Genomic DNA, 142719 nt, shown 5'->3' on the forward strand with positions numbered 1-142719 from the left:
TCTTCTCCAGGCTAAAGGCATCGTTTCCAGGCCTTTGACCATTTTGGTTGCCCTCCTCTGGACACGTTCCAGTTTGTCAGTGTCCTTCTTGAACTGTGGTGCCCAGAACTGAACACAGTACTCCAGGTGAGGTCTGACCAGAGCAGAATACAGTGGCACTATTACTTCCCTTGATCTAGATGCTATACTCCTATTGATGCAGCCCAGAATTGCATTGGCTTTTTTAGCTGCTGCGTCACACTGTTGGCTCATGTCAAGTTTGTGGTCAACCAAGACTCCTAGATCCTTTTCACATGTACTGCTCTCAAGCCAGGTGTCACCCATCTTGTATTTGTGCCTCTCATTTTTTTGCCCAAGTGCAATACTTTACATTTCTCCCTGTTAAAATTCATCTTGTTTGTTTTGGCCCAGTTCTCTAATCTGTCAAGGTCATTTTCCTGTCCTCTGGGGTGTTAGCCACCCCTCCCAGTTTGGTGTCATCTGCAAATTTCTCTTCCAACTCTATGATTCTATGATTCTATGATTCTAAGTTGCTGCAGCTAGAGGCGCGAATCAGAGACAGCGTCCAGGAGCGCCGAAGTCCGCACAAAGGCTTTCTGCCTAGTGCCCCCATCCCCTCAAATTCGGGGGTGGTATAGGGCACAGCAGGCAAGGGCAGTCCCCCCCCCCCCACGCTTGGGGGGGCCGGGAGGCTGTTTACTCCCATCACAGCCTCTTAATTACCTCGTGTGGGTCGGAGAGATGTTATTGTCAGCCATCTTCCGATGCGCCCCTAGTGGCCCCCGACAATTTTCATTTTAAATGCATTTCTTACTATCGTTGACATATACACAACAGACAAGCATAGTCAACAACTTACATTGTGGTTTATTCCTAGAGGTTTATCCATAGAGGTTTATTCCTAGAGGTTTATCCATAGGGAAAATACAAATCTTGTAAGGTACAATGAGACATGTATATTCATTTCTTAAGTTCTCTCGTCCAGTCTTTGGGGACAGTTTGCAGTCACTAGGATGAAAGCCTTTGATTATGTCACTGAGTGAAACAAGCAGACTCTGGGACTCCATTGCTTCTCTTTTCGCAGGGCTGGGGAGCAGAGGGAGCAACTGAACCCTAAAAACATGCTTTCTGGGGGTTGCTCTGCTCTGTTTGAGTTGGCATTGGTGCCCTGGAGTTTGACTAAATAGGTCTAAGATAAATGCACTTTCTGTTCAAAAGCACGTTTTCTTTTACCAAGCTGCAGAGGAACTTTGGGTTGGATCCAGATTTAGTCATACTTTAAAGTGGACTCATGTTTGATTTCTTCCAAGCATTAATGTACGAGGAACGCTTGTGTTCCAAACTATGCTGCTACAACTTTTGGTGACGTTGCTGCATTGAGCTTGGTGGATGGATCCTACTCTGAGTAAGCTTGTGTTAGGTTTGCATGGAAGTAAAGCTCAGTGAAATAAATGTAATTTTCTTCTGTGTATCTGTGGTTAGGATTGGGCTATAACCCCAAATTGACGGGTTCCTCAACCCTGGCCTAAGGAGTTTTCAGTATGTGCAAAAAACATTTGTCCCTCGTCACTTTGATCTCTCACTTTGAGCGCACCAAGTTCCCTCGGGCTGGGCTTGTCCATCAAGCCTCGTGTTGTCTCTGCTCTGCCTGCTGGCTGCTCTCTAGGTTCTCAGGCAGAGGCCACTTCCAGCCCTGCTGCATGGCACCCATTTCACGAAAGGTGTCCGTGAGGATCTGAACCTTGGTCTTTCTGCAGGCAAAGCAGTCAGTCTCCACAGAGCCATGGCTCCTCCTTTTCTGGTTAGTATTCCTTCTGCCATGTACCAGGGGTGTTTTTTTCTATCTTGCCAACTAGTGCTATGAATTTCAGGGCAGCAGCTGGGAACCTGGGTAGTCAGAATGAGGCTAAGATCTCTCACCAGCAACAGAATGAACATGCCTATGAGATCCTGGAGAAGAAAATCCACCTTCTGCAGGAGGTGAGAAAATTCCTTTACAGGGATTTATGTGTGTGTGTTTTGCTGACCATTTTAGTAGGGCACAATCATGAGATCCTGCAAACACAAAAAGTATAATAGAAATAGATTCACCCCAGAAGGGTCAGTATTCAGGTAAAGAAATGACATTCTGGAATGACTGTTACAGTTATGCTATATTATACTTATGTTTTTTACGTTTTGTTTGCGTTTGTTTTGTTTTTCTTTTCTTTTCTTTCCCCCTTTTTCCTTTCTTTGTGTATTCAGTAGAAATGTTTGTATTCTTTGTTTCATTTGTATTTGCATAATAATGCAATAAAAAAAATCCAAAAGCTTAAATCTTATAATGAGCTCTGTTTAGATTAGCCACTCAAGTCTGTTTAAAGATAATTAGCATGTAGAGCAAGCTAAGCTCTTGGACAGCATTTTACAAAGCCTCACTGAGGGTAACTATCCTGGAAAAAGACAGTTGGGAAATGAGGAAGTTCAGTTCTAGTGTTGGGTATCAGTTTATTCAGGTGTGAGATTTGGGAGTTCCGTGGCTCTCACTTGTGGATTCTGTTCACCCTTGCTCCAAGAAGTGCTCCCATCAAAGGCAGTTTATATGCCCCCTTCATGTTTAAATAGCACATGAGGGGCTGCATGCGTGAGTGCCATCTCTGGCTGCCTGTCCCAAGTGCATCAAAAAGGTGCATTGAATGCATCAAGAGATGTGTGTAGAATCCTCCACATGCTGGAAGAGCCTGATCTCATCAGGATCCCCTCAAACGGAATAGCTATGTAACCTTAGGAGTGGTCCTGCATTGTCATGGAACTTGCTATCTAACCCTAATTCAGTTAAATGATGAGGAATATTTGTTTTCTGGAGTAAATATGCTTGCAGCCTAGGAGCTTAATGAAAACCATTACTTCAATGTACTTACGGCTAGAGAATGGTGTACATGTGAACTCTGACCGCTCCTGGTCACCATTTGTGATGGATGCAGACTCTGTATCAGAGTTAGAATCTGTAGGTGCAAAACAGAGGAAGCGATGTATATCCAAGTTGATTTAGGTGGGGTGAAGGGGTCTCATTCTATGATGTGGTTTTGACAGACTAACTGTACTGACATTCCATATTGAATGTTGACTGTAGATTTCACCAATGCGTTCATTCTCAATGTCAAGTGAGAGAATGACTTCAATGAGGTGTTACAAGCAGTCCAAGCCCCTCTCAGAGCCATCCATCCTGCCTGTGAGCCTTCCCAAGACATTTGTGGCCTGCCAAGTAGGATGAAAATACCAGGTGCCTCCTCTAGAGCAGTTTTCAGGTGACACTTGGGAAAACTTTTACAGGGCTCATGTAAATATCCATCACAGTCTTCTGCTGGCCTCCTCCTGATTTCTTCTGAAGAGAAAGACTGAGGTCTCTTTGGTTTGGACACAATAGGAGACATCCAAACTGGAGGCACCTACTCTTTCAGGATTCCTTTGGCTGATTTCATCTCTGATTCTTCCTTTAGGAAGCCCAGTCGGCAAAGACCAAAGCAGAGAGGATGACAACTATGGCAGAGGTTGAAAAGGATCGCTGTCTGAAACTCACCAAGGAGCTGATGAAGTTCACCAAGCTGCAGGATGAGACCAGGAAAAGCCAGGCTGTTTTGGAAACCTACAGTGCTATGTTGGCTGAGAAAAATAAGTATGTTTCTATGGGTTTAGTTCCACTAATTCGGTTTGTGTCTGCCTCTGCCACCCGTAATGTTAAATCTTCTGAGAAATTTAGGGGAAAGGTTTTTTTATTTTCCCCAAAGTTGTGTCAGTTTGCATTTCTTAGTGCAGAAGGTAAAGATCTTTCCTATTTTAATTAATTCAAGAGGGTTCTGGAAGCTTCTCTGTATGAAAGAAACAAGCAGAAGGTTCATTATATTTAGTTATCACTTCAGAGAAGCTGAGTACAGCTGGCTTAAAAGTGGTCCTGTTATCTCTTTCTCTCAAGGTCATGCTGACTATAATAATAGGCCAGAAGGAGCCTGGATTTGCTCTTCTTTCTTTCTTTCTTTCTTTCTTTCTTTCTTTCTTTCTTTCTTTCTTTCTGGTGTGGTGTTCTGTACACAGTATGCTTAGTGTTAAGGTTTAGTCTTATTATTTGTAACTTTAAGTTAAGTTGAGTCTGCTGCCAATCCTAAATGTATAGATTTGACCATTATGCTCATTTGCCTTCAGTAGCAGTAAAGCTCTGCTGGATAAAATAAAATTGCCTCTGGTCTATTTTTGGGGAATCCTGCAATGTGTTTACAGTAATTTTTTATTCTAACTGTATGCTGGAATCTGCTCAGGATCAATATTGAGTAGAATTCATGACAAGTTGAAGAGGTCTGTGCAAACTTTGTATCTCTCTTTTGGGGGCAGGGGTGAACTTGAGGCCTTGCTGCTGGAAGTCTCCTGGCTTGTTTGGTTTTGTGCTTTGTTGGTGGAGGAGGTGCTCCTCTGAGTGACAGGCTGACAAAGCCATCCGTAGCTCATTGTATTTGCCTCCGTGATGTCCTGACCTGGTCTAACTGCCCACAGTCGTGCCAAATGGCCATCCTGCCCTGTATCTCTGTATCTCGTAGTGTTCCTTGCTTCCAGCCATGGTGACCAGAATGTTTTTCCTCTGCAGGAAGATTGAGGAGCTGGCTTGGAATCTGAGGGACAAGGAGCAGCTCCTTGAGCAGCTCTCCACAGAGAAGCAGAACCTGTTGCAACGTTTGCAGGAGCATGAGGAAATGAAAGTGCAGGTAACAATGCAGCTGAAGTTTCTCCAGAGCAAGCACTGTTTTTCTAATGGTTCTTTTGCATCCTGCCTGCCCAAACGGCCTGCTGTTGGGTATATATTCCTTGTGGTCCCTTCTCTAGCCACACAAGATGTTTCCCTCTGCCTGGGAAGTGTTTACGCTGGTCTTCAGAGGCCATGAATCATTGTTTTCAGGAAGCTGCCTCCCTTTGCCACTTCTCTTCCCACCTGTGCAGATATTGGCAACGTGGCCTCCTTGCATGAACAAGAACCCCTTCAGTCCCAATCTAATCCTCAAGCATCATTGGACCCGTAACAGAATCCCCCCAAAGATCCCAGATACCTTCCAAATATTATTATTTTTGCTAATACAGAGTAAAGCAGACATGCTTTGAAAATGAAACAAGCCTCACAAATACCATGGGCCTTTTCACCTACACATTACACTTTGAGTACCTCCCCCCCCCCCGCCCCCGCAGTCCAGATAGAAAGACCATTCTGTCCTCACATAGCAGATGAGCCGAGAGCCCTTGTTACAGAGGCATTAATGTGCAGTGTCAATTGAAAGAGGCGAGCTTCTGCTTCAGCGAATGCAGGCAGAGGAGCAGCATGGTTCCACCTAAGCCCACCAGTAGACAAAGAAAGAGATAAAAAGCCCCAGAGCTGCCAGGAGTGAGAAGGTGCCTTTGCTGTTATGTGGCATTCCTCTCTCTCTCCCTCTCTCCCTCTCTTTGTACATGTGTGTATTCCTGGATGACTGTTAGCAGGACTGAGACAATATCGCCCCCTGAAGCATGGAGCTGCAAATGTACTTAATAAAATGGTCCAGTGACATGGGAAGACCAGGGAGTTATGTTACTAATTACTTATAATATCAGGCAATAGCTAGTAGCTGCTCCTACTGCACTGAAATCACAGGAGGAAATAATGGGGGAGTGGGGAAACAACTGCATTTCTCTACATACAAAATACTGCATTTGAGCAATTTGTAGTCCCTACAAAATAAAACAGGGACGCGGGTGGCGCTGTGGTCTAAACCACTTAGCCTCTTGGGCTTGCCGATCAGAAGGTTGGCAGTTCGATTCCCAGCGATGGGGTGAGCTCCCATTGCTCTGTCCCAGCTCCTCCCAACCTAGCAGTTCGAAAGCACGCCAAAAAGTGCAAGCAGATAAATCGGTACCACTCCGGTGGGAAGGTAAATGGCATTTCCATGTTCTGCTCTGGTTTCGGTATTCCGTTGCACCAGAAGCGGCTTGGTCAAGCTGGCCACATGACCTGGATACCTGTCTGTGGACAAACTTCGGCTCCCTCAGCCTGTAAAGTGAGATGAGCTCCGCAACCCCAGGGTCATCTGTGACTGGACTTAACTGTCAGGGGTCCTTTAACTTTTTAACAAAACAACAACAACAACAGTCAACTGCAGTTATCTGACAATGTCCTCTGGATTCTCCATCAAGGTGAGTATTCAAAGGAAGGCGATTCCAGAGAAAATAGCTAATGTGGAAGGAAACTAACTGTGTTTGTTCTCCTTGTGGTGGAAGAAAGCCAATTATTTGTCTTAGGTTCCAGTCTAAGTCTCTTTTAAAAGTATAAAAAATGTTTTGGTCTTCAAATAACTTTCAAAAAAATTCTGTGAGTCACAGAATTAAATGCAGCATTCCAGTAATAATTTCATGACAGAATAATTGTCTTACTTCTCCTTTGTTATTTATATATGTGTTAGAGCCAGTTTACTCCTCCTTTCTTTGTTCCTAAAGCTTAATGGCTTTTTATCCTGTGTATTAAAGGTGGCTCATTTATTGGAAAGGCCATGACCCTCTTTCCATAGGCACTAATTTATTGTGGGATTTGTGTTCCTATGGTTTAGCGGAATCAAACATACATTGCCAATGGCTTAGTTCACATGTAATGCTGAGCCAAACTATTGTTTAATGGGGAAAACACAAGCAGGTACGTTCCTGGCAGCTGTACTCCTCCCTTGGGAACCAGGCAGAGGGCCTTTTCGGTGGTGGCACCCGCCCTGTGGAATGCCCTGCCAGCAGATGTCAAACAGATAAGTGGCTATGTGATTTTTAAAAGACATCTGAAGGGAAGTTTTTAGTGTGTGATGTGGTATTGTGCTTTTACAATTTTTTGATGGGAGCTGCCCAGAGTGGCTGGGGCAACCTGGTCATATGGGCGGCATAGAAATAATGAATTAATATTATTGGTCCTCCTGCTGCTGCACTGTGGTTTGGCTAAGTGTGCCATCCAAACCTGGGCATGTGGTTTGCCCCCCAAAACCAGGAGATCAGGTTCAGACAGCACCCTAAACTGAGTAATGGTTTAAGCATGGCAGCAGGAGAGCTGGGGGAGGAGTTCAGTGATGCCAGTCTGTGAGGACTGTGAGTTCACACTATGCTATGGTTTGGCTTAGCTTTATCTGCAAACTGAGTCAGTGTCATCATCACTGCTCTGTCAATTGTATTGCTCACAGATACATAATTCTTCCCTTTCACATACATAATTCAAGCTCAAAGCATCTGAATTTGCATATCTGATGTGACTGTACATTTAAGGTTTGCCTAAAACTTTATTTTTTTGGTTTTTAGTAAGTCACTGTGTTCTATGTATTTAAATCCTGATTGCATGAAAGTTCATTTTAGATGGCGTAATTATAGAGCTGTAGAGCTGGAAGGGACCCTCAGCGGTCATCTAGTCCAACCCCCGCAATGTGGAAATCTCAACTGAAGCATCCGGGATAGATGGCCATCCAAGCTCTGCTTAAAAACCTCCAAGAAAGGCCAGTCCACAATTTCTAGAGGGAGACCGTTCCACGGCGGAACAGCTCTTCCCGTCAGAAAGTTCTTTCTAATACAGACCTGAGCCCATTGGTCCAAGTCCTGCCCTCCAGAGTGGGAGGAAAAAGCTCGCTCCATCCTTCCTTGGAGGGTTTTGTCTGCATCGCCGGGTGCTGGGGGGGGGGGGGGGCTTCCCCTCGGGCCGGGAGAGCCGGGAGGCTGCTGCTCTGAGAACGGGATGCTGGAGAGCTCCGGGGGCTGCCGGGCGGGGCGGGGGACTACGACTCCCAGAAGCCTCCGCGGGCCGGCTGCGGCCGCCATCTTGCCGGGGGACCGGGCGCGGGCGCGGCCGGAGCATCTCTTGGCGGGCGGCGGGCGGCTGCCGGGGGCCGCGCTGGGGATGCGCTCGGAGTGGTGCCGCGTGTGCGGCCGGGCGCTGTGCGGCAGCCACCGGCGCTGGCTCTTCCACGGGGCGTCGGGGGCGCCGCCGTCCCCCGCGCCGCCGCCCTCCCGGCCCAGCCTGCAGGTGCTCCTGGCTCACGCGACGGGGCGCGAGGTGTCCCGCGACGGGCGCGCCGAGTTCGCCTGCGGCAAGTGCGCCTTCCTGCTCGAGCGCGTCTACCGCTTCGACACGGTCATCGCGCGCGTGGAGGCGCTGTCGCTGGAGCGCCTGCAGCGGCTGCTGCTGGAGAAGGAGCGCCTCAAGCTGTGCCTGGCCGCCCTCTACCGGAGGACCAACGGCGCCCCCGAGGCCCCGCCGGAGGCCCCGCCGGAGGCCCCGCCGGAGGGCCAGCCGGGCGGCGGCGGCGGGGGCGCCTGGGACGCCCGCTACCTGGCGCTGCTCCGGGAGGACTTCGCTTTCTCGGGCCTCGAGTGCTGGACGGAGGGCGAGGCGCGCGCCGACGAGCAGCCGCCCGGAGCCCCGCGACGGTGCCGGGGCTGCGCGGCGCTGCGCGTGGCCGACGCCGACTACGAGGCCGTGTGCCGGGTGCCGCGGAGGGCGGCGGCGGCGAAGAGCGGCGGGCAGCCCCAGCGCCCCGGCGACGGAGAGAGCCTGGACGACGAGGCGGCGGAGGCGGAGGCGGAGGCGGCCGGGCCGGGGCGGAGGCGGAGGCGCGGCGAGGAAGCCGGCTCGTCCTCGCTGGAGTCGCTGGCGTCGGGGCCCGCGGGCGGCGGCCTGGCGGCGGCGCTGAGGCTGCTGAAGGCCTTCGGCTGCAAGCCCGTGCGCAGCCCCCGCGGGAGCCGGCTGCCGGTGCCGGCGCGGAGAAGCCCCGAGGGGGCGGCCGGGGCTCCGAGCGAGGCGCCCGAGCTGCGCGAGCTGTGGGAAGAGCTGTGCGCCGACTACGTCCCGCTGCGGCCGAAGGTAGCGCCCTCCCGGGCCGCCGCGGGGAAGGAAGGGCTGCTGTCGGGGCCCCGAGGGAGCCGAGCGGGGAGGAGAAGCCTGTTTTCCGGCGAGGCCCTCGGCCAGCTCCTTTTTAGGTTTCCGAAGGAGCGGCTGGCCGCGCATGTAAAGGGGCTACAAATCCTTGTTTTCGTTTTACCGTTAAGAATGCATTTTATTCAAAACGTATACAGTATTGGACTTTGTGCAACAAAGCAGTGCTTTCCCCCCAAGTGGATGTGCTGAGCATCAGGGCAGCAGAACAAAATCCCGCTTTCTGGGCTGTCATGTAATTAAGTACAAAATGTGAAACCCTTAAAAGGCATGGATTGAGGAGGGGGTGGTCTTGTAAACCTCGTGTACACCTGGCAGCATTGTGACAATTTTCTCTCCTCTTAGTGACCTTGTACAGATGGTATCTAATATGGGGTTGTGCTGCCTATAGACAGACTTCTGCAGTTTAGATATTCTAAATAATTGGTGTGTCACCTTGAATTAATGACAGCTCCCCTAGAACTGTGTCAGCTGCAGTTGCCAACATTCTAGGTACCATATGCAATGGAGTCCTGGATTCTCTTGGCTTTGCTAGAATTTGAAATCTCATTAAGTTCAACTTCTGGTTGTATTTAAGAAATTGTGCCTCTGTCATCTTTAATTTAGAAACATCCATGTCAGCCGAATTGGATTCACGTCAGTGATAAGTGCTGATTTCAGCTAGCAGCAGAAAATTTAAAAAATGCATACCAATGATTGGTGACAATGACATTTTCATCTAGTTATCATCCAGCTTTGATTAGGGGAAGCTCACTGAACTGCTTTTAAACACAGTAGTGGAAGCTTCGCATTAAGAGCTGAGCCTCCGAAGCCTTTTGCGGCTGAGGATTATATTGAGCTTGTAACACCTTGAGAAAATCTTGTTCTGTTAAACCTTGGGGTTATCACTATTGCAAAGAAGTAGGTCCTTTTCTAGAGCTTTGGCTTAAATTGAAGTCAGCAAGACTGCAATTGTCGTAGCACTGAAAAGATCCCCAAATCTGTTGGCCTTCAGCTGGTTTGTGGCCTTTTTGACCCATAACTTGAGTGGCTACCTGGCAATCCCATGCATGTTTACTCAGAATTAAGTCCCATTAGGTACAATGGAATTTCCTCCCAGGTAAGTGTGTATCGGATTTTGCCCGTGGGGTGGGTCTCACAAGCTAAAGAGAAAAGGTCAGATCAGTTGTAGTAGAAGAAGAAGAAGAAGAAGAGTTTGGATTTGATATCCCGCCTTTCACTCCCTTTAAGGAGTCTCAAAGCGGCTAACATTCTCCTTTCCCTTCCTCCCCCACAACAAACACTCTGTGAGGTGAGTGGGGCTGAGAGACTTCACAGAAGTGTGACTGGCCCAAGGTCACCCAGCAGCTGCATGTGGAGGAGCGGAGACGCGAACCCGGTTCCCCAGATTAGGAGACTACTGCTCTTAACCACTACACCACACTGGCTCCCTAGTAAAATGATAGTAAAATCATATTTGAGAAAAATATTAAAAGTGCATGCTGAACATAAGAGCTGGGTGTGCAAGAGTTTGAAGGCCACTGTGCCAGAGAATAACCCGTTTTTAATTTTAAGAAGATAATGGATTTAATTTTCTGTTTTGATCATTTACAAACCCACACTCTTATCTTTGAGAGCAACAAAATACTGTCACCAGCCAGGGTTGCTTTCATTGTCAAATTGCAACAGAGGAGGCCTTTTTAATCCAGATACGGCTTGCTTTAAAGCTGTACGTGGAAAATCAGAAACGGGCCAAGTTACATGTCTGCTAGAAAACTTGATATCTGGTACTTGAGCCAGATATTGTATTCTGTGCTTAACATCTGAAGTAAGACACTGATGCAGTTTTAGGATGCCAAGGTGATGATGCCTCCCAGCATTAAGGGCTAGAATGTCAGATTAACTCTGAGGAAACCTAGAATCAAATCTGTACTGAGCCTTGAGCTTCACTTAGGGTCAGCCTGCCTAAGCCGAACCTGCCTCACAGGCTTGTTTTGGTAATAAAAGGGAGTTGGAGTGAGAACTAGGTACATTATGATTGTTTTTTTGGAGACAGGATGGAATAAACTAGTTGGTAAAAACAGAGGAGCTAAGTGGCTTGGTTTTAAAATTCCACCATACATTGAATAATACATATGTTTTTACTCCAAGGAGTGGCTGTAGATCTTTGAAACTCCTCTCAAAATAATCAGCAAGCTCCTCTTGGGTTCCCTTAAATGAGCCCCAATGACTTGTCTCATGTAGCTTTTCTTTTAATGGTTTTATGTTGACCTGCTGTTTTTAGTGGCTGCTTAATTTTACTCAACCTACTGATTAAATCTATTGCTTTTTAATTGTGATGGTAAGCCGCTTTGTCCTGAATGGTGGGGTACAAGTATTTGAAACTAACAAATAAAAGTAATCATCTTAAAAACACCAAGAAATGTCAAATAGGAAAAAGCACTACAAAATAATGAAAACAGTAATTTTAATGGCAATAAAGTAACAAGCAATGATAGAAGTATTATACCACCATCCCCTTGAAACACTAGCAAGCAAAAGCTCTTGGAATTCATTCTCTGTTCTTTGTTACTGTGACACAGAATAATTTCCAAGCAGCTTAATACAGTACACAACTTTTCTGCAAGTGTGTACAGCTTTTGGAGCATGTGGGACATTAGTAGCATTGTTGTTTTAGACATACTTTATTAGGAATACACAGTTTTTTTACCTGCGGAGGAGTGATCAGCAGCTTGCAGCAGAAAAAGATCCTGGTCTTCCCTATAAAACAACAACTCATTAATTTGGACGCAGCTTAGTAAGGCTGTGACAAGAAACGTCTGAGTAGAGCTGTCAGCAGTAGTGTATTGCCCTCACTCAGAAAAGGCTGTGCTCTGGGAAAGATGGAGCCATTCAGGTTTTCCCCAGGAAATGTTTGTTTGACGTCACTGTGACAGATTCAGATATCAGAATCTAAATCTGTTCACTATAGAGAGGATATTCCATACATCAGACCTTTAATGGCATTTGGGAGGGCACTCAGATGAAGCAAAAGGGTTATGAAATATTTTTACTCCACAACTCAGGGGCAGCACAGAGTGGGGCTATTTAAGGTACAGGTCCCTGCGCAGTGATTTCCCTGGACACCTCTGGATCCTGAAGCTCAGCGGTGAGTCTGAGCCTGGTTGCAGTACAGACTTTCAAGGCACAGGACACAGTTGTTGTTAATGCCAGACCTTGCTTTTGCCACCATGGGGAAAGTGATAAAGACTACAGATTACCTCAGTAGGAAGTCATGGAGTTGAGGCAACTTTGTGCTGATGAACATGAATCAGACTCCTTGCTTAGTGACTTAAAGGAGTATGAGGGGAAATTGTGCAACAGAGAACAAATATTTTCGAGCTGCCTTGAATGTCATTGTGTGTCAGAAAGGCAGCCGGAAATATTTTAATAATAAACTCACACAGACTTCTTGTACTAGACATATTAGCTCCAATACAGCTTGAAGAAACAAAGTAACTTGAGTTCTGGTTAGTTTTGCTAGAACAATGAGGAGGAATGAGGAATGAATAGCAAGAAATGGAATTGAGAAGAGCAGGGGAAAGGGATAATTAATGATACTTTAATTAGTAACTGATGGAAAATTAGATATTTGGGTAGAAAATGGAAATGTCAGGGAACTTGAAAGCTGTGTTTATGGAATTGGAAGGGTTAAATTGTCCCAAGGCCAACCTCTCACTGTGAATCTCCTTCATTTACCAGTCCATTTCCCTGCTGAGCTATATAACAATGGAAGCAAACTGCAAAAGGAACCTTATCTGAGCAAATGTCACTTTTTTCTCACCCTTTTCAGTATTTGTTTGAAGACCAGCAGCAACTGACTCCAAGCAACTTATCACAAGGCAAACAAGCATCTGAACTAAATAATGTAGAACTGCTGGAAAAAATCAGCTGCCTTGATACTACCAACAAGGTATTTTTTAAATAATAAAAGTCAAAAGTGCATTAAATAGATTTGGGGTTGGTGTGTGAGTAAACACAACACATGGTGAGACATCTATAGCCTTTTCCTGGCCTATGTCTAGTTGTATGGTGGTCATAACATCTACAGGTGCCTGTGCCCGTAGTCAAAAATGCATAGGTTCGATCCTATTTTCAAAAGCTAGAAGGGTTTAGATTCCATACTTCAGGCGATGTGTGTTAGATGAAAAACACTTTGTCCAAGACATGGGAATGCGGAGCTGGCGACAACCAGACACAGTCCTATTGCCTCAGCACTTTCGATGCTGTGCACTTCCTCCTAAGACTGGGGTGGGGACTCTTCCTCCCTGCTTGGTCTGTTCCTTTTGAACTGGTTAAACCCCTCAATTCCTACATTCCAGTCACGAGTCTCATCCCATCAGGTTTCAGTAATACCTAGCAGGCCATATTTGCCATCCTGAATTAAAAGCTCCATTTCATCTTGTTTGTTTCCCATACTCTCTGCATTTGTGTCGAGACAACTGAATCCATGGGTTGGGGCATGTGGGCTTAAACTTTTGTGCTCAAGCCTAAAAAACTGTTCTGGGCCAGTTGGAGCCATCAGTGTGTTACACACACACACATTGTCATTTCAGCCTGTGGATGTGATCTGTCGCAGTCAGAAGCAGTCAGTTTGCTAGTATCACAAAATGCAACCTAACACTAGGGTGAGGCTAGGGGTTGTGTATTACACATTTACTTTAAAAATGAAACCTGAAATCCTCAGGTTTCATCTAAAATTTCCCAAAATTATGGGGCAGTAAACTTTCCAATAACACAATATATGTTGGAGGCTTAGGAAATTGCAATTCATGTAAATATGTAGAAAGGTTGAGTAATTCAGCAGTAGGTTAAAGCTGTACAGGCATACCTCATTTTATTGCACTTTGCAGATACTTCTCCTTACGAGGATGTGGGCGCAGCTGTAGGCAGCACAGCTGCTTCCAGGGAAAGGAAGCTGCCTCCCTCTCCACTCCACCCCTGCAGCCGGCGGGGCCTGGCTTAATAAACCACAGTAGAGTGTAAACATAACTTATGTGCACTGGGAAACAAAGAAAATTGTGGGGCTCACTTTATTGCAATGTTCCCATTATTTTGGTGGTCTGGAACCAAACCTGTATTGCCCCTGAGGTGTGCCTGTACTGAGAATGGAAAAGCGTATCTTATGTGGTCGAGTTCAAAGTGTGTGTTTGTTTACGACATTTAGCAGCTGCAAGAGAAACTGAATGAGATGGATTTTGAACTGAAGTCTGTTCAGCATACATCCCAGAGACAGGATCACAAAATCCAGACCTTGAATGAGACCTTGAAGAGCAAAGAGAAAGAGGTTTGTAGTGTTGCCATCTCCTTGTCCAGTAAATGCTGAAATAGAGCCAGTGATTCAAAATTACAACTAACTGTTATTTGTAGCATATGAAATCTTCCCAGTATGTGAAATTGGGTAAGATAATTCTATAGAGAATGGGGTGAGCTGTCCTTTCTGGTACAGCATTTTAGGAAATTCTAACAGTCTTGTTGCACCTTGGGGCGGAATTTCCCGAACATGCCCACCAGCTAAAGGACTCTGTCTTGTGCAGCGGGGCCTCTGCTTTGTGCTCTACCTGAAATAGGCTCTGGTGGGGATTCAGGGGACCCACCCCCCAGAACAGCACTCAGGGGAGGAGTTGGAAGATTGCTCCTTGTAGCACGTGGCAGCGCTTGTGCAGAGAGAACATGTGAAATAATGCAATGTTGAAATCCATTATCTCAACTACCCCACTACAGATTATGTCTCGGGAGGGGGAGGTGATAGGTGCCTTTGCTAATTTCTCACTGCTCAATTGTGTCCTGTAGTCTGAAGAACTGTACCGTGTAATTGAAGGGCAGAATGAGACAATAGCCAAACTACAAGACACACTACATAAAACCCAATTGCAGGTATGTATCTTATTTTGATATTTCTTGTCTTATATCGAATATGTCTTGTCTTATCCCAGACATTTGAACTAGAGGTTCAAAGTATATTGCCCTGATGTTTAGAGTACTGTATTTCAAGAAAATTAGCTGTAGATTGTAATATATGGTAAACAAAGATAATCCCCATTAGATTCCAAGGAGACAAAATACACAGCCAAGCTATTCAGATTATGTAGTGTACATGCAGATGCCACTAGCTACTTCCTCACTGTCTGAAAATGTTCCACCCTTAAAGAATTTTGCCTGCAGCATTGGCTACCAGCAATAGCCTATGATATACCATGGAATGCACTTTTAAAAGCTCCAGTATTTTTCTGGGCAGTGATTTCAGTCTTAACCCCCCCCCCCCTTTTCTGTTTTCACCTTTCTGCAGATCCCAGGGGGCTCCTCCATGTTGCAGCAGACACAGCCGGTAGCACTCCTTGAGGTACAGAACACACTTTTCTTCACTCAGCTGGAAGTGCAGCAACTGAAGACGGCTCAGCAGAAAAAGGATCTCCAGTTGGCCGAGGCCAGGAAGACCTCCTGCCTTGCAGAAACATGGCTGCAAGAGGAGCAGCAGCAGAAAGAGGCTGCATGGAAACACAACCAGGCATGGCATGAATTCATTCGTTGAGCCCTTTTCACCCATCAAAATATAATAATAATAATAATAATAATAATAATAATAATAATAATAATAATTTATTTATATATATTTTTAATAAATATTTTATTAAGTTTCAGAAAAAACAACAAACATAAGAAAAAAACAAGAACAGATACACAAAAATACAAAATACATAAGAAAAAAGAAAAAATAGTTTCAAAAAAGAAAAAACACATTTTAAGAAAAAGAAGAAAAAACACAAAAATCCCTCTTTTACTTCTCATCTTTGATTCACTTATTTTCTTGACTTCCTCACATCTCCCTTTTTTGTATCCCTGTTGAAAATTAATTCAGCAAATTCATATCCAATTTATTTGTCTAATTATCCATCCAATCTTATTTTTAACCTCGTTGCTAGTACCCCTTCAGTTCATTTCAATGCCATTAACTTTCAAAAATTTTACAATATTTCTGTAAATAAATTTTAAATTTCTTCCAACCTTCTTCCACCAACTCTTCTCCCTGGTCTCGGATTCTGCCAGTCATTTCCGCCATCTCCACATATTCTATTACTTGCATCTGCCATTCTTCCAGAGTGGGTAGGTCTTGTGTCTTCCAATGTTTTGCGATGAGTATTCTTGCTGCTGCTGTTGCGTACATAAAAAAAGTTCTATCCTTCTTTAACACCAATTGGCCGACTATGCCCAGGAGAAAGGCCTCTGGTTTCTTATTTATTTATTTATTTATTTATACCCCGCCCTCCCCGGCCAGGACCACACTCAGGGCAGCTAACACCAAATATATAATACAATAAAAACACAAACGATTGATTAAAATAGAGTTCAAAATCACATTAAAATCAAAATGAAATTGAATGGCAACAACTATAGTGGTAAGGAATATTAAATATTCATCAGGCCCGGCCATCCGTGCTGGTCCCATAGAAAGAGGGAGGTCAAAGGCCTGGCAGAACAGCTCCGTCTTGCAGGCCCTGCAGAAAGATGTCAAATCCTGCAGGGCCCTGGTCTCTTGCGGCAGACCGTTCCACCAGGCTGGGACCAGTCTAACCTCCTTGAGGCCCGGGACCTCCAAAGTATTAGTGTTTGCAGACACTAAGGTCCTCCGCGGGGCATACCAGGGGAGGCGGTCCTGTAAGTACGAGACTTCTAGGCCATGTAGGGCTTTAAAGGTCAAAAGCAGCACCTTAAACCTGACCCTGTACTCCACCGGGAGCCAGTGCAGCGGTATAGAACTGGCTGAATGTGGTCCCACGGTGAGGACCTCATAAGGAGCCTCACTGTGGTGTTCTGCACCTGCTGGAGTTTCTGGGTCAGTTTCAAGGGCAGCTCTGCATAGAGCGAGTTACAATAATCAAGCCTGGAGGTGACCGTCACATGGATTGCTGTGGCCAGATCAGGGTGAGAAAGGTAAGGGACCAGGCCTAAATGGAGCTGGAACAGCTGAATGTCTTGCATTGTCCTTTGCTGTACTTCAAGGGCCAGAAAACGTTTTCATGTCACAAATAAAAAGCCTCACGTTACTAACTGTAAAAGTAAGGTTCACACAACCGGTTTGTGGCAGTGTGGTGGAAATGGCCAGTGTTTGCCTTTTGGGGAGTGTGAGCAGTCCTGTCGCTTTCCCTGTTGCGGCTCAGTTCAACCTTTCTGCCCTCTTGAGAGTTCCAGAGATGCTTCCAGGCCTGATTGACTAATGACTACATTGTTGTGTTGGTTTCCAGGAGCTGCGTTGTGCTCTTCAACAAGTAAGAACAGAGCTGCAGAACAAAAACTGGCAATGTTGTACTTTGGAAAGAGAAAGATGGTCAGAGATGCAGAAACAAGAGCTGAAACTGAAGCATTTGAAGCACAGGCTGGCTTGCAGAGAACAGCTTCTACAGGTGAGATACAGATGGGTTGTTAAATTCTGTTTGGGCAAAAACACACCTTATTTCAGATGGTGTGTGTGTTTAACAGGTGAGAAGGTCCAAAGATAAAACCAAAACAGTTCCCAGAGTTGTTGGTGTTGGGTTGGGAAATACAGTTGCTAAAGGGAATCTTCCACACTAGTCTGGAATTAACCAGCTTTGTTCATCTGCATGATGCTGTCATCCTGTATATTTTTTGCAGTAGTTCTGTCTTTTCTCACAAAGGCTATAACATTTTCAAAAGAACAGAGGAGTGGTGTAGAGCTGTTATACAGTGGTTCTGCTCCTTCCTCCTGGGCCGTGTTCAGAAAGTGGTGGTGGGGGATGAGTGTTCAGACCCCTGGGCTCTCACTTGTCGGGTGCCTCAGGGTTCTGTCCTCTCCCCGATGCTTTTCAACATCTACATGCAGCCGCTGGGAGAGATCATCAGGGCATTTGGGCTGGGTGTTCATCAGTATGCGGGTGATACCCAGCTCTACTTCTCCTTCATGTAACGATGTACGGGAAAATGAACCTGTTGCAACTCAGCACACATTTATTTGTGGGGAACTGCATTTTTGTTCACTTTTACTTGGCTAAAATATGTGAAAAGTATAGTAAAGAAAAGGAATGACACCCACCTCAATGAGGCTCAAACACCCCAGCAGCCATTTCACACCAGTTGGTGCCAACAGAGCATATTGGGATGTACTCAAAGGAAAAGCTCAGTAATGGAAGGTTTATTTAATTCTGCTTTTGGCTTACAGTGCATTGCTAGGAATCTAACAACACATTAGAAACAGGCTAAAACATTATCCCATTGTTCAGTTAAGATGAGGCTTGTTAATTCTTTATTCCATTCATTTCTCAAAGTCTGTGTGTCAGATTGACACTAAACTTCTGTAAAAAGTAATAGCTGGGGGGGGGTTAGCTTCTAAGGATTCAGACAAGTGTTTGAGTATTTCCTGTGTCTTGGATGTGGATGCATCAAATATCAAAGGAAATCCTAATCCTCTGCCCACACCCACCCTGCGCAGAAGACTTCCGCGCAGGGAAAGTAGGCATAGACTTGGCGTCAAAGAGCTTCTGTGCTGGAAGAAGTTTAAGAAACGCCCACTGACGGATTCTGCTAGTGACTGAACAGCCACGAAGTGAAGGGCTGTCCAGTCAGGAAAGGTTTAAGCAGGCTTCCTAGCCAGGAGTGGTGGCAAACTTATGCACGAGCAACCCCATACATCCATTACAGTCCCTGTGGAGATGGCAGTACTGAATCGGTGGCACATGCCCTGCTGGCTTGCACTCTTGAGAAATGAGGTTATCACCCCTCTTTTATTGTCCATTCCGGGTCGCCCAGCCACTGCCACAGTGTCCTTTCTCTTGGCAGATCAAGATGAGCAGGTGACAGGAATGGTTGCAAGGTTTTTAGCTGTGGCAATCAGAATAAGGTCCACTATTTGACTGCTGATTCAGGACCCTAAACTGTGTTTTATATAATTGACTTTTTATTTCTGTTCTTTGTATGTTGCATTGTTCTTTTGTTGCTATGGCCGATGGTTGACGAAAATAAATTTTTATTCATTCACAAAAAAAAAAAGGAAATCCTAATCTAGCCAGCACTTCCTGCATGTACTGTTTATAAATTTTATCAAAAGCTTTTTCAGTATCCTAAAAAAAAGATTACTTTCTTATTCTATTTAAATCTATTAGATCAGCCACTAGTCTGATATTGTCTGAAGCATGTTTAGTTTTAGTGAATCCTGCCTGGTCACTCATTATTATTGGCAATATCCCTTGTTGCACTCTATTTGCCAAAACGGTTGTTAAAATCTTTATATTTACATTAGTTAATGATATTGTCTGGTTTTGGTATAACCGATATATGCTTGATTGAATGTCATTGAAAGAATTCCCCTCTTCATATAATAAACATAGTTTTGTTGCTAGAAGATCCACACAGTTTTAAATCATTCAGATGGGAATCCATCTAATCCAGATCTTAAAATCAGAGATGCTAAAATTGTTTTTGTATACGGTTTAAATTTGGTGTTGTTTTTTAAAGGACATGTGTATCTTCCTTTTCTACTTTCATTGAGTTGCCCATTCTGCATGAAATTTTAAAAACCTGGTTATTAATCTCACTTGGAGAATTTTATAATTCACTTCCGGGTTAGCGCCATCGTTTAATGGCGGATTCCCTCCGAGCTCCGGAGGTAATCGGCTCCGCAGGATTGGGTCTCGCCCGCGGCGGCGACGCGGGGACCCTCAGAAATCACAGGCGCGGATGCCTGTGAACTTGGTGACTCGGCGGGCACCATCTGCACCCCCCCCAAACCGCGAAGGTGCCTTTTTAAAGGCTTCTGAACGGAGACGGGGAGAGGCGCGGTGCTGTGAGTCCACTGCTCCTTCTGCGGAGCGAAGCCGCAAGCCATTGACGGAGAGCGCTGACTTTTTCCTTGGATCAATTGGACTTTAAACTAAAAACCCGTGAGTAACATGGAATTTGGAATTTAAAGAAAAAAATTATTTTGAATCAGGAACGAGCGGGGAAGGGTTAAAAAGGAAGTCCGCCCCCCCCCCTCTATGTAGATAATTTTAAAGCAAAGAACTTATTACCTAAGGTCGAGAGGATCTTCTTTTTTTAATTAAATGATTTCAACCCTCATGGTTTGACATTATAAGAAATTTTACCGGAGGATATAAGACTAAAGTGTGGGAGCTCAAGTTTCACCCCCCTGGAGTGTCCCGCGAGAGAGCCTGCTGATGAAGCACTGAGGACTTTGACAGCTGTCAAATTGACTGTGAGAGGGAAAAAGAAAACCTTGTTTCTGTTGTTTCTGCTGGTTATTTTTGTTATAATTTGTTGCGAACAAGGAAGAACTGATACAAATAAATTGGCTTTTGGGCTGGAGCTGAAAAATATTAACAAACTAAAATCCCCCTAGAGGGGGTTTTGGACATTACAATAATGGCTGGAGAAGGGAAAATCCAGACTGAACTGGAAAGAACATTTGTTCTCTTGGGAAAATTACAAGGGGAAATTCGTGTTTTGGCTACAAGTGTCACAACTCTGGCCTCAACAGTAAACAATGCTGGTGGAGCTGATAAGGATTTGAAGCAGGAAGCTCATATATTTGAACATTTAGGCAAACTTGAATGTTATGAGAATATGGAAGAGGAGATATGTGCGGTTTCTGGAGCCAAGGAAGGTGGACCTGTAACTTCCCAGATGTTAAAGGAAAGCTGTCATGAGAGCTGCAATTGGTGGCCTGACATGAAGGCAACAAAGGAGAATGACAATCTGATGTGGAAAGCCTGGCCTGAATTGGTGAGCCTGAAATTAAGAGATCCCCTTTTGTGGAGATCTGAAGACCGAAGGATTACAAACTTGATTCTGGGGACATTTGGACTCGATAGGAGTATGTTGGGGTACCCTAGAGGTTTCAAGTATGGAGGGCTGGCTGGGAAGAATATGGACCCTGTTGGGCCAAAGCCTCTTCGAAATCTGGGGTTTAACATTAAGGACTATCAAAAAGGCGGGCAGAGAGGGGCTGAAAGAGACTTAAAAGCCTCGGACGTGAGATCTCCAGGCTAGACAAGATATTGAATTGATGAACTTTTTTGGGGGGGGGGACTGAAACCGGGAAAGGGGTGGGTGGGGTCTGGGAATCCAAAGGGTATATAATTATAACTTGCTTTATTTTTATTATGTTCTGCTATTTGTTTGGAATTGGGGAAAGCCATGGAAGGGATATTTTGGTCGACTTTAGGAAAAATGTAACGAGCAATGCTGTTTAAGTATTTGATGTCTAATTTTGAATATAAGGATTTGTTGAATGAAAAATTTAAATTGGAATACAAGAAGGGGAGGTGAGAGGAGGTCTGAGAAACAAGTTAATGGAAATAAGTTTTCGAAATTGTATCTGTTTTAATTTGGTGTATTTTGTGTTTTTTGTATTTTTGGTGTTTTTTCTTTCTTTTTGTTTTTTAAAAAACTAATTTTTGGAAAATTCAATAAATATATTTATTAAAAAAAAGAGAGAGAATTTTATAATTCACTGGTTGCCCCTCTAATACTGGGAATTAATGCTCTGTCTTTCTTTTGTTTTAAACAATTAGCCAAGATCATGGCTGTTTTTTCACCATTTTCCTAGTATTTCTTCTTTGTACATGCAAGCATGAATTCTGTCTGTTGAGAAAGAATATTATTTAATTCATACTTTTTTGTATTTTGTAGATGGATTTCTAATCATTTGTGCCCAAGATTCTTTCATTTATCAAGTTATTCATTCCCTTGTTTTTAAGCTGATTTTTATTGGAGGCAGGTGCTATAATATGTCCACTGATACGTGCTTTGTACGCTTCCCATTCAGACTTTCACACAGAGGTTGTTGCTTAATTCAGTTCAAAATATTGTACAGTCTCTTCCCACTTTGGTTGAACAAAATGTTAATCATTAAGTAAAGACATATCAATATACCAGATACTAGAAGCCTTCCCCAGGTTATGGCCCCCACATAACTGCATTATGATCAGATACATAGTAGGGCTGGGTGATGTATCAAAACATTGCCCCAAAGCAGTTTGAGGTCTTGACTGCAGTTAAGGATTTCAGAATTTCCAACCCGGCAGTATATTGCGAATACAAGCCTCCTCCCTCCCTCCCCACTCTAGCCACTGCCTACCCTTTGCATGTGTTCATTGCCTTCTCCAATCACGGAAACAACCGCTGAGACGGTTAGGGTGCCAGTGGCAGAAAACTCATTCTGAATCTGACTGGACACAGGTTAGAGCTCAACGCTGAGCCTACCAAGCGACGGCGAAGAGGACTTTCACTTTTCACTTTCTTCATTGCCTCTATTGCATCTGCAGAAAATAGCAGCAGGAGACTCTTTCAGGTGGTTCGTAATTTAACGGAACCACCTTTGCCATCAGGGCCTGGTATAGACCCCAAGATCTCCTGCAATGATTGTGCAAAGCTTTTTTTGCAGATAAATTCACTCAGATTCGGACTGCTTGTGGCTACCCCCATCCTGTGAGCAGGCATGCAATGGTTTTTCAGAAAGCTTTCAAGGTAAGCCCTATCTAGGCTGCTCTAGAGTACACTGCAGTGGCCAGTCAAGGTTAAAGGAGTCGAAGGTGCTGGGCCAGTCCTTGCTGTCTCATGATAAAAGGCCATGCTTGGCTGTGGCTTGTGCCCTGACCTTGGGTAAATGTGGGTCAGAAAAGTTGCCTCCTTGTCCCTATTCACAACTGCTTCATTTGCCTTCCCAAGAACACTTGGATCTCTCACCAGCATTGCTTCTCTCTTGGAGCTTTCTGAAGTTGCTCAGGTGTTATTGATGGTGTCAATATGTTCCATTTCTGCAGGAATCTAAGGAACTTATTCAGTATCACCAGAGCTTGGACAAGAGCCCCACATCAGCTGATAATATGGTGAAGAAATTGCAACAACGAATCAAAGACAGGGATGCCATCCTGGAGGTAATTACAGAGGTGTCCAGCACAATCTCTTGTGTATTTTTTCTGTGTTCACACTGGTGCCATCCTTTGCTGTCCCAGGTCTCCTCAGCTGGTAGGTTTTGCGGAGCACAGAGCACCCTGCTCTGCACCTCTGAGGTGGCCTGCTGCTCTTAGGTGGCAGTCTGGGTGGCTTCTGTAGGGGGTGGGGCTGCATCTTGCCCTTTCCCTCAGGCAGCCAAATGTCTTGGACCGGCCCTTGCAGTGCCAAGAGCAGATGTCCTCTTTTCTCTCTTGTCTGGTGCATTGAAGAGGGGAAGGGGAGCTGAATCTCCCTCTTAACGATGAGTGGGGTGAGAGTTGTGAATTCCACAATATTGTGGAACCCTTTTTCTATGTTTGTAAACCATTTAAATAGTTTATATGTATTTTATTAAATTATAATCTTGGTTGCTTGAGTTTGTGACGCTTGCTACTTCTTTGCCCACTCGTGGCCTTTTTTGTTGCAGCGAGCGGTCGATGAGAAATTCTGTGTGCTTGAAGACAAGGAGCAGGAGCTGCAGCAGCTTCGCTTGGCTGTGAAAGAGCGAGAGCATGACTTGGAAAAGCTGCGCAGGGTCCTCTCCCATAATGAGGCTACCATTCAGGTGGGTTGCAGCAGGAAGGGCAATGCTTATGCCATTCCTTCCATCTGCCATGGTTCCCTCCCACTCTTGAGACTGACACTGTATTAATGCAGCACTCTTCAAGACGACTCTTGCAGCAATTCCTTTGCCATTGCTTTTAGGTTGACTTGAGCTATGTTAGGGTTAATCCAGAGTTTCAGAGTAGCACTCAGCACAACTTAATTATACCTAATGGTGCCAACAAGCCAGCCCAACGTTTCTATCCTCACATAGAATCATAGAACCATAGAGTAGGGTCCTCTAGTTCAGCCCCCTGCAATGCAGCAATCTCGGCTAAAGCATCCATGACAGATGGCCATCCAAGCTCTGCTTTAAACCCTCCAAGGAAGGAGAGTAAGTCCACAGCCTCCTGTGGGAGACCGTTCCACTGTTGAGCAGCTCTTACTTGTAGTAGCTCTCCAAAGTCTCTGCAAAGGGCTTTTCTCTCCTGAATTGGGTTCTTCTGCAGCAGAGATCACAGGAGTTGAACTTGGACCTTAAAACCTTAAAATGTCCAAAGTATGCATACCACTGTAGAGCTGTGCCCCCCCCCCCCAGTGCCGTGTGCATAAAGGACCTGATGGAAATAGATGTTGCTTGTTTTGTACCATGAGAAATCTAGACGGAAGTCTGGCTTGGGCTTCTGTTGATCTCTTTGCTATCCACTCTCTCCCCTCTCCCATAGGGAATGGAGAGCTTGCTGAAAGCAAAGGGCCTGGAACATGAGCAGCTGTTGACAAGCTACCAGAATTTGCGCTGGCTGAAAGAGGAAGTTGAAGCAAAATCTCTCAAGTGGCAGGCAGAGCAAGAGGGAACAGTCCGTCAGCTGCAGGCGGCGTTGCATGACAGGAATAAGAAAGTGGAAGTAAGTGAGAAAGGCAGCTCTGTTGGGAGGCCCTGGGACTGTTGCCCCCTCCTCTCAGCCAGTGATTGATCCAGGTTCACAGTCATTCTGCAGGTACGACATCGTTACTAAACCAGAATCCAGAAAGCAGTTGTTGGTTGTGCTGGTCATTGTACATTGCCAGAAATGGTGCCCAGGTAATCGTAGTTGAATAACCTCTGAAATTTCCTCTTCTCCTTGATCTCAGCACCCTGTCTGAAATAGGAAGGCCTGCTTTCCTCCTCCCTCTGGATTATCCTTGTCATTGTCATTTCCCTAGGCACTGTCAGCAAAACTGCTATGCAAGCTGGGGCCTGGGCAGAGGGAGCTTGTGGAAGAGCTGTATCTCTGCCTTCAGCAGAAAGAGCAGATCATAGAGGAACTCCTCAGTGACAAGAGTCGGCAGACTGTGGAGCAAATGGCTGAGCTTCAGGAGTTGCTTCAAGCTGTCCACACCAGAGAGCAGCAGAGTTGTGTAAGTGGGCAGCTGTGCACTGGGGTTGGCACTCTTCTCTTGGGCTTTCAATGCCACTCTCTCCCAGATGCATCTGCAGGCGTCTCTGTCTCAGCAAGAGAGACTCAGTGGTTGGGGAGGTGGAGCTCCTGCATGGCTACGATGGCTACGTTCTTCCTCTGCTTCCAGAGGTAATATGTCTCTGGAAACCAGATGCTAGGACTCAGAAGTGGGGAGGATGCTGTTGCCCTCAGGCCCTGTTTCCAGGCTTCCCATGGGCATCAGGTGGGCCTCCGTGAGAGGAGGATGCTGAATGGCCCTTTGGCCTCATCCCTCGGGATTTTTCTTATGCCCTCAGGTTCTTCTGTCTAGTATGCTTCCTTCTTTGTGTATTCTGTTTAGGAGTCTTTCCATATCAAATATTTGTACCTCACGCTTGGGCTCTCATGACAGGCTAGGGATTCTGTGAGCGCACTCCCCACCCTGCTGAGTTGCTGGATGTGGTCTCCGAGGGGATGTTGGAGGCTTGGCATCCACACCCAATCTGCCTTGTCTGGTGTGGCTCAAGCTCGCAGTTGCCCCAGAGCCCATGGAATCCTACCTCAGATTATATCTGGTTCAGTCCATGTGGCAGGGTGTGCTTTTGATCTGGGCAGGAGTACGCTGATCTAGAGTTCTACACTGCTGGGTGAAACTGCCACCTCTCCCGAGTCCCTCTGCCACCAGTGCCTGGCTGCAGCTTGTTTCTGCCTCAGTGGCAGAGGGACTCGGGAGCAGCAGTGGTTTCACTCGCAATATACCACCAGGAAGAGCCGCCTTCACGGTTGGCCCTCATACCAGTCCTAGTTGATGTATCAGTACTGCCCAGAGTGGCTGGGACAACCCAATCAGATGAGCAGGGTACTACTACTACTACTATTATTATCATTATCATTATCATTATCATTATCATCATTATCATTATCATTATCATTATCATCATTATCGTTATCAGATATCTTCTGAGAAAATGGCACGGGCTTTAATAGAAAGAAGTTGTGAGCTGCAAGATTTACGTCAGCAACTGCAGGGCCAGCTTTCACAAGAGAAGATGGAAGCTTCCACTGCCCATCTCCTACAGAAGGATGACTCAGAAGTAAGAATGTGCTTCTGTGAGAGAACATTCCCTCCCAGAGGTTGGCCTGAGAGGGGGAGGGGAAGGCCTGCTTGGAAAGAAAAGGGGTGAGGAAATGGAGGTCCACGCTGCAATAATCTGTGCCCTGAGCAGACTCTTCCATCTTCAGTGGTGCTCAGCCTCAGCCTCCAGTGCCGCTTGTGCTCAGGGCTTAGGAATCAAGTGGGGAAATGGTTGCATCCTGGCCTGGCCTGCAAGCCCAGGACCATATGGAGAGAAATGGTTTCTAATGATGCATTTAGCACCACATCTAGCTTGGCCCTATGTGTGCAGTTTTAAAGCAAAGTGTTTTCAGAGCAGAGCCTTGAAGTCTTTCCTAAAGGAAAGAAATGAGAGCCATGTTGAAGTGAGTGAGCAGAATTGGTGCTTCTCAGAGGGAGAAAACAGACTGTGAGCAAACACTGTAGTTTCTCATTGTTCAACTTTGGAGTTGAATACTTTATTCAAACTCTCAAGGCCTATGAATTATCAGTGAAATAATGTGTATATTTATGTTCTTAGGCACTGAGGCAAGAAAGCTCAAGCAAGAGCCCCGCTACCATGACATCTAAGAACGGAGATGGCCATTTCAACGTGGAGAAAGGTTGGTCCATAAGCAGCTTCCATTCAGTTTAACCCTTGGCCACCCAGAATGTTTGCTGGCAGGAACAATTCAGCTGCTTCATGCTGCATGTGACCTCTAAGCCCACGGCTGCTTGTCAGGGAGATGGAGCTCTTTGCTTTGCCTGCAGGGGCCCTTTGCTCCTCCAGGGAACGGCCCCTGCCTGAGCACACTGGACAGGTGCTGCCTTTTGCCCTCCAGATGTTGATTGGACTCGCAACTCCCATCAGCCCCAGCCATCATGACCAGTGTTGGCAGTTGTAGTCCACAGGTTCCCCATCTCTTGTGTGGATATCACTGCACTAGGTTTAATTTGGTGCACAGCACCCTCCTGTGTCCTGAAGGAAAATCACCTGGCTTTGAAAATCACCTGGCTTCTGGCACCGGTGAAAGCTTTATTATTAGTCCAGAGTTTCTTTGGGGAGAGGGGAGGGGGAGCAGCTGACCTGTTAATCTCTGTTGCTAATAATGAATATGATTCTGTTCTCTCATTATTTATTTATTTTGCTTTGTTCTTATTAATTTTTATTAATTAACTTTGTCTCCTGTTCTCTGCTGATCTAGGAGTTTCTTTGGGAATGCCCTAAATAAATAAAGCTGAATCAACATGTGATTATATAGTTGCATGCATCTGTGTGTATTCATTTAAAAAAAAACTTTTGGGAGGAAAGTGGAATCCTTAACTCTTTTTACTCTGGTTGCTTTTCAACTCAAAGTTCCCCTTCACCTCCAGGTTTTTCTCTCCAAAGGGATTGCACTGCTTTTGATTTTTAAAGTTGTGAGACGGGGTAAGAGGTATGAGATCCCAGCCTAACATTGTTCTGCTTTCTCTCCAGGAGCTTGGGAGGCAACTGCTGGACTTGAGGAAGAGCTTACTGGTGCCAAAGAACAGCTTGAGCTATTGACACAAAAGGAGAAGGAAAGCAGAGTGAGTCTGAGTCAAGGTATTGAGGAACAGAGACCCCTGGCAGCACAACCAGCATGCCCATGTGCTGCCTGCTGAGCGGGAAAGGAAGGGCTGTAGTTCTGGGCAGTTCTCCTAGGGAAGGATGCCATGTGCCAGCCGACAGATCTAGCAGATGGGCAAGCCTAAGACAGCATGAGAAACATTTGCCACATCCTCATGTGGCACTTCTCTCCCTTGCCTTCTCTTTACTGTTACTGGCTCTCGTTTCTCTTCTCCACAGTTGGAACTTGCTGCTCTTCAGTCTGTCCTGGTCTCCCAAGAAGAGGAGCTACAGGTTCAAGCTTCTGATGTTGAATCTCTGACTAGAAGCATCCAGATAAAAGAAGAACTCATAAAGGTGGGACAAAAGGGCCCTGACTCTGGTTCTCTCTGGCTGCAGATATCTGTGTGTATAGTTTAGTATATGATTTAACACTGGCAGCAGAAAACCTTTGGTTAAATGCAAAATCATAAGAAGCAGCAGAATCTTTTAATATGAAGCAGGTTTAGTTTGTTTAATCACAGGCCTTCTTTGGGATGTTGCAAATGAAAGACCTGTGTTGGGTTTTTAATTCAGGGCCTCCCATTCCAGATGTACTCCACACTTTAATGATGTGGAAGATCTCTTGACTGGAAGTTGGTGGTAGACGCATGGCCCAGGGCCATGACTGCACTTTTCCATTCTCCAAGTCACTCTCTCCTTGACTTCCAGGACTTGCAAATGCAGCTGGTTGACCCTGAAGAAATGCCAGTAGTTGAGCGACTTTCCCAGGAAGTGTTGATGCTTCAGGAAAAGGTAGCCAAGATGGAACAGCAAGGACAGGAAGTTGCTGAAAACAGAAGACTGCAGGTATGGCAGAAAGGTATCACGGCGATGTGGTGGACACAGGCTAGTTTGATTTATGTCTGTTTCCTGCTCCTCAAAGTTGCTCAGAGTTACCTATGTAGGCTTTTCTCACAACAGCACTGTGAGACTACAGTGAGAGGGTGACTGGCTGAAAAGGACTGTGAACTTCCTGAGCAGGCATTTAATCCCCAAACGGCAGTCTAAGGGCAGCCCTCTGTTGATTGCACTTCACAAACCAAGTTTTACTCAGAGTAGACCCACTGAAATTAAGGGGTCTATTTCTCTGTCTGTGGGAAATTGGAGGCTTTCCTCCTTTGCAAAAGACTCTGATATCAGCACCATTAAAAGCAGTCTTGGTATGTGGAGTGGTCCACCTGCATCTGCCTTCGGTCAAGATCTTCCTCAGGAAATAAGAGAAGCAAGCGGCATAAATGCAGCTCAGGTCACAATCTAGCACAAGGTTGTTTTTGCTTGACTGTTAAATAGCATTAAAATGCTCACGTAAGCACAAAGTGAAGGCAAATGTTTGCGCTTTCAGCTGCTGCAGGTGTTGGAGGGGCTGGCAGCAGAGAAGAATCAGCTGAATGAAACTCTGAAAGCCGAAAAGCAGCTCTACAGCACTTTGGTGAAGTTTCAAGCTCATCCTGACAGGTGAGGAGATGCTCTGTTCCCCTGCCTCCAGTGCATTTGATGGGTAGAGGCTGGAGTTTTCTTTGTAGCTGCGACTAGAAACTCTTTCGCTTATGTTCCCTTGCTTTCCCACCTCTTGCTGTTTGCTTGACATATCTACAAAGATTATAGGCTAGTTTAGTAAATCATAAACCCTCAAGGTGTTATTTGGAAGAACTGTTTGTATACCCAGGTTGTCAGAAGTGAGCACCCACCTTGCAGCACCCACAGTTTCCCCCTGTTTTCTCTCTGTTGGCGAGAGCGTTGCTGAAAGGCAGCTGCGAGGAGTGAGGTGGTTGGTGCTTTTGAAGGAATGAGAGTAAGTGGTGAGCAGAGAGAGGGTGGTAGACCTTGGCAGAACAACTCCTAAACTGCTCCTAATCTGCTTCCCTTTCTGCATAGTCTTGCCAGCTCTCAGCGTGAACAGACACTGCAGGTGGAGCTGGACCGGGTCCAGGCCATCCGTGGGCAACTGGAAGAGGCTCTTGGAAGAAGTCTGGCTCACCTGAGCAGGCTGGAATCGCTGGATGGCATTGGAGGTGGGGAACAGGAGCGTGTGACAGTCCTGCCCAAGCATGCCTTCTGAGCTCTGGCCGTCACACTACCGCTAGCGCAGAGCAAGCCTGTCTTGACACTGGGAGGCTGATAAGGGCTTGCTGGAACCCATGTATGCGTCATTCATGTTCCTGGTACAATCTTGCCAGGGAGATTGTATAATAGATTTTGGCAGCCAATAATTCATTTCTAGTGGCTCCCCGTCACCTCTTCCCCCATTTGGCTGAATAAAGATTCTCCCATCCCTGCTCCCTCAGAATCTGTGTTAATTGTTCTGTGCCATACCAAACATGCATTTGTCATAGAGGGTTTTGTTTTGTTTTGTTTTGTTTTGTTTTGTTTTGTTTTGTTTTGTTTTGTTTTGTTTTCGGAGCACCAGTTCCCTGTGTTTTCACCCACTAACTCCACAAAGCTATTTATTAATTAAATTATTTAATAGCAGACTCCTCATAACAACTCACAGGGATAAGCATAACATCAATGGAGGCAGGCCAGCCTGGGGAGTTGCATGTTGCTGCATTGTGGTGATTTATGTGAATTGTTCCCTGGCTAACCTTGGGGAGTCTTTGGACCTTGATTTTGCATCCCAATTCTGGCACAATTCCTGTACTGCCATGCTAAGTAATGCACAGTGGATAGATAGATAGATAGATAGATAGATAGATAGATAGATAGATAGATATAGATAAATAAATAGGTATCCCGCCATTCCCAGCCGAGGCTGGGCTCAGAGTGGCTAACATCATAAAAACAACACAATAAGCATAAAAACAGACAACAATTAATTAAAATACATCTTAAAATTAATTCAGACAAGTTAAAATCCGGGCAATTGAGAGTGGTTAATAATTGCCAGGACCAGCTGTTTCCACTGATCATACAAGGACCTGTGAGTGAATTGGGGGCCTCCTTTGGGCTTGTTTTATACAAAGGAAAGTAAGTCAAACCACATCCTGCCCAAAGGCCTGGCAGAACAGCTCCGTCTTGCAGGCCCTGCGGAAAGATGTCAAATCCTGCAGGGCCCTGGTCTCTTGTGGGAGAGCATTTCACCAGGCCGGGGCCACAGCCGAAAAGGCCCTGGCTCTAGTCAAGGCCAGTCTAATTTCCCTGGGGCCCGGGATCTTCAAGGTGTTGTTATTTGCAGACCGTAAGGTCCTCCATGGGGCATACAAGAAGAGGCGGTCCCGTAGGTACGAGGGTCCTATGCCGTATAGGGCTTTAAAGGTTAAAACCGGCACCTTAAATCTGATCCTGTACTCCACTGGGAGCCAGTGCAGCTGGTATAGCACTGGGTGAATGTGATCCCGCAGCAAAGACCCCGTAAGGAGTCTTGCCACGGCATTCTGCACCCGCTGGAGTTTCTGTGTCGGTTTCAAGGGCAGCCCCACATAAAGTGAGTTACAGTAATTAAGCCTGGAGGTGACCGTCGCATGGATCACAGTGGCGAGGTCAGGGCGAGAGAGGTAAGGGACCAACTGCTTAGCTTGGCAGAGATGAAAAAATGCTGCCTTTGTTGTAGCTGCAACCTGCGCCTCCATAGAAAGGGAGGCATTGAAGATTACACCCAAACTCTTGACGGAAGGCGCTGGCACTAGTTGCGCCCCCGCAAGGGATGGGAGTTGGCCAGCCAAAGGACCTCTGTCTTCGAAAGAAGACCTGTTAACAGGCATCTCACCCAGGGTAGCTTCATAAAACATCAGCCTATGCACATTCAAAGTCCTGTCAGAACAGCTGTGAGGAGTTACCTTCACTTGCAGGATTCAGCCCAAATTTGGCTTTTGGCGGGTCCTAAGTTTAGCTAGATCCTGAGTGCATTCACAGAGACGGAATGCAAGCCTTCAACCCCGGAGTGACATGGCTGGAAAAGATTGCTGTGGATTCAGGTGGCTAAGAGGACACGAACCCTTGCCCAGTCAGTCAGCAAGCATTATGTTCCATTTCCCCCGAAGAACCCACGGATCAATGGAAATTGTAGGCCTGTATTGGCTTTGAAGTGGCATTCTGTAAAGACAACATGTTACTTACCCTGAATTAACTCCCTTCATGCTTTGTAATGAGGTTGCTAATACCTCCAACTTGGAATAGTCAACTTCCAAGATGCTTTGCTTTTGCTGTTCCTTGGTGCAGTACTTTAATGTGTGGGCAATGAGCTAGAAGATTAAGCCTCTCTGTGCCTACTTTTTATGACAGCAAAAACTAGCAAATTCCCAGTATAGGGCCTGTGTTTATCAGTTACTGGAGACAACAGAGGAGAGCTGCTTTCCTTTATGCCCTACTTGTCAGCTGCTAGGAGCATCTGGCTGGCAAATGCTGGAAATGGACAGACTTTATTACTGTGCTTCAGCACCAGAAAAAGCAAAAACTTACTGGTAAATAAACACTAGATCAAATATTTCTCTTGGTATCAGTTCTCATTACTGAAGGCAGACCCAGAGGCCACAGAGGTGGACACTTCATCATTCCACTAGATTTGGAACTTTTCTTAGTCGCTCAACCATAATGCTGGCATTATTTATTATTGCTGCTGTTTTGTGTCTCACTTGAGAAGCAGATGGTGAAACTCTGACTGCAATCTTACATACCAAGAATAAGTGCTATTGGGTTCACTGGTGCTTGTGTCTGAGTGGATGTGTATCAGATTGTGCGGTGAATCCTACTTTTTTCAGTGCTTAACTAGGAAAAGAGCCATTGGCTCCTCATTGCCATTGTGAGTGTAACTGGGTAGCACACCACCTGTGGAATGCAAGCAGCCAGCCATTGTCCCGTGTTCAGCTAGGAGTTGGGAGAGTGCTCCTAAATTCTTGTGTATCATGGAGTGTTTACTTGCTTTTTGTATGTTCTATATTGAAGTAGGTTCCTAGCCCTCATACTTGCTGGAGTAGGACTGAAAAAGAGAGTAAAGCCTGCTAAAGATGCCAGGGAAACAAGCTCAGATCTTGTGCTTTGAAGTAGGAAGTTTCTAAACCATTTTGGAAAGGGCTGTTCCGTTTTAGGTTAGTTGAGGAAGAAAAACAGGCTTGGATCCTGAGAGCAGTTAACTTACGGAAAATCACAGAAGAGAAATTTCCTCTTCCTTCCCTTTGCCCCTTTCCTATACCATTCTGAACAATATAGGGTGGGTGTGGGGGCTTCAGGGGGAGAAGCCCCAATAGGACTTGCATTCTAATGTAAGTTAAAGTCTATGGAAGGACTGTGTCCAACCCTCCAGAGCGGCTTTGGCGTGGGGAGCAGTCGGCTACCAGGGCAGGGAGCTCGGCCTGGAAACTTCCTTTTTCTGAGCTTAAGTTCCCTTAGGACCCAAACCACAGGGTTCCTTCAGCTTATGGCAAGAGCCTTGTTGTGAAGCAAGGGGCCCCAGGTCAGTCCAAGCCTTTTAATTAAAACGTGCCTAATATTGAAAGACAGTTTTTCTCATTCATGGAATTATAGAAGAAACTGGGAGCCCTTCTACTCTGCACAAGTAGATGTTACACTGGGAATCAGCCAGTGGTTAAAATAAAAATAAAAAGTAGGACATGGGAGGAAGGGTGAGACTTCCATGAGGGCCAGAGTCGGGGAGAAAAGAGTTAAACTTCTCCCTTTACACAGCGGTTCTGACAGTAATCACTTTACCATACCTACTATTTTATTTTTAAACCATGCTGGCACCTAGCTTTGTCCTAAGTTGTGGATTCATTTGCCATCCTAGGGCAATTCTATTGCTAACTTGTGAATATATGTATTTGCCAGGAGGTTTCTCTGTTTACAGTACAATCACAATTTACTCGTGTTTAATATGTGCAGTTTCAGCTTTATGTGTTTGAAGTGCGGCTGGTTGGAAGGTGGAGAGTTTAAAAGCAGAGAGTTTAAAAGCGCTTTTTGTGCAGGTTTTCCAGGTGTGGAGAGGGCCTTTAAGCTCTCTGCCTTATTGGGGGGGTGCACACCAGACCTGCTTGGTGTGCCAGCTCTGGAAGGCAAGATGGCTGGCGCGGGGGGCAATTCTAAGGGGGTGCTTTGACTTGGGTGTATTTTGTGTATATGTGCCATCTCCAGAACTTAACTCCCATGCAAGATGTGATTGAACTGCATCTTACTCCTGGTTTTCTCCTGCCTGACCTTGATGTGTCACCCCTTCCTCATAGCTATTTACAGGCTGGCAGTGCCTAAACTTGTTATGCCTCCCATTTGTTTACTGGGCTGCTTTTTATGAACAGGGGCTTACAAGGTTCCATCTAAGACCTCTTCTGCCCAGGAAGCTTATTGTTTTTGACTAACAACACATGGAAGCAAACTTAAGTTTGCAGATATTTGTGTCATCCACACCCATTCGTTATGAGGCAGAATTAGCTGGGGGTTTCTGTTGCATGTACTGTGGCTGGCAAACCCAGATTTGTCCTCTCTGATACAGGCGAGAGGTAAGCTTTGGCTTGAATGATTTCCCACAAAGTGGCTCTCTTAATGTAGACACCTTCCCCCCCCCCCCGGCAATTGTCCCCCTGCCTCCTACGCCAGTCATCTAGTTACCTGTTACTTTCTTTGAACTTCTACAACTTTGCCTTTGGAGTGTCATCCTGGGGTCATTCCACGCCAAATCACCTGGTGCCATGTGCTCTTACGACTCAGATTTTCTTCCCAAAAAAAATTATGAGATAACCTCAATTTAAATTTTTTAAGATTTTTTGGTCCAAAATTGGGCGCAGGAGAATTTTTTTTTTATTATTTTTTTGATTTTCACGCAATTTAGGGTAATGCAATTTCTGTGTCCGTTTAGAAAAAAAAATCCTTTTTCACTTATTTTTCAACCAATTGGGCTTATTTTGGTATCAAAATAAAGCTAATTGTGGTCTCTTTCAAAATAAGGTATTAAAATGGTATTAACTGCCACAGAAAAGGGTCACTGACCATTCAAAGTGAATTTTTGTCATTTTATTCCCGGAAGGTTCAATAAGCCCTAGAGCACAAACGACAACTAACACATGTATCATACTTTTTTTGTAGAATGGGCTAACCATGTACTTGTTATGTTTTAAAAATGAGGGTGTTTTTTGTTATTATAAAATAAATTAAATTGATTTTGAAGTAAATTTTGGTACAGGTTTAAGGTCTCTCTGAGCTTGAAATAACTCACACATTTGTGAGAATAGTTAAAATAGTACCCTCCTATGTTATAATGTCATCTGATATATTTTTAAAATTAAGTTTTATTGATTAATAAAAACAAAATTCGTCTTAGAGCCCTTGTTCATTTTATTGTGCAATGATATGGTCAAAGCTATTTTGTTTCCCATACATGTAATATGGTCAATGATGCTGTTGTTGTTTTTTATAAATTTTATTGGATTTTACAATTTAATATTCAACCAAATACAGTCATACCTCGGGTTGAATGTGCTTCGGGATGAGCGCGTTCAAGTTGCGCTCCGTGGCAACCCGCAAGTAACGGAGCGCGTTACTTCCGGGTTTCGCCGCTTGCGCATGTGCAGACGCTCAAAATGACGTCACGTGCATGCGCAGAAGCGGCGAAAAGTGACGCCCGCGTACGCAGACGTACCGTTGCTTCTAGATGCGAATGGGGCTCCAGAATGGATCCCGTTCGCATCTAGAGGTACCACTGTAACACAATGTAACATTTGTCATATAAACAAAAAAGGGGGGACCCTCCCCATGACTTCCCTCAACTTCCCCTTCTGGCTTTTTAAAGATTACTTCTGCTTAATTTGTGTCTTATTTAAATTCTTATCGTTTGGCTTATCTTACCTACCATGAGAGCACGGTCGAGTATTAAAATCAGATGATCTGGCGTGGAATGACCCCCCTACGTAAAAGCTCCCAGTGCTAGTTTGCCATTGGTGGCTGCAGCCTTCACTCAGTCTCATTGCCAGCTAATGCAACATTGCGAAGCTGGAAGGACAGGGCTCTCCTGCTTTTTAGTGTAAGAGGAGGGAGAACTTTGGCAGGAAGAGACTTCCTGATACTGGAAGGAAATGGAAGTTTGCGTGCCCAAATTCTCCTGTCTGTGCAGTCTCTATTTTTTTTTTTTTATGATATTTATTAAAGTTTCAAATAAACACATAATAACACAGACAACAATAAAAACATACATAAACCAACAGACCAAAAACAAGTATAAATTCAAACCTTATTTTCTAAACCTAATTTCCCCGACCACCTCACACCTCCCCCTTCTGTATTCTAATCTCATTTATCTTATCAGCAAATCCATTCCCATATTTCCCATAGTTTTTGATAATTCTATTCTTTTTCCTTAATCAACGCCCCTGCAAACCACTAATTTTTAAACCCATATCTTTTTAACCTTCATTAATTTTATAATGTTTATTAGGATAGTCTTTGAACTTCTTCCAATCTTCTTCCACTGTCTCTTTGTCCTGGTCTCGGATTCTGCCAGTCATCTCTGCCATGTCTGTGCAGTCTCTAAATCAGAGTTGCCAGTTATTCAGCTATAGTGAGGGGGGAAAGTATTTGAACCCCTGCTAAATTTGCCCCTTTGCCCTCTGACGAAGAAATGACCAGTCCATAATTTTAATGGTAGGTTTATTGTAGCTGTGAGAGACAGAATAACAACAGGAAAAACCCCAGAAACCCAGAAGACAAGAGTCAGAGATTGATGTGCATTATAATGAGTGAAATAAGTATTTGATCCCTTTGCATAAGATGACAGTAGTTGGTGGCAAAACCCTTGTTGGCAATTACACAGGTCAGACATTTCTTGTAGGTGGCCACCAGGTTTGCATACATCTCAGGAGGTATTTTGTTCCACTCCTCTTTGCAGATCCTCTCCAAGTCAGTAAGATTTCAAGGCTGATGTGTAGCTACTCAAACCTTCAGCTCTCTCCACAGATTTTCGATGGGATTAAGGTCTGGAGACTAGGCCACTCCAGGATCTTAATGTGCTTCTTCTTGAGCCACTCCTTTGTTGATCAAATACTTCGCCCCCCACTCTGCTATCCAGTGTCTCTCCTATCAACTTGTCTTTTCCCCAGACTTTACTGGAGGTGGTGTGGTGTGGAATAGAGCAGAATGCAGGCTAGCAGCTCTGCTGAAGGCTGAGAAATGTTGGTGATTTGGCTTTGCTTGGAGTGCAAATCCCTCAATAAAACATGAGAATGTGGCAGTCCTCTGTTGAATGAAGTATAGAGCTTTGTCCAGTGCATGTGTGCACATGCATGATTGTCACACTGGTTGTGGATGTGTTATTTGGGCAAGAATTTATATTTTCCCAGATCAGGGTTAGAAAGATGTCCCAGGCAGAGCTGCTAGGGAGGTCTGCTTGGAAATCAAGCCGCTGCTCCTTTGTGCATGGGCACCGATAATGAAACAGGGCAGTGTATTTCTAGCTCCTAAGCAGAGAACTCTTCTTCTGGTCTCTAGCCGCTCTGGAATAAGAACATTATAATGCTGCAGGAGCCAGGGAGGGGATGTCAAAAAAGGACCAGGGAAGGGGATTTTCCAGCACTTCCGAAGCTTTTTGGCATTGTGCTATGTAGTGATAAATGGCTCAGGTTCAGGGTTGGCTTCCAATGGGAACGTGAGAAATCTCTTGCTATGTAGAGGAATGGGGAGAGGGGTCTAGAGAGGAAGGAAGGGCAAGGCTCTCCTCTTTCCATTTCTACCCTCACAAAACGTCCGCTCTAGTGCAGGAAGGGAAGGTTTTCCCTCTTCTTCCTGGGCATCTTCCTGACCTTACGCCTCATCTCCAGATTACTGTAAACTGTTAAGGGGGCATTCCCCCCCCCCCCCATTCAGCAGTTTCTAAAAATTCTTTGATGTTTTGGGTTACTTTCTGATTTACAAACCAAGATACTTCTGCATACCTGGGGGACCCCATGGAAGCACCCCCTCTGTATATAATCATATATACAAAGACATCTTGTATTTATATATACAAACATAAATACGTAACACATTGTTTCTTTCTTCTGCCTCTTCATTACAAAGCAGTTCTGCTCAGGAGGGGCAGTGTCTAGAAATCTGGGGAAACGGGGGTAATAACTATTTTATTGCATTAAAAAAGTACTCCTGCTGATAAATTTCTAATGATACAGTAGACTTCTCAAGATACCAGCAATCTCATTTCAGATTTATGCATAAAGTAGCAATAAAGAAGAATTCTTTTGATGGGTTTCTCATGGCCTATTATTATTATTATTAGTTTGTTAGAATAGTCTACAGTACAATTCCATGCATGTTTACTTGAAACAAAACAGTGGCTTCAGTGGGATTTACTTGTAAATGCTCAGAGAATTACAGCAGTGATGCCTGATCCTACAAAAGTTTGCTCAGAGAAAAATCCTGCCGAGCTCACTAGTTGCTCCCAGTCAGGGGTGCCAACTTGAATAAAATATTGGAGGGGGTCAGGTAAGCCCTGCCCCATATCATCACAAGACCATTTGAATGGCAATGCCCCTCAGCTTTGGGAGGCCCTGACCACCTCAGATATTTTATTGGGGGGGGGGGTAAAGGGACCTTGGCCCCCAGTAGTTGGCTCCTCTGCTCCCAGTCAAGGGTGCATAGCTCTTCAAGAGATACTGGCACACTTCTGGCTCTTGTGGAAAGAATGGGGCCAAGACTCTTCAGGGAGGTGGGAGCAGCTCCTATTGGGTAAGTGGAAGGCCAAGCCCAAATCCCCCACAAGGTTTTCCAAACCATGTGAAGCAAAGTAAAGCTCGAGAGTCAGCCAAATATTAAACAACAAGTTATGGTGCTATCAATGCACACAAGGGGAGGCGGAAGGCCTAAAGGCATCTGTAACCCTAACGGGTGTTTGTTTAAAAACAGCTCAGTGGGACCAGAATGCCGACCTTTTATTGGTTGGGAGTGGGATGGAAAATGGGAGGAGGGGGAATGCAATGGAGTCTCCAAGAAAAGATTGGCTGGATGGAATGTGGAACTCTGGACAGGAGCCCTCCTGTGGCAGGTCCCACTTGATAAGGGAAAGGAAATGGAAATCTGCTTGAATCTGAGAAATCTGTTAAGCCTTGACGGGCATGCGGGAAGTATGTGTCTCCAGGCTGAGCAAAACCAAGAAATCAGTTGGGAAAGTTTCTGAGACCTTTACCACACCTTCTGGAACAGCCCTTTCAATCCCATACTTTAGAGAAATGCATCAGCCATGTAAATAAAATTAAATGTTGTGCAGGGACAAATATGATTAGGAAAAAACATTCTGCTATGGGAATAATGAAACCCAAGAGTAAACTGCTTTATATACAGAAAACATATACTGTATGATGGAACCAGACACCACTAAGAAAACGGCACAACTGTAAAACAGAATATGAGTTAAATCATTCCCCTTCAGAGTGTGTCGCCTCTCTTAGAAGTCAGAGTCTGCACAGCATTCTTAACATCACCTGGTGTTATGGGTTAAGGGGGGCTGCTTGTGCGTAAATGGTTGAGCTCTAAACTCATGCAATCAGTTTCTAAACTCTCCCAGTCAGCGGAGCCATGGGTGCATGGCTACCTCAATCGCTGGCAGAATCCGTCAGTGGGCGTTTCCGGAATTTGCACCAACATAAGAGTTCTTTGACGGAAACTCTCCTTCGGGATTCTCGGCGTGACAGTTTCCTGCGCGGAGTAGGCGTCCCCAGCGGAGGTCCTGAGCCTTCCGCGCTGTTCTCACTGGAAGCATCTTGGAGCCATCCCTCCGATTGTGTTTCTGCAGGAACTCTCCCTCTCCCCCTGCTGGTTCCTTCCTCCGCATCCGAGGGTCTCTTAGCCTCTGTGAGCCCTTCCACCACCTGACTCTCCGATGGCAGTTCCCTGACACCTGGGTTGGAAGTTCCTTTAAAAATTAAAACTATTTATATCCAAGACAACATTAAAATTCATTATGAAAGAAAACCCTTAAATATAAGTAACATGAAAAGTCATTAGGTTCTTTCCTGTACTATAGTTTGCAGTACATGAGATTTTACTCTTATCTTGGGATCAATAAAATCCCACTGAGACGAGAAGGGTTTTCCCAGGCAGAAATGAAGCCCTGTTCATTTGTTCACTCTGAGTGACAGGCTGCTTCCATCAGAGCTCTTCCACAGACCTTTTGCCAAAGCTCTCGAGTTTAGAACAGGGAAGTTGTGGTCCTCTAGATGTTATTTGACTACAGCTCCCATCATCCATGACAATTGGGCAGTGGGGGCCGAAATACATTATCATCTTAAGATCCCTGCTCTAGAACATTAAGATGATAATTCAAAAGTGGGCTGCAGAATAAAGGAAATCGACCCAAACTGTTTCCTCACTGAACCTATTGAGGCATCCCCAACTCCCCAATTATTATTTTTGCTACCATAGCAGCCAGAGTGGTCATATTTAAGGGTAAGAGACCAACTAAGTCAGTAAACACACTGCCTTGTCTTCCTCTTTTATAGACTGCTTTTGGGTCCCCCAGGGAGATGCAGCTGCAGCAATCTTGACACCCTCTATTTTTGTCCTAGCGGGTGAAGGATAGGAGCTTCCAGGGTCACAGGACTCGGGCAACACTTGAGTAGTGGAGCCAAGTAGCAGTTTGAGCTTCCGACACTAATCTGCTGTTCATTTGTTCTAAATGTACCTTTCAATAGACAATTTCTTGATAGTTGAATACAGTATTCTGAGGCCATCAAGGATTGCATAAGGATAATTTCCTTACAGAGCTCCTGTGGTTTCAAAAGTGCAGCAGATGAATACAGTCTGCGTGGGAGCACATCCCATGTTCTTTAGTATACAAGACTGGTGTTCCTACAGTAACCTCACCAGAAGGATTTCTTTATGTATTTAGCCTGATTTCTCTTTGGGCATGTGTGTTGCAATTGATTTGAGATCAGCGAGGTACTCTTGGGGACGTCTTCTTTTTGCGAAGGAGACCCTGCTTTTCTCAGAACAGATTTCCTATCACAAAATTTCTATAATATATCTACACCCAAATTTGTTGTAACTAGCAACCTGTAGGGTGAGTGCCAAGCTCTGTAAGCCACTGTTAGCATGTTCAGGCTACCCGTCTTCCTACCAAGTCCATCCTCCTTTTATAATGCAAGGCCATCATGAGCTAGTGTGGCAGAAGAGATATTATACATTTGATAAGGCTGATTCTAAGCCTGACTTGGATTTTTTTCAGGGTGCTCTGCAGAAAGTTCTAACAGGATATCAGCATAGCAGAGAAAGAGGGGCCAGTGCCATGAGAGGCAGAGAAAGAGGGGCCAGTGCTCTGAGAGGCAGAGAAAGAGGTGCCAGTGCCCTGAGAGGCAGAGAAAGAGGTGCCAGTGCCCTGAGAGGCAGAGAAAGAGGTGCCAGTGCCCTGAGAGGCAGAGAAAGAGGTGCCAGTGCCATGAGAGGCAGAGAAAGAGGTGCCAGTGCCATGAGAGGCAGAGAAAGAGGTGCCAGTGCCCTGAGAGGCAGAGAAAGAGGTGCCAGTGCCCTGAGAGGCAGAGAAAGAGGTGCCAGTGCCCTGAGAGGCAGAGAAAGAGGTGCCAGTGCCCTGAGAGGCAGAGAAAGAGGTGCCAGTGCCCTGAGAGGCAGAGAAAGAGGTGCCAGTGCCATGAGAGGCAGAGAAAGAGGTGCCAGTGCCCTGAGAGGCAGAGAAAGAGGTGCCAGTGCCATGAGAGGCAGAGAAAGAGGTGCCAGTGCCCTGAGAGGCACTTCACTGCAGGGGCAAAAAGAGCCTGCATTCAATCTGAGATGGATGCTCACTTTTCTTAAAAAATCAGAGTGGAAGGGATCCTTCAAGGCCACCCATCCAGCTGCTTAATGCAGACAACTGGGTTTTGCTGGAACTTATTCATAGGCAGGCATGAGAGGAATGAATGGGGCCCAACAAGAATGACTTGTGTGCCACAATGTATACTTTTGTCTTTTAGTTTTGGCCCTCAGACCCCTCAAGTTTGTTTTTGAGTTGCTACCAATAAGCCAGAGTCTGCTCTGAAGGGTTGGAGCTCTACCCTCTGGTAAAATCAGAAAATAAATCTGCTTTCTGACCAGGAGGTGGTGTCACCACAGATGTGAAAACTGCTCTGGACACCAAGGCTGAATGCACACTCTATAGCTGAAACACACTGGAAGCACATTTTCTCTCTCTCTCTCTCTCTCTCTCTCTCTGTGTGTGTGTGTGTGTGTGTGAACACACACAGAGTTCAGAAGCACACCAGAAATAGTTCGTCTGCAGCCCTGAGTGAAGCTGTTTAGAGCCTAATTTCCCCCCGTTTAACAGATTATCATGAATGTATAGGGGGAAAGCAGTGAGATTGGTATTGTCGGAAGCTAATACCATGTGCACTACACAAACTAAATGGGGATGCAAAAAGCTGCAGACCCACAGCAAACTCCACTGAGGGCAAACCCTAAGTTGTACAGACTTGCTTTACACAAGACTAAATACCCAGCTCTTAAGAATAAGATAAGCTAAATTCAATCTGAATTGCTGCTGTTTGCAAAAAAGAAAAAGGTTGTTGTGTTGGCTGAAGAACCCCAGTTTTGAGGAGGTGGGAGGGTCTCCTCAATTAATGTAATCTGTTTCCCCCAATTTTCCTACTTTCTCTGCTTCTCATTCTCTTCTTCTTGGTCATAGGGGTGTTCACACTACACTTATGTTGGCACCTGTCTGTCTTGAGTGAAGACAAACTGCTGCTTTAGCAACACCAAAGTGACCTCCCTGGGGCACAAGGCTGGGCAAGTGTGTCTGGGAGTCCTGGGCTGCCCAGATAAGACCATCTTGGCCTTGCTGATGTGGCCCAAAGGAAAGCAGAGCAACACATTTGGCACCAGCTTGGCTGCGGGAGTTGCCAGGAGGAGGCATACAAGGCACCATCCAGCTGCCTTAGGGACTCCACTCTGGATTTGTGCAGGAGGGTTACTCCTTTGCCTTTTCTTCTCCCAAAGGTATCCTGCAAGGCAGCAGAGGTTTAGGATCAGAGATTTCCTTCTCCTAGATGGGCTCTCTTCTCAGGCAGGTGAGCCCCATCTGGCCCTCACTTCCCTCTACAGAAACTGCCTTCTTGACCATTGGACCCACTTTTGGTCATATCTGCTCAATCTACCAGAGCCTGTCTTCACATGTAGGGGAAGTCCCTCACTCATGGAGGATTTGAGACCCATTGGCTCCCCTCAGCTGCTTTAGCCGGCCAGTCTAAGCCATTCCTAGGATTGTGGCCGCTGCCACCTGCTGACAGCTGCTAGGAGCCACAGGTGAGAGCTGAGTGCAGAGTGGGGACCAAACTACCCTAGAAGGAGCATGACGTGCCCCCCACCAGAGGTACTACTCTTCCCCTAACACCTCACATGGCATTCAACAAATGTACAATCAGTATACCTGCGTACACAAATAGTTGAGCTGTACACTCAGTTATTCACTTGTAAAAGTCAACAAGTTTGTGGACACAATACTTGAACTGTGCAAATGTGCACACTTCCACACAAGCACTTTTACTTAGGTAGAGACAGATTGCACCTGGTTAATGAATGAATAAGCCTCTTGTGTCTTGTTGTTCCCTTACATCTTTGGATCTTTTTCAGTTTCTCTTTCCCCTTTCTTAATCTGTTAGCATTGCATGGCTTTACCTTCTTCTAGATAAGTAGGTACCGCTCCGGCGGTTGGGTAAATGGCGTTTCCGTGCGCCGCTCTGGTTCGCCAGAAGCTTAGTCATGCTGGCCACATGACCCGGAAGCTGTACGCTGGCTCCCTAGGCCCATAAAGCGAGATGAGCGCCGCAACCCCAGAGTCGGTCATGACTGGACCTAATGGTCAGGGGTCCCTTTAGCTTTACCTTTATATATTTTGGTGGTTACTTGAGGCCGATTCATTCCAAAGCACCCACACCCAGACCGGAGGAATCCAAGCTTAGGCACTGTGGGGCATTTGCTTGGGCCTGGAGGGCACGTGCAGCAGGACATGCACTGTGTCAGTAGCCAAACTTTCTGGCTGTATCTGTATCTGCTGCATAGGGAAAGGCTGCTCCTGCAGTAAATGGAAGAGCTGCAAGTACTGAAGTATTTTCCTTGTTGGAATCTGCAGTCAATCTGGCATCAAGTTGCTGCAGAGTCTGTGCTGGCAGTTATGCATGGAAATTTATACAGGCCAGGGAGAAGTCTCAAGGGTCTGCTTTGTGGTGTCATTCCCAGGTCCAGTGGCAGAGGAGGATGCTGAGGATGCCAGCACAGAGTTCACAGACAGTATTGAAGAAGAGGCACAGAGAACCACTCGCCAACAGGTGAATCAGAGAGCAAAGCATCATGCTCAAAGGGGCAGATGCTTCTTCCTGGGAGCAGTGTGGTCCTGTGTAACAGTGGAGACATTGTTCCTTTGGCTTGGCTTGAGGAGGCTCTGCCCAGGAGGCTGAGTGAGGCAGCCAAATTCCACCCATCCCTGCAATCACCACCAGAGAAGCAAGGAGAAGTGGCGGAGACTTCTGGTGAGGTCTTGCAGAAGTCTAGAGATCTCAAGGAGCTCTCACCACTGCTGCTCCTCACTTCTCTCATGGTGTGGGGGGTGCCCCACCTGCCCCCTGTCCCTGTCAGAGAAGCACCTGCAGCTTCCAGGTTCTGGAAAGACCCTCTCATCAGATCCTGCCAGAACCCACAACCACATAACCCCGGTAAGCAAGGCTTTGGTGTGTGCGAACTGCTGCATGCAAATTGTTGTCATTATGTTGGAAGTCCCAGTATCGGTCTTCTCCTTGCTGAAGCTGTGCACTTCTGCTTGTTTAGCAACTCATTCTCTGGCACATCTTCCATAGACTGGGTGTTCTGGTCTTTTAGGAGTTATCTTGACTATGCTACCACTCAGTGGATTTGTAACTGGCTGACTGACCGAACCCAAAGGGTGCTCATCAATGGTTCCTCTTCATCCTGGAGAAGAGTGACTAGTGGGGTGCCACAGGGTTCTGTCTTGGGCCCGGTCTTATTCAACATCTTTATCAACGACTTGGATGATGGACTCAAGGGCATCCTGATCAAATTTGCAGATGACACCAAACTGGGAGGGGTGGCTAACACCCCAGAGGACAGGATCACACTTCAAAACGACCTTGACAGGTTAGAGAACCGGGCCAAAACAAACAAGATGAATTTTAACAGGGAGAAATGTAAAGTATTGCACTTGGGCAAAAAAAATGAGAGGCACAAATACAAGATGGGGGACACCTGGCTTGAGAGCAGTACATGTGAAAAGAATCTAGGAGTCTTGGTTGACCACAAACTTGACATGAGCCAACAGTGTGACGCGGCAGCTAAAAAAGCCAATGCAATTCTGGGCTGCATCAATAGGAGTATAGCATCTAGATCAAGGGAAGTAATAGTGCCACTGTATTCTGCTCTGGTCAGACCTCACCTGGAGTACTGTGTCCAGTTCTGGGCACCACAGTTCAAGAAGGACACTGACAAATTGGAATGTGTCCAGAGGAGGGCAACCAAAATGGTCAAAGGCCTGGAAACAATGCCTTATGAGGAACGGCTAAGGGAGCTGGGCATGTTTAGCCTGGAGAAGAGGAGGTTAAGGGGTGATATGATAGCCATGTTCAAATATATAAAAGGATGTCACATAGAGGAGGGAGAAAGGTTGTTCTGCTGCTCCAGAGAAGCGGACACGGAGCAATGGTTCCAAACTACTAGAAAGAAGATTCCACCTAAACATTAGGAAGAACTTCCTGACAGTAAGAGCTGTTCGACAGTGGAATTTGCTGCCAAGGAGTGTGGTGGAGTCTCCTTCTTTGGAGGTCTTTAAGCAGAGGCTTGACAACCATATGTCAGGAGTGCTCTGATGGTGTTTCCTGCTTGGCAGGGAGTTGGACTCGATGGCCCTTGTGGTCTCTTCCAACTCTATGATTCTATGATCTCCTCTTGTTTCAATTACATGTTTTAGCACGCCAAGGAAGGAGCTGATGGCACCTTCGTGGGCCAAAGCAGTTTCCCCGCTCCCTCTCTGGAGAGAGAAAAGAGCCTGCAGGCCGAGCTGCTTTCTGCAAAATCCGAGACTCAGCAGCTTCGAGAGCAGAAGAAGAAGCTGGAAGGGGAGTTGCAGCATCTCAAGGGGCAGATTGAAGAAGCTGGGTTCTCCTCAATATCTCAGCTCAGGTAGGCTAGGGTGGCTCCCGGAAATGTCCTCCTGGAGTGCAGCAACCTCAGTTCTAACGTATTTGTTTGTTTGTTTTTAATTAAATTTAATTTCTATACTGCCCTTCCAAGAATCACAGTGTAGTGACAGTGGTACCTCAGGTTAAGTACTTAATTCGTTCCAGAGGTCCGTACTTAACCTGAAACTGTTCTTAACCTGAAGCACCACTTTAGCTAATGGGGCCTCCTGCTGCTGCCATGCCGCCGGAGCCCGATTTCTGTTCTCATCCTGAAGCAAAGTTCTTAACCTGAAGCACTATTTCTGGGTTAGCGGAGTCTGTAACCTGAAGCATATGTAACCTGAAGCGTATGTAACCTGAAGCGTATGTAAGCTGAGGTACCACTGTATAAAAACACAAAAATACATAACATAGTAACAAACAATAACCCCTTTCCACAGTTTAAAAGGCCATACATTGTTTAATTAGTCAAACACCTGGAAGAAGAAGAATGTTTTCTCCTGGCTCCTAAAGATATGTAATGAAGGTGCCAGGAGAAACTCCCTAGGGAGAGCATCCCACAAATGGGGAGCCACCACAGAAAAGGCCTATTTTTGTGTTGCTGCCCTTCAATCACCCATGCAGAGAGCACACAAAGAATGGCCTCAGAGGGCAATTGCGGGGTCTGAGTCAGTTCATATGGAGAGAAGTGTAGTTCTTTTTTAATAATAATAATTTTATTATTTATACCCCACCCATCTGGCTGGGTTTCCCCAGCCGCTCTGGGCGGCTTTCAGGATATGTAAAAACATAATAAAACATCAAACATTAAAAACTGCCCGATAAAGGGCTGCCTTCAGAGGCCTTCTAAAAGTTGGTGTATGCTCTTACAATGAAGACTGATAGTCCTCCTCTTTCCTTGCGTTTGTGATATGAGCCAGTGAAACTGAAATCAAAATAAAAGGTGTCCAGGCAAATGAGAAGTCCTGAACCCTTGTGATGATTTTCTTTGGGGCAAGAACCACAGAAGTTAAATGTCTGATAAGGTTCAAATATAGATGTTTGGAGCATGTTCCAGGTTGCGGGTTAGGAATAGGCCTTTTGGCAGGTCCCAGTTGCACAATGGCTAGTGATGGGCCAGAGGAAGAGCTTGTAGTTGCAGGTTGGATCTCTAGCAGAACGCGCAGAGGCCTTCCAGCCAGCTCCCAAGACATGCTTCTAGTGCAAAACTGTGCAAGGACGTATGCCTCGTACCCTGAGGTCCTCTGAGGTCAAAACTCCTTTACGCAGGCCGTGAGAAAGACTCTTCATTCTTTTAGCCTGAGGCGTAAGCAGTGAGGATGACAAACGCTTCCTCTGCTTTTAAAATGTTGTTTTCCAACCACCTTCCCCCCCCCCCCTCTTGAATATGCTAAACAAAGGGAATGATCCTAATGCTGGTGGAGTCTCAAACACTTCCTGGGCCAGTGCTGGGAGGAAAGGTTCAACACCCGGCTAGTCCAGGAGCAATGCCTGGTGCAAGCGGGATAATCTGGGTTGGCCAGGTAGTGCTCTGCAGGTGTTGCTGGGCCACATCTCCTGCAACCCCCAGCCACAGACCATGCTGTGTGGGACTGATGTAGAACAACAGTGGACCAACAACACCTGGAGGGATACCACGTTGGCTGCCCCAGACTTGCCAGTTACCAGTAGTGCTTAATCTCTGGGTACTGATTCCTATGTCTCTACAGGAAGGCCCTGCTGAGTCTGTGTCTCGAAAATGCAGAGCTCAAGGAGCAAGTTGGAGAAGCAATGTTATCCGAGGGTTGGGAGAATGAGGATGAAAAGGAAGAGCAAGAGGACCTGAAGTTGGAAGTCAGGAAGCTGCAGGAGAAGCTGCACTCTTCGGAGATGGTGATTGGCCTCCTGAAAGAACAGCTGACTCTGAGCAGCCAAGCAGGTGGAAGCATCTTCCAGCAGCAGGTCACTGCTGGTGTGACCCAGGAGTCCGAGCAGCTGCAAGTGGCCTTGCAAGGCAGCCTCAAGGGGGCTCCCCATGACAGTGCCCCACAGCGGCACTGCCCACGTCCCCAGAGTGTGGACACCAGCCTAAAAGAGACTCAGGTAACTCTGGATTACCTCAGAGCTGGGGAAGATTTGCCTAGGCTAGCAGCAGCTGCCATTTCTACTCAAGAGTTCTTCCTGTTCAATGGCTCTCTGGTCTCCTGCGCAGAACAGATTTTAAAAGGATATTAACTTCCATAATGATGCTGGGCAACGGCAGGATTTACTGTTCCAAACTGTTATTTGCAGTACTAACTTAATGCGCTTTGTAGTAAGCTTTAGCATCTGTTTAAGTGGGTAATACATGTAGTCCTTTTGCGAAATGTGTCTCACCAGGTTGGTGCAAGTCAAGTGCAGATCAAGGTAGAATAAAAGACTGGGTGTGGGCAGCGTAACCTACGAGGGATATTTCATGGGTCAGTTTAAAGTCTGCCCTGAAGACTCACTTGTCTTTTCTGCTGTTTACTGATACAACCCCTCATTTCTTCTCCAAAGGTGTGGGAAGTCAGACTGGGAAGCAACTCCTGGCAGCAGCTCAGGCAGCCAGTCCATCTTCTCCCCTCAGAGCTGCCTCAGTGCAAAAAACAATGTCACAGGCTGCGGGGCAAACTCCTGGTTTCAGAGGCCACTGTCCTGGCTCAGGTGGCACAGCTGGAGCAGTACCGGGCCCTGCTCAGTGAGTACGGTTGCACCAGATGTGTGGACACGGATGAGGGACACTTAAATCCTAAGGAACAGAAAAAGATGCTGGTTGATTGTCTGCAGAGAGTTCATTGTGACCTTTTGCTGTCTTATTTCCTGTCCTGATACAACACAAAATGTGGAGGAAGAGCCGAAATGCCCAAAGAAGGATTCCCCATTGAGCATGAAGTAGCCTTACAGGGGCGGGGGGAGGAATGGGCATGCCAGCATTAAAAAGGAAGGAAATGTAAGCAACTCCAATTCCCCCCATTTTGGGTCTTGGTTCCATTGGTTTTTAAAGCAAAATTACGTCATTCTTACACAATAAATATATTTTAGCTTGAACAATCAACAGTTCACTTCAGTTAATTTCAGCTTGTATGGAGGCTTCAGTGGCTGAGTTATCTTCCTTTTTGGAAGTGGAGATTTTGGTCATGGGAGCACAGTGCTTCCTCTCAAGGGAAGCAGCCATTTAACCCAGAATCACACCATTATTGATAATAATCCAAAAATGCTACAGGAAAGTGTTGTGGATGGCGTGCAAAGGCTGCAGGGAAGAAAGGGACTCCCTGTTTCGTGGGGGCTCTGCAACTGCGGTTCTCTTCCTCAGTCTTTCCCTCGGGATTATGTTCCCATAAGGGGGGGGGGCAGAGAGGTTGTGTCCTGGAATTTGCAGAGGTGCCCAAGGCTCTCTAGTATTTTTGGCTTTCTTTGTAACAGGTGAACCCACAGTGCAGCAGGACACCAAGCAGATACAAGTGGATCTCCAGGACCTGGGCTATGAGACCTGCGGGAAAAGTGAAAACGAGGCTGACCGAGAAGAGGCAACCAGTCCTGGTAACATGGAAGCCCCCCCCCCCCCGGCTGGCTGTTGCTGCCCCCAAGGCCTTTTTGGAGTTCCAGCTGAGCTCTTGCCCCACAAGTGACCGAGGGGGGGGGGCTAAAGCAAAGGCCTCCCAATGCCAGAGTAATTCTGAAAGTGGGATATATCTAGGGCAGAGGTTTTCAACCTTTCTGAGTCCCCGGCTCCCTTGAGCAATTACATTCTTTCTGCAGCACCCCCGTGGGGCTCAGGAGCCCAGTTATGTCCCCCCTTGTCTGCTGAGCTGGCAGCCTCTCACCCTTTTTTGAACACCTTCTCTCATGGAGGGTTTCCCCAGCCTCCTCCCCTCTCCCCTCTCCTTGGGTGTTCTCTGAGCAGCCTCTGCCACCGCCCCGGTCTCTGAGCTGCCCCCCTGCCAAAAAGAGAGGTGCTTCCTCACACTGCCTGAGAAGACGGTGGCCCCTTGCTCCCCTTGGGAGGCAGCAGAGGCAGCAGCAGTCGCTGCTGGGCCTGCATGGTGGAAAGGCTCCCCTTCGGCACCAGGCACTCACCTCCCAGGCAAGCCTTGCACACAGCAAGCACCAGGAAGGCCAGGGCAGCCCCTGCCCACCTGCCTGCCCAGCCTCCCACTTGTCTGCCCATTTCCAACAGCAAGGGTTAGTGGACCGGCTGGCTGGGCTCCCTCACCCCCTTGCTGGCTTACTCCAGTGCTGCCTCAGTTCCTGGCAACCAGCACCCCCTGGCCAGCCCCAGAGGCACCATTCACCTATGGAGCTTACAACCAGGGCTGCTGCCACAAACAGCTGTGCCAGCCTTTGGGGGGGCAGAGACGCAAGAGAGCCTCAGAGGAGGGAGGGAAGGAAAGAGGGACAGAGGCCAGGGTGCCATAGCAAACTGGTTGAAAACCACTGGTCTAGGGACTATTTCATATGTTCATTGTGTTATTTTTAGCCATACATCTAAAAAATTGTAAATGCAGCCCATGAGCTCTCAATCCACAGTGTGGTCCAGGAACAGCTGCCAGGAAGTGGGGATTTGCAGCAACTCCATACTGAGTGAATGTTGGGTGGAAAGGACCCTAATGCACAGGTGGAAACCCTTTTCGGACTGGTGGACCAGATCCTCATCTCCCCCCACCCTGTGCACTAATCTTGACTACTTGTGAATCATCTGACATTATTATAATGTCAGGTGACTGATAGGTGAGCTCCTAGGGGTGCAAGAAGGGGGTCTGCTTCACCAGCAGGACTGAACCCCATCAGCTGATGTAACACGTATCATGCCATACAAAAAAAGAGAGAAATATATTTTGAAGCTGCCAAGAAAAGGGATTTGCAGCCCCAAATACCTTTGTCAGGGGCTCATTTCCTGGTTTCTTAATGAACCAATCTCAAAGTCTGTTGGAACAAAATCTTAAAATCCCAATTATGTCAGCTGGTAGGCGTGGCTTGGGGGAAATGGCCTTGTGGGCCAACTTGCACCCCCTGGCAGGGCAATATTGGTTGTCCCCTCCCCCCGCCCTAATATCTCACCTTTCAGTTGTTTCCCCAGAATGTGAAGAACATGATATGTTCCATGAGGAGTTGAAGCCTAGGAAGAACATGCTGGGCTCCCCTCCCAGCCCATGTGACGATGCTGCCATTCTCCGCCAGCAAGTGTGGGACCTCCAGCTACAGCTGCAGAGCTCGCACAGAGTCATCCAGAACCTGCAGAGTCGTGTGCGCTCCATATCTGCCACGAGTGACTATGGGGGCGAGCGCCCACTCCAGCAGAAACCAGGCTATGCCCTGGGCAGCTCCCCCTCGCACAGCATGACGGAAGAAGATGAAGGCTGGTACTCAGACAGCCTGGGCTCCTTCTGCCCCGCCAGCCTCCAGCCCCGCCGAGACCTGGCCAGGCTCATCCAGAGGGTGTCCCTGCTGGAGGCTCATCTGGGAGAGAGCAAGCCCAAGTGGCTGCTGGCCGAGGAGCTGAAGCCTGCAGCATCGATGGGGTAGGACTGAGGCAGAGTTCCAGGGGGCAGGGGGGACTGATCTGCTGGGCCTGGGAGAGACGGACCGTCCCAAGGAAGCCCCTCCAGTGCCTTCTTGCTCCTCCTTTGCCAGGGGGTGGAGCCCATTCAAAGGCTCTGTAGATACACTTGGTCTTCTGGATATCCTCTGGTATATTCAATATACGAGCCGTTTCCGCATGGCAGAATATTCAAACAACATTTTATTATTATAATTACTAGTACTATTATTATTATTATCACCAACATTATTCAAATTTTTATACACCACTTCATTTGCAGATCCCAGGGCCATTCACAAGATAAAATTACAAGATAAAAGCACAAAATACATAATATAAACAGGAACAAAAAAACCCATAAAACGTTAAGGCCTTCTTCCCCTCCCACAAGACATGGAAACGGGTGTCGGATGTTAATCAGCCCAAGGCCTGGTTGGAGAGGAGCGTTCTCACCTGGCACCTAAAGGTGTATAACCTCCCTGAGGAGAGCATTGACCTTGTGAAATTAATTTGGCAAAGTCAAGCAAGAGTTGTGGATCCGTTCCAAGGTGTCTTTTTCCCCACAGCATCCCCTGAAAGTCCGGTGCTTTTCTTTCTCACTGGGGGCTGAGTGTTCCTCCATCACTTGGTGTGGGGGGAGCCTTGCCTCTCACGGTCCTCTCTTCTCCTGCAGGAAATACAATTCGTTGGTCCAGGCTCAGGCTCGGGAGCTCTCCCATTTGCGCCAGGTGATTCGGGAGGGACGAGGGGTGTGTCACCTGCTGAAGCAACACTTCCAGGACACCATCAAGTCCTTTGAGGAGCTCCTGAGAGGCACCGACTTTGATTACTTCTTGGGCCAAAGCTTCCGTGAACAGCTGGCACAAGGGAGTCAGTGGGCAGAGCGGCTGGCCAGCAAACTGAACAGAAGTAAGTTTCATCAGCTCTCACAGACTTTGAGTTTGAGGGCTTGTAGGGGTGCAGATAGGGACCCTGGCACCCGCCTGAGAGCTGCTGGAACTGAGTTCCGGCAAGTTCCAGCTGCAAAAAAATCCCTGCCAGTGGGGAAGTACAAGCTCAGCTTCCTTCCAAGCCAAGGCCTCACCTGGGATAGAGGCGTTAACATGACAAAAGGGCTTGAAGGCCCACCTTGGCCTGGGCAGACGGAGGTTGCCATGGGGATGGGGGGTGTTTGAGATGTCATGAAAAGAGCAGGGTGTACTGAGAAGAAGTCCGAGAAGAAGGGGAGAATAGACAGAGATCCATCTTTGGGAGGCTGGATGCAGAGCTGGCTGGAAGACATGCCTTGAACTCCAGTGCTGCTCTGCTGTGGGGAACAAGTCCCTCTTAAACTGACCAAGCTATGACAGTCTCCGCTGTGTCTTCAATCCTCCAAAGGAACACAAACCCTGGGTGAGCACCTGGAACTCCTGGGAATCTTGCAACCACTCAGCAGAGAGTGGGAGTAGTGCCCAACTTCTGTAACACTACTTAACTATCTGCTGTGGGCATTCCTTTGACTGGGAGCATTTGCAACTTGAGTGAGTTAGAGTGAAATGTTCACTTACAGTTTCTGGAGTTCAAAGGCTTTATTCATGCAGAAACTATTTACAGGACAAGTGGAGAAAGAGAACATAGCAGACGTTTTGTCTCAACAAGTTGGGAGAGAGAACAGACTAAAGTGGTTCAGCTTTTGCAGGTGGAGTTAACTTAGACCCATGAGTGTTGGCTTGATCACTAGACAAACAGTTCCCTCATGTGGTTTAAAGTAATATGTTCATTAGCTACAAGCTCAAGAGAAGGAAATGTTTTTGCTTCTCTCCAACAAGCAGTTATTCCCACCATACAGCTTGAGTGCTAAGGCCCAGAGACAGTGTGTTCATGCTTTATTGAATCTTTGACTGAGACAGATTTTACAATTAGGCTTTCCTAACATTGTCTGTGAAAAAGTCTGAAAACCATATAGGCAAGGTTTTTAAGAAGCTTTTTTTTTTTTTAAGGGCAGGGTCTTGTTGGAGACTTTGGCGTGACATCAGTTTTTCTCAGTATGGAACCCACATTTTCCTCATGACTTCCTGTTTTGTCCCCTATTAGAGAGAGGGAGAGGGAGAAAAAGTAGGGGGACTGCAAAATCATGGACTAACCCTGTTCATCTGAATTCTGTTTCAGGGAATGACCTAAAAATGGAGGACAAATCTAGTCATGAACTGCTTACTCTGAGGTAACTGTAGTAGATTCCTAGCTGCAGGCTTATTTTGACATTACTTACTCCAAATTTGGTACGTCTACGCATCCGTTTTACTGCACATCTTATGTATGGTAAATTTTTGCCACTTGGCAGAGTGATACAGCTCTTCACTTAGTCAATGGACTTCTGTATCCAGTTTCTGTCCTCCCTATGGGCATAACTACCCCTCTGCTTCCTTTTTACTTGAAAAGTGTGTGTCACTCCCTCGCTTGGGTCATGCCACATTACAATGCTTTTAATAAAGACATCCTGCTTTACTAGCCTCTGGAGACTCCAGGCTGAACCCCAGTATTGAACCCCAGTATTTCCATAACAATATGCTGTTAGAAGTGGGATGCCTGGTCCTCTAGCTCAGGGCTGGGACACCTCATACAACAACCGGTGGCCCTTAGCAGTGTGGGATCCTTTGTAGCCAACGCAAGTCCTGTCCTGTAATAAGTTATCTCCAAGGGAGAATTTGTGCCACAAGTAGACTTTGTGAGTTTGCTGGTTGGCACAGAGGACAAGAAAGAGATCGGCATGATGTTAAGGTGACAAGAAGACACCTTTAACATTTGTGTGAAACAATTTCACCTGCTCAGATTCCTTGTTCTGCACAGCCACTAAAAGGGCAGAGAGCCCTGCCCCCCCCCCCCCAGTGATGTGTCTTCTTTGGGGAGGTGGGAAGTCTCTCTGTGGAAATACTTTGTCCCTCTCCAGACTGAGCAAGGAGCTCCAGGAGAAGGGGCAAACCATCCAGAGCCTCCAGGCGAAGCTCCACCTGCGCTCAGTGACCCCTTCCAGCAGCCGCACCATCTCTGAATCGCCCCGTTCTGGCAGCAGCACTTCCTTTCTCTCAGACGGCCTGGACAGCTGCTCTGACATGGATGAGGGCAGCGAGCGTGTTTTCTGCCAGGAGGACCCTAGTGAAAACCAGCCCCACAGCCTCCGAAACAAAGGTATAGTCTGAAAGACCTGCCAGAGGAATGCTCTCCCTCCAGGACTGCTGAGTAGCATAAATTGTGCCAGGCGCAGAGACCTCCAAGGACAACGCAGCAGGGAACCTGGAACGGAGACTGGATCCTAGTTGCTCCAGTTCTACACGAAGGTGCAAGGGGAAGAGAACAGAACAGACCAGGCCTGTCCAGTAGTCCCTTCTCTTCCAAGACAGCCTCTCTAAGGCTCTTGCTCACACTTGGAAAAGCTCCATTGCAGACTTTCTCCACAGGGTGGGAGCTGCTCCTAGGGGGCTTCCATGCACAGATATATGTACAGTCTTGCTAAAAACTATGCATGGAAAGTCAAAACTAAACCCACAGTGGGGTTCATGTGTCAGAGATTGCAAAAGGTTGCCAAACCGTTTGGAATGAAGGGCTTGTGAGAGGTGAACAAGTAGATATCCACACAATGGGATTGCTTGCTTTTATAAAGGAATAACACCCGAATTACAGGTATGGTGGGGTGCAGGATGGAGAGTATTGTAGAAAAGGACTGAATACATGCCTCCTGTTAGTAATAGGAGAAGAGAAAACATATTCAGAACAAGGCACAAGATTTAGGTTGAACCACAGACAATCCATGTTACATAATGCTAAGTCTGGTGAACGTTGTTTTGTTCAGACATTTCCAAGTTCCCAAGGAATTCACAAAACCAAAGAGACACACACACACCGCACGAGTCTAAAAGCAATTTAAATTTGCAAGTGAGATATTCTGAATGTGTGTATCCACTCCTCCGCCAGTTATTCAGCTGGTGTAAGGTTAGAAGAAGGCTCAGATCACCAAACTACCTGTCCTCACGGGGCACCCAAGGGCTTGGGAGGTCTGCACCATTGCTGTGTATATGGGAACATGCCTTGGTTGCATTTGAATACCATTTCTGAAGGTGGGAGGTAGATCATACCTGCAATTCAGATGCTTTCTATACTTTTAATGCAATGGTTGTACGACTGCTTTTATTTTGTATCTTCTCACTTAATATGAGCCACTTTGAGAGCACCATGTTTTCTTAATGTGTAGGGTATAAATTTAGCCAACAAACAAACAAATGACTATCACTGTCCACATTTCCTCTCACTCTTGTCTCGTCCATTGTCATATGATCAAGGCTCCTTTGCCCCCAGAGTTTAGCCATGATACTCTCCACATGCAAAAGCATTTCCCATCCTCTCTTTGTGGCTTCTTTTAGACTGTTATTCCAGCAAATCTTCTGTGCAACCATCTCCCCCACCTGCTGCAGCCACATCTCCTGCTGCTCCAGCGGAGCCCATTGCAAGGAACCTTCTTCTATCTCCTTCGCAAGCCACCCAGCAGCCTTGCAGAGGTATGGTGGACCACATTATGCAGAGTGGAATGGTGGGCAAATTGTCGGCATGTGTGGACCTTTAGTTATAACGTAATTGATGTTATGAAGATCAGCATGCAACATAGACATGTTAGGAGCAAAGGAGGATACAGTAAAGAATATTCAGGGATCTTAATTGTCAAGGGGCTAAAGCATCTCATTCACCTCCTCCCCTTGGGGCTGCTTATGACCCAGGCGTTTCCAGCTCAAGCCTCACTGCCTTTAGATATTGAAGACAAAATGTAGCCACAACCTTTTCCCTGCATCTTCAACTTGTGGGGGAAACTCCCATGGAAGAGAATGATTTCCAGATGGCTTGAATTCCTATACTGCTTATTTTTAGAACTTAACCCTTGACATCATCAACAACAGCTTTCCCTCAGCTGGGCTGCCTGCCATCCTGCACCTTTTTTCTGAATCAGCCCTTTGGTGAGGAGGGAGAATATTTCCAGTTTCACCACATCTTTGTAAATGTTTATTTTTCTTCCCAACAAATATTATTTTATAAAGGTGTTTCATTGGGGGTGTAGGCCCAGTCAAAATTTCCTGGAAACCAGCAGAGAGCCAACGTCATGACTTCAGAACAGGCACAATATGGCTGCATCTAGGAAAACCGCTCAGAATCCTAATAGCAGAATTCTGCGCTAGTTGCCATTTTAAAACTGTCTTCAAGGGCAGCCCCATGCATAACACATAACATACAGAGGGTAAAGGTAAAGGACCCCTGACAGTTAAGTCCAGTCACAAATGACTCTGGGGTTGTGGCGCTCATCTCGCTTGACTGGCCAAGGGAGCCAACGTTTGTCCGCAGACAGTTTTTCTGGGTCATGTGGCCAGCATGAGTAAGCCACTTCTAGCGAAACCAGAGCAGCACACAGAAATGCCATTTACCTTCCCGCTGGAGCGGTACCTATTTATCTACTTGCACTTCGTGCTTTCAAACTGCTAGGTTGGCAGGAGCTGGGACCAAGCAACAAGAGCTCACCCCGTTGCAGGGATTCGAACTGCCGACCTTCCAATTGGCAATCAGTGGTTTAGACCACAGCACCACCTGCGTCCCTGACCCAGAGGTTATCAGAGCATAAATAATCACAATCATGCTGTGTCTCTTCTGGAAAGCCCACAGCTGACCAAGCAGATGGAGCTGGTAAGAAGGACCCTTAGCCACCAAAGCCACAAGGTCAAGTGGGGATGGATAGATCAGCGTATGTCCATCCTGTGCACAAAAACTACTCTGCCTCATCCCATTTATGGACAGATCATTTTAGGGAAAGTTCTAAACTATCCACATAGCTGGGGGCGGGAGATGCTCTTTCGTGGAATCAGTCATTCTCGCTGAGCAGACTTCTTGAGCACTCACTGAAGAGGCGATATAGTGTCCTCCAAGCTGCAGCCAGCATCTTTGGAGAAGAGCCGACTTGGTTCATATGTTTGTCTGTCACCTCACCCTCTTAACCTTCTCTCTCTCTCTCTCTCTCTCTCTCTCTCTCTCTTATTCTGTGCCTAGGGTTCCATCCAGACTCTTTGTCCAAGCCAGCTGGTTTGGTTTCATTTGCCTCCAGGCCCTGCTCCTTCCTGCCTTTGGGGCCTTCTCCTCCAGCCCCGGCTCCACTCCTTGGCTGCTGCAGGGCGCCAGTTTTCTCCCTGGCTGAGGCACAGCAGGAACTGCAGATGCTGCAGAATCAGCTGGGAGAAAGTGAGCGCTTGGCTCTCTCGCCAACCTCCCACATGGCTTGCATGGCTTGCTGAACAACCATCTTTGCATGGCCTGCTTTCACCTCTTAGAGCAGGGAAACTAACCACCTCCTAGGATAGCAGAGGCCATTGCAGACCAACTTTTGTATGTTCATTCGGGGCTGGTATCTTGAGGGTTCCAGAAAGGCAATGGACACTGACACGGTAGGACGGACTGTGCTCACTGCCGAGAGCAGGGTTGAGGGGGACATTAGATTCAGTTTGCATTCAAAGGCGAAGCCACTGAATTCACACTTCTCAAACAATATGAGAACCAAATACAGTCATCCTTCAACATCTTTGCTTCCCTCAGCCAACCTTTATTTCTGGGCCACAGTGAGGAACAGAGATGCCACATCATCACACAATAGATCCCCAATTAGGATCTTCTCCCTCTGTGTGTATTTTAAATTAATCTTTAATCTCAGAGGATCCAGATCAGACCGGGAATTTTAACAGGTAATCCTCCCCACCCCACCCCCCGCACCATATTCCAAATTAGAACAATTTCTCCCCATCCCTCCCCAGCTTCTGGAAGGATTTTAATCAGGAGAACATTGAGGAGAAAGGGGTCAGCCCCCTTCCCTGATCCCCAGTGTGAGTTGAGCACCCATAGCTCCCTCCCTTTCTATCTCTCTCTGTGTGTGTCTATATCTCCCACAGGAGATTCTGATTACAGATCTCCCATGTTACAGCTAGTGTGGTTGGAGTTGCCTTGCTTTCTGAGTCTTTCTTATTGTTGGCAACTTGACAGCTGAAAGGACTTGCGGACCATATCAAGAAACAATGTGTTGTTCTTATTTATTGCACTTACTAGCTGTCATGTTGTTTTATTTCACTCTGCATTGCATCTGCTTTTCTTTGCCCTTAAACACTGTCGTAGCCTAGAAAACCCAGACTGGTTTCATAGACAGCAGGATTTTTCCTGAATACTAACAAATCTTCCACCAGTAAGAAGCAGGTGCCTAATTTTTCTCTCTAGAATTGCACCCAATATAGAGTTGTGTTCTGGTTTTCAGATCCTAAATACCTGGACACGTGCTGTGGGGAGAAAGTGGGGAAGTTGGCTGATGGAGTAGACAGCTGCAGCAGTCCCCACTCCCATGGAAAGCTTGCAGTGTCACATAAACATGAGCATGGTGCCCTGCCCTCCTCTTTCTGACTTTCTGCTGTCCCCTCTGCCTAGGTGTGCAGCTGCCAGCTCTACCTCCTGTGAAGTCAGGGTCACCGGCTGGCTGCCTTTCCACGGGCTTCCCTGCTGTCTCTTCCAAGCCCTGCCTCCAGGCCTGCCCTCGTGTGGACCAGTTGCTTCCCATGCAAAACTCTGCTGAATGGAACAGGAAATCTGAAGGGTGGGGGGGGGAGAGCAACCCCCCCTGTTGTATGCACCTGAACTTCAGAGAGCCACAGGAGAGATGTGTCTCTGGAATCCTGCCATCATGTTCTTTAGCAACACTTTCTAGCCATAAGCTCTCAGGTAAACCCTGCGGTCCTGTCCTCTTCATTGCATGAGTCATGAGAACCATCCTTACCAGCCTTCTTTGATTGCATGGTTCCAGTGTAAGAAACCACTGAGTATTCCTTGGATCATGAGTGACATCCTGCTCTGGATCAATGGGCATTTCCGGGCCTAGGTCTGGTGAGATTCACCAGCATCTCTTACTATTACTGGTATTACGCAGGTGGCGCTGTGGGCTTGCAAATCAGAAGGTCAGCGGTTCAAATCCCCATGACGGGGTGAGCTCCTGTTGCTCTGTCCCAGCTCCTGCCAACCTAGCAATTCAAAAGCATGCCAGTGCAAGTAGATAAATAGGTACTGCTGCGGCAGGAAGGTAAACAGCATTTCTTTGCACTCGCTGGCTTCTGTCATGGTGTCCCGTTGTGATGGAAGCGGTTTAGTCATGCTGGCCACATGACCCAGAAAGCTGTCTGTGGACAAACACTGGCTCCCTTGGCCTGAAAGCGAGATGAGCGCTGCACCCCATAGTCACCTTTGCCTGGACTTAACCATCCAGGGGTCATTTACCTTTTACCTTTGCCTTAATATTGCTCTTGTAGAACAGGATGTGTGGTTCCACCTTTTCATGCCAGGTTATAAATTTGAGGATGATAGTAGCTTGCACAGGTCAGGTCTCCTTCCTATGCCAGGAAATTCCCAGAGCTTCAGAATTACTTTTGGCACATCCTACCTTGGCTCTCATCTCTCTTGCATCTGTGCCCTTCCTTGCTGCTTGAGCACAGCTGGTGGTCTGCTGGAGGAACACCTTTCTGAGATCCAGATTCTCCGCCAGCGCCTAGAAGAGTCCATCTCTGCCAATGATCACCTGCGGGAGCAACTGGAAAAATGCCTGTCCCTGGTGCCAAAAAGTCATGGTAAGAGGAAAGGCATCCTCACCCTCTCCTCAGGGAGAGATCTGCCACAGATGGCACTCAACCCCAAAGTGCTCTGTTGGTGTCTAGATATCACACCCATCACACACACCCTCAGCTGGGATCCAGAGGAAGCAATAAAATTGACTGAAGGCATTATACAGGAAGACTTTAATTTAGAAGGGACCTTTCCTGAATGGGACCATGAGTGACTAGACATTACAGAATAATCTTGGAAATGCAGAAGAGTGTTATTGGGTAAAATAGCAGTATGTTAAAGTTTTGTTTAATTCCGCTCCAAGTGGAAAAGCTCTAAGGGGCTCTCTGTATATTTCATACTTTCAGATCGTACTCAAGTACAAAATGCTCTTACGAAATGCCCCTCACTTTTCCTTCCTTGCATCCAGCCATTCAGAGTGCAAGGGATCTCTCCCCTCCCCTGTCTTCTGGTGTACCTGGATGACAAATGGAAAGAACTGAAGTCCAACTTGCCTCCCAGAAAGCAGACCCTTCAAAGTCATTTCCCTTTCTGCCAGTCTGCGTGCCATATGGGGAGGGAGAAGCTCTGAGGCTGGCAGGAGATGGAGATCAAAGCTCAGCTTGGACAGCTGGCCTTTCCATGTCAAGGCCAACCTCCCTTCTACAGCAGCTGGAGATTCTGATGGTCACATGTGAAAAGGCACTAACGTTTTTATTTTAATCAAAGAAATAATGGCAGTGTAGTTGCATTCTGTTTGAGGACTCTTTAGTAAGATAAAAGCACCCCTGACTCTCTCCCATCCCCAGAGCTGGAGCAGCTGCAGGAAGCTCTGCTGGCATCCCACTTAAAACTGCATGACAGCGAGATGGAGCTGCACCAGCAGCGAGCTGAGCAGCAGCGGCTACAGGAAGAAATCCGAGGCCAGCAGCAAGACTTTGTGCACCTCCAGGAGGAGTTTCTGGCTCTGCAGAAGAACAATTCCAGGTAGGCCAAACAGAATGGCAGAAGTCAAGGAGATGGAGCATCTCCTTGCCCTCAAAGTCTTAGGGAGATGGGAGCTGTCGGGTGTGGAGGCTGGATGACTAGGAATTGGGGTGGAGGGACGGGCTTTCTCGGAGGCAGCCTCAGAGCCATTCACAAGGATCCCTACAACGGCAGGCATCTCCACAGCAAAGACTAACAGGTTTAGTGTGGCGTAGGCTGTCCTGGACTGCAATCCATTTCATCTGAACATTTCATCACTCCAGTCCACAAAAGTTTATGGCCAGAATAAATTAGTTTTTAACTTGGTGAAATCTGCTTCATTAGTTTTACTGTAAGATTAATAAGACTAGCCTTCCAGAAAGCATCAGACATTGTTTGAAAAATAAAACCCCAAAACACTACAGTTGGAGGAAGGAAAGAACTTTTGCAGGAAGAGAACCCAAAAGGAGGGTGAATGGGCTTTGATTCCCCCCCCCCCCGAGTTGGGAAAGGGAAGAAGAAGAAGGAACTCTGATGAAGCTGCCTTTAGGCTTTCTGCTTCTGCTTGTCCCTTCAGGATGGGCCTTGCAGAGACATCTGACTTCCCAGCCAGAGATGGCAAACTTCCATTCATTTCTTGGGGTTCTCCTTGCAGGCTTCAACATAGAGTGGCTCTGCTTCAGCAGCAGTGCGAGCAAAACCAGCTGCACTTCCAGACCCTGCAGGCTGAATTACAGGTCTATAAGTTGCTGTGTGGCCCGCAGTTGAAGGTGGCCTCAGGTGGGTACTAAGCTGCTTCCTGGGACACCCCTAGAATGCTCCTGGGGGTGCTGGCTGGTTGGGCCTGGGCACTGGAGAAGCAGGTGGAGGCCGAGAGGGCAGGACATCGGATCTGCCTCTGGGAAGTCCGGAGTGGAACAGATCTATCCTGGAACTCCTAGGAAGTCTTCACAGGGGCCATAGGGTTCCCCACTTACTTTGTTCACCACCACCACCATTAATACTTGTATACCCCTTAATATGCAGAATCTGTAAGCATTTTACATAAAACACAGTGAGATAATTAAAAAAGAATGCATATGCAACATTTAAGCAAAAAATACAAATATATCTGTAAAAACAGAGACGCTATCAACAAAACATTCAGTTCAACATCATTAAGTAATGGAAAGAACAACATGATGAATCTCATGAGCCCAGGAATGCCTGCTGAATGGGGGGGGGGTGTTAAAGCTGGCCGCTGCTTCTGCCTCACATTCTGCAGTACATGGAAGACCCTTTGACCGCTGGTCAGGTGGATCAGGGTGGAGGAGAGTCCAGCAATAGCAGGAGAGCCACAGGTTCCCCATCCTTGGTTTATCTTTTAGATAAACTCAGCAACAGTTATTGGGGGGGCTCTCAGAGAAGGCATGTCATTCTCTTCCACTTTATTATTTTATTAGTGTTGTTTGGTACTAATTTTTTTGCTTGTATCTGTAAAAACATAATAATGAACTAGCAATTCCCTTCACTCCTAGATGCTGACAGAATGCTGGCTTGAGTAATTTGCCTTATGACTCTTGTATCATTCCTCTTCCTCCTCAAGATTCGTGTGACTCTTTGATCCTGTTCCCATCATGACCAGACTGAAATTAATTAAGCGTGTATTTATTCCGTAATCTTTTGGGAAGTTGCAATACATTATGAACAGTATTGCTTGATGGGTTGTGCAGTATCAGAGCAGGTATTGGATGAGAATATTGTGTAATATTGGGTGAGAAGTCTAGCATAGTCAGAAGATTACAATAATAATGATCATAAAGTATTGCAACTTCCCAAAAGATTAGGAAATGGACATAAAAGGGCGACTTTTCAAAAGATTAGCTGCAGACCAATGGAACCTGTAGATAAATATGCTAGATAAATCAACTAAGTCTTTCCTCATATACCTTTTGAGTTGGCAACTCAAAAGCTGACAACTAATATACCTAAACAGAGCAGCCGACACCATCAGTGGATTATTTTAGGGTGGATGTCTTCCTTGATCCTCCCTGGAATTTTCACTAAACCTAATTCTCTCCACACATGCAAGGAAAGTCACACCTGACCTGTGTGGATGCAGGTCAAGGCAATAGCCAGAAATTGCAGGTCTTGATATTTCCCCCAACTCTTACAAAGTTTTAGCAAGATCTCATGCGATCTTGCCAGAAGTCGGCACTACTTCTCCACTGGTGGTGGTAGGTGGGGCAGTATGACCACGAGGGCAACTGCTCTTGGGCTTTTGCTGCCTGAAGTGGCTGCCTCCCCCCACCTCATAGGTGAGCCAGTCCGGCATCTGGTTGTAGCTGAAGAGAGCAAAGCCTGTGTGATCTGAACTCCAAAGAGGTGCTGACCCAATTAGGTTCCAGTCTGGTGCTTTGCTTTCAGGGACACAGAAGCAGGAGAAGCTGGTGCTGTTAAACAATATCAGCAGCCAGGGGTCCCATGTGATCGGCCCCCTCAAGGACTACAGCACCCTTAAGAAACAGATTCTGGAAGGCAAGACTCTGATCCACAAAATGGCCTCTCTCCTGCATCCTGGCCAAGAACTACAGCAATCCAAGGTAAAGTGGGAAGATGCAGAAAATATAAACTCCTCCGGAGCCACATGATCTTTCTCAGCCATACCATCACGAGACTGCGAGGCCCAGGAATGGCCACAGGTCGTTGGGACTGCAACAGTTATCACAGGGTATCTTTCCAGCCCACCTGGGCCATGGGGAGAAGAAAGGCTGCTCCCTCGTGTTAGGACAGAGGTGCTCCTGGGAGGACTTACTGAGACAGCTTGAGGACCACCAAATGCATACTCTCCAGAATTACAGTCCCAGAATTAAAAAACCATCCCAGCTTCTGATTTGATCCCAGAATATCCCTATTTTGCCCACCAGTGCTATTGCCCCCACGCTCAGCGAGGAGGGTGAGCTGGTTCTTGTCCCGAGTGGTGGTTGCCTCTTCATGGCCTTTCAATGGCAGCCACTGCTGGCCTCCTCCCTTGGGCAGCTTGTAGTGGCTGCTGAAGGGCAGCCAAGGAGGAGGAGAGGCTTTGGCTGCTGAGGCCCAGATCCCCATGATGCACCGGCTCCCAGGGGCAGGGAGAGGGCAGGAAGAAAGTGGGAGCAGAGCACAAGGAGTCTTGATTTTGATTTTTTAATGCTTTATGTGTCTGTGTTTAATCTTGCTGCTTTCTAAAATTTATTGATTGGCGTGTGCTTTTCTTTTTGTAAGTCTACCAATAAAATAAAATCTGGATTGAGGGGTTTTTTCAGGACGGTGGGGGGGGGCCATGCCCCGTTGGGGTGGTGCTGGTGGCCGTCACCATTCTTCTGACAGGAAATGCTCTGCAGGGCGGGGGATGCAAAAAATGGAGGTGGGTCAAGGAGTTGTCAGGTAGTGAGAAATGTCCCTTATTTTCATCTGAGGAATAAAAAAATTCCTTCCAGTAGCACCTTAAAGACCAACTAAGTTAGTTCTTGGTATGAGCTTTCGTGTGCATGCACACTTCTTCAGGGAATTTGTTTATTTTGTTTTGACTATGGCAGACCAACACGGCTACCTATCTGTAACTTCATCTGAGGAATGTTTGAGAGTATGCAAAAGTTAAACAGGGGCGTCAAAGTGGCTGAGGTTGTGCAAGAGACTCTCTTGATAAAAGTTTCTTCTCTCTGCTGCTGTAGATCTTCTGCCAAGAAAGGATCAGGCAGCTGCTTGCCAACATGAGTTCTTTGCACCAGATCCTGGAGAAGTCCGCTTCGCTCCTGGCAACGTTCTGGAGAGCAACCCTTCCCGGCCCTCACATCTCTGTGCAAGTATGACAGGCAGCAGGGAGACGCTTCCTCTTCCCATCCAAAGCATCCTCCTCCTTTCCTTTAGGAGCAAAATTCATTGACTGCCATGTGACAGAGATCTTCCTTGTGCGCTGTCTGCCTCATGCAGCCGGGTGTTTTGTTTTGCATGTGGGTGTGTTGGAAAGGGGACGATGGAGACATAAGAAAGGGCGGCATATTCTGTGTGGTGCAGAGAGAGAGGGAGAGAGAGAGAGAGAGAGAGAGAGAGAGAGAGAGAGAGAGAGAGAGAGAGAGAGAGACTGCTCTTAGGAAGTGGCATCTCAAGTAGTTTTGTGTCATGCTGCAGGCATTCCTAACTTGGTCTCTTAGGGCTGATTTATATGTGCAAGAGAATGAGTGCTAGAATGGACTAGACTATTCAATTCGGCAAAGAAAATTGCGTTTATATACCACTGTATCATAAAAATATATCACAGAGGTTTGTTTACAAGAATACAAAAACATAAAACCAGACAATAAAATAATAGAATGTTAAAAACAAGTTAAAAGCAAAAAATAAAATAAAAAATTAAGCAAACATCATCAGACCATTTGGGGAAAGTACTCTAAATTGCCCGCATAGACCTAATGAAACAGAAATGGTTTCAGCAGGCATTTAAAGGTTGGCACAGGAGATGCCTGCTGAATCTCTATTGGCAGGGAGTTCCTCAGGACTGGGCAGATGATCCTAAAGGCTCAACTTTTCATTGTTTCCAAATGAGCCTCACCAACTCAGGAAATGACAAGAGACACTCCTGCAGATGATCTCAGTGATCGAGCTGGACTATAAGGGTTCAGGTGTCCCCTGAGGTACGCTGGACCTAAGTTGTTCAGGGCTTTGTAAATCAATACAAGGATGTTGAACCTGGCTCGGTAGCAGGTGGGCAGCCAGAGCAGCAGTTATAACAATGGTGTGACCTGTCCTCAGTCAGAAGCTTCCGCCAACAGTCTGGCTCCCACATTCTGCCCCAGCTGGAGCTTCCAAACCAGACCCAAGGGCAGCCCCACAGAGAGCGCATTGCAGTAGTCTGTCCTAGAGGTTACCAACGCATGAACTACAATGCTGTTTTACTTTTGAAAAGTGAAGAATTATAAAATGTCTTTTACTCATATGTTGCTTGAAGAGGTGCAGTACATTCTTTTACCTGCAGGAGTCCATAGCCTCGTTCTGTTTCATGGTTGGACTGAGTTACTCTTGGAGATGCCGTAGAAAATAATAACCAGCTTCTTTCTCAGGAGCCATCTCGGAAGGAGGAGATCCAGGAGCTCAGAGCCAGACTAGCTGAGCCAGAGAGTCGCCTGCGGACTGCCGGCCGTGGGAAGGAGAGCATGGAGAGCGTCCTCCTTAGCCACTGTGAGCTGCCTCCCAGCTGTGAGATGGTTGGTTGGGCAGGGGTGGGTGGCTTGGCTGTGCAGCCCTCAAGGCATTCATCCAGCCTACAGATCCAGAGCGGGCAAGACTTAGGGTCCTCCTGCCCTCTTTGCAGCTGAATCCACAGCAACCAGAAAACAACGCTGGGTCTTGTTTTGGGGCAGGGAGGGAGTGGAGAGGAAGAAAACTACAAGTTTACACTACAAGTTTACATCCTTGTAATTAAAAATAGGAATGGGTGATTGCCCTCCTTTTTGCCTCAGAAGTACTTGGGGGGTTTCAGGAAATTACAATCAAAGACTCGAGAAGTCTGGAGCGCCTTTTCCTCCACGGCCTCCCACATCTGGGTGCTTGTCATGGGGCAGAGGGAACAGAGGCGCCTGCTCCTGGGCTGTGTGCCAGCCTCAATTCTGTTCCCAGTAATCAGAGCAGAGGTGCTCAGGGAGTGCCTTGATTCAAATGCCTGCCTAGTTCTAATGGTATGTTTGATAAAGTCTTCCCAGCCCCACTGCATAAGCTATTGTTATTACATGTCACAGACATTGTTTTCTTTGACTTGGAGCTGTATCCTAGCAGTGGGCTGGCTACTGTCCTGTGCATTCTCACATGCACACGCATGCAGAGCACATACAGGTGCATGCATCCCCATCAGAGCACTGGGCTCTGCTCCCCACAGCCCTGGGTTCTTTGACTTACAGCACTGCTGCCAAAAGCAGTAAGGCATATTGGGCCTCTGCATAGCTGGCTGGCCCCCCACTGCCCTCTACTGCACGAAGGGAAATCTCACAAGTTGCCTGGGCAATGAAGGAAAAGCGATGTAGGGGTCAGGGAGGAAATGTTCAGAGACAAGCCTGATTGTTACTTTGCTTACAGTGACAAGGACATACGATGTGCTGAGGAAAGCAAGGATGAACCTGGAGGTAAGTCCAAGCCCACTTACCTGCACAATGATACAGGTGAGCCAGGAGGCCACAGAGGAATGCAGGCCTGGCTAGGCCAGAGTTCACTTGGCCTACAAGTCGTGGTGGCGTTGCTGTTGAGCACCACAGGGCTTGCTCCAAAGGCCTTACTCCACTGCTGTCCCTCTTTCTTGTGCAAGGCTACAAACCCTTTCACACTTCTTAACTACCCACACAGGTGTTGGCCCCTGGGTCACAGGGTCACCACCCCCAGGCTCATGTTCTTGAAAAAAGGCATCCCCATAATGGGGAGAGAAACACTCAGACTTTTCCCTACTTTCAAGGGCTTTTGTTCAGTTTACCACCCTCCCTGCCTGCTCTAGGCCAGCAAATTTTCCAAGATAATCATAGAAGCTGGGAAAGAACTGTGAGGAAACAGCAGCTGAGAAAGTCCTAAGGCCAGGTTGTCACTCGTGTGCTGCTTCTTTTTCTGCTACTCCAAGGAAGAGAAACGCTGCCTCTTCTCCAGACTGTCGGGGAGCGCCTTTAACCTCCAACCTGCTGCACAAACACCTTATTGCCTTTCTAATCCAGACTATCACCAGCTTAGAGAGGGAGGAGGTCCTGTTCCGCTCTCCACACCCGCTGAGATAGTGCTGGTCCCTGGCTTTCATGTGGGCTAAGCAGCCTTGTACCCAGAATATAGGGGCCCCCAAGCCAGTTTTGTAGTCAGCAGTGGGTTGTGTTTACTCCCCACCATTTGCAGCCATGGATTTCAATTCAAAGTTGGTGTTGCAAAAGATATTGTCCCATGGCACCAGTGTACCACTCCTGCCCTTTAGAGCCCTCAGAGCTCCTTGTCCCCACTGCATGGTAGGGTAGGGTTAAGCAGAAGGATGAGAGGGAGGGAGTTAACCCCGTTCTTAGACCTCTGCTTTGTGCACTATCCTCTCTAGGGGATCTCCCCCCAGCCTCTTCCATCCTGTGACCATGTTCTTGCATGAGCGAAGAAGGAAACCTATCAGCTCAAGTGCCCAGAAGCAGGTGGAAGAAAACGAAATTCAATTACAGTTCATCACCCAAACCCAGGCATCAGAAAATGACCCTGCCCCAGACTGGCAGCTCTTCATGGTCCAGCAAGCCCTGACTTTTAGGATTTGTCCTGGAACCCAACCACTGCCTGACTTGCCAACTCCATCTCCTTCAGGGTGCGGCACCAAGCTGCTCCCGACCACTGCCTGTGTGTGCTCTGGAGTGACTGCTGCTAGGGATCAGGCTGCAATTTGCCTGGAAATGATCCAGCCAAAAGTGCAATACTATACTAAAAATAGACTACTGCTATAAATGCTGCTGTCTGGGAAAAAAAGGAGTGCTCTAAATGTGGCTTCATCCGAAGCTGCACTCGTCTGACTCTGTGAGGCTGGCTGGCTGAGGCTCAGCCGCTTCTAGCATTCTCCTGTGTATGTTGCTGTAAATCAGGGTGTAGAATTTAAGGCAATGCTTTCCTTGCTCCAGAGAAGTACGGCCCTGAGATACATTATTTGAAAATGTAATTATGCTGAATTACTGGGAAAAGGGGAGAGAGAGCAAGGCTCCCTTAGCCCCGGCAACATTTGACTCTTCAGCTACTCATTTCCATCTTCTGAAGTTACTTCTGAACTCAAAGCCAGCCCCATCAGCCCATAGGCTGTTTTCTGATGTGTATCTCAAGTCGCCTTCTGCAAGACTTCTTGTGACTGTTGCTTACCTGGAATGCTTACCTGGAACAGGTAACACCAGTTTACATGTAATGCACACAACAACTAATTGTGAAAGGATTAAAGAGTCCTTACTATAGTCTGTATGCTGTTAAGAAGGGCTCTAAGGGATGGGGGGGAATGAAAGTTGGCTTTGCTTAAATTTATTGAAAGACATGAACCATGTTTTCTTTGTATTATTTGAATTCCCAATAAAACTTTTTTTAAAAGTGAATGGAGTTTGCCTATGATGGAAACGGACAAGTTGCATCTTTGCTCGCAGTGCGACATGGGCCTGGGCCAGTCCCTGAACCTATTCTAGGAGCCGCTAAATTAAAGAGTTACCTCAGTTCTATTTCCTGCAGGAGCTAATGGATTTAACACAGCTCCAGATAGCTACTGAGCTGCATGTCAATTGGGCATCACAGGACCAGAGCTGTCACAAGACTGGGTGAGGCAGCCGCTGCAGTAGGAGAAGACAGAGGGGTGGCTCTAGCCACTCCGAGTCCCGGCAAAACCGCCTGCCGGTTCCACAGCCCTTCTCTCTCCCTGCTGCTTGCCAACACCCTCTTGCACCCAGGATTGCAACCTTCTTTCCCAATGACTCGGCCACCAGCTCCATGCACTGGGCTGCTGCTACAGGTCTTTTTATGAGTGCAACTGCAGAGTTTTACCTGGCAGCTCTCAGCTGACATTGAGGACTATTACACGTTCACAACCACTCTTTAGTTCAGGCAGATGCAGATGTTGGGAGGTCTGGGCTGCAATCCTAACAGCCTTACCCAGTAGAGAGAGAAAATTTCAGATAAAACCGGACTTCCGGGTTAGCGCCATCCGCCATCAGTTCCTCTGACTGAGAGGAACCCGCTCCGTGGAATTCGGGTCGTGCCGCCGCGGCGAAGGCGGAGACCCTTTAGAAATCCCAGGCGGATGAAGCCTGGGAACGTGGGATTTGGCTGACACCAGGAGAGCCCCCCCTACCCACAGGGAAACCCCTTTTCGGGGGTTCCGAAGTGACGTGGGGTGAGCGGCGTGGTGTTTTGAATCGACCGCTATTTTTACGGAGTGAAGCCGCACAGCCGTTGCCGGAGAGCGCTGACTTTTTCTTGTGGACAATTGGATTTCAAACAACAACCCGTGAGTAGAATGGAAATTGGATTTTTAAAGTACTTTTAAATTGGGTAAGGTCTAAACAGGAAGTCCGCCTCCCCTTTCTGTAAATAAACTGAAGCAAAGAACCTGTCAACTAAGGTCGTGGAGAGTCTTATGTAAAGGATTTAAATTCCACTGATTGAAACCAACATCAATATGCTTTTTGGAAGCAGGGGAGCCTGCAGGAGAAGGTTAAAATTCGGGAATTGAAGCACCACTTCCCTAAACCCGGGAGTGGTCTGTGAGAGCCCGCTGATGGTGAATAGATAAATTTGACAGCTGTCAAGTTAGCTGTCAAGATACAAAAGAAGGACTTTGTTTCTACTGTCTGTTTTTGTTACAACCTTACGTTTAAAAAGAAGGAAGGAACTGCTACAATTTAACGTATGGGACCTTTGGGTCTGTGCTGGAAGGAGTGAAAAGGAACTTGAATCCCTCTAGAGGGAGCTTTGGGATATCGTCGGAAGGAACCAGCTGGGAAATTGTTTTTAAAGATAAAAGCCTTGAGAAACTAGTTTTTGACCTTGGACTGTTTAAGGATGGCAGTCGGGAAGGAAATTGAGTGTGAACTGAACAGGACATTTTATCTCTTGGGAAAGCTGCAAGACCAGAGAAATGTTATGGCTACTAATGTTGAAATCTTGGGAATAAAAGTGGGTATTAGTAAAGAAGCTGACAAGAACTTGGCACAGGAACCTCTTCCAACTGAACAAACTGAAAAATTTGAGAAGGAGAATCATGTTGTGATTAAAGTGATGAAAGGGGGAGCCGTAACCCTACAGAGGCAAATGGTGGACTACAATTTGAGGCCTTATATGATGGCAACTAGGAGAAGTAAATTTTTGGAGATGGAAGCCTGGATTGGTTTGGAAAATGAAAGATGGAGAGATCACCCTATGTGGAGATCAAATGACCTTTGGGACACAAATCCGAGCCAGGTGGAGGTTGGAGCTTCGGGGGCCTTTGGATTTGAAAGGAGTGTGGAACAGGATTTGGAATATCCTATAGGCCCTATTTTCAACTATGGAAGTTTGGCAGGAAGGAATATGGTTACCGTTGGGTTGGAGCTTCCCCGAGATCTGGTTTTCAACACCAAAGATTATCAAAAAGACCGGCAGAGGGGACATGAAAGAGACTTAAGAGCCTCGGACTTAAAATCTCCGGGTTGATGGTTTTTCAAGATTGATGGAACTATTGCCAGGGGCCGAAACCGGGGAGGGGATCGGATGAAAGAAAATTGGGAATTTAAAGTGTATATAATATAATTTGTTTTTTCTTTTCTTTTAATGAGAGATGGGAAAATCGTGGAATGGAATCTTTTTTGACCCTAGGGGAAACGTTTTAAGAATAAGTACAGATATATAAGTTTTAATGAGAAAAAAGATTAAATAAAGTAAAAGTGGATGGTTACTTGGTGAAAGAAAGAATGGGAAAGTATAGTATATTAAGATAAGATATAAGGATAAAATAAGATGAAGGATTTGTTGAAATATTTATATGAATTAGAATATAAAGAGGGTAATTATAGTATGCTAAGTTAAATTATTAGGATAAAAACAAAGCTGGAAGGATTTGCTGGAATATCTAATTGAATTAGAATACAAAAATGGGAGGCGTGAGGAAGTCAAGGAAACAAGCGAATGTAACTAAGTGAGTTAAGGTTTGACTTGTTTTTTACTTCTTTTTTCTGTCTTTTTTGATGATGTTTTTCTTTTTTTCTTTTTATATGTATTTTTTCTTTTTTCTTCAATTGTTACCTTTTTATTTTTTCTTCTTCTCTGTAACCTTTAAAAGCTTAATAAAAATTCATTTAAAAAAAAAATTTCAGATAAAACCTTGGTCACTTATCACTTGGTCCTAGTCAGGTTCCATGGCAGTGGGACAGGAGGGGCGTTTTCTGGTTCACCTCATGCAGCAAAAATGTCTTAAGCAGCCCTGGTGCTTTTGGTCTGGTTTTGACACAAAGTGCCTTGGCTACCTGGATGGATGATATCTGCTGGCAGTACAGGAGAAAGGAAATTTCTTGATTTACCTGGACCTCAGGAGCTTTCGATGAGTTTCCTTCTGGATGTGATGTCCAGCAGTGGTGGACCTTGTGGTCAAATTTCAGCAGCATCTTGTGCGATGCCAAAATTCAGCACCTCCCTCCCTTCCATTCACCATCATACTTGTGGCACCCTCTGTGCTTCCAATCACGCTCCCCTAAACATGTCCATGTCCAGACTAGGAGCTGAAAGCGCCATAAGGAAGTGGTTCTGTTCATTCTTGGCTAGCTGATACTTGGAGAGGGTGCTGGGAGACTACAGCCTGCCCCCCCCCCCCCATGGTATGAGCTCCTGTAGCACCCACACACAACTACTTGAGTCATCTTAGAATCTGGAATAATGTATCAGTACAATGCTGATGACACTCAGTTCCATTTCTTATTTTCATCAGATTCAGGAGAGGTTGTGGAAATGAACAACAACAACAACAACAAATTTCTACCCTGCTCATCTGGGCGGCTTCCAGCAAATGATTAGAAATACATCAAGACATCAGTCATTTAAAACTTCCCTAAACAGGGCTGCCTTCAGTTGTCTTCTAAATGTCACATAGTTGTTTATTTCTTTGACATTTGATGGGAAGGTGTTCCACAGGGCAAGCGCCACTACTGAGAAGGCCCTCTGCCTGGCTCCCTGTAACATCGCTTCTCGCAGTGAGGGAGCTGCCAGAAGGCCCTTGGAGCTGGACCTCAGTGTCCAGGCAGAACAAGTGGGGTGGAGATGCTCCTTCAGGTATACTGGGCTGAGGCCCTTTAGGGCTTGAAAGGTCAGCACCATCACTTTGAATTGTGCTCGGAAACGTAATGGGAGACAATGTAGGTCTTTCAAGACTGGTGTTGTGTTGTCTCGGTGGCCACTCCCAGTCACCAGTCTAGCTGCCACATAATGGATTAGTTGTAGTTTCCAGGTCACCTTCAAAGGTAGCCCCACGTAGAGCGCATTGCAGTAATCCAAGCAGGAGATAACTAGAGCATGCACCATTCTGGCGAGACAGTCCGCAGGTAGGGAGGGTCTCAGCCTGCGTATCAGATGGTGCTGGTAGACAGCTGCCCTGGATACAGAATTGGCCTGCGCCTCCATGGACAGTTGTGAGTCCAAAATGACTCTCAGGCTGCGCACCTGCTCCTTCAGGGGCACAGTTACCCCATTCAGGACCAAGGAGTCCTCCACACCTGACCACCCCATCCCCCAAAACAGTACTTCTGTCTTGTCAGGATTCAACCTCAATCTGCTAGCCGCCATCCATCCTCCAACTGCCCCCAGACGCTCACACAGGACCTTCACCGCCTTCACTGGTTCCAATTTGAAAGAGAGGTAGAGCTGGGTATCACCCCAACCCCACTGATGATCTCTCCCAGCAGCTGCATGTAGATGTTTAAAGGCATGGGGGAGAGGACAGAACTCTGAGGCACCCAAGTGAGAGCCCAGGGGTCTGAACACTCATCCCCCACACCACTTTCTGGACATGGCCCAGGAGGGAGGAGCGGAACCACTGTATAACAGTGCCCCCAGCTTCTCTAGACAGTCTAGAAGGATGTCATGGTTGATGGTATCAAAGGCCGCTGAGAGATCCAGCAGAACTAGGAAACAGCTTTCACCTTTGTCCCCAGCCCGCCGGAGATCATCGACCAGAATGACCAAGGCAGTTTCAGCCCCATGGTGAGACTGGAAGGGATCCAAATGGTCTGCATCCTTCAGACATGCCTGGAGTTGTTCAGCAACCACCAGCTCAATCACCTTACACAAGTATGGAAGATTGTGAGACCGGGCAATAGTTGGCCATATTGGCCAGGTCTAAAGATGTTGAAGAATTTAAGGTTTAATGACCGCCTCTTTCAGCAGGTCTGGGAAGGCTCCCTCACAGAGGGAAGCATTCACCACCCCGCAGAGCCCACTGCCCAGCCCTTCCCAGCTCACTTTTACTAGCCAGGATGGGCAAGGGTCAAGGAGATCAGGTGGTTGGTTTCGCTCGTCCAAGCAGCCTGTCCACATCCTCGGAGGTAACAGATTGGAATTGATCCCATGCAACTCGACTAGACAGGACTCTTAGCAGTCTCCCGCCCCTGCCCTGCTCCCACGGTGGAGTCCACCTCTTTCCGAATCTGAGAGACTTTATGAGCAAAAAACTTTGCAAAATCGTTGCAGGAGATCTTGGGGTCTTTACCAGGCCCCGATGTCAAAGGTGATTCTGTTAAATTGCGAACCACCTGAAAGAGTCTCCTGCTGCTATTTTCTGCAGATGCCATAGAGGCGGTGAAGAAAGTCCTCTTCGCCGTCGCTATCACCACTTGGTAGGCTCGATGTTGAGCTCTAATCCGTGTCTGATCTGATTCAGAATGAGTTTTCCACCACCGGCGCTCTAGCCGTCCCAAAAATTGTTTCATTGCCCTCAGCTCCTGGGAAAACCACGGGGCTGTCCAGGCTTCATGCAATCAGAGAGGGCGCTTTGGAGCCAGACAGTCAATAGCACTGGTTCAGCAGGCCACCAGGTAATCAGTTGAAAGGCCATCAAAATAGGATAAAGCATCCACTACCACTCTCTGGAAACCATTTGAATCAATTAAGTGGCGGGGGCAGACCATCCAAATTGGTCCCACCTCCCTGCAGAGGGGAAGGGTCGTGGAGAAGTCCAGTTGCACCTGGAAGTGATCTGACCATGGCACTTCTTTTGTTTCACTTTTACTTAATGTCAGATCACCCTTGTTACTAGAGGTGAACAGCAGGTCTAAGGCATGTCCGCGACTATGAGTTGGACCAAACTCATTCAGGGACAGCCCCATGGAGGCCATGCTTTCCACAAAGTCCCAAGCAACCCCTTGTAAGGTCGTGTTGGCATGGATTTTAAAATCCCCTAGGACAGGGGTCGGCAATCCACGGCTCATGTGGCTCTTTTGCACCTTTGCCGCGACTCCGGGGTGGATACTAGCGAGGGGAGGAGGCACATTGTGCGCCCCGACACTCCCCACTGTGGCGGGTGCTATACCAAGTCATCTGCAAAAGCTTTCAGTTTGTATTGTTTCACTCCGACCTCAATTCCTTGTACAGACCGGTCCTTTCTAATCATGTTCAATAGCACCTCCAGAACTGAAATGAACAATAAGGGGGATAGGGGGCACCCCTGTCGTGTCCCTTTTTCAATTTTAAACCCCTCTGTCACCACATTGTTTACTATCAGCTTAGCTTTTTGTTCTGAGTAAATTGCCTCTATTCCATTTTCAAACCCCCGCCCCACTCCCATCCCTTCCAAATTTTTCTTCATGAACATCCAAGAAATGTTGTCAAAGGCTTTCTCCGCATCAATAAAAATTAAAACCGCTCTAGTGTTAAGATTTGTTTGTAGAAGTTCCAAAATGTCAATAATATTTCTTGTATTATCAAACAAATGCCTACCGGGGAGAAAGCCAGCCTGGTCCTTATGGATCACTTCATTGAGTACTTTTTTGAACCTACTTGCCAAAATATCCGCAAAAATTTTGTAATCCACATTTAGGAGTGAGATGGGGCGGTAGTTCTTAAGCTGGGTCTTTTCAGATTCTTGTTTGGGTATCAATGTGATGAAAGCTTCTTTCCACGTCTCCGGTGCCTTCCTCCCCTCCATAATCTGATTGCAGACCTCCAACAGAGGTTGTATCAAATAGTCCTTCAAAACCTTATAGTATTTGGAGGTAAGTCCATCAGGGCCTGGAGATTTGCCTAATTGAAGGTTCTGAATGGCACTTTCAATTTCTTGCGGAGTAATATTACTATTCAGGGTAGATCTCATTTCCTGGGTTATTTTTTGTAATCCATTAGTTTTAAGGAATTGGTCCACCTCAAAGTCTTTCTGTGGCCCTTGTGAATAAAGTTCTTTGAAGTATCTCTGGAAACACTTTCTAATTTCCTCGGGTTTCTGAACCATTCTCCCTTCAATCTCTAGATTTGTAACTGTGTTAAGTTTTTGTCTCTTTTTCAACTGCCATGCTAGCAGTTTCCCACACTTGTTAGCTGATTCGAAGGACCTTTGTTTCATTTGTTTAATTTTCCATTCCACTTCTTGATTTATCAATTTCGAGTATTGTGCCTGGAAAAATTTCACCTCTCTCAGCACTTCCTTCGACTTGGGCCTAGATCTTAATTTTTTCTCTCCTTCTCTTATTTTCTCCAATATCTTCTCCTTCTTTTCGTTCCAGAACTTTTTCTTAATCGTATTTTGTTGTATTAGAAACCCTCTCATAACTGCTTTACTTGCGTCCCAGATTGTTCTTTTTTCCACATTGGTGTTTAGATTTATTTCAAAATAGTCCTTTAAAGTTTTTTGGGCCTTCTTAACAATCTCCTGGTCCCTTAATAAGGTGTCATTCATTTTCCATCTAAAGGATCCGGTTGTGTTAAGTCTCAATTCCACTTTCAAAGCATTATGGTCGGAGCAAGTTTTTGGGCAGATTTCCACTTTTCTAGTCTTAGGTACCAGTCCTCTAGTTGTCCATATTTGGTCGATTCGTGTCCATGTCAGATGAGCTTCAGAAAAGAAAGTTCCTTCTTTTCCTAAGGGGTTCTTAACCCTCCATATGTCAATTAAGTCCATATTGTCAGTCATTTCAAAAAAAGTTTTAGGTAGTCTGCCATCTTTCGTTATGTTGGCACTTTGCGACTTATCCATGTTTACAGATACAACCCCATTCATATCGCCCAACATAACAATGTTGTTGTAATCTAAGTAGTCCAGCATAGTCTCATGCAGCTTCCTGAAGAATTCCGATTTTCCTTCATTTGGAGCATATATTCCTAATATCAGAAATTTTTCTCCTTGCGTCTGAATTTCAATCGCCAAAATTCTGCCGTGTTCATCCTTAAATAAAAATTTCGGTGACAGGCTCTCCTTTGCATAAATCACCACTCTTTTCTTGACTTTATCCGAAGAAATAAATTCTTGGCCTAATCTTTTATTGATTAACACTTTTCTATGGAGCCTTGTCACATGTGTTTCTTGCAGGCAAATAATGTCCAATTGTTCTTTTTTCAAAATATGAAATACCTTTCTTCTTTTTTCCGGAGAGTTTCCGCCATTTATATTCCAGCTTAGAAGCTGCAGAGACATCCTGGTTAGTTGGTGAGTCTTACAATGGGGTGTCTAAATTTTCCTCCGGTCCTGGAGGTAGTGGTGCTGGTCCAGATCCAGACGGTGTAGGTTTTGGTGGTGGTCCCGGTGGTGGTGGTGGCCAAGAAGCTGCAGCTCCTTTTTGAAGATCCTCCTCGTGGTCGTGTAGAAACTTCTGCTGATCCTCAGGTGATTTGATTCTTACCTTCCTTTCTTTGTAAGTAAATGATAATCCTTGTGGAAACTCCCACCTATAAGGAATTGCGTTATGTCTTAGCAATTTGGTCAGGTCTGTGTAGGTGGTCCTAAGATCCAGCAGATGTTTGGGAATATCTCTGTATATTTCAGCCTTTTTACCTTCTATCTCCAAGGATTTTTTGAAATGTAGGCCTAATATCTTATCTCTTTCCTCTCTTGATCTCAAAATAACTAAACAGTCTCTGGCCTTATCTTTCTTTACCGATCTTCCCAGTCTAAAGGCCGTCACGATTTTAAAGTCTTTATCTTCCTCAATTCCCCAGAATTTAGAAAATAGGAGTGTCAGAAATCCCTCTAAGTTACCTGCCTCCAATTCTGGGATGGCCCTCAACCTGAGATTATTTTCCTTACTTTTCAGTTCAACCAGTGACAGGTAGGCTTGTTGTTCCCCTACTTGTCTTTTCAAAGGCCTAACTTCCCCTTTAATCTCATCAACTTTTCGGTTTGCCCGCTCTGCTTTTTGATTGGCTTCTACAGCTAATTTATAATTTTTAGCCGTAGCTCCTTGTAAATTGTCAATTGCCTGAGTATGCTGGGAAACCTGCTCAGTTAATTTACCAATAGAGGATGTAGCTTGGTCAATTTTTGTTGATTGATTGTCCACCTTTTGATTTAAAATTGCCAGTTGCTCCAAAATTTGTTTCAGGACTGATTCAGATCCTCCAGTTGCCATATCTTCTGTAGCAGGCTGCTCAATTTCCTCCTCCTGTGCTGTCAGCACAGCTGGGACAGATGATCTGTGTTGATGAGTTAAAGTTGTTTGGACAAGTTGCACAGGCTTCTTTTCTTTTTCCTTTTCTTTAGCTTTAGCTGCTCTTGTTTTCCCTGGGCCACTCATTCCACACCTGCCTCGGTTCAAGGTCAAGTTGTCTTTTATTCCATGAGAGAGAGGAGTTCAAAATATAAACAATTAAACCACAAGAAGTCTCAATAAAGTACAGTTCCCAGGCCTCTATGTCTCCACAATCCTCTAGGGGGAGTATTTCAAAGTTTCAAGAAAGGAAGGAATTCTTTTCCGCCATTGAAGTTCCTATAATCCCATATTAAATCTTTGTAGTTCCTGAATACAAAAGGAGAGTTCCCAAAGCTTTCTATTTCTTGATTCAAAGCCACAAGGTGTCAAGAATGGTCTCAGAAACAATGTTTAGATGTTAGTATCTCAGTCTATGTAACAGTTTAAACTTCAGCAACAGTATCAGCAGTTTGACAGTTCTCTGTTGCACTCTGGCAGCCCGACGACTAGGTTATCACTTTTAACTCCGTATATCTCAAGAATAGGAAGAAAGTTCCAAAAGTTAAGTCCACAAGCTTCACCAAAATTTCCCTTTTTACTTCCCGAAACAAAGTCTATCGATGCCCCTTTGTTCTATTTTTACCATCTTTTTCAGGCGCTACAGCGCACTTCAGCCCTTGCTTTGATCTAGTTAGCAGGATCGGAAGACGGACTTCCTGTTACTCGTCTCCCGTTTTCAGTCCAGATCCGTAAAATTAGTCCAAATTAGTCCAAAATTTTGTACCCCTTACTCACGGGTATGTAGCTGTCAAATTCGATGTTTTCAAGAAGAAAGGTCAGCGCTCATCGGCAGCAGCAGCGCGGCTTTGCATCCACGAAAAGAGCGATGAACTCACAGCGCCGCTCCCCCTTTCCCGTTCCGGAGCCCCTTACGGGGTTCCTTCTACGATTCTGGGGGGGCTCTGGGCGCCCGCCGAGTCCCACGGTCACAGGCTCGCTCTGCCTGTGATTTTTCTTAACGGGTCTCCGCTTTGCCGCAGCGGACGACCCTTTTCCGCGGAGCCCCTCTTCACAGAGTAAAGAGGACCGCCATTGCCATTTTGCGCCGCCTCCGGAACAGCTGCATGTAGATGTTTAAAGGCATGGGGGAGAGGACAGAACTCCGAGGCACCCAAGTGAGAGCCCAGGGGTCTGAACACTCATCCCCCACACCACTTTCTGGACATGGCCCAGGAGGGAGGAGCGGAACCACTGTATAACAGTGCCCCCAGCTTCTCTAGACAGTCTAGAAGGATGTCATGGTTGATGGTATCAAAGGCCGCTGAGAGATCCAGCAGAACTAGGAAACAGCTTTCACCTTTGTCCCCAGCCTGCCGGAGATCATCGACCAGAATGACCAAGGCAGTTTCAGCCCCATGGTGAGACTGGAAGGGATCCAAATGGTCTGCATCCTTCAGACATGCCTGGAGTTGTTCAGCAACCACCAGCTCAATCACCTTACACAAGTATGGAAGATTGTGAGACCGGGCAATAGTTGGCCATATTGGCCAGGTCTAAAGATGTTGAAGAATTTAAGGTTTAATGACCGCCTCTTTCAGCAGGTCTGGGAAGGCTCCCTCACAGAGGGAAGCATTCACCACCCCGCAGAGCCCACTGCCCAGCCCTTCCCAGCTCACTTTTACTAGCCAGGATGGGCAAGGGTCAAGGAGATCAGGTGGTTGGTTTCGCTCGTCCAAGCAGCCTGTCCACATCCTCGGAGGTAACAGATTGGAATTGATCCCATGCAACTCGACTAGACAGGACTCTTAGCAGTCTCCCGCCCCTGCCCTGCTCCCACGGTGGAGTCCACCTCTTTCCGAATCTGAGAGACTTTATGAGCAAAAAACTTTGCAAAATCGTTGCAGGAGATCTTGGGGTCTTTACCAGGCCCCGATGTCAAAGGTGATTCTGTTAAATTGCGAACCACCTGAAAGAGTCTCCTGCTGCTATTTTCTGCAGATGCCATAGAGGCGGTGAAGAAAGTCCTCTTCGCCGTCGCTATCACCACTTGGTAGGCTCGATGTTGAGCTCTAATCCGTGTCTGATCTGATTCAGAATGAGTTTTCCACCACCGGCGCTCTAGCCGTCCCAAAAATTGTTTCATTGCCCTCAGCTCCTGGGAAAACCACGGGGCTGTCCAGGCTTCATGCAATCAGAGAGGGCGCTTTGGAGCCAGACAGTCAATAGCACTGGTTCAGCAGGCCACCAGGTAATCAGTTGAAAGGCCATCAAAATAGGATAAAGCATCCACTACCACTCTCTGGAAACCATTTGAATCAATTAAGTGGCGGGGGCAGACCATCCAAATTGGTCCCACCTCCCTGCAGAGGGGAAGGGTCGTGGAGAAGTCCAGTTGCACCTGGAAGTGATCTGACCATGGCACTTCTTTTGTTTCACTTTTACTTAATGTCAGATCACCCTTGTTACTAGAGGTGAACAGCAGGTCTAAGGCATGTCCGCGACTATGAGTTGGACCAAACTCATTCAGGGACAGCCCCATGGAGGCCATGCTTTCCACAAAGTCCCAAGCAACCCCTTGTAAGGTCGTGTTGGCATGGATTTTAAAATCCCCTAGGACAGGGGTCGGCAATCCACGGCTCATGTGGCTCTTTTGCACCTTTGCCGCGACTCCGGGGTGGATACTAGCGAGGGGAGGAGGCACATTGTGCGCCCCGACACTCCCCACTGTGGCGGGTGCTATACTGGCTGTGACATCGCATGGGGGCGGTGCGTGTGTTAGTCACGCACCGTCCTGACATCACCTTCCCGCCCGCCCGCTACATTGTAAGGGGCATGTACGCTGGTCACTGCATTGAAAGGGGGCATGTATGCTGGTCACTGTTTTGAAGGGGAGTGAAGAACACACACACAAAAAAAGGTAACTTGTTAATTTAACGTTTATTTCTATGAGGAGGAGTAATTCTGAGGGGTCAAACAAAGAAATAATTTTTAAAAAGTGACAAAAAAGTTATTTTTATAATGACGAGTTTTGCGGCTCCCAGGTTTTTTTTCTTCGGAAATGGGTCCAAGTGGCTCTTTTTGTCTTAAAGGTTGCAGAACCCTGCCCTAGGACAACCAAACTAGGTGTCTCCAGGAGAACATCTGCCACGACCAGAAGCAGCTCGGGCCGGGAATCCTTGGTGCAGTGGGGAGGTTGGTACTGTCAGGAGCTCGTCCTACACTCAAGTAGGACCCTGGCAGAGACACATGCCCAACTGGCAAGTTCTCACCCTCCTGGTCTTTCGATCGGGAGTGTCAAAAGCTTTCTTCTGCCCGAACATCACAGTGACCGATGCCAACAGACATTGGCACACTTAGGGATCCGCAGAGTGTTCGCAGTTTGTGTAACAGAGCTCAGCAACTCAGAATTTTGGCTAATCTACTTTATTTGCATATAAACACATACAGAGCACTGCAACATGGCTCCCTCTCTCTCTAGCATCAGACAGCAAAGAGAAAAAGGACAAAGGACAATAGTCCCACTTCACGGAACACAGTAACACAAATATCCTGTCTCCGTCACTTTCTACTCTGTGGAGTCAAAACATACACCGTCATGTGAAACAACAATCCCACGACTGCAATCATGGAGCAGGTACACTAACAGGTACACCAAAAGGAATCCTGTACTGCCCCTATTGCCCAAATTCCAGAACATGCACTCAGAGAACTGGGTCTTCCCAATATGATGCCCGGTGTAAACCAGTGACTTCTTAAAAATCACTGCAACCCCCCCTCCCTGCCCATATGACCTGTGTTGCTGTGTGTACAAGAAACCTGGTGGACAAGCAGAGGCAAGGACAGGCCCATCTGCTTCATCCAACCAAGTCTCTGTCACACATGCCAGGTCAAGTCCTCCATCCACGATCAAGTCATGGATGGCAGTGGTTTTATGAGTCACGGACCTGGCATTGCACAGAAGCACCTTCAGGTCATGTGGGTTGATCCGTCCGGTCAAGACCAGACCCGGAGGCAGGGATAGTCCTCAAACAATGACTAAACCTGCCTCCTCGGTAATGACATGGTCTGGTCTTAGCATAACTCCTCCTCCTACCCTTGATCACTGAGATCAGGTGTCCCAGCGCACCCCCCCCCCCCGTGGAACCTGCCCCAGACATTCTGTTGGCTGGGGCCCACTCCCCGGCAGGCCTGACCAGCAGCCACAGCCCTTGTGAAGCCTGTCAGGCCCCGCCCAAAGCCAGGTAGAAAGAGGCAAGGCAGGACCCTTCTGAGGCAGTGTCTAGGGTGGATAATGGACTTGCTGAGGGTCCAGAAGCTAAAACTCAACCCAGGTACAGCAGAGGCATTATTGGCAAGCAGTGAGCAGCGCCAATCTGTTTTGGGTGGAGTTGTGCTACCTCTAAAGGAGCAAATTTTGAGCCACATCCTTGGAGGGGTAATTTTAGCCTTGGGAGCCACTTACACTGATGCACATAAGTGGGTTTGCTGGGGTATGGTGCTGCATACACACAGCTGGACAGCCAACGTCTCCAGATCTCAGGGGCTCCCCACAATCCCTATAAAGGCCATAAATCTACGAAGCCATACCTTTGCTTGCTTCTAGTCACTTTTCCACCACAGGAGCAAGCATGAGACATTGCGACTTCCGGGTTAGCGCCTCCGGCGATGGCGGAGCTCCTCCAATCGGGAGGAACCGGCTCCATGAAAACCAGGGTCTGACCGCCACGACGAAGGCGGTGACCCTAAGAAATCACAGATGGAAGAAGTCTGTGAACCTGGGATTTGGCTGGCACCTTCAGCGCCCCCCTACTCGCGGGGAGACCCGGTATCGGGAATCCGGAGCGACGTGGGGTGAGAGGCGCGGTGCTTTGAATCAACCGCTTATTTCACGGAGCGAAGCCGCATTGCTGCTGTCGGAGAGCGCTGACTTTTTTCCTGTGGACAATTGGATTTTAAACAACAACCCGTGAGTAGAACGGGAAATTGAGCTTTCAAATAATTTAATTTGGCACTGAACGGGGAAGGTCCAAACAGGAAGTCCACCTTCCCTTTCTGTAAATAGACTGAAGCAAAGTAGTTGTTAACTAAGGTTTGGGAAAGTCTTACGTAAAGGACTAAAATTCCACTGATTGAAACTATTAATTTTGAGCAAGTGAACTTGCAGGAGAAGGTGAAAAATAAAAATCAAAGCGCCATGTCTCTGAACCTGGGAACGGCTTGCAAAAAGTCCATCGACGGTAAACAGGACAAATTTGACAGCTAGCTTTAAAAGAAAGACATTGTTCTTATTGTCTGCTTCTGCACTAAAAAAAAAAGGTAACTGGAAACTGTTACAAATTTACTTTTGGAATTGTGCTGGAAAGGATTGATACAAATGGAGACTGCTTCCCTCTAGAGGGAGTCTTGGGACATTGTTACAAGAGTGCAGCTGGGAAATTGGCCTAAAGATAAAGACTGTGAGAAACTGGTTTTGACCTTGAACATCTTAAGAATGTCGGTAAAGGAAGAAGTAGCGTCTGTACTGAATAGGACATTCTATTTGTTGGGAAAGCTGCATAAACAGATAGATGCCATGGCTACTAATACTGATATTTTGGGAACAAAAGTGGATATCAGCATAGAAGTTGACAAGAACCCGGCACAGGGATTCTTTTTAACTGAACAAACTGATGAATTAGAGAAGGAGAAAGTTGCTGTTGTTGAGTACAAAGCAAAACAAGGGGGAACCTTAACCCAAAAGAGGCAAATGGAGGATTACAACTTGAGTCCTTATATGACGGTAATTAGGAGAAGCCAGCTTTTGAAGATGGGTGCCTGGCCTGATCTGGAAAAGGAAAGGTGGAGAGATCCCCTTATGCAGGGATCAAATGAATTTTGGAATATGAATTTGAGCCAGGAGGAGATTGGAGCTTTGGGGGCCTTTGGTTTTGGAAGAATTGTGAAACAAGATTTGGAATACTTCATGGGCCCTAGCTTTAACTATGGAAATCTGGCAGATCTGTCAAGAAGGAATATAAGCATCGTTGGATTGGAGCTCCCCCAAGATCTGTTTTTTAGCACCAAAGATTATCAAGAAGACCGGCAAAAGGGAAGTGAAGGAGAGTTAAGAGCCTCGGATATAAGATCTCCAGGTTGATGGACGTTGGGAGGTTGATGGAACTGACGGCAGGGGCCGAATCCGGGGAGGGGAGACGGTGGAAGAAAATTGGGAATTTAAAGTGTATATATGGAGATTTCAAAAAAATTTTTAATGAGAGATGAAAAAATCGTGGAATGAGTTTTTTATGACCCTAGGGGAAATGTTTTAAGAGATTAAGTTTAAATTTATTAGTTTTAAGGAGAAATAAGATTAAGCAAAGTAAAAATGAATGATTAATTGGTAAAAGAAGAGAATGTTAAATTATATTATATAAAGATAAATTATTAGGATAAAAACAAAGGCGAAGGATTTGCTGAAATATCTAACTGAATTAGAATACAAAGAGGGGAGGTGTGAGGAGGTCAAGGAAATAAGCTAAAGAAAGAAAGTTATGTAAAGGTTTGATTTGTTCCTTTTCTTTTCTTTTTTGACTGTATGCATCTTTTCTTCTTTTTTGTCTGTTTTCTTTTTTTATTTTTATTTTCTCTTTGAAGGGACTTGTTTTTATGTATTGTTATGCTTTTTTTGTCTAATTGGGTGTTTTTTCTGCTGTTATTTATTATTATTATTAATATTATTCATGTAACCTTTAAAATTTCAATAAAAATTTATTCAGAAAAACAAACAAACAAACATGAGACATTGCCCCCCTCCACGTCCAAGCTAATAAGAACCACAACAAGAGACTCAGCACCAAGCCTGTTTTCCATTTAATAACGTGCATAAATTTTTATTAAAGTTACATTTCAATGAAAAAAACTTCAGTTTCTGTACACAATAAATTAAAACTGGACTATGCCCCTGATGGGAAAGGGGTCAATGTAGATTCTGGGATGACCCTCCAAAGTCTCTCTGATGACACTTTTTCATGGTAAAGGGAAAACTGGTTCCTCTTACCCCATACAAGCTGCCATCAACAGGAACACTTGGAAGAGCACCACACACCCATTCTATATTGCAAGTATCTGTAATACATTAAAAGGAACAGTATCCTGTGCAGGTGCTCCCTGTGGCTCCCCATGCTCAGCCAGGACCTCCTGCTGTGAGGAGGAAAAGGATCAGGCTGAATATTAAACTCCATTATCTCTCCCCCCCCCCCCCGTTATTTGGAGATGCTGACATCATCTGCCTCTCACCACCCAACAGGGCAGGGTATCTGCATGCTATAAAAGGAGCTGTCTCTCCTCAAATCCTTCTTGATGCAAAACAACTTACTTAACTGCTTAAGCAAGACACAGATGGGACCTGTGAAGGCAGTTCAAGTAGGCTGGGATGGAGGTGTATGGACCACTCAGCCCTTTCCTCTATCCAGGCTGACGCTGAACGCTTTTGGCTATATGAGCACGTAGCTAAAGGCTAGGGAGGGAGAACTTGCAAATCCCTCAAGTAGCCACAAAGTTCTTGGATGATGGACTCAAGGGCATCCTGATCAAATTTGCAGATGACACCAAACTGGGAGGGGTGGCTAACACCCCAGAGGACAGGATCACACTTCAAAACGACCTTGACAGATTAGAGAACTAGGCCAAAACAAACAAGATGAATTTTAACAGGGAGAAATGTAAAGTATTGCACTTGGGCAAAAAAAATGAGAGGCACAAATACAAGATGGGGGACACCTGGCTTGAGAGCAGTACATGTGAAAAGGATCTAGGAGTCTTGGTTGACCACAAACTTGACATGAGCCAACAGTGTGACGCGGCAGCTAAAAAAGCCAATGCAATTCTGGGCTGCATCAATAGGAGTATAGCATCTAGATCAAGGGAAGTAATAGTGCCACTGTATTCTGCTCTGGTCAGACCTCACCTGGAGTACTGTGTCCAGTTAGCCATTCTTCATAAGGCATCGTTTCCAGGCCTTTGACCATTTTGGTTGCCCTCCTCTGGACACGTTCCAGTTTGTCCGTGTCCTTCTTGAACTGTGGTGCCCAGAACTGGACACAGTACTCAAGGTGAGGTCTGACCAGAGCAGAATACAGTGGCACTATTACTTCCCTTGATCTAGATGCAATACTCCTATTGATGCAGCCCAGAATTGCATTGGCTTTTTTAGCAATATGCCTTTGATTCTGGGGATAAAGAAGAGAGGAAAGTCTTCATAAACCTGCTCTCTTTATTAGCTTCCAGCTGGCTGGGCAAAATGGACCTTTGGTGTGAGACTGCAAGGCAGCTCCACATTTCCAGTGTCAATTACCTTCCACACCTAGCACTGCAGCTACTTCCTGCTGCACAGTATTTGTTTGCATATGTCTGCAGACCACAGCCGATTCTTTTCTTGGATAATAAAAACATTCTGATGAGGAGTGACTCAAGGGCCCTTCACAGGAGTGTCCAACACTGAAAATACTGCTCCAGAACAGTGTGATTCCACAGGAAAGGACAAGCACCTTATGGTTTAAGATGGCACCACACTGAAGCAACTCTGCAATTTTGGATGTGGCTATAAAAGGCCTGCAGCGGTAGGTGTTAAGCATGTAAGAACTGCCCTGCCCCATTAGACCAGAGGTCTGTGTAGTCCAACACACTTCTTCCGACCATGGTCAACAAGATGCTGTCAGGAAATGGACAGGCAGCACTTGATGGGAACAGAGATTCAGTAGCTCACTCCTTGTAAGTGTGGAGGTTCTATCTAGTCATCATGATTTGTAACCATGTGCTAGCTAGACCTATCCTCTGGGTCCCGGTCCCCCCATTGTAGCATCCCTTGGTAAAGGCCCTATGTTAACCAACAATGACTGGAACATAAAGGGAGCAGGAAAAGTATAATTCTCCCAGGGCCAGGTAAAATAAGGAGCAGCCGATCTCTACCTTAACACTGTTCTACTCCTAGAAAACGCTTGGGGGATTACAAAAGGCTGTCCAGGATAGGTTAGCAAGAAAGGAAGGCTCAGTGCTTCTTCACATTCCCCAGGAGGAAGCCATTTCACCCCCATGGTTGATAAGTCTAAAGAAGATAATGCATCCCCCAAATTTGGTAATATCCTTATGCTACAAAGAGGTGCAACTTGTATGTCACAAACAGCCATCAAGGAAGAAAGCTCTTGATCAGCCTGCAAAGCCAATAGAGACTGATCTCATGCAGAGCAGTAGCCTCTGATGAAGAGCCCAGAAGCCGACTGCCCGCTCTTGTGTCTGCTTCTATTCCGATGTGCGCAGACAAAGCAGCGGCCTGTGCTCCCATGGAGACAAGGACAGACCCAACTCAGATGGGCTTGTAGAGGAGAGTAGTGACGTATTTCTTCTTGTAGCGATGAGTGGCACTGAGCACCATGACACCATCCTGGGAGGGAAGGAGAGAGGAGGATTTAAAGGGTTCTAGAATACCATGGCATGGTGCTCTCCACTACATGTTTTGGACTGCAAATCCTATCAGCTCCAGCCAATATGGACAATCGTCAAAGATGATGGGAACTGTAGTCCCAAACATCTGGAGAGCACCAGGTATTGGCTACCCCTCACTAACTGCTTACAGAGGGCTGGTGGGGGAAGTTCTGAGCAGGGGTTAAGAGAATGAAGATATTAGAACAGAAGGTTTGTGCTTAGAGGGTTTTTACACACTTTCACCCTTCCTCTTTCCCCATCCTTAATTTTCTTCCAAAGTAAAATACTTGCAGACTCAAAGTGTAAAATGGGCTGCTCCCATCCTCACTGAGAAGAGCTGGAAGAAAGTGGGATATTTGAGAAGAGACACTTGGAGCAGAACAGCAGACAAGATATAGGCAGCCTCAGACATAAGAAGTGCTTTCCATTTCAGGTAAAGGTAAAGGACCCCAAGACGGTCAAGTCCAGTCGAAGGCGACTATGGGGTGTGGCACTCATCTCCCTTTTCAAGCTGAGGGAGCTTGTCCACAGACAGCTTTCAGGGTCAAGTGGCCAGCATGATTAAACTGCTTCTGGTACAACGGAACACTGTGACAGAAAACAGCGCACAGAAACGCCATTTACCTTCCCGCCGCAGTGGTACCTATTTATCTACTTGAACTGGTGTGCTTTTGAACTGCTAGGTTGGCAGAAACTGGGACAGAGCAACAGGAGGTCACCCCATCACACAGATTCAAACCATCAACCTTCCGATTGGCAGGCCTAAGAGGCTCAGTGGTTTAGTCTCTCATTTCAGCTTCTCCCCAAGAATGCTTTTTTTTCTGAACAGCTCCCTCAATCACAGCTATCTTACCCTGAATTCTAAACTGTTAAAACCCACAACTGGGCAAGGAGGTAAAGCAATTAGCAAGATGGTGCCGTGCATGGCAGGAATGAGAGAGAAGAGAGAGAACACTCAGTACATTGCCCTCAAGCTCTGAGGAGGAGGAGCAAGAAGAGGAAGAAGCACTGCAGGCTGCCTGGTCCTGGCCTTACCTTAATTGACAGGGCATAGAGATGGTTCAGCATCACATGGTTTGGCTCAGGCAAGAGGGCTGGGTCACACTAAAACAGAAAGAAATGTCACTTTTCACCTATGCAGCCATTTCTAATTCTGTCACTGGGTGCTTACATGTACCTTAAATTTTAGCCGCATGAGGCCAATCAATGTGGGCACACCCCATAGCAGGTAGGTGTGACCTGTCCTGCTCCAGACACTCTGGGAACCACAGCTCACTTTAGAGTAAGGCTGCACCTCCCACAATGGAGCCCTCTATAAAGGTCTTGCTGTATACTGCCTTCGGTGATTGGTACTCACCGAAATGTTAGTATCCTTGTTAAGGATGACTTGGAGGAGATGGGGAGGAAGAATGGGCGGGGACTTGAAACGCTCCTCAGGTCGATAAACATACATTTCTTGGCCATATATTCCAGGAGGGGAGCCAGAAAGGTCTATTAAAAATAAAGATAGTATGAGAAAGGAAACCAGGAAACACCATCATTTTGGATGTTGACACCAACAGCACAAGAAAGTCACCTCGACAGGAAGTCTCTGAACTTTCTAGGGAGTCCACCTTTAAAGCATCAAACACTTCGAAGTCAGACTTCCTGACATGAATCAGATTGTTAATTGTCCCCATCTGACTGGTGACCACTGGCTGAAAAACAAGACAGAGGTACATGCCACAGCCGCAGGTCAAATCCCCACCCTTCCCAACATATATATGCAGAGAACAAAGTCACATCCCAGGTGAAGCAAGGAGAACTGTGTAGAGGAGGTTAAACACAGCTACAAAAAAGGAAGACTTAAAAATCCTCAGTAGTGGTAGATGTAACATATAAGCAATGCAGAACACAAGGTCTCACTATTCAATTAAAACCTACGAACTACATCGAAAAGCCAGTCAGAATATGTACTAGGGGAGCAGTACATAAATTCAGAAGCACAGTTAAGTGCCAGGGATTCTACCCTGAAAAAAGAAAAAGAGAAGAAATCACAGAAGCAGTCAAAATAATCCAGCAAAACTGGAAGGAAAGCCAGGGGCCTTGTCATTGGCAATTTTAGCCAGAAGGTCCTGCTTGCCTCTTCTAACTATCAGAAGCTACAGAGTGCACTGATAGTTAACCCAGGGAAGTAGCCTGCAGCATGTGACCCTGGCTCAGAGAACTAAGCTGACAGGGCAGGCAACAAGGTCAAGCCCAGCCCACCTGAAAATGTTCGGGGGGGGGGCGTGCAGAAGGACCTCTCAGCAATATGACACAGACACATGGAAGAAAAGGAGTTACCTCAGAGGGATCATGAACCCACTGGCCATCCACAAAGAACTTGTACTGGTGCTCCCCTTCAGGAAGGTCCAGAATAGCGACAAAGTCATTGTGGCTAAAAGGAGAGGGAGCAATCATCCACAGTGAGAGGCAACAGCTTAGAGCCTCATCCATCCACTCACAGCACCATCTGCCCACTCATGTATCAACTATGGTTCTATCCTGCCCCATAACCATAAAGCTCCAGGTGGCATACATAATCTTTTAAAAAACACAACAGAAATAAAAATAGTCAATATAAAACACGTTACGCATTACTTTCAAAAATGGGGAAATAAAATCTATTAGAAGGCCCCCAAAAGCTTGCAAAAAAACCAAACAGACAACTTAGAAAACTAATCAAACTACTCAAAGTATAAGTGAGCTACATTGTGCCAGAATTTACAGGGAGCCCTGAAAAGAACAGCAAAGTACTAAAGCTGCAATTGTCATGTACTGTCAAATGCCACAGCAATACTGGCACGAGACTGGGTTACCTGGAAGAACAGAGAGCCACCACACAGAGCTCCCTGAATCTTAAGATCCCCTTTGGGGGCCCAATTGTGTATCCTACTGTCAAGTGAAAAGAGGAGATGGCCACAAAGGAGATGGCCTACTCAATGATGGAGCCCATTAGGGAACAGCCTTTCCAGAGCTCACATGGTGCCTTTCTTTAGTTTTTCAGTGCCACATTAAAACTTTTTAATCACATTTAAACTCCTATTTCAAAGCAACCCCATGGTCTTTACTGTTTTAATGTTGCTTTAGAGAAACCTTATGTCCTCATTCTTTCAGGGTGGTTTTTAAGGTGAGCGGTTGGCACAGTGGTTCATCCCTCTGCACGCTTTACCCATCAAGTTCAAGGGACCTCCAATGTATGCCAGCTTTCTCTCGAGTCTTGTTCTCTGTACAATATTGTATGAAATAGACCAGTAAAATCTCCAAATTACTGTAAGGTCTGGAATTTATTAGAAATCCCTTGCCTTCCCTTTTAGGTACTGGTGGGGAGGGAGGCTTAAATGAGAACAGCCTGTCCTGAGCTTGAACTGAAGATGTGTATCTGAAGAAGAACTGTGTATCTGAAGAAGTGTGCATGCACACGAAAGCTCATACCAAGAACTGACTTAGTTGGTCTTTAAGGTGCTACTGGAAGGAATTTGTTTTGTTTAGCCTGTCCTGCCATTATCTTTGTGCTCTTACAACCTGTGACAGCTGGGGAAGCGTCTCAGTTGCAGTAAATAGATCCAAGTAAAAGAAGTTAAAGTTAAGCACCTGTGAGGAAAGGTTAGTTCCACCCACTAATTAGCATTTAATTAATCATCACCTGAAGCTGAAACAGAAGCACAGCACAGAGTGTTACATGCCAGAACCTAAATCTCACAAGGGTAATCCTTTCAGTTCAGGAGCTGAATGCCCATGAGAGGAAACCTCGACCAGACACACAGATTGCACTCAAGTTTGGAAAGGACTAAAGTTGTACGTTTTACCAAGCCCACAATGCCTAGAATTTGCTGCCAAGGAGTGTGGTGGAGTCTCCTTCTTTGGAGGTCTTTAAGCAGAGACTTGACAACCATATGTCAGGAGTGCTCTGATGATGTTTCCTGCTTGGCAGGGGGTTGGACTCGATGGCCCTTGTGGTCTCTTCCAACTCTATGATTCTATGATAGATAAGGCGTCCCCAAACTAAGGTGCACGGGCCGCAGACCGCAGACCCCGTCTCCCAATCGCAGCCTCCTCACGCACCACCCAGGCATCTCCCTGCCCACCTCCCCACCCCAGAGGCTGGCGGTGCATAGTCGGCAGCCACTCCTGCCTGCCTGCCTGAGCCGCCGCCCACTGTGGGGCGCAGAGGCTGAGAGGGCAGCCTTGAGGGGGGAACAGTGTCTCTACCAGGGTCTGAGGCGCCTGAGAAGCGTCCGGGGTGGACGAAGCGAGCAGGGACTGGCCCGCATGAGGGCCTTGCTGGCGGCGATGTTTTTCCTGTTTTTTGTGCACTACAAATAAAATATGTGCAGTGTGCATAGGAATTCATTCATATTTTTTTCAAATTATAGTCCGGCCCCCAACAGTGTCTGAGGGAAAGTGAGCCGGCCCCCTGTTTTAAAAGTTTGGGGACCCCTGGCCTAGATAGTGGACGAATCTGCTCCTAAACAAAATATAGACTTCATCTTCAGTTCAAGCTCAGTCTACGCCCTGTTTAGGTTAAAAGCAGAATTCATAAGCTAAAGAGGTGGTGTAGATCTCAGTTCCATTTTTTAAAAACCAGCTTTTTCAGTTTTCAAAAAAGGGCATGTTGAAGTAGGCTTAAAGTGAGAGAGAGCCCCCATGTTCCTGGGGAGGCTACATCTTCTCCTCAATCATTGTTTCCTTTACAAAATCAAGATGGTACTGCCCTACCCTGCCAGGATTAATGATACTGTACGTTTTATGTGAAGCATTTCGAACCTTTGCAATATGCCATGTACGACACGGGGCCAAAGTCAGGCCTTCAGAGCATCCATCGCAGCAGAGCACAATGCTTTGCACCGGCTGAGCCATCAAGCCCCAACAATCCCATGATGCGCATGGATGTAGGTAAGCAGTCCCCGACAGCCTTTCATTCCCAGACCCCCATTGCTCTTCTGGCGGTGTTTGCTCTGTGTAACAACCTCTCCTCCCCGACACACAGGCAGAGCAGCATTTCCGCCAAGGCACCTTTTAATGAGAGGGATCTTGGCACTCCAATTGTTGAAGGATCCAGAGATGAAGACTTCCTTCCCTCCCTCCGTCCATCGTATGACGGTGGGACGAGCCTGCTGGGCTGGCTTGATGGACTCGTCCAAGTCATGGTGCCAAGACACAAAACCTTTATCCCCGGGAAGCTGCAGGAGGAAAACAAGAGCTGCATCTTTCCCCCTGGTTCTCCCCCAGCGCCCAGGGCGCTCCGAAGCCCGACCCCTCCAGCCCCCGGGAGGCGGCCCTTTGGATTCAGCTGGGGGGGGGCACTGTGGCGGGGTCCCCCGAGGCCTCCCTCGGAGCAGCTGGAACCCCCCCCCCGCTCCCCAGCCGGGTCTCTAGTCGGGGGGGGGCAGAGGGCAAGACGCCTCCTCGCCCCCCCCCCGCCGCCGCGGGTCCTCGAGGGCTACCTTGGCGTCGGGGGCGCTGAAGAGGGCGGGGTCGTCGCTGCTGCCCACCATGATCTTGTGGGGAGGGGGCTCCTTGGCCGGCGGAGCCACCCCGGAGCCCTCCGAGCGGGGCGCCTTGCTCCCCGGACGCTCTCCGGACCCGCGCTCGCTCGCCGTGTTGCCCATGGCCGGGGGGCGAAGGGGGTCCCGCGGGCAGGAGGAGGAGGAGGAGGAGGCGGCCGCTGCTGCTGCCGCCGCCGCCCTTCGCCCAGGGCCTCCTCTCCGGCGCCCCTGGCGCCCTCTCCCCGGCCCGGCGGGCCCCCGTCAAAATGGCGGCGCCCAAGGAGCGCATGCGCGCCGCGCCGAGGCCCCACGGGAGGGAGCCTCGGGCGGGCCGCTTTCTCCTCCCGAGGAGGCCCGCCTCGCCTTCCGCGCGCACCCCGGCGGGCCGGAGGGCTGTGCCGGCCAGGATGGATGGGCCTCTGGGACGGAGGCCGAACGGGAGAGGCCCGAGGGGAGCCGGAAAGCTGCGCCAGCCGTCGGAAGCCCCTCAAGGCGCTGGTCCTCATTGCGCCGCTGCTTCTGGCGCCGGGAGAAAACGGGGGCGGGGTGGGGGGTGAGGAGGAGGAAGATGAAGGAGCTGAGGAGAGTGAGAAAGTCCGGAGGAGGTGTGAGGAAACTGGGCGGCCCCACTGCCAGCCCTCGCAAGAGAGAGCCGAGGCCCCGGCGAGGGACGGGGCTCGGGGAGGCGGCGAGAGGAGGAGCGGCCCCCGCCCTGCTCGAGCCGGAGAGGCGACTCGGCCGCCGGTGCTGCCGCCGCTCTGCGCCCCTTTCCCCGGGATGCCGGAAGGTCCCTGCTGGACGTTTCTGTTCCTTCGTGCGCCCGCATTCACCGGCCGCTTCCCTCCGTTCAGCCGCTTGCAGAACCCTTTGGGCTTTAAGCCACCCTTTCAATATGCACTGTTAACATTTATTGGTCAGCCAAAGACAGGTTATAGCCAAAAGGCAAATAAAAAGCAAACAGGTTTTAGCAAGCAAGCAAAGAACAGCACGATCAAACACATGTAATAAAACACGTACAATAATATGTAAAACCGTATCTTGGGTTGCAAGGCCAGAGTCCTAGGCTTTCTTGAGTTGGGAGCATTTTACCACAAACTTAGCAGGCTAAGCCAGGCTAGAAAACAGATGTTTAATTTAGTCAATGTCACTGAGGTTGGTGATCGGCTTTAATAATAATAAACATTTTCTCCTTGGAATTTCATATTAATTGCTATATAACATAGAGTATATAATGTCCTCTCTTATCTGGCATCCACAGATGCAAAAGCGCTGTTCTCTAGGACTTTACTTCTAATGCTCATCCAGAAAGTTGGTTTTCATTGCCTGAAACCTAGAAATTCCCTACAAAAGAAGGGGGAAATAACCACAAGCAAGTATTTCTCTAGACTGAACTGGGTTTTGATGTGGGCCCAGTCCTGCAAGTAATTCCTGCAGGTGCTCTTGGATGTTTCCTTGGCTAGACTGCATATTGGCTACTAAAGGAGCTGTGGGATCAAAACTAAATTTCCACAGCAATGGATTACTGCTGGCCACCCACGTATCTTTGGAGGGCACTCTGAGCTGATCTACACAGAGCTTGACCAGATCATTTACTATGTGGAAGGAAAACATAGTCCTCTGGATATAACACTGTTGGCTTTAATCCTGCTTCCGCTCGTACCTGGTGGAAGGCGCAGTAGGATTCGGATTAATTTACTCTGCACTGCCTGACTTTTTCATCTGGCTGTTTACAGCCACCCTAATTCAGAATGAAGTTCAATTGCCAGAAGATTTCCAAGTTACATATTGACTCTAGGTTGTCTTTTAGCAATCTTTTTTCATGCCCTGAATTATTAAGTTCAAAGGAAAATGTAGTTGTGCATTTTCCTGCATCAGCAGGATGTTAAACAAGATCGTCTTTGAGGTCCCTTCCTTCCAGCTCTATGATTCTGTGAAGCATTGATTCTGCTTCTGAAGGGCTGTAAATCTTATTTAGGGTTGCAATCAATTTATTTTTTAACAAAATTACAACCCACACTTTAAAAATATTGAGGGATAAAAAGGTAAGGTATAATTGAATTGACTGACAAATTTGAATAACATTTAATATACATATAATTGTATGTTTGGCACAAAACCTGATTGGTCCACATGAATTAATTGAATTATAGTATTAAAATGTTTTGTGAAATTAGGTTTTATACTTGTGATTAAGAAGAGCAATTGGACAATAGGGTTCCTTAAAAATGTTTTTAAAAGATTTGGGAATAACTGCAATCCAGGAGAGTTTGCAAGTGTCGGGGGGAGGAGGTTACCGTCTAAAATTCCATTGAAAGGTCTGTGCAAAAATAGGGATTGAAGTATCTTTGAAACATTTATAAATTTCATTAGTGAATCCTCAGGATTTATTTGTTTTGAGGGATTTATGATCAGTTTCAGCCAATTCCTCTTTCTATTAAACAATGTTGTTCTTCAGCATTTAAAAATAAGCAAAAATTGCAGCCAAGAAAGCCACAAGGCCAACCAGCTTGATCCACAGGGGCACAAAGGTGTTGCTGGTTGAATTGTCAACAGGCCTTGTTCTCAAGGGCTTCAGGATCCGGTTGTGTTGCGTCAAGATGGCTTTCCTGGCTCCATCCCATTTCCCTGGTCCTTCGAGGCGGTACTGATAGGGTGTGCATGGCCCAAACAAAAGCTCCCAGGCCAGTTTGGGGTCAGAAAGAAACAGAGGCCATACACTGGGCTTGACCCCCACCAGACAAGCCAATTCATCCATGTACTCAATATAGTCCACTTGGATGGTGTGGCGTTGGCTCTTCACATACCTGGCATGGAAGGGGGAAGAGACAAATATAGTTTACTGCCAAAGAAGGACAGAACTTTCTTTATGTATGCAACAACAGCAGCAAGAATACTCATCGCGAAGTATTGGAAGACACAAGATTTACCCACCCGGGAAGAATGGCAGATGAAGTTGATGGACTATATGGAACTGGTGGAAATGACTGGCAGAATCCAAGACCAGGGAGAAGAGTCGGTGGAAGAAGATTGGAAAAAATTTAAAGACTATTTACAGAAATATTGTAAAATTAATGAGTTTTAGAAAAATGGTGGAATGAAGTTATATGGCTTTGGCAGAAATGTTATAAGGAACTAGGTACAGATAGATTGTTAATGTATTACAGGGAAAAAACAAGGTTAGAATATGTTAAGATAAATTACAGGACAGAAAACAGAGGAAGATGGAAAGGAATTGCTGAAACAGTTAATTGAAGCGGAATACAAAAAGGGAGGCGTGAGAAAGTCGATGAAACAAGTGAATGAAAGATAAGATTGAAAATATTGGATGTGTTTTTAATTGTTCTTGTTTTGATTTGTTAATTTAATGTTTTATGTAGTCTTTCTGTTTTTGTATTGTATTATATTGTTTTGTCTAATTTTTTTTCTTTCTTTTTGTAATATTTAAACTCTTAATAAATATTATTTTTTTTTTTAAAAAAGAGACAAATATAGTTTACTTTGCTATTCATTCAATCAGTCCCATTTATAACCCAGCCTTCCTCCCCATGGGGAGCCCAGGGTGGCTCACAACAATAAAATTACATAAACCGATTCAAAACAATATTACAGGCAGCAGTTAAAACCAACAGTATAAAAAAGTGATAAAACTATCTGCCCCAAACTTGGATGAGGGAGTTTGATAGCCAGCATGCTGCTTCTGAGACTGTCCTAACCCGCATCCCAGCAGAAGTGGTTAGGGGGCAGGGAGTGGCACATTCCTCTTTCACCTCAGGTGCTCCTGGGCAAGACCAGGCGCTGCTTGGCTCCCAAGTGATTTAGGGCTTTGCATCCTAGTACTCCCACCTTGAATTGGGCCCAGTAGCTCACAGGCAGCCACTGCAGTGCCCCAAGATTAAGGATAGCGTGGTTGTTGTTTCTTGCTGCCCCATACAGTGAGCAAGCAGCCATGGTCTGCACTAGCTTTGAGATGCTCTTCAAAGGAAGGCCTTTGTAGAGAGCATTGCAGTTACTTACCTTGGAGGCAGGTACAAGAGCATGGGTAGGAGGTGGGAAGGTCTTCACCTTGAGAATGACATGAGCTCTGAGCATAGGAGGCCCAGGTGAGAGCTGGGAAGGAAGGTTGCTACAAGGCTCTACCATCCAATGCATGCCAGTTAATTGTAGCGAGCTTCTGCAGAAATAATGATTCCCCCTCTCCCAGGGGTATATACTGCCATTTTTTATGTTGAGTATTGTTCTCCTACTTAGTTTTAAGCTGTTAAAATAGCTTATTTGTATTGTTACCTAGTAGGACATGCATTTATGTTCTGCCTTTATTGATAGGATGATTGTTTTCAATTGCTCTTAATATGTATTTTTAATTATATTTATTATTGTTCATATGTCGTAAGATACTTTGGACACAGTTTTGTGGCCTACAAATAAACAGATGACTATGATAGCAACGTTTCAGAGCAGAAACTGGAGTCCTTGTCATGGGTCACTATAACCCTCTCAGGGCTTTGGCTTAGTACAGAATCTACACCCAGTGGCGTCGCAACGGGGGGAGGGCCAGTACGCCCTGGGTTCCATGCCTGCGAGGGTGACAAGAAAGTCACATTGCGGAGGCTGGTGGTGGCACGAGCAGCCACCGCAGCCACCCTTGGAGAATCCTCCGTTCGTGGCTGCAGCCACGAGAAGAGGATCACGGCGCCGGCAGCAAACCGCTAAGTTTGCTGCACAGTGCATGTGCAGCGTCACACGCATGCGTCGTGCGTAGCTACGAGCTCTTAGTTATCATATTTCACAATAGGCCAAATGTGCTGGGGAAGGGTAGGCCCACTTCATGAATTTCATTTTTAATTAATACTGAGGTCTTGTCCACAAGGGCAGCAAAGCAGTCTAAATATCTCTGTTATTATTTTGGTATGTGATGTCAGTTCATGGAAACATCACCGCTGCAGACAGCCAGATTGTTGACATCACATGATGCGCCTATCTGTGGGAAAGAAGAATTTCCCAGGACGTTCACAGGCTGGATAAGTCTTTGTGAAGAGTGTAACTTGAAACTTTCTGTGTGCGCATGTTCAGGAAGTTTGTCAGACTTGCTGGAAGAACTGAACTGAAAGGATGTGTTTTTCTCTGGTCAGACCTCACCTGGAGTACTGTGTCCAGTTCTGGGCACCACAGTTCAAGAAGGACACTGACAAACTGGAACGTGTCCAGAGGAGGGCAACCAAAATGGTCAAAGGCCTGGAAACGATGCCTTATGAGGAACGGCTAAGGGAGCTGGGCATGTTTAGCCTGGAGAAGAGGAGGTTAAGGGGTGATATGATAGCCATGTTCAAATATATAAAAGGATGTCACATAGAGGAGGGAGAAAGGTTGTTTTCTGCTGCTCCAGAGAAGTGGACACAGAGCAATGGATCCAAACTACAAGAAAGAAGATTCCACCTAAACATTAGGAAGAACTTCCTGACAGTAAGAGCTGTTCGACAGTGGAATTTGCTGCCAAGGAGTGTGGTGGAGTCTCCTTCTTTGGAGGTCTTTAAGCAGAGGCTTGACAACCATATGTCAGGAGTGCTCTGATGGTGTTTCCTGCTTGGCAGGGGGTTGGACTCGATGGCCCTTGTGGTCTCTTCCAACTCTATGATTCTATGATTCTCTAGTGCTGTAATGTCAGAAATAAACATCATGTAAATAGATTTCTGACTTATTTTCTTTCCCCTGCGGAAGCAGGAGGGAGGGGTTGTGCATTTTACCCACGCTTGGGAAAATGTCGCCTATCAAAATCTCCCTGGTCTGTCTGGATGGCAGCCAGAGGAGGTTACCGGTATGCAAGCTCCGAGGACAGTGAGGGGGCCAGCCTCTGTGGCTTGCAAACCAACAAGTGGTAGCAGAGGATGGTTGAAGCTGAAGCACGGCGGATGGGAGACATTTTTTATGCTGATAAGCAGCGATCCACGGAACTCTGCGATGCTGATTTATGGCTGGATGGTGAACACGAATTGAAAAGTCTTTGGTTCCCTGGGAAAAAAGCTCCTGTTTTGGATAAAACAGAGCGGAGAGAAGCCACATACTTCGCATTCCAGAGCTGATAAGAAGTTCCGTTGCTAAGCGACAGGTCGTGAGTACTTTTTGAGCTAAATTTATGAGCTGGTTAGTTTAAAAAGCAAAGAGAGAAAAGAAGCTTCAGAAACGAAAGCAAGGCTGGGTTTTTCAGCGACGCTAATTGTAAACAAACTGTTGGAAAGGGGACTTTCCGTGCAGCTTGCTGCAAAGAGCTGTTGGATTGCAGCGAAGGGCTTGTTTACAGACTCTGTGGAAGGGAAAATTCCAGGCAGCTGGGCTGACTGCCAAGTGCAAGCAGCTTGGATCAAGATGGCTCTGTTCTCTCAGAAACTGAATAGCCAAAACTGGCTAGAATGGTCATTTGCAATGGAATTCTTGCTAGTCGGAGAGCAATTATGGGACTTAGTCCAGACCCCACAGCCTGTTGCTGTACAAGCACAGGGGGAGAAGGCTGCAATTAAAAGTGAACTGAAGCAGCGTGTCATAAGAATTTTGGCAGAAAATGTGGACGCTTGTCTTGAGCCAGTCCTAATGGGTGCACAAGAACCAAGGGTTGCTTGGGAGTCACTCCGCAAAGCTTGTGAAGCTGGGGTGGGAAGCAAGGACCGAGAATTGGTTGCGCCAAAGGGGGAGAGCCAAGATGAAGCTAGCCAAATTCTTGAGAGCTCATCGAAAGCTGGGAGGAGATTTGAGCAACAACAGGGAAGTGAAGGGACTGTTGCTGCTGCTGCTGTTGATGATCCTATTATTGCTGCAATGGCTGTTGCTGCAATGGCTGTTGCTGTGAAGCTCGGGAATCAAGCACCCCCACTACAATTGCTATAGAGGAGAAAGCTGTAACTCAGAATGCTGTTCGTCAGGAGACACCACATCAGAAGAAAGGAGCTAGAGGGAGCTCTGTGAAGCCTGAGGCTTCAAACAAAGGTCATACCCAGTCCCAGGCAAAACCAGATATGGCTTTGATGTCCCTAAAAGCCACATCATCCGTGGAGAACTCATTTGTTATAGACATAGGAGCGACGCAACACATGGCATCACGCCAAGAACTGTTTTCTACGTTTGAGAAGCAACGCTTCACTGTGAAACTGGCCAATGGTCAGGAAATGGAAGCAACCGGGATCGGAACTGTGTATCTAGAAAGCCTGAACTTGACTATAAACAATGTTTATTTTGTTCCTGATTTAAAGTACAATCTGCTGAGTGTTTCTCAAATAACTAAGAAGAATTTTGGATTCTTAGATCACGGACTGCAGTTTCTTGAAGATGGACTTCTGGCAAGTGATGGGCTGCACCTCACAACGGTTGGGCGGAATGTTTTTGCCAAAAATCTCAGAAATCTCATCAGGAGGGCTTTAAACTGACTAATGTGGGGGAGGGAGACAGTGCTCCTGAAGGTAGGAGTTTATCAATTGATGAAGATGATCATCCAAATGTCATAGACCAAATGGAGCAAACAGCACGCAGACCTAGTGATGGGAGGAAAAAATCCTTAAATAAGAGACACGGGGGAATGATTAATGGACTTCAATGTCTGTACACTAATGCGCAAAGCATGGGTAATAAACAAGATGAGCTTGAGCTCTTGGTACAGCAAACTAAATATGACATAATAGGCATCACTGAAACCTGGTGGGATAAGTCCCACGACTGGAATGTAATAATGGAGGGATACAATCTATTTCAGAGAAACAGACCAGACAAGAAAGGAGGAGGAGTGGCGTTATATGTCAGGGATTTGTATACCTGTGAAGAGATCCAAGATTTAGAACCTCAAAGCCAAAGTGAGAGCATTTGGGTCAAAATTAAGGGAGAGAAGAATAACAGGGACCTCATTGTGGGAGTTTACTATAGATCCCCAAGCCAAACGGAGGGCATAGATGATGCCTTCCTGGAACAGATGGCCAAGCATGCAAAAGGAAGGGAGATAGTAGTAATGGGGGACTTCAATTACCCGGATATTTGCTGGATGTCAAACTCAGCCAAGAGCATAAGGTCAAACAGATTCCTCACTGGCCTTGCAGACAACTTCATTGTCCAGAAAGTGGGAGAAGCAACAAGAGGAACAGCCATTTTAGATCTGGTCCTAACCAGTGTTGATGACCTGGTTAGTGGGGTAGAAGTGGAAGGATCATTAGGCGCGAGTGATCATGCTCTTCTGAAGTTTACTATACAGCGGAAAGGAGCAGCCAAGCATACTAGGACTCAATTTCTTGACTTTAAGAAAGCCGACTTCATAAAACTTAGGGAAGTGCTGGGTGAGATCCCATGGACAGTAATACTAAAAGGAAAGGGAGTTCATGATGGCTGGGAGTTTCTTAAGAGGGAGATATTAAAAGCACAACTTCAGGCAATACCAATGAGACGGAAACATGGAAGGTGCCTAAAGAAGCCAGGGTGGCTATCTAAAGAACTTTTAACTGAGTTAACATTAAAAAAGGATGTGTACAAAAAATGGAAAAGGGGGGAAACCACCAAAGAGGAATTCAAACAAATAGCCAGCACATGTAGACACAAAGTCAGAAAAGCTAAAGCACAGAATGAACTCAGGCTTGCTAGAGAGGTTAAAAGCAACAAAAAAGGCTTTTATGGGTACGTTCGTAGCAAAAGGAAGAACAAAGAAACAGTGGGGTCACTCAGAGGAGAAGATGGTGAAATGCAAACAGGGGATACAGAAAGGGCTGAACTCCTCAATGCCTTCTTTGCCTCAGTCTTCTCCGATAAAGAAAACAATGCCCGACCTGAAGAATTTGGAGCAAATGATTCAGCAGAGGAAACACAGCCCAGAATAACTAAGGAGATAGTACAAGAATACTTGGCTAGTTTAGATGTATTCAAGTCTCCAGGGCCAGATGAACTGCATCCAAGAGTATTAAAAGAACTGGCAGGTGTGATCTCAGAACCACTGGCAGTCATCTTTGAGATTTCCTGGAGAACAGGCGAAGTCCCGGCAGACTGGAGGAGGGCAAATGTTGTCCCTATTTTCAAAAAGGGGAAAAGAGAGGACCCAAATAATTACCGCCCAGTCAGTCTGACATCAATACCAGGGAAGATTCTGGAGCAGATCATTAAGCAAACAGTCTGTGAGCACCTAGAAAGGAATACTGTGATCACCAATAGTCAGCATGGATTTCTGAAAAATAAGTCATGTCAGACTAACCTGTTCTCGTTTTTTGACAGAATTACAAGCCTGGTAGATGAAGGGAACGCAGTGGATGTAGTCTACCTTGATTTCAGCAAGGCATTTGACAAGGTGCCCCATGATATTCTTGTAAAGAAGCTGGTAAAATGCGGACTTGACTATGCTACCACTCAGTGGATTTGTAACTGGCTGACTGACCGAACCCAAAGGGTGCTCATCAATGGTTCCTCTTCATCCTGGAGAAGAGTGACTAGTGGGGTGCCACAGGGTTCTGTCTTGGGCCCGGTCTTATTCAACATCTTTATCAACGACTTGGATGATGGACTCAAGGGCATCCTGATCAAATTTGCAGATGACACCAAACTGGGAGGGGTGGCTAACACCCCAGAGGACAGGATCAGTCTCTCTGATGACACTTTTTCATGGTAAAGGGAAAACTGGTTCCTCTTACCCCATACAAGCTGCCATCAACAGGAACACTTGGAAGAGCACCACACACCCATTCTATATTGCAAGTATCTGTAATACATTAAAAGGAACAGTATCCTGTGCAGGTGCTCCCTGTGGCTCCCCATGCTCAGCCAGGACCTCCTGCTGTGAGGAGGAAAAGGATCAGGCTGAATATTAAACTCCATTATCTCCCCCCCCCCCCCGTTATTTGGAGATGCTGACATCATCTGCCTCTCACCACCCAACAGGGCAGGGTATCTGCATGCTATAAAAGGAGCTGTCTCTCCTCAAATCCTTCTTGATGCAAAACAACTTACTTAACTGCTTAAGCAAGACACAGATGGGACCTGTGAAGGCAGTTCAAGTAGGCTGGGATGGAGGTGTATGGACCACTCAGCCCTTTCCTCTATCCAGGCTGACGCTGAACGCTTTTGGCTGTATGAGCACGTAGCTAAAGGCTAGGGAGGGAGAACTTGCAAATCCCTCAAGTAGCAACAAAGTTCTTGGATGATGGACTCAAGGGCATCCTGATCAAATTTGCAGATGACACCAAACTGGGAGGGGTGGCTAACACCCCAGAGGACAGGATCACACTTCAAAACGACCTTGACAGATTAGAGAACCGGGCCAAAACAAACAAGATGAATTTTAACAGGGAGAAATGTAAAGTATTGCACTTGGGCAAAAAAAATGAGAGGCACAAATACAAGATGGGGGACACCTGGCTTGAGAGCAGTACATGTGAAAAGGATCTAGGAGTCTTGGTTGACCACAAACTTGACATGAGCCAACAGTGTGACGCGGCAGCTAAAAAAGCCAATGCAATTCTGGGCTGCATCAATAGGAGTATAGCATCTAGATCAAGGGAAGTAATAGTGCCACTGTATTCTGCTCTGGTCAGACCTCACCTGGAGTACTGTGTCCAGTTCTGGGCACCACAGTTCAAGAAGGACACTGACAAACTGGAACGTGTCCAGAGGAGGGCAACCAAAATGGTCAAAGGCCTGGAAACGATGCCTTATGAGGAACGGCTAAGGGAGCTGGGCATGTTTAGCCTGGAGAAGAGGAGGTTAGGGGGTGATATGATAGCCATGTTCAAATATATAAAAGGATGTCACATAGAGGAGGGAGAAAGGTTGTTTTCTGCTGCTCCAGAGAAGCGGACACGGAGCAATGGTTCCAAACTACAAGAAAAAAGATTCCACCTAAACATTAGGAGGAACTTCCTGACAGTGAGAGCTGTTCGACAGTGGAATTTGCTGCCAAGGAGTGTGGTGGAGTCTCCTTCTTTGGAGGTCTTTAAGCAGAGGCTTGACGACCATATGTCAGGAGTACTCTGATGGTGTTTCCTGCTTGGCCGGGGGTTGGACTCGATGGCCCTTGTGGTCTCTTCCAACTCTATGATTCTATGATTCTAAGAAACTGGTGTTGTCCTATGATGAGGAAAGTTGCAAAATCTACAAAGATGGAGAGCTGTATCTTTCTGCAAAAGAGAAAGATGGACTATATCTGTTAACATTTGATGAAAAAGATTATAAAATGTGCACAGCATGTGAATCTAAAATGCTTTCTCTTGCACGTATCTCGAAAGAAGACATGAGAGGAAAGGCAACAAAGATTAACAGGGTTTTTCAGCGAGTGTATGCTGATGTGATTGGTCCTTTAGCACCATGTAGAGGCAATGCAAAATACTATCTTGTATTTGTTGATCATTTTTCTCAATAAGTATAGATTTACATGTTGCAGAATCCCAGAGAAACCTTAGAAAGGTTTAAGGAGTTTTGTGATAAGGTTAAGAATGTTCATGATGCTAATATTGATTTTCTTTTCACAGATGAGAAGCCAATTTTTCTTTCACAGGATTTTCAGGATTTCCTTAAGAAGCAAGGGATAGAGCACAAGGTTGCTGTTTCAGAGGCTGCATGGAACAAAACTGTGTAAAAGTGAACAGAGTGTTGCAAAATGGCATGAAGGCACAATTGCTGAGTTCACACTTGCCACATGAGTATTGGGCTGAATCTTTATCATGTTTTTGTTACACTTGGGTGAGAAAGGTTTCAAAAGGCATGGAATGTTCTCCTTTTGAGAAGCTGTTCCACAGAAAACCTTCTGTCACACATTTTAAGGTTTTTGGGTCTCAAATCAGGACAGAAACTCCAGAAGGGGTGAAGAATGCAAAAGGCATTTTTGTGGGTTATGAAAAGGGTCTCTACAGAGTAATTTTGTCTGAATCTGGTCAGGTGATTCTTACAAAATTTCTAGAGAGTGCTCCTGGATAGGAGAGGGTAATTTTTCACACATTTCCCACTGCTGATGATTCAGATGATGAATGTGATTATTCTGATTATAGTGGTACTGAAAGTGATACAAAAAGCTCAGAGAGTTCTGTTGACACAGTCATTGAGAAAGGTTCACACACGATGGCTAGACATTCACAGGTTAAGGATGAACCACTGTTTACTATTGGAACTGGTTCTCCGAAAAGTCCTGAGACTAGTCAGCAAAGAGGATCAGTACCTCATACGCAGGTCTGAGAGAATCACAAAGGGCGTACCACCAAAGAGGTATTCTCAAGAGTTTGCTAGTTCAACTGTTGCATGTATTACTATTGCTGACAACTCAAGCCAGGTTAAGGGTATGTCTAAGTCAGAGACAAAGACACAACAGGGAGTTGCTAAGCGTAACACAACATTCCCTAACCAAGGTAATGCAGAAGCACTCATTCCTTGGAAAACAGACAACCAGAGAGTTACATTGGTGAAACCAGTGGCGGGTAGTTCCAAGGGTGGAACTGAAACAACGGGATTGTTACATGTATAACAACTTTGTTTTCTTCTCTGGATCAAGCTTTGTCCGCAGCTAACGATGATTCATATGGGGGAGGATGTCAGTATATGGAAACATCACCGCTGCAGACAGCCAGATTGTTAACTTGAAACCTTCTGTGTGCGCATGTTCAGGAAGTTTGTCAGACGTGCTGGAAGAACTGAACTGAAAGGACGTGTTTTTCTCTAGTGCTGTAATGTCAGAAATAAACATCATGTAAATAGATTTCTGACTTATTTTCTTTCCCCTGCGGAAGCAGGAGGGAGGGGTTGTGCATTTTACCCACGCTTGGGAAAATGTCGCCTATCAAAATCTCCCTGGTCTGTCTGGATGTCAGCCAGAGGAGGTTACCGGTATGCAAGCTCCGAGGACAGTGAGAGGGGCCAGCCTCTGTGGAGGGGGCTTGCAAACCAACATGTACTGCAGTTAGAATCTCCTCTGAACTGAGTTCAAATTCAAAGAAGCCTTATGCAAGCAGCAATCCATGGAAATAAACACAATATTGTTTGGGCCACCGGAAACAAAACGCTCAGATGAAAAGCAAATGGAAATAGGGAGATGAAAGCTAGCCACAAAACCACCACCAAGCCAGTCCCCCAGCCCCAGCCCCAGCCCCAGCCCCACCATAAGAATATACTAGCAAGCCCCCACACCAGCAGTGACCAGAGTTGTATACTGGGCTCATTTTACTTACTGGATCTTCCACAGAATGGGTAGGCTCGATTAAATGAATAAAAACTACAGGCTGACATTTTTATGACAACAATATCATGCAGATAATGCAAAAAAAAAAAACCCCAAAAAAACAAACAAACCCACAACCACCCACCCAAAAACATGCATGCATGAGTAGCTCCGATTCAAGAGTGAACTCCCACCTTGAGGCACCTCAGCAATAAGTGCAGTTGTAGGAAGTGGCAACACTATAAGACTAGCCTACCTGGTAACCATTCAAGCTAAGCCTGTCATTTACCGTTTAGCCATTGCTGCTGACGTCCTGGTGATATCCGACATCATCCCACTTATTGATGGTATCTTAGCAAGTCCTAGAAAAGAGAGGCAACGTTTAGAGGACCTGGATAAAGGCAGCTGGAAAATGTAATCAAGGGAGGCAAGAGGCCCTTTCTGGAAAGTCCTGAAGTCTCCTGCAACAAACCAGAATTGCTCCATCCTAGTCAGCAGGAATTCTCTTTTCATTTGAGAAATATCAGCCTAGATTCCCTGTGTGCATAACTAAAGCTGATATTTCTGAGCTTTCAGATAGATAAGGGGAATTGGAATGCTGCTAGGTTTCAGGGTCCCTAAGAAAATGTTACCTTCCCACCCCAATTTCTCTCTCCCCTTCCAGCCCCACTTAACATCCTGGTAATAAAGCAGGTGGGAGAGAATGAGTCTTTTTCACTCATCAGAAAGAAAAAGTGTCAAATATCACACACCCACACCCATTATTACCATGCAGGGGGAAGGAAGACTTCCCTTTTCCTAAAGCTTTCTGGAAAACCTCTTAAAGAGATTGTTGACACATTGCTTCAAGGAGGCAGGAGAGTTGCTTTGCTTTCTTATTTTTAAATGAGCTGTTGGAGCCCCTTCATTTTAAGGGCATAAAATAAATAAAAAAACTCTCAGTTATTGCATAAAGTTAAGGTGGCAGCAAGCTCCGCTACCCCTCTCTCCAAACCTCTGGCCCCAAGGAGCCTCTCTGGGCCAGGCAGCACCCCATAGCAGTGCCCTCAAATCTGTCCCCCGAAATCTGACAGCTCAAATAAAGGAGGCAGCTCCATGGTCAGCTCCCGTGAAGAAATACTACCCCCTCATCATTCAGCAAGGTCAAGTGACAGTAAATAGACCTGGTGCCATGAAATTAACACCTGCCGTGTCCAGACTTCCCAAATTTACCAGTATAGCTCATTCCTTCAAACACAGGATTCCTGAGATTACCAGCAGCATGAAATGGAGCAGTTTGAAAGCTCTTACCCTTAAACACACGGACTGCCCAGCGAGCCTGCAGCTCTGAAATGGGCATGATGGCACCCAGGGGTTGCACAAGGCCAATGATTGCTAGAGTAGGCTGCTCCAAGTGTGGGGGGAAGACAAATTTATACAGGGCGGTCTGGTTCTCAATGACTCTCACAGAGTTTCCCAGGAAGGGAAAAGAGAAACTGTATCCTGTGGCAAAGACAACAAAATCGATATCGTCTTCCTTAGAGCCATCTTCAAAGACAACAGCAGTTTCAGTAAATTCACAGATGTTTGGTTTCACCAGCACCTTCCCTGAAATGATGCAGTTTGGAAGCTCATCGTTGACGGTTGGATGTTGGCTGAAAACCCTGAAAGATACAAAAACACACAGGGTGGAAGTCAGTGTCATGGTCTTTCAGTCGTTCATCGGCAGAAGCATTTCAGCTTGTCAGAGAGAGGCTTGCTCCCTGCCACATGCTGCTCTGGGACTTTTCCCAACCTCAAGCCAATTGCAGGGGCACATGGCGGTCGGAGCGGGGAAAGCCGTTGTGCAAGCAAAAGGGAAGGGCTTCTACTGACAGTGTTGGCTAGGTGAATTCTCAAAATAGCTATTTAATATTATTATTATTATTATTATTATTATTATTATTATTATTATTATTATTTAAAAAGCATTTCTAAACTGTATAATATTTTCAAAATATGTAAGCAGTGCAAAGACTAAAGATCAACAACAAATTAAAATATTAAAATGGTATTATTATTATTATTATTATTATTATTATTCCTATACCACCCTTCATGAAAATCATAGGGTCATTTACAATTTAAAATATACAAAAAATATATAGCACAAAAATATATAGCATAATAACAAAAAAAACCAATACCGCCCTCTACATTTTAAAAGGCCATCGTTTGTTTAATTAGCCTGGAAGAGGAGGAATGTTTTTGCCTGGTGCCTAATTAACATATGAAGCAAGGGGCATGCATAATCTAAACCAGGGATAGGGAACCTCAGGTGATGTTGGATCCCACAGCTTCAGGCAGCATGGCTAATGGTCAGATGCAATTCTATAAACTATATAAATACATATATAAATATAATATATCTCTTAAAAATAAGTTATTCCAATAAGAGCAGCACAGCAGCAGCCCTTTCATTGAAAGCAGTCAGTTCCCAAAGTCTGATGGAACAAGGTGGTCACATGCCAGCAGAAGGACAACAAAGAGGGAGCCAGTCTGGGAGCAGCCACATATTGTAGTGCATTATTTTTAGCTGTTATGTCTATTATCCTTAAATTGTCCTCTGTGGTGGTGGTGGTGGTGGTGGTGATGATGATGATGATGATGATGATGATGATTATTTATACCCCGCCCATCTGGCTGGGTTTCCCCAGCTGCTCTGGGCAGCTTCCAACAAGAGATTAAAAATACATTCAAACACCAGTCATTGAAAACTTCCCTAAACAGGGCTGCCTTCAGATGTCTTCTAAACGTCAGATAGTTCTTTATTTCTTTGACACCTGACATTTTCTGGAAAATGCAGTACTGTACAGTCGTACCTTGGAAGTCAAACGGAATCCATTCTGGATGTATAGACATACATAGACATGTATAGACATGTATAGACTAATTAGCATATTGCTGAGCCATACCTGTGTTTAGGTTTCAGGCCATAATGAGAATGGTTGAATCTTGCATTTAAACGACTCTCCAACCAGTGATTCAGCATGGACATGGTTGCACACTTCTTCCGTAACATGTTAAACCGAGTAGAAAGTACCACATCTGCTGGATAGCCTCCTTCCCCAACACGATTCAGTATCCATGCACCTCGGCGAGTGCTGAGAAAGACCTGGGTATGGGAAGACAATTATTTAACTAAGATGTCCATGTGATCTGTTCTTCATGAAGTTCCTTCTTCCGCCTGCAACGTTCCCCAAAACTGCAGAACATTTTAGTTGGACATCACCTGTGAGATAGATGAAAATATCTGGACGCAGAGAGCAGAGGGTGCAGGACCCTCCAAGTGTCCCTATTTTCCAGGGACAGTCCTGCATTTACAGAGCCATCCTAGTTTCTGATTTGATGCCAGAATGTCCCGCTTTTCCTTAGGACGCCCCTACTTTCATTGGAGCCAAGGAGATGAGTAACTATACAATATTATGCATTCAAGTCTATGAGTTATTGTGTATCCAGAATGCTGCAAAGTAGTTTAATATATTTGTTACTGAGTAAGCATCCGACAGCCAGACAGATACTGTGAATAAGTTATCAAGCTTCTTGAAACCACATTTAAATTGACAGTATCTGTTTGGCTGTCGGATGCTTATTCAGTAATGAACTACTTTGCAAAATTCTGAATGCACAATTAACCCACATTAACTAACTGCCTATGCAATGGATGTTTTAGGCTGTCATATAGAAAACAAAATTAAAAAATTCCTTCCAGTAGCACCTTAAAGACCAACTAAGTTAGTTCTAGGTATGAGCTTTCGTGTGCATGCACACTTCTTCAGATACACTGAAACAGAAGTCACCAGACCCTTCTATATAGTGAGAAGGTGGGGAGGGGTATTAGGAGAACACTTCAGTCTCCCAGGACATTCTATACAAGATCTCAAAGTAGCTGTTCTATTACAAAGGAATTTCAGAAATAGACTGGAAAGAGAAGCTGCTGAATTGCAACTTATTACCAAACCATGGAGAGACCTGGTCTGAACAAAGACATTGGATTCTTATCTCATTATACATGACAAAGCCATTTTTCACCTTCTCACCCCTTGCTTTTTCCTGTAAGACCTATTGCAGTCGTTAAGAGTCGTCAACAGGCTCATCACAGCTATCTGCCAATCACCCATTCCCACCACCCTTCTGAGTAATACCCCTCCCCACCTTCTCACTATATAGAAGGGTCTGGTGACTTCTGTTTCAGTGTATCTGAAGAAATGTGCATGCACACGAAAGCTCATACCTAGAACTAACTTAGTTGGTCTTTAAGGTGCTACTGGAAGGAATTTTTTTATTTTGTTTTGACTATGGCAGACCAACACGGCTACCTATCTGTATATAGAAAACAGGGTAAAACACATTTTTAATGAACAAAAAAATAATGGCTACAAATTAAATACACTAAAATCTTCATCAAATGTATAATCTATGGAAGAAACGACAAACAAATTTAAAATCTGTGTGATAACTTAAAAGCTCTTTTAAAAAGGCTCCATTGCAATTTTGAGAAAAAAAGCAAAAGATTAGAATCGTAGAAACGAGTTGGAAGGGACCCTGAGGGTCATCTAGTCCAACCCCCTGAATTGCTAGGTTAAAAATTAAATAAATTTAAGAAGTTGAAGCTAAACAACTTATTACTTATTCAGAGGATCTGTCTGGGGATCTGAGTCAGAAAATAACAATGGGTAACAAAATTAATTAGCATTTGCACGTAAAAGGAAGTCACAGATATATAGCTTAACTTGGAGAAAACCATATCTAAAGACAAAACAGTATGAATTTAGTTAATGAATGTGCAAATGATAGAAGCAGTGCTGGTATCTCAATGCCACAAGGTTGGACTGGACGACCCTTGCGGTCCCTTCCAACTCCACGATTTTGGGATTCTGTGTATGTGATCATCAGCCCTGGAATTTATTTTCAGAAATTTGTGCAGCAATATTTAAGAATAGTGCCAACGCATGTGCAAAGTGCCTTCATCACTAAAAGTGCGACAATACACAGAATTAAAGAGCAGGCATTACAGGGAACATGATATCTTCCTTTGGGAGGTGGCGTGGGAACACTGCTTGAAGCCAAGTACTGCCCCAATTTTGTCTGATATCAGTTTTGGGCCCCAGCTGAAGGGGCCTCAGACATGAGACCCCCACCCCTCACCCCATGGACCAGTTGAAAATTGCTGAGGGCCTTCCTTGATAGACTAGTTATTTTTCTGCGTGTTGTAGCAATTACAATGCATTGTGCTAGATGCCTTTATTTATTAAATATTAAGATATTATAAATCTAAGAAATAAAGAAGGCAAAGAAATACAATTAAAACTCAGTTTGAGTATTTAATGTACAGGCAGCCCCTGTTTATGTGTGTTCAGTGCATGTGCAACAGTATATATGCTTATTGTGCCGCCAAACCAGGAAGTGACCTGGAAACGTCATAAAGACGTCAATGAAACATCACTAAAAGGGTGGAAAGGGGGCAGGGTGGGGGACTTGCGGGCTTTTTCAGTGGGTTTCAATTTTACGTGATTTCACTGATGTGTGCGGCACCTTGGGATGTTGTCAACCCTGCGTAAATGGGGGGCTGCCCGTAATGTATGTGGGGTCCCCTGGCTTCAACCACAAATCCACAGACATGCTGTGGACCACCTAAATGAAGCTCGTGGAGCACAGTTTGGGAGCCCCCCCTGCTCTAAAAATCCTCTCCTTGCGAGCAAGTGAAGCCAGCAAGTGAAAAGAGCTTGAATCCAAGCACCTCCTCCCTCTTCCCAGAGCCCATCCTTTGGGCATCCTTTTTGCAACTACCCACTTTCCCCTGGCAGCATGAGTGACAATTGAGACATCATCTGCCCGCCTTCCACAGCCTCTCCTTCCAACCAGCTAGAGCTCTCTCTCTCCAGGGATGCTGTTCCCTGCCTTCTGCACCTCCCAGGAGTCCCTAGAGATGGGGGCCTGCCTCAGTGCCCATCTATTGTCACAAGAGAGCCGGCAGTCCATCATGCTGTGCAAGCTGGAGCTAACTCTTTATTAGCAAAACCACAATCCACTGGGACATGGTGGAGTGTCAGGCCTAATAAACACAGCAACTCATTCCCGGCAGGTCTTGTCCCCATGCAAAAGTTACCAAGACAAAAAGCCCCTGCCTCCCTGCAGCCCAGGGCTTTTCCCAAGCAATCGATTGGAGACTGCTCCTCCATTTCATGCCTCTCCTGGTTGTGGGAGGGGAGCTTGTTGCCGCACGACTGACTCCTCTCTGCCTCTTGGCCTCCCTCATCCCAGTCTCCTGCTTCAGCTCTTGCCTCTGATTTGTTGGTCTAGCTCTTTTTCGCTGCTCTCAGACCATTTCCATAACCAATCCCTTCCACTGGCATTCTGCTACTACATCTTTGACACACTCTGGGGCTGCTACACCAGGCAAAACCATCACAATATAGAACTTTCCTGAGATCTACGGGTAGAGGGTGAGATACAAATTTAACCAATAATAAATAATAGTAGCCAGACCTGTTGTGCCGTGCGACTTATCTCCACAGCAAGGTCCCCGCCTGAGTTCCCAATGCCAATCACAATTACTCTTTTCCCAGCAAACTCCGCTGGGCTCTTGTAATCACGACTGTGAAAGTAGCGACCTTTGAACTTTTCAATTCCTGTAAGTGAAGAGCAAAATTGTTCAAGCTCAGGTAGTGTGGATGTGTCTTGTACATGAGATCTGGCACTGTCGTTTTCTGCTGGTATGAAACTGGTAAACTCTGTAGTTGCAACACTAACTGCACTAAGGACTGTGGACATATTTTGAAGAGCAAAAATGAGGACACATTTGCTGAGTTCTACTTTGAACTATGGATCTCTATGATGACTCTACCCATGAAAAAGAGGACATGTCCTGGAAAAAGAGGACATATGGCAACCAATTTGGACAAATTTTATTCCTTGCCCCCCCTGAATTCTCTCACAATATCTTTCCAAACCACATTTGCAAAACTAGTTCAGTTTTGTGAGCCTAAACCTTTAAACAAATGTAGTTTCTGTACTGTTCTAGGAAGGAAAAAAATAACTTTTATGCTAGTGAAGTAATCTTTTTTGATTGGAAAACTTGCTTTTTATGACATACACACGGTTTGCTCTTTGGTTTTTAATGCTTTGTTGCTTATTTTAGCACTTATCCCCCTCCCTAGTCTGATCAACTCAAGGCCAGTGTGAGAGAAGATGCTTTTCATGCAAAAGGCCCCAAGTTCAACCTCAGCATCTCCTGGCACAGCTGGGAAAAGGCAATGGAACTGCAGAACTGCTGCCAGTCCATTTTGACGATACAGAGCTGGATGGATCCATGGCCAGACTCATTATAAGTCAGCTTCCAAAGTTCCCATGGAACTACGGAAAGAACTGCTGCACCAGTGTGATACAGCTGTGCCAGTGTGATACTTTGAAACTCACTGGCTGAAATGAACGACCTGTTCTCTGTCTAAGCACTACTTACTACACAGAGTTGTGGTGAGAATAACTGTGGGATAACAAATACACAACACTTTGCACACTGGAAAAGGCTATAGAAATGAGTAGCAAGTTAAACATAAAGGAAGAACTTAGCTTATTTTAAGAGAGAGAGAGAGAGCGCGCGCGCGAAATGCAGTTACAGGATTGGTTCCTTGATAAGACGGACACTGCCATGTGGTTTTCTCTGCTGAGCATCTTTATGTAAGTGCCAGTGCCCAAAACAGCATGAGCTGTGGGAAGCTCAGGCAAGTGAGACATGGCAAGGGGAGCGTGCACATATCCAGACTAGAGGCAACGACTGAGGGGTGGCAAACCCTGAAGCAGTCACAAAATGTCATAAAAACGTCATGAGAAGGGGCAGGAGCAGAGTGGTCTTACGTGCAAAACAAGGATTGCCTGTAACATCTGCCTGCAATGGCTCTGTCGCTCCCCTTAGCACCTACAGAGCCTACCTGGGAAGGAGTTCAGCGGCAGATGTGCCTTTGTGTGATGCCCAGTGCAAACCAGGATTGCATCAAAGACAGATGACTCTTCTTTTCCACCCGTCTCTGTGACAACATCCCATTGGCCAGTGCTAGGGAAATCTGGGCGCCTTTTTACACTGCACACCTTAGTCTGGAAAGAAAAAAGTCAGCAAGAGAATGATGAAAGATTTATTTCTGTGATATTAATGTATGCCTCAGCATATGGTACAAAATACATATCAGAAGACACCTAAGGGCTGCGGTCTTAAACCTACACACTTGAAATGAAAATAAATGCTTCCAAATAAAACTGATTGGGACCAGACCTTAGATTATTCCATGTTGAGCAAATTCTTTTTTTCTGGGGGTACTCAGGGGTGCGCAGTGCCAACACACCCACACCGCCAATGAAAAGCGTTGCTTAAAAGTGGGGCACTGACTATTACAACTTCGGAGTGAGGAGTACTGACCCCTTTTCTTTTTCTGGAAGAAAAGCACCACCCACACCCACAACCCTTGCTGAATCTCAAGGGTAAATTTCAATTCCTCCAGTACCAAGAAATAGATGAATTTTACAGCATGCTAGAAGAAGTACAGTGGTACCTCGGGTTAAGAACTTAATTCTGAAGCGTATGTAACCCGAGGTACCACTGTATTTTGTTTATTTATTCAAACATTTTTATTGCATCTTTCTTCCTTTTGGGAACCCCCAGCAGCAGCAGCAGCAGCAGCAGCAGCACATGCACAATAGATGTGACAAAACAACAGTGGGAGAAATTGGTGGAGGAGACTAAAAAGAGTGAGCTTCTCTCTTTGGGATTAAGGCTGGTTGCTTGTCTGAGCTGCTTGGCGGCTTGGCTGTGGGTGTGGCTGCATGCTACTGCCAAGAGGAAGCCAGGCTGAACAAGGGAGGGAGTGGGCAGAGGGGTTATCAGCCAGCAGCAGGTAGACTTGGCTGATAGCAGCTTCTGAGAGCTTGCAAATAAACAGGAGTGTTGGCGAGGAGATTGGGAAGAGAAGGCCCAGAGTGCCGTCTCACGGTTTCTGTAGGACTAAGAGACATGGATGATGAGGGGGCTACTGAAGTGACCTGCAACACCTCTGCCATATTTGTCTTTCTGCCTCAGAATGTGCAAAACTACACCTGCAGCAAGTGCAAGCTGGTTGCCTCGCTGGAAGAGAAGGTACAGCAACTTGAGGCCAGCCAAGTCACCCTTCAAATTACTGGGCAAGATGATGACTTTCTTGATAGAGCTGAGTGGACTGTCCTGGAAGAACAACTACAGAGGAGGAATGACGAGAACCTGCTCGCCATCCATAAATAATCAGTCTCACACCAAGATGGGTTGCAGAAATCTGGCTGCCCAGGAGCTGCTGCAGCCAACATTTATTGTGTGCAGTAGAAAAGATACAAATTCAAGGAGAAAACTTTGCCTCAGCTAGCAGATAAAAGACAATACAATACATGGGTCTCATGCCATCACACCAGACCACGTATTTGATCAGGCTATGCTTACGTGGACCAATCATCGGGCAGCATGAGCTCTCCACGCGTTGATCATGCTCCAAGCAATGCCTTTTGCTATGAAATCACCTTGCAATAATAAACTTTCGCCCATGCTCTTATGTGCAAACAACCATTTTCCCACAGAGGAAGATCACCCGTTGCAGGAGACAAACTCCTGGAGGAACTTGGCTCACAGAAGCAGTACTGTCAGAAGCCATGCTGTGTCACTGGAGCTGCAAAATTAATTCCTTGCGCTCACCTCAGACACAGATACTGGGCCAGAGGATCAAGAACTTAAGTTGCAGAGCTTAGAACACTCTGAGGTGGTTTTGGAAGGCACTGTGTATGGAATGATTCCTGCCAGTCCCCAGAGGAGGAAGGGACTTGGGTTGGTGGAAGGGGACTCCTTACTGAGGGGGACAGAGGCAGCAGTGTGCAGAGGTAACAGGATGTCCTGGGTGCAACAATTCAAGGACAGAGAAGTTGCCAAGGCTTATAAAGCCCACTGGTCACAACCCCTCCCTTCTGATCCACGTGCATTCAAATAATACTGCCAGACACAGCCCTTGATGTATAGCAAGGAACTATGAGACTCTGGACTGGAAGCTCAAGGACCATGGGGGACAGAGGTTTTTTTCAACACTCTTTCCTGATGAAAGTCGTGGCCCAGGAAGGAGGAAAATACTGGAAGTAAACCACTGGCGGCACAGGGGATGTTGTCAGGAAAGGTTTGACTTCTTCTCCGCTTTCTTGAGTAAGGACTTCTGGCAAGAGATAGGTTACACCTCACAGCAGTTGGCAAGAATGTGTTTGCTAAGCATCTTGCTGAGCCACTCAGTCAGAACTTGGTATGGTTCATTCAAACAAAATGATTCCAAGTGAAAAAACCATGCCATTTTTGCGACGTTACAGACGAGTCCTGTGTTTTAGCTTAGCTCTGTGTAAGCTGGCATCAATTAGTCCTGTTTATCAACTGTTTAGCAAAGCAGTTTTTATGCTGTCCTCTTGGAGTCTGCAGAGGTGCACGGTTGACAGGAAGGCATGTAACCGAGTGAATAACTGCATGAGGGATCCACTCACACCTTCTATAGCCTCTTGTTTCACTAAACCCTCGTGACCCTTCTCCCTAGACAGGTTGTCTCCTGCCTTCTGCTCTCCACTGGCTCCACCCCATCTTCAATGGTTGCTAGAGATGGAAGAAGACAGAGTTTTGGTGTCCCCCTTCTCTCCCACAAATAAAGATTGCAAGCTTTTCATCCTTAAAAAATTCTGCTGTGACAAAGCAAAAAGAAAAAGTGGTCTACAAAAAAGCAAACACAGATTGATCAGGAAAGGCTGAAAAGAGCTGAAGAAACACACTCTCAACTTCCTTCCACCTAAAAGAAGGATGGGGAACCTGCAGCCACAAGCCAATCTCAGGCTGCCAGGAGGTCCAATGTGACCCTGTGAGGCCACTTCCCCCAAACCACAGCTGGTGCTGTCAGCTGATGAGCAGGAGGACAGCATATAATTCTGCATCGGGTAGACAAGACAGCAGGATTTAATCCCCAATCTCTTTTTGTTTTTGGCATCATTTTTGGTTTTCTTCAATGTCCTCCCTGTTGACTGAATGCTCTGCTTATGGCAAGAGAGAACATGAGAGAGGCCACTTGGACCAACTACTCATAGTATATTGCATAGTATATTGTCAAGAACTCTTCTGCCCAGAATTTGCTCTTCCAAACCTAGAAACATCCCAGAACACAGCTGCTCTGTCCTACTCTTCTTACCCTGAAACGGATATATTTCAGAAGATCAAAGTGCCTGGCGTACATTCGGAAATAATCCATAATCTTGGAGTTGTGCATGTAGTTGGGGAAGTCATCTGGGATGGGGAAGTCGCTGAAGCACATCATCTCCTTGGAGGTGTTGATGATGACAGATCTATAGATGCTGGCCCGTCCCTCCTCAGGATTCTCCTGCAGGAAGCATAATTTTAAGAGGGTGAGGTTGTGCTCATTTCGTATACAGTCATACCTCGGGTTAAAGTTGCTTCAGGTTGAGGGTTTTCGGGTTGTGCTCTGCGGCGACCCGAAAGTAACGGAACGTGTTACTTCCGGGTTTCGGCGCATGCGCAGATGCTCAAAATGACATCACACACATTCACAGAAGCAGTGAATCACAACCCGCACACACGCAGATGCAGGTTGCGTTCGCTTCAGAATGCGAACGGGGCTCCAGAACAGATCCTGTTCGCATCCAGAGGTACCACTGTATGTCACTTAGGGATGTTTTCTTTGAAAGGCAAGTAACAAAGGCAATTATAATATTGTTTGAGGCACTTGCTTCTCCAATCACTGGGAAATCTAGGCTAGGCCTTAACAGGATCAATTTCCTTTGTGGAAGAAAACACTGGAGAGTTGCAATACACATGTTAAAACTGTTTGAAAAGTACTGCAAGGGCAGAGACAGACATATATGAGGCACTACTTTCAGAGAAACCATGAATTGGAATACCATGAATTAGCTCATCCTCAAAAGTTATATTGTGCAAGTCAAAAGGTGCGTGGCAAACTCAGGTGTTCTATCTTTGTGATCTACTGATGCACAATAAGAAATAACCCACACATCACGTCACACACGACCTGACAGTATTTAGTGCTTCGTTTGAGCTTGGGAGCAGCAGCAAAGGCAGATCCAGAAAAACTGGATATTGGAGGAGCTGCCTCCTTAGACAGGCATCCAACTTGCTGGCCCTGCATTCAGTTAGGCTGAGCATGGTCAATCTTTCCTTCCTGTGACCAAGAACTTCTTTTAGCAGGTTAAAGCTTCCATTTTCCCATCACAGTTTCTGCTCCTTTCCTGCTCCTAGGTTTTTAGCAGTTGTTGTTACAAATCCCCACTGACAGAATCCTCAGCAAGAAAAAATTAACATTTATGAAATGATCTGGCTTACCTTGAACCTCCAGAGCCCCCCAATGTCTTCACTGCTCTCAAAGCATGTAGGATCTAGACCCTCATCTAAACAGCATTTGATGCTACAAAGTCCACTGGAGCCACCTCCTATAATTGCAACTCTCTTCTTTGCCATGGCTGGTTTCCCAATTTCAGGAATGTTAGGGCTAGGCTAGGAGGAGAAAGAGATACTTATTTCCATAAAGTTCACACTCTTGCACCTTCAATAATCCAGGCACACATATCTCCCTGAACTTGTTTTGCAATTCCCAAAATGATACCTTTGAAATTGGTTTCAACCCAAAAGAGGAACAAAATTGCATATATTAGGGGAAAGTGTACATTAAAAGCCATATATTAAAATTTTAAAAAATAGCATACAAAATGAATTGTATTAGTCAAAATTGTTTGCAAAGTGTGTCTATGAGGAAATTGCACTGGTGTGAAAGTAAATGAGTCAAATGTAGGTTTTTCTCAGGAAGCTGCAGAATACAGATGGATTGTGGCTGATGTCATGTGTGCACAACTTCAAACACCAGCAGCAGGAGTGCAGTGGAGAGTTGAGCAAATGGTAAACACAGTAAAGAATCTTAAATACAACACTCATATCCACTTTTTAGTGCTGACTCCGTTCCTTGTGTTCATGCTTTCACAGCTGATCTGTGTGCAGTTCCCGGCAGCCTGGAGGCTCAGTTGTGCCTTGGCTAACAGGAGAACATTTATGCTTCAGTCACTGTGGGAAAGCCTTAGGAAGAATCCACCTTTTTGTGTGTGTGTGTGGAGGAATTCTTTGCCTATGAATGTTGTTTGATGAACATGACGGTGGGGCATCAAGGCTTACTGGTGAAGCAGGGGGCCTCCTTCCTATAGCAGAAGGGCCAGTGGGGTCATGGAAATGGGCACCAACATCGTAAGAGGTTCACCGTGGATGAAAGGAAGGGATATCAGGATGCCTGCAAGGCTTGAGAGGCTTCTCAACAGGGGCTTCTGCCCAGGATTGTGAAAGAAGCCATGCACAGCAAGCTGAAAGTGGTTCCTATGGGAGGGAGCCCCTTGGCCTCCCCCCACCACACGACCCACCAAGTGTAGCTCAGGTTTGCCAGTAACCATGCCAGGGGAATTGTAGGGGGCTGTGCATGCCAGTCTCCCTGAGCATCTCATGGGGAGGGATCTGAAGTACCCTCTCCATCCTGGTCTTAACTGGTGTGTGCATATGTCATGCTCTTTCAACAACACTATGACTGATTTAATCCCATTTGTTGCTGCCCAACACGTTCCTTCTTTCATGACAGGCAAAGTATGCCAACAGCACTAAACAGTGATGAATATCCATTTCAGGCACTAGCTGACTTGTCACCTGGATCTCTGAACCTTCCCCATGGCACTTCGAGAGATAATTATTTCAACCAGGCAGGTCTGACCAGCACGTCCACAAAATAAATACATCCATGATCTCTGAACTCCTCCCTCAGTGAAGATAAGCTTTACTTTATTTCTCTTCTAGTTCAAACCAGCAACAATTTCTGCACCAGGAAGCCACAAAATCCCCCTGCAGGCAAGATACCAAAGGCAGTCATTGATGTCATTTTCTCTTGTTGACTTTCCCCATCAGAAAGGTCTTTCAGCAGCCATATTTTTACCATGTTTCAAAAGGTAAAACGTGTGTTTAAGAGGGAAATTGTTAGTACTCATTAAAGATCCCTCATCATCCTGGGAAAAAGTGACAAGTGGGGTGTCACAGGGCCCATTGTTGGGCTCATTGTTGTTCAATGTCTTTATAAGTGACGGATGAAGGAATTGAGGGAATGCTCCTCAAATCTGCAGATGACACCAAACTGGGAGGAGTAGCTAATGCTGCAGAAGACAGAATCGGAATTCAAAATGACCTTAACAGATTGGAGAACTGGGTGCAAGCTAAAAAAATGAATGTCAATAGGGAGAAATGTCAGGTTCTACACTTAGGCAGAAAGAACCAGATGCACAAATATAACATGGGAGACACCTGGCTTACTAGCAGTTCATGTGAAAAGGGTTTAGGGTGGACCACAAGCTTAACATGAGTCAACAGTGTGATGCAGCAGCAAAAAAGGCTAACACTATTCTAGGCTGCATCAACAGATGTCTAGTATCCAGATCAAGGGAAGTAATAGTACCACTCGATTCTGCCTTGGTCAGACCACACCTGGAATACTCTGTCCAATTCTGGGCACCACAATCTAAGAAGGATGGTGACAAGCTGAAACATGTGCAGAGGGGGGCAACCAAGATGATAGAGACTGACAGGAGATATGATAGTCATTTTCAAATATCTTAAGGGCTGTCACATGGAAGGGGGAGCAAGCTTGTTTTCTCCTGCTCTGGAGGGTAGGACTCAAGGCAATGGCTTCAACTGACAAGCAAGGAGATTCCAACTAAACATCTGGAAAAACTTTTTGACAGTAAGAGCTGTTTGGCAGTGGGACAGTCTCCCTTGAGAGGTTGTGGGCTCTCCTTCCTTAGAGGTTTTTATGCAGAGGTTGGATGGCCATCTGTCAGGGATGCTGTAGTTGAGATGCCTGCATCACAGAGGGTTGGACCAGCTGAGCTGCTTGGGATCCCCTCCCACGTTACAATTCTATGATTCTATGACTCCTTTCCCCTTATACCCCACCTTTCCTCCAAAGTGCTCAAGGTGGCCCTCCTGGTTTCCCATTTCCCATGTTATCCTCACAATGACCCTGTGAGGTAGGTGAGGCTGAGAGACAATGACTGGCCAAAGGCCTCACTTGAGGGCCAAGCCGTGGCTTTTACCCTGTTCTCCCAGATCCAATAAATGTCCCACAATGTTACTCCATATTCTGGAAACTATACTTTCTCATCCTCCCTTTTTTATTAGCAAAATTTTAATAACCTACCTCACAAGATTAGTATGAGGATTGTAGAACATTCTATGCACTCCTCTAGAAATTGTAATATAGGTAAAAGCAGGCACAGGCAGACTCGTCCCTCCAAGATGTTTTGGGACTACAACTCCGATCATCCCTGGCTAACAGGACCAGTGGCCAGTGATTATGGGAATTGTAGTCCCAAAGCATCTGAGGGCTGAGTTTGCCTATGCCTGGGTAAAAGCAATACTCAGTTATTCCTTTCAATAAAAAACCAGTGATTTCATAACGGGATATTACACTTATTAAAGAGGATATCCTGACACTAATTCCTTAGTGATTTGGTCTTCTCCATTCCTCACATTTATTTTTGAAAGTAAGCTATTTTAGTTGTTCTTGCTGCTTCATAGGTTCCTGTGCTTCTAGTCCAGTGAAACCAGCAGGTGTGCTCTGTTAAACTCGTTCAGATCCCTTTCAACATTTCATATGCCATTTTATCCTTCAAGTCTGTCCTTTACAAAGACCCTGATACCTTCTGATGACTAGAAATATGACATTCACCTGCTCTAAACAACTGTAACTGGTATACCTGACAACAACTTAATATTTGCAGACTGAAAGCTACACAACAGACCTGTGAAGACTGCAGATGTGATGAGGCAATAGCCCAAGGATTCACCGTGCTGCCTAGTCCGCCTCTTCCACTCTGAAATTCTTCTTCAGGGTGGAGAGAAGAGAGCTTTTAAAGGGTGTCATTGAGCAACAGTCCCTCCCAGCTGTTTGCTCCAATTGGACGGAGGGAAGCAAATCCTGGCAGGAAAGACATGGGTTTGAAAATATTTAGCAGTCTTTTTCCATGGCCAAAAACAGTAACTGAGAAACAAGGTCTACAGTGTTGAGAAACAACATCACATGGCTTGGCAGGCTTCCCAAATGCTTCCATTTACGATTCTTCTTCACATGACAATGAGGAAAGATCTCTGGGATGTGGAAGTTGTACTGGTTGCATTTGCAATAGCAAAGGGTAAAGCAGTCAGGTAACTTTTAACCTTTGAGCTCAACAATCCAGCAATCTCAGTAAACACACCTTAGATAAAGATTGTATGAAAGGTTATTTTATAGCTCTGGGTTGCTTTAGTTGAGATTCCTGCCTTGCAGGGGGTCAGCGCAGATGACCCATGAGGTCCCTGTGATTCTATAATTTTAGGAATGCTGGAGAATGTGTTGACGTGCAATGCACAGAAGTGAGAGTCCAGGAGCAAAAACTCACCGTGACAAGATTAGGTGAAAATAGGCCACTGCTCTGTCTCCTTGATAACAGCCATAGTCCAGGTGAGCAAGGCAGGTGGGCAGGATCAGGGCACTGGGAAGCCGGTCTGCTGCCAGGCTGAGGAAGACACATGGCAGTCATCAGGGTGGACCTGGGTAATATTGCGTCCTGTGTGAGGCCAAAATTTGACACCCTCTCCAGCCCAAAGCCGCCTTCCCAAAGCCAGGTAGGGGAGATACCAGGCTTTGGGAAGCAGGTATGAGGGCTCTGGCAGGGTTCTAGAGCCCTCTCCGCTCCTTCTCAAAGTTGGTAGTAGACCAGTATAAAGTAAGCAGCACATAAGCAGCACACAAAACACTACCAAACCATTCTACATTCTAAAACTTATATTAATAATCCAAAACTTGAGAGAACAATGTACAAGATCTACTACAGAAGCCACAAACAGAAAACTCATTCAAATTGTGTCCAAAAGGAAGATTCAGTCTTTAAAGGTCCTTTAGCCAGGCTCCTGTAGATATAAACAAAAGTAAGTTTGATCAAACGAAGTGTCAGCAATGTTGCGCTCAAGGGTTAGATATCAACGAAGATAAGTTTGATCAAACGAACTGTCGGTGATGTTACACACAATAATTAGACAGGGTGGCGGCGTTTGTCACCTGTTATGCCCATGAAGAGTCTCGGGCTTCTTCAGTAAATTCTCTCTCACAGTTTTGATATATTTATAAACATTCAAGTCTATATGTTACATTTCTTCTTGGCTTAAGCTACAATATTTAATTTCTTTCTTCAGGAAATTCTCCCTCAAGTTTTTGATGTACTAAGGCTTAGTAAATGAATAAATGCTTAAGTCAAGAAAGAACTTAGCAGGCTAAACATATCCAACTCCCTTGACCATTCCTCAGAACTTGGTTTCCAGACCTTGGATCATCTTGGTTGCCCTCCTCTGCACACCTTCTAGTTTGTCAACATCCTCCTTAAATTGGTGCCCAGAATTGGACACAGTATTTCAGGTGTGGTCTGAAGATGGCAGAATGGAGCAGGACTATTTCTTGTCTTGGTCACTAGACTTCTGCAAATCTGATGTGCATTTGACATGATTGGCCCAAGTGTATCCAGTAAGCTTCATGGCTGAGTGGAGATTCGAACCCTAGCCTCATAGTCACAGCAAGCATTCTAACCATTATGCCACACTGGCTCTCAAGGAATAGGAAAGAAATGTAACATATGAGCTACAAAACAGTTTGTGGTAAATGCAGTTTCTTTCAGTTTAGAAGGCAGCAGAAGTGACAACCTGAATTGTGTTTTCAGAGACTGAGAGTTTACTGAAACACTTTATGCCACAGCATTTCCTCATAATAAGCTGCTTCTGGGCATATATTAAAGTCCCCCACTGCAATCTGATTTTTTATTTTTTTTAAGTATTTTTATTAAATGTTATCATGGGCAATGTTATCAAGATTTCTGTTGTGGGGGGGCAGGCTTCATGTTGGGGAGCCAGAACCTCAGTTAGTTAAATATTTTTATTGATTTACTTGATTGTAGGGGAAAGCTGCCCCCCCCCCTTAGCTACGTCCATGAATTTTATCCATAGAATCCAAATAACAAAATGAAATTTCATGAAATAAAACACATAAAAATCAAACCAAACCAAGGCTGGCATGAGATGTTACATTCACAAGAAAAAATGATAAAGCTGGTTATCTGGATATTTGTGAGAAGACACAGAGAAGGTGGTAAGAGGAGAGCACCGTCATAGAAAATGAGAGACCCGGAAGTGGGGCCCATGGCTTGAAACTTGCACAGAAACACAAGGCCAGAGCTGAGCCGTCAAGGGCACAAGGAGTACCAAGAATAAAGGGCTCTTTTTAACACCAGGAATTTTTTCCAACCAAATCGATGCTACTTAGCCCAAACTGAGAGGCCTGCAGAAGAGGCAAGTGTAATTTTTCTTTTTTAATGTATTCAATGAAATCCTGCCCAACTGAGACAAAAGAGGTTACCTATTTTTCAGGTGAGTTTTCCGGGTCGTGCTCGAAAATTTATTAAGGGCGCCTTTTTTCTTTCCTGTTTCACAAACCTCACTTTTTAGACCTGAAACCTTTCAGCTCCACGATGTGGAAAGGCGTCGGGGTTTCTGGGCTCTCCTCAGAAAGGCTCCCGTGTGGGCGAAGCTCCCCTCCCAGGGCGGGAGACGCGCCGGGACCAACAAAGGGCGCCGCCCGCCCGCCCGCCCCAGCGCCAGGGAGGCGGGAGGCGGCCATGGCTCCGGAGCGGGAGGAGCTCTCGAGCTGCTCCGGGGAGAGCGGGGCTGGAGAGTCGAATTCAAGCGCTTTACAGGAAATAAAGGCTAACGCCGCTCACTCTGGCTGAGGCTAGACTGCCCCAAGGCTTGCCTCACAAGGAGTGAATGGGTGGAATTGACAGCATGGGCTTTATCAGCACAGATTAAGGTAAGAACATGCACAAAATGCTGAAAAATATTTAATACGGTTTGGGGCAATTCACACAACCACTGTGATATGTCAGAATGTAGTTTATGGATAACTAACATGATCTCATGCTTTTGGAAACACAGTTGTGAGAAGTGCGCAAGCACCAATTATGAGCAAGTCCCTACCTGACTAAATACGCATTTGTTCAGGAGCAACCTGTTCTGTGCTGATGGAAAAATACTTCATCAGCAGCTTCAACTCATAAGTGCATCTTCGGCACAGGAGAGGATTTGCATGCTGTGGCAGCTGTGCCAACGGAGAAAGGAATACAGATACAGTGGTGCCCCGCAAGACGAATGCCTCGCTAAACGAAAAACCCGCAAGACGAAAGGGTTTTCCGATTTTTTAGCGGCTTCGCAAGACGAATTTCCCTATGGGCTTGCTTCACAAGACGAAAGCCCATAGGGAAATCTCCGGGGACAGCGGAGAAGCGCAGCGCGTCTTCTCCTCTGTTCCCGGACCTGTCCTGAAGGCTTGCGGTGAGAGGTCCGGGAACAGAGGAGATGCTTCAGAGCGTCCCTCGCACCGGGCAGCAGGCTGCTATCCGCAGCCTAGGCAGCCCTCCAGGAACTCTTCTGAAGGCTGGCGGCGGGAGAAGGGCTTCCCCCCCCCCAGCCTTCAGTCCTTCTCCCCCCCCCCCCAGCCTTCAGAAGAGGTCCGGGGACAGACTGTCCCCGGACCTGGTCTGAAGGCGGTCTCCCTAGGAACGCATTAATTGATTTTCAATGCATTCCTATGGGAAACCGTGCTTCGCAAGACGAAAAACTCGCAAGAAGAAAAAACTTGTGGAACGAATTAATTTCGTCTTGCGAGGCACCACTGTAATCATTTCAGAATTCAAAGCTTTTCCAAGCAGGGATTTGAAGCCAAAGGGGCATTTTCCCTTCAAAAACATTTTCAATGGCCATAGATGTGTTCTGTTTTGGATTACCTAGGCTGCAACCCTGCGCACACTCATCTTGGGGTCAGTGGGGCTTACATCCAAGTAGACATGTATAGGATATTTTGTCAGCCACCATAACAGTGACTTGCACTGCTACAATAGCGCATATATCTGGCCATTCTATGTAAGCTTTGCATCAGGATGGAAGCCTACTTGCCTTGTTCATTTACTTCAACCAGAAAAATAGGTGAAATAAATCCTGTAGAGTACAAATATGCTTTTGTCAGGAATAGGAATATGGAGAGTTCATCTGACTAATGTAGAAACCTCTCAAGCTTCTGCTTTATTCTAATATTCACTAATGTCCAATAATCCTGTCTCTTTGTCATGAAAAGAGTTAAGTTATTTTACCTTTATCAGAGAATTTTCAAGAAAGACAAAATGACACAATTCTCTTCAGATCACAACCCTTTATTGATTAACAAGTAATAAGCAATAAGGACTCAATCATTCATCACTCACTCACTCACTCATTCATTCATTCCTATACACATACCTACCAGATGGTTGGACCCACTAGAAGAGATGGCCAGTCTCTTCTAAGGGCCATCGGACGGCATCCTCCTGCAGGTATATAGGCTCAGTTTCCATATGGCTACATTGTCTTGTATTGAAGGGGGTTGGACCAAGTGATAGCTGTTGTCATGATTATTCCTCAAATAGACATGAACAGGTGCTGTTGTCCTCAAATAACATGAATAGGTATAGCTGAAAACAGTCTGGTTTCCGACATGTTTGATTCCTCAGATAGATTTGACTGTTTCAAACAGTCTAGTTTCCACCGTGTTGTCACCGTCCTTATGAATAATATTTTTCTTCCAACATGTCTTCTTTAAGAACAATCATTTCTTTCAAGAGCAGTCATTTGTTAATAACAGGTAGGGACGAATCAGCATATAGAGGGGAGGTCCAAAAAATATCTACATAGTGCCTAGGGAACAACTTGCACCTTAATATCAGCAAGACAAAGGAGATGGTGTTGGACTTTCGGAGGAAGAGAACTAGCCCTGCTGTACATCGGGGAGGGCTGTGTGGAGAGAGTCTCTTCCTTTAAATTCCTGGGAGTTTATCTCAGTGAAGACTTTAATTGGAAAATAAATACAACCCAGGTGGTTAAGAAAGCCCAACAGAGACTCCATCTCCTCAGAGTATTGCAGAAGAACAATGTCAATCAACATTTGATGAGCTTGAAACCAACTGTATTGAAAGAATACCTTTAATATTATCTATTCAGACACAATTTGTGAAAAACACCTTTTCACCCTCACATCTTCACTGGTGTTCAGGTAATCTACATATCCTGCAGTTCGGAAGACTGTAGACAAAGGTGACATAGGAAGGGTGGACTGGGTTACTCTAGGATCTGCCTATGTGCAAATACATGATTGTAAAGGTAAGGTAAGGGACCCCTGGACGGTTAAGTCCAGTGAAAGGTGACTATGGGGTTCGGAGCTCATCTCACTTTTCAGGCCGAGGGAGCCAGCATTTGTCCACAGACAGCTTCCGGATCATGTGGCCAGCAGGACTAAGCTGCTTCTGGCGAACCAGAGCAGCACACAGAAACGCCGTTTACCTTCCTGCCGGAGCAGTACCTACCTATCTACTTTCACTGGTATGCTTTTGAACTGCTAGGTTGGCAGAAGCCCGGACAGAGCAACGGGAGCTTACCCCCTTAGGCAGATTCACACCACCAACCTTCCAATCAGCAAGCCCAAGAGGTTCAGTGGTTTAGACCACAGCGCCACCCATGTCCCAATGATTTAAAACATCTTCCCAATGAGGAAAAACAAGGGGGAAAGTTCTGGTTGGAAGAAAGGTGGGGTATAATGTCAGGGAAGAGTTAGAAGTTTTCAGTTTATCAGAGGGAGAAAGCATTCCCCAAGGGGGGAAGGAGAGCAGTGAATCTAATAGAAGAGAACAGGAGGAACAACAGGGAGGGACCGGCTGTTCCCAGGAAAGGCAAGGGTTCAGTTCCAGCTCAGATTGGGAGGAGGGGAGATACAGGCCAGCTCTAGCCAGGAGGGTAGGAAAAAGAGCAGGAAAACAAAGGGAAGGGCGCGTTCGCCAATTTGAGAGTGGCTGGTCATGGAGAAGCAGAGCTCAGAAGGTATCTGAAAGAAGTGACTCTGAGGAATAATATTTAAGAACCGTTTATAAGATTGTTTTGTTAATAATCAATAAAAAGTTTTATAAAAGAACAAGAAGCGTTTGTGTGGTGATCTGAAGAGGACAACGACCAGGCCTGACAGAATACATTCTGCTCTGCGCCTCTTCACTATAAGAAGGAGAAGCCAAAATGGAGGGAGCTGTGGCGCCAGTTGGGCAAGGAGAAACCCCAGCGCTCCAGCTAACATTACAGGACTTAGGGCAACAGAACTTACAGTTGAAAAGTCAAGTCGACATACTATCAGCAGCACTGGGAGAACATAGAACCATGCTGCAAGCGACGTGTGGAGATAGAGGGAGTAAAACATTTACTATATGTCCACGTAGCTTCAAGGGAGAAAGCTCTGAATACATGGCTTTCAAGACAGAAATTTCTTACATAATTGAGATAAAGGATAAAGAATTTCAATCTGAGCAAGAGAAGGTTGCTTATGTGATTAATTTCTTGGAAGGGAAGGCTAAGGACTGTGTTATACCCCTAATATCTCGAAGGGATGCCGCCCTAGGAAATCTACAAATGTTTCTTCAGTATCTAGGCACGATTTTCTTAGACCCTGCGCATGAAATAACCACAGCTAGGCAGCTGTTGAGAATGAGACAAGGAAAAGACACTGTGGGAGTTTACTGGTCCAACTTTAGTTTGCTGGTGCAGAAATTAAAATGGGATCTGAATTCCCCAACAGTTGCAGCCCTTTTTAGGGAAGGACTGAATAATGAGATTTTAGACCAATTGGCCCAAATGCCAGAACCTAGTTCCTTGGACTCTCTGGTCCGAACGTGCCTGCAATTGAGCCTACGTGTGGAACGGAGGGCTAGTGAAAAGAAGGAACAATGGCGACAACGGTGGCGGGAAAACAATATTATTGAAAGTACAGAAAGCAGAGCGGGCAACGTGCCAGGACGAGAACAGCCAGAGCCCATGGAATTAGGAGCAGCCAGACCCCTCCCAGTTACTACCTCTTCCATGGTAAGAGGAAATGCAGGGAGAGGAAGAGACATGAGACGTTGCTTTGTCTGTGGAAATCCAGGGCATCTGGCACGACAATGTTGCAATCGTAAAGGATTGTCTCTATCTGGAGCAGACATGGGAGAAGACAATTGCCTGAAGGAACTGCATCAGGGAAACAAATGTCCCCGGCTGGAAATGGGAGCTTTCAGCCAGGTGGAGGAGCAATAGAAGGCTCTCACGCGGAACCACCTATTCCAGGACTAACGGTGAAGGTGCAACTACAACTACCCAATGGACACAGGGTCCAGGTAGAGGCGCTGTTAGACTCAGGAGCGTCAGCAGATTTCATAGACCAGAAATTGGTACAGGAACACAAAATCGCTTTGTTACCTTTGAATTTCCCACTGCGAGTGAAAACAATCGACGGCAGACCGCTACTTTCAGGAGAAGTGACTTACGAGACTCCACCAATGAGAATGGATATGAGTCATCACTCAGAGACCAGGGCATTTCATGTGACCAAACTAGCTGGGCACCCGATAGTCCTGGGCATGAGTTGGCTCAATCGTCATAATCCAGTGATTGCCTGGCATCAAAGGTCTTTGGTTTTTGGTTCAATCTATTGTATGACACATTGTTTGGGGCAAAAGGGAAAAATTTCAGTGGAAGTAATGGGAACAAGGGTAGAAGGGAAGTTGATGGGGAATGAAAGTGAGATTCCGTCACAATATATTGCTTATCGGGATGTTTTTTGTGAAAAAGAAGCGGATAAACTTCCACCACATAGGCCCTATGATTGCAAGATAGATCTAGTCCCTGGGGCACAGTTGCCACCAAGCAAGATATATGCCATGTCGGAAGTAGAATCTGCAGCATTGAGGGAGTTCCTGCAAAAGAATTTGTAGAGAGGTTTTATTAGAGAATCTACGGCCTCTGGGGGTGCTCCCGCCTTTTTTGTCAAAAAGAAAGGGGAGGAAGGGGCACCAAGATTAGTATGTGACTTCAGAATCCTTAACAGCCAAATGAAGCCTTGCGTGTGCCCACTGCCACGTATAGATGACCTCTTAGAGAGAGTAAGGTCAGCCAAAGTCTTTACCAAGCTTGATCTACGAGGAGCATATAATCTGATAAGGGTCAGAGAAGGGGATGAGTGGAAAACCAGTTTTTGTACTAAGTATGGTGCATTTGAATTCTTGGTAATGCCTTTTGGCTTGCAAAATGGCTCAGGGGTATTTCAAACCTTCATCAATCACGTCTTAGCAGGTATACTGGATCAGTTCTGTGTCTCTTATTTAGATGACCTCTTAATATATAGTGAAAGTATGGAGGAACATGTAAAACATGTCACGCAGGTGTTAGAGAGATTGAGGACCAACAGGTTATATGTGAAGTTAGAGAAGTGTAAGTTCCACACACAAAAGGTGGAGTTCCTGGGATATTGCATTTCCCATGAACCCCAGTAACGTTCAGGCAGTGGTGGAATGGGAGGCACCTAAAACTAAGAAAGATCTACAAAGGTTTTTAGGATTTGCTAATTTCTATCATAAATTCATAGGTAATTACTCCAAAATCACAACGCCACTGACTGTCTAAGAGGCAAGGGGCCATTCAGATGGTCTGAGGAAGCACAGAAGGCCTTTGATAAATTAAAGGTGGTGTTTGCTTCAGAAAAATATCTTATGCACTTAGATCCCAGTAGACGTATAAAGGTAGAAACTGACACCTCTGATAGGGCTATTGGGGCCATTCTGCTGCAACAGGACAAGGAAGGGGACTGGAGGCCCTGTGCATTCTACTCTAGAAAATTAAATCAATCAGAACAAAACTACACCATATTTGATAAGGAACTTTTAGCTGTGTATGCTGCCTTTAAAGTGTGGAGACATTTTTTGGAAGGGGCGTCACATCAGGTGGTGGTACAAACAGATCATAAGAATTTAGAGTATTGGAGAACTGCTAGACAGCTAAACCAAAGGCTAATTAGGTGGGCGGAGTTTTTTGCTGGGTTTAATTTTAGGATTGAGTACATACCTGGGCATCAAAACGTTTGTGCAGACGCGCTATCGCGCAAACCTGAGTATATGGAAGGGGAAGCACCTCCCAAGTTGCGAGAAATGCTGAGATCGGATCAGTGGGGGTGTGCAGCCGTAGTAGTGGACAGCAAGGAATTCCAGCGATTGACAGTAACAGATGAGTTTGCACAAAAGAAAATGGAGGAACTGAGAAAAGGTAGAGGGGAAGAGGAAGGTTTCAAGGAAAAAGGTGGATTGTTGTACAGGAGAGGGGTGCTGTATGTACCTGCAGGTGAATTAAGAGGTAAAGTGTTGAGGCAACATCATGATAACCCGACTGCAGGACATTTTGGTAGAGAAAAGACCCTGTATCAGATCACACGGCAGTTCTGGTGGCCAAAGTTGAGGGAGGAGGTAACGCAATATGTAAGAGGTTGTGAAGTATGTCAACGAGCCAAGGCACCCAGAGCAGCTCCCGCAGGGTTGTTGCAACCTATGCCAACGTCGGGAAGGCCTTGGGATGTGGCGTCTATGGATTTTATAACTGATTTACCATCATCGCATAGGCAAACAGTGATCTTTGTGGTGGTTGACATGCTAACCAAGATGGCACATTTCATACCATGTGCCAAAATTCCAACCGCACAGGAAACTGCAAAAATGTTTTTAGATAATATCTTTAGGTTGCATGGTATGCCATCACAAATCAATTCAGATAGAGGGGCCCAATTTACATCACAATTTTGGAGGAGGTTAATGCAGTTACTAGATGTGGAGCTAAGCCTCACGTCGGCGAGACACCCGCAAACTAATGGGGAAGCTGAAAGAACGAATGCAAAACTACAACAATATCTGAGGTGTTATGCTGGTTATCAGCAGAGCGGGTGGTTAGAGAAGTTGAGTCTAGCAGAGTTTGTGTATAATAATGCAATGCATGTGTCTACGGGCAGAGCCCCATTTGTGGCAAACTATGGCTTGCACCCAAGGGCATTCCCAGGTCAAGAGGAGCAGTTAGCAGTACCAGCAGCAGAACAAATGATAGAGGAGTTGAGGTGCATTCATGAGATATTGAAAGAGGATTTGGAAAAAGCTAAAGAGGCTTACAAGAGAGCTGCAGACAGACACCGGCGAGTTGGGGAAGAAATCCAAGTAGGGAGCTGGGTATGGCTGTCTACCAAGGGACTACCAATACGAGGGAGGTGTAAAAAGCTAGAACCAAGGAGATTGGGACCTTTCCAAGTAAAGGCTCAAATTAACCCAGTCACTTTCAAGCTTCATTTGCCTGAAAATATGAGAATACACCCTGTATTTCATAGATCTTTATTGTCAGTGTTTGTACCAGCGCATAAGTATCAAATTTCAAGGGAACCGCCTCCTTTTCCCACCATGATGGGGGAAGAGGAGACCGAAGTGGAAGAGATATTAGACTCGAGAATAAGTAGGAGGAAATTACAGTATTTGGTTGCATGGAAAGGGTTAGATGAGTCTGAGAACTCATGGGAACCAGCAGAAAAAAATAATGTTCCAGTATTGCAGAGAGAATTTCATAGAAAATATCCCCACAAGCCAAAACCCCATAACTGGCATCTTCAAGAAATTTTTGAAGAGACAGATAGCGAGGAAGAAGAGTTCATAGGGTTCGGTCCTTCAGAAACAGAGGAGAGCGAGAAGGAGGAAGGGGGGCTTAGGGAAGGGGGTGATGTCAGGGAAGGGTTAGAAGTTTTCAGTTTATCAGAGGGAGAAAGCATTCCCCAAGGGGGGAAGGAGAGCAGTGAATCTAATAGAAGAGAACAGGAGGAACAACAGGGAGGGACCGGCTGTTCCCAGGAAAGGCAAGGGTTCAGTTCTAGCTCAGATTGGGAGGAGGGGAGATACAGGCCAGCTCTAGCCAGGAGGGAAGGAAAAAGAGCGGGAAAACAAAGGGAAGGGCGCGTTCGCCATTTTGAGAGTGGCTGGTCATGGAGAAGCAGAGCTCAGAAGGTAGCTGAAAGAAGTGACTCTGAGGAATAATATTTAAGAACCATTTATAAGATTGTTTTGTTAATAATCAATAAAAAGTTATAAAAGAACAAGAAGCGTTTGTGTGGTGATCTGAAGAGGACAACGACCAGGCCTGACATATAAATTTGAAACAAAAACAATTCCTGTTAAACACTGTGACATTTGACTCATTGCCCCACTTTCATGGAAGGAGGGAACAAAAGGAAGCCCAGGAAAGAAGTAGCAGGGACAAAGGCAATGACCCCACTCAGTTGCTCTACTTATTGCTCCTGGCTGTTGCAGATGTATGTACGTATATATGAAGTATATACTGAAAGAACCAGAAAAACATTGGAGTAAATACTCAACTTTTTAATATGAAAGGGAGATATGAAGCCCCGTTGTACTTGATACAGTACAGAAAAAAAGTGCAGCATGTAACTGAACACACCATCCAGTAGTTAAAAACCACGATGAAAGCTAATGCCAGAAAGAGCAACTGTCTGCTACATTTTAAGTGGTACAGTGGTACCTCGTGTTACTACCTACAGTGGTGCCTCGCAAGACGAAAAGAATCCGTTCCGCGAGTCTCTTCGTCTAGCGGTTTTTTCGTCTTGCGAAGCAAGCCCATTGATGGCTTAGCGGATTAGCGCTATTAGCGGTTTAGCTGCTTTTAGCGGCTTATCGGCTTAGCGGATAAGCAGCTTAGAAAAAGGGGGGGGGAGGAAAAAAAACCTGCAGGAACTCGCAAGACATTTTCGTCTTGCGAAGCAAACCCATAGGAAATTCGTTTTGCGAAGCACCTCCAAAACGGAAAACTCTTTCGTCTAGCGAGTTTTCCGTCTTGCAAGGCATTCGTCTTGCGGGGCACCACTGTAATCTGTTCTGGAGGTCCGTTCATAACAGGAAACCACTCGTAACATGAGGCATGCTTTCTCTAATGGTGCCTCCCGCTGCTGCGCCACCAGCACGCAACTTCCACTCACATCCCAGGGCAAAGGTCGCAACAAGGGGCATCTACTTCTGGGTTAGCGGAGCATGTAACCCACAGCATTCGTAAGGGGGACGGTACGTAACACGAGATACCACTGTACCTCTAAGATCTACAGTGTGGTTCAATTTGCCAGCAAAAGCTGTTAAAACATGTACACACTAGAAGACTGGCAATCAGAGAATCACCGTCACAGTATTATCATCTGGCAACCCGTTATACTTTACAGACTATAAATACATATACATGGTTTGTAATATTCTCCAACTGCAACAATACAAAACACACAATATGAGCACTACCCTGCACTTGTAAAATAACTTACTGAACAGTCTGAAATTTGCTTAAACTCATAAGACCTGCCAAGCTGAGCTTTTACTAAAGCGGAAGTGACAAGTTTTCTCATGAATATGCCATTGACAGTAAATATTAATGGCCTTCATGAGGCATTCCAACTGCAGAACAACTTTTGATGAAATAGGTTGGGCATGCTTATTCACACATCCTAAAGTGTTTTTAGGATGTGTCAATAAAAAAACCCCACGTTTTTAATGGGACGCCATTAAAACCACAGCGCCCAGGACTTGCTGATCAGAAAGTCAGTGGTTCGAATCCCCGCAATGGGGTGAGCTCCCGTTGCTCGGTCCCTGCTCCTGCCAACCTAGCAGTTCGAAAGCACATTCAAGTGCAAGTAGATAAATAGGTACCGCTCCGGCAGGAAGGTAAACGGCATTTCCGTGTGCTACTCTGGTTCGCCAGATGCAGCTTAGTCATGCTGGCCACGTGCTGGCCACGTGACCCGGAAGCTGTACGCCGGCTCCCTCGGCCAATAAAGCGAGATGAGCACCGCAACCCGAGTCACTCATGACTGGACCTAATGGTCAGGGCTCCCTTTACCTTTAAAGTGTTTTTGGATTGCTTTATGTTACTGGTTTATTATTTGTGCTTCAGGCATAAGTGTTGGCAGGATGTGGGAAGATCCCTTCGTGGGTCTGCTAGAGGCTGAACGCTTGACAGCAGTAGCACAGCTGCAGAATTAAATCTGCTAGCCCCTGGCTATCTTCCCTGACAAGTGGGAGGAATTTAGGTATCAGGACAGCCAGCATGTAGCCACTGCGAGTCTGAAGTCTTATCAGTCTCCCAGATTGATGGAGCCTGACCAACGTGTCTTGATGTAGGCCCTGACTGGATAGATGCTACATATTGGCATCTTTGTTTGCAGCCCCCAGTGGGCAAGTCTAATCTTGCTTATGTTGCATTATTCTGCTTACAGGCTGTTTCACTGCTTTTTATTATGCATGAAGTCTGCTACTTCATAAAAGCAGTTCTCTCCACTGATGTTCTTATTGCCACTGAATCCAAAAGAACACTTGCATTTGGCAAAACACAAGGTTAAGTCATGGAAAGGCACAGACAAGGATAATATTTTATTGATCTAAGCTCCAGGAAAACTAGCATTTAGCAACAACTCACAATAGTTTCAGAGTCGAATGCCCAGCGAGCATGGAGAATTATAACCGAACAGAGTAAGAGTACAATGTGCATCATAGACAGAACTGCTGGGAACCACAGGTGGGCAGAGTGCTGTGGTGCTCATCTCCAGCTTCTTCTGTGGTGCTCATCTCCAGTCTTCTCACAGGCATCTGGCCGGCCACTGTGAAAACATGATGCTGAACTAGATGAGCCCTTGGCAGGCTTGTTTTATGTTCTTATACAGAAAATCCACTTTTAAAACAGAATGGCACAAAGGTGAAACAGAAGGCTAGTGAAAACACTGTAAACTTATATAGGATTTGTTTCAAGTAACTTTGCAACAACAAAACTAATTCCTAGACTGATAAAGGTAAGCTTACATAAGACACTTTTGAATTCCAAAGTTAACAGTTTGGTGACCAACACTACTGCTGGTTTTTTTGGTTTTTTTAATTGCTTGTCAATTAAAAGACTGGCTGCAAACACACAGAATGAACTCCAGATCAAACACAATGGGGTGCTGGTGCATTGTCATGGTACTGACGGAGTACGAAGGGGAGGAGGAGAGACAAGCAGAGGAAGGGGGGCAGGAAGAGCCAGTGCAGGAAGGGGGGGAAAGCCAGGAGGAGGAAAGGCTCTCAGATGCTGGAGAAGAGCCTCAAATCAGAACAGGAAGTTCTGGCACTGACAGCGATGCTGTGCCAGTTCCATCTGCTCAGGAACGGAGAGGGTTAAAGCGGGGAGGGCAGAGACATCAGTTGAGAATGCCGCGCCTCTTCTGCTGGAAAAGGGGCAGACGTAAATCACTCCGGGAATCTGACTCACAGGATTCGGACGTGTAATTATGTGTGCTGCTTGTACATATGTAAAATAAAGGCTGTATCTATGTATCTCTGAGTGAGCAGAAGCATTTCTTGCGAAGAGTATTCTCAAGCCATCACATGCATTAAGCAAAAAAATGTGTTTGCCAAATATACTTTATTGCGCTTGATTCAGCTATATCAGTTGCAGTGATCTGCCTGTCCTTGAGCTGGATCCAGCCTTCCAAGCCTTCCCCAGGGACTTGCTAACCCCTCAACCCAATGTTACACATCTCCTCTGGTGAAAAAAAAACCCTATGCCAAGTAAAAATGGGGCAGAGCCATTTTCACCCCTTTTGAGGTACCAGGCAGTGAGTTTTAAACCTCTCTGCCCATCTCTGCACTACAAGAAGGAAGCAAATGGTCTCTTCCCTGCCCATTAGAGTAATGATCTGGAGAGTGGGGAGAAGACAATAACCTGCTTCCTCAGCTGATCTGTCTATGGTGTGTAGTCCGTATGTTTAGTACAGTTCAATTCCCAAGTATTGGCCGAAGGTGAATGTGGAGCTCAGGCCAAAACAGGTTTGCCACACCTGAGCTATACCATAGCTTGAGCTACAGTTCATGAGGTGGGAGTCAGATAAAAGGCTGGATATCACAGTTTCTCTTACAAGGCTGCATTTAGGACTGAATATACTAAAAATTATGATTAGACTCTCACAGCAGGCAAACACTGCAACAAATGCCTGGATTAACATCAGCTTCTGATTAATATTGTAGAGTTAAGAAAGCAGTCTTATTTAAAGCTGCATTGAAGTCCTACCTTCCTACCACAAAGTTCTAGTTTTGAAAAGCAAAACATGAAGTGCTGGGTTCTTCAGCCATATTCTTGTCCTGCAAAAAGTCTGTCCCTCCATAAAGCTGTTTGATTGTTCAGGTGGGACCATGTCTGTATTAAGTACAGTTTGAGTAAGCAATGTTCCTAGAACCCATTTCCATTTACTTCCTGCCATTAGAATAGTACAAAGGCACTTCAGTCTTGAGAATATGCCATCACACTCAGGGCTCGTCCACTTCCACTTGTTCTGTGCTTAGAAAGCACGGGTCTGAGGTTCTCATTTGCCCCGCTGCTTTCCCTGGAAAACCCACCGTTTACCACTGAATTGGACAATCATCAATCCACAGGAAAAAATGACTGACATTTGTTCTGATTCAGCAGCAAACAGCAGGGTTTCCTGGGGAAAAGCAGCAGGACAAGCAGAAATGTGAAAGACCAGCATTGCTCTCCTGGCTTCCTAATGCTGCAGACTGCTGCTGGTTACTAAGACCTGAGAGGGCAGGAGGCAGGCAGTGGGCAGTGGCAAACTGGCTTCTCTGCTGCACCCACTGCACCAAGCTGCACGCTGCCCTCCCTCAGTCACTCTCAACAATGCACAGGGTTGGAAAGCCAAGGAAAGCAATGCCATTCTGTCCATGCCGCCTGTGGAAAGCATGGTAAGGGAAGGAAATAAGGGGAAAGGATTCCCAGGACAACTGCTTTAGTATGTTTAATCCCCAAGGCTGCAGCTCCATCGAAATCACACATTGTGCATGCTTGTCAACTATTATTACAGTCTTCTCTGCGGAATCTCCTGGGCTGCTTTGCTGAACCCCAGCGTTTGGCAGAATACAATTTGAGATATGCTAGAATAACCAAATAGCCATTGTGACAATTGCAAAAGTAAGCTATCAATACCAGTTGGAATATGTACAGCTTACACAGTAACTACCAGACACCTATAGCACAAAATCATATCTACCACTTACTTGCAATACAGAGGTTTATGTGAGATATTATCTTTATCAGTTTACAGCGGGGGGGGGGGTAGGGGGGGAGCTTTTTGGCCTACTGGGCCAGACCTTTATCTCCCCACCCTTGTGGATCAATTTTGAGAGGTGTGCGGGACAACTCATCTGTCAGTCATCTGATATAATAATTGCCTGATGTAAACAGTATTGCTTCTAATCTCACAAGGAAATGAAGTTTTACTATGGGATGGTTTGTGCAGTTTCATGGGTTGGTCCATGCTCCAGCCCAGCAACACGTTCAGAAAACAAGGCGGCACCAAACAACCATTATGAGATGAACCTAAGCAGCCCACCCACCCGCTGAAGAGGAATCTTGCTGGTCCTGCCCATCTATCTTGCTGACCATATGAAGCTTTATTCATTTTTATTGCTTGTGTTCAGGCAGACAAGGCCATCAACTCCACAATGAAAAAAGAACAGGAGCACTGACAGGTGACAACCAGAAGTACTCCACCAGGCTGTATTGCATGTAGCCCATGATTAGCCCAAATATCACATCTGTTACATTGTGCCTGCCTAGCATGACTCGGGAAATTCCCACTATGAAGGTCCAAAGCACCACCAGCACCCGCAGAGGGACAGCCAGGACAAGGTGATGTAGAATAAATCTGCAGACCATGGCGGCTCTTGTCGCATGACCTGAAGGAAATGAATACCTGTCCACAGACACCGTGGCAAACATGTCCATCTTGTTGTGAGCTGGCCGCCTTCGCTTTACCAATCCTTTCACCGCTGCCACCAAAATTAGATCAAGGATCAGAGCTGGGAGACAAGGTGAATAAAGAGGTTTCAGACATTTTAAAGAGCAACTTGGTAAACAACAAAGCTTAGAGACTGAATTTCTGTTATCTAACACCCATTTATCAGATGCAAGGAGATTCAGGACATAGTACTTTGATTTGCCTTTAAGGTGCCACAGAATTCATGGCTGGTTTCATACCAATATTACAAACTTACATTTGTTTCCTAGTCATAGTTCCCCAACCCTAAAATAATTTGAGTTCTGAGAACCTTGAGCTGCATGGACCTATTAAACAAAGTGACTTGTGTAGAATGCCTATACTAATCTCTGGGCATTACCAGGTGAATACATGAGGTAGCCTATTTTTTCCATATAACCCTAGTAAAATTATCAGTTGGCAAAAAAATTATCAGTTGGTTCCCTGTCTTTATTATGTGAAAAATAACCCAAAATATCTGCTATCCAATTTGATAGTTCTATTTTGCCCACAAGGGCTCAAATAGTCCAGAAAAGATCCATAATGTACTCAAATAATTTTTGAGAGCATCATTGAAAAGCTGCAGAAGAAACAGTCCAAAATCTGTATATAATGGGGCAGGGGGGAATCTTATATTTTAGATTTCATGTATAAACTGAATTGTTCATGGAAGTAGAAGAATTGTCTCTTTTCTACATTTAGCCTGTTAACTGACACTGATCAATGATTGATCATATCTCTGTTGAGGTAACATGCCTGGTTTAAAACAGTATGTCCCTGCTTAAATTGTTGTTACCACTCTAGCTGATGATATAGCCTACAGCCATTGTATTCCATGACAGCTATCAGTAATGAAAGAACACCTTAGTTATGGAAAAAGTCAAAAATTCATAATACAGTCGTACCTTGGATCTTGAACACCTTGCGAGTTAAACGTTTTGGCTCCCAAACGCCACAAACCTGGAAGTGAGTGTTCCGGTTTGTGAAAGTTTTTTGGAACCCGAATGTCTGACGCAAATTCCGCTGCTTCCGATTGAGTGTGGGAAGCTCCTGCAGCCAATCAGAAGCCACGCCTTGGTTTTCGAACTTATTCAGAAGTCGAACGGATTTCCAGAACGGATTCCATTCAAGAACCAAGGTACGACTGTACAATGTTTTCTCAAATGTTTTAAATAATCTTAGAAGTAATTGTCATCGTTACTTCATTCAAGGGCAGGTGATTGTGACAATGTTGTACACGGTATTTTACCACAAACAGCATAACCATTCTCCATAAAGAGGACATGCAAGCGCTACACAAGATTCCTGAGACATGCAGGACAACCATTCCAGAACTCTGCCATCCATTGTACACGTTCTCATGCCATCCCGTAAACAGGCCAGCACTTCCAATTTCTCCTCCACCTCTTGGGTTTGCCATCACCCAAGGAGGATTACAATGCCATGTGTTTAGGTGCCATCTCAAAGAAAGGCTAAAAATAACCCTCAAAAAAACAACCCAAATTCCTTCAGAACCTCCTCCTCCCAAAATTCCACCAAACTCATGTTGATCACTCCCTCCAAACCAATTTGCTTGAAATAGTTGAGTAATAATTTCCTGTTCTTTATTTCAGCTCATAGGAACAGTGATTGAATTTCCTCCAAAAACCTCAGGCTTTATATACATTTTTTACACAATGAGCACCACCTGATTATTTTTCCCTCCTGGAGCCTGATTGGGCTGCTGCTGCCGGCCAATGACTTGTTGCATCCTAGTATCCTACCAGCCTAATAGGCTGATTAACTTCCTCCTGGGGTCTAATTGGGCTGCTCCTGCAGGCCAATCAGGTTGTTTCATTCTAGGATCCTACATGCCTATGGTTCTAGGATCCAAGCTTAGTACGTAACACCCCTCCCCTCTAAGTTCCCGTTGTAGTCATCAAGGTATGCTGGTCGCCTGCGTATGCATTGTGGTCTCGGGTGTCCCTCGGTAGGGGTTCCTGGCTTTGGCTCTTGGGGCTGCCAGCTGCGACGGGGCCACTGGGTCAAGGGGCCCTACATTAGCTTACTGGGATTGGCATGGTTCGGGTCACTGGGGCTAGCCATCACTGGGGTGAACCGCACCAGCTCCCACGTGGGATTTTTTTTTATTTCAATTGGATTTTTAAAATAAAATGCTTTTGGAGGAAAAATCTTTCTAAAGATAGTTTTCTATTTAAGTTCCATTATACAGTGGTACCTTGGATTACAGACGCTTCAGGTTAGATTCTGCTAACCCAGAAATAGTACCTCGGGTTAAGAACTTTGCTTCAGGATGAGAACAGAAATCATGCGGTGGCAGCGCAGCGGTAGCAGGAGGCCCCATTAAGAACAGGAGGCCCCAGGTTAAGAACAGTTTCAGGTTAAGAACAGACCTCCAGAACAAATTAAGTTCTTAACCTGAGGTACCACTGTAGTCCAAAGGCTATTCATCAGGAAATAAGGATTTGTTTTAAGTCTTTCATGTGTGCCAAAACCCAGTCTAAGTGTTTTTTTTAAAAAAAACGTTCAACAAATATGGATACGTATGCTAGAATGTTATTGTTTTAGTTAAATAAATTGTTTAAATTGTTATTAAGGAAATTATTATTTTTCTCCTTCCAGTAAAGTACAGCAGAAACGTTGTCCAAATATAAAGTTAACTTATTAAATCTCACAATAATTTCATAATTATCTGTCTATGTATTTCTAATAGTATAACCAAATCAGTAATTTTTGATATACAGTAACTGTAAAAACCACTCTGAAAATTTATTATTCCAAAAATGAAACCTTCATGTGGTTGTAAATATTAAAGTTATACCAGCAAGAATGAGTCTTTCTGTAAAAAAAATGATTTAAATCAAGTCTTACTGACTAGTGATTTAAATTGATTTGATTTAAATCAAATCCACCCTGCCCTGTGGGATTGCTAGGAGCTGTTTTCACGCCTTTTTTAACCTTCTTGCACTCTTTTACAGCTGTTTTTGTCATTTTTAAAATCACATCTGGGTTCACGACAATGCATGTGTGCACAGTTGAGCATGCTTTCAAAGCACATAAACGGGGAGTTTCTGGTATATTCGTGTTCCTGAAAAGACTTCTATAGGAAAACCAATGGCAGCAAGTTGGATGACATACGAAACATAGTTTGGGATGAAACATTTGGGTAGACCTGTACAGGTTCATCTAAATCAGGAGAAACCATTTTCATAAATGGCCATTGGCCTACTGCACCTATCTCATGAAGAACCATGGCATCAACATCCATACAATTTATGTCAAACTAAATTTTGGAGTGTTGCAACAATAGTTAATATTGTATGTAATTTCCCCCTTAGCACAGGAAGGTTGGGATGAAGGCAAGTGTCATGGCCACAACACTCTTTGTGCCCTTGCACTCTAAGGCTGAATAAGGGCTCTGTCTGAAATACAAACACAAGGCAGATTTTCTAGAAGTGGAAGCTCAGATTTAAATATGACATAATAAATATAAGTAAAGGTAAAAATATTAGTAAATGGTATGTCAAACACAATTATTATAGCTCCAAATTTTTCTTAGTTATATACATCTTCCTAATGCAGATAGGGATAGCTTCCAGCGTGTCTGTAGAAAACATTGCAATGGGACATCATTTTCATAAATGACATTTTAGGGAAAGATGGAATGAATGGGGGAAATCTCTCCGCCCAGTTCTCCCAAATACACTGACAGCTGGGCTACTCCCCACAGTTATCAGATAAAAAATATGGGAAGCAAAGACCACACAAGGTAAAGCT

The 142719-nt window shown here is 45.9% G+C and overlaps 3 protein-coding genes across 8 annotated transcripts; 1 reads left to right on the forward strand and 2 right to left on the reverse strand.

The window, feature by feature from the left end:
* The first annotated feature begins 7901 nt into the window (after positions 1-7901).
* On the forward strand, positions 7902-68881 carry PDE4DIP (phosphodiesterase 4D interacting protein). The gene is made up of 37 exons (XM_081867415.1): positions 7902-8872; positions 12756-12875; positions 14130-14249; positions 14756-14839; positions 15252-15470; positions 17206-17364; positions 22738-22851; positions 23337-23474; positions 24178-24357; positions 24656-24850; positions 25824-25964; positions 26505-26586; positions 27441-27532; positions 27792-27908; positions 28263-28400; positions 28936-29048; positions 29469-29605; positions 43713-43801; positions 45451-45662; positions 47371-47743; positions 48179-48359; positions 49085-49201; positions 50739-51180; positions 51874-52109; positions 53349-53400; positions 54127-54365; positions 55595-55729; positions 57258-57446; positions 58671-58961; positions 59726-59857; positions 60641-60818; positions 61453-61577; positions 63204-63379; positions 64490-64621; positions 65876-65993; positions 66885-66931; positions 67867-68881. Exons 1-37 carry the CDS (start codon positions 7910-7912, stop codon positions 67912-67914), a joined length of 6624 nt encoding a protein of 2207 aa, XP_081723541.1. The 5' UTR covers positions 7902-7909; the 3' UTR covers positions 67915-68881.
* Positions 68882-86142: 17261 nt separating this feature from the next.
* PRKAB2 (protein kinase AMP-activated non-catalytic subunit beta 2) lies at positions 86143-93413 on the reverse strand. Of its 2 annotated transcripts, XM_081867375.1 has the most exons (7): positions 92839-93146; positions 92408-92574; positions 89696-89789; positions 88947-89067; positions 88728-88861; positions 88406-88474; positions 86143-87329 (listed from the first exon to the last, which is right to left on the reverse strand). In XM_081867375.1, the coding sequence occupies exons 1-7, from the start codon at positions 93001-93003 to the stop codon at positions 87252-87254; spliced, it is 828 nt and encodes a 275-aa protein (XP_081723501.1). In that variant the 5' UTR covers positions 93004-93146; the 3' UTR covers positions 86143-87251. The 2 variants fall into 2 exon arrangements, with proteins under 2 accessions (XP_081723501.1, XP_081723502.1); XM_081867376.1 differs by lacking the exons at positions 88947-89067; positions 92408-92574 and having other exon boundaries at positions 92839-93413.
* A 360-nt stretch (positions 93414-93773) lies between these two features.
* Positions 93774-124737, reverse strand: LOC309344706 (flavin-containing monooxygenase 5-like). Of its 5 annotated transcripts, none has more exons than XM_081867332.1 (9): positions 124652-124737; positions 118434-118604; positions 117268-117456; positions 113980-114142; positions 112538-112680; positions 108964-109163; positions 107321-107673; positions 106320-106392; positions 93774-95684 (listed from the first exon to the last, which is right to left on the reverse strand). In XM_081867332.1, exons 2-9 carry the CDS (start codon positions 118566-118568, stop codon positions 95339-95341), a joined length of 1602 nt encoding a protein of 533 aa, XP_081723458.1. In that variant the 5' UTR covers positions 118569-118604; positions 124652-124737; the 3' UTR covers positions 93774-95338. The 5 variants fall into 5 exon arrangements, with proteins under 5 accessions (XP_081723458.1, XP_081723459.1, XP_081723457.1 ...); XM_081867333.1 differs by having other exon boundaries at positions 124647-124727; XM_081867331.1 differs by having other exon boundaries at positions 124570-124722.
* Positions 124738-142719: the final 17982 nt, after the last annotated feature.

This window comes from Podarcis erhardii (assembly GCF_964252035.2).
Source record: "Podarcis erhardii genome assembly, chromosome: 6".
Classification (NCBI taxonomy): Eukaryota; Metazoa; Chordata; class Lepidosauria; order Squamata; family Lacertidae; genus Podarcis; species Podarcis erhardii.

Coding starts and splice junctions, on each gene's coding strand:
- PDE4DIP (XM_081867415.1), top strand. CDS start 7,910: ATGCGCTCGGAGTGGTGCCGCGTGTGCGGCCGGGCGCTGTGCGGCAGC. Junction 58,962..59,725: donor TTCTAGCCATAAGCTCTCAG/GTAAACCCTGCG, acceptor GCTTGAGCACAG/CTGGTGGTCTGCTGGAGGAA. Junction 59,858..60,640: donor CCTGGTGCCAAAAAGTCATG/GTAAGAGGAAAG, acceptor TCCCATCCCCAG/AGCTGGAGCAGCTGCAGGAA.
- PRKAB2 (XM_081867375.1), bottom strand. CDS start 93,003: ATGGGCAACACGGCGAGCGAGCGCGGGTCCGGAGAGCGTCCGGGGAGC. Junction 92,575..92,838: donor TCAGCGCCCCCGACGCCAAG/GTAGCCCTCGAG, acceptor TTCCTCCTGCAG/CTTCCCGGGGATAAAGGTTT. Junction 88,862..88,946: donor TTCAGAGACTTCCTGTCGAG/GTGACTTTCTTG, acceptor TATTTTTAATAG/ACCTTTCTGGCTCCCCTCCT.
- LOC309344706 (XM_081867329.1), bottom strand. CDS start 122,707: ATGACTGCCATGTGTCTTCCTCAGCCTGGCAGCAGACCGGCTTCCCAG. Junction 114,143..117,267: donor TGAAATATATCCGTTTCAGG/GTAAGAAGAGTA, acceptor TTTTCTTTCCAG/ACTAAGGTGTGCAGTGTAAA. Junction 106,393..107,320: donor GGCAGTCCGTGTGTTTAAGG/GTAAGAGCTTTC, acceptor TCTCTTTTCTAG/GACTTGCTAAGATACCATCA.